Consider the following 121,264-nt stretch of genomic DNA (forward strand, 5'->3'; position numbering starts at 1 on the left):
TTAGTAAATATTAGCAGGAAAAAAAACGCCTGGCAGCTTTGTGAGCAGGTAATAAAGCACCACTTAAAAGCCTAAAAGCCTCAGTGGCGTGGCTGCAGACTGTGGACAGGGATGTGTTTCTCCTTCTGTATGAATGGAATCATCAAACCGATGAATATTAAAGTAAGCAGAATTTTTTTTGCACAACTCCCGGCTTCTCTCTGCTGCCGTGGGATTTGATCTATAAAATGCGGGCACAGTAATTTCCTACAGACTTAAATAGAAGTGAGTGGTGCTAAAAAAAAGAAAAGAAATATCATTAAAAAATAATCAATATTCCACATGATCGTTTTTGGGGTGGAGCTATTAGGTTTGCTGCACAGAGAGGAGGGGTTGCTTAAAGAAGGGGGGTGCATGGTGCGTTCATGTGTGCTGATGTCAAGGCCACACACATGCACACAGGGAAAACCACAGAGGCTCTATTGATTCCAGCTAATCAAGGCAGCGGCACTGTGGGAAGCTGCACACGCGTGCGTGTGTGTGTGTGTGTGTGTGTGTGTGTGTCAAGTCAACACATTCTCCACATTCCAGCACTTCCCAGTGAGGCATAAAATACCCGCCACTACACTGTGCTCAGTGGCCTCTCCGCTCTCCGCTGGGGTCCTCCCGCTCTTTAACTCGGGTGCCCTTCTTTCTGCCAAAGTGACTGTGCACTTTGCGATGACTGCGATTTTTCAACAGTAGTTTATTTCTTTCTTTCTTTTTCTTTTTTATTCCACCCACGAGACGGCCATACAGTGACTTCTGAGTGGATGACACTGAGACTCCACATATTCATGTCTGGTTCAGACTGGTCCGTCCCAACTGGAATTACAACAACATTTGACCTCGGCCATGAATTTGCAATCGACTCCGTGTGCATATAGAACAGATTAATTCATGAAATGAGTTATATGTTATTATAATCAAATCCCTTCTGAAATGTTTATCTTATCTCATGAGAATGTAGATCTGTTTTGCCTATGAAGCAAGTGCCATATCAGTGACAACAGCCAGCACACAAAACCGCAGTATCTGTAGATTATGACAAGGACATTAGTTTTTCTTCTATTTATCAAAGAAATTATTTCATTGATACTTTTTTTTTTTTTATCTTTCAGATGGAGACTTGTCTTGGGGCTTATCTTATTTCATGACTATTAGTATGATCTTTCTTGCAGCATATCTTGGTTAGGTGGAGTACAGCGCACTCAAAAAGTTGTGACAATGATGCAGATATTGATTATGGGGCACAATAGAATCACCTTGAGACATTTGTGCTCTCTTATTGGCAACTGCTTTTGGTCCCAGCGGAGCCAGGCTGACTGGCAAGAGAGGAAGGAGAGAGAGGGAGATCTGACCACCAGAACAGCTGGAAAAACCCAAAAGCCCAATAATGCCTACTGACCCTCCTCCTCCTCTTCCTCCTCCTCGTCCTCATCTGAGGCTCCAAGTCCTAAAGCCAGAGCGAGAAGGTTCACAGTGAGGCATCGTTACCATAGAAACTCTGTTTGCATTTCCCAGTGAGCAATTCTGGGACCGCTGGCTTTCAGCTGGAATTCAGACATTTAATTTAACGCACAGCGCGGTCTGAAAAAAGCGATTGTCTACGTGGGGCAAATTTACTGAGACACGTTCTAGGTACGTTTCCGTCGAAGTGAAACGGCAGACAAGAGAAAAGAGCCTTGGCCTTGGACTGCATGTCACTTTAACAAGCCTGGCTCGCAGGACGAATCATCTGGCGTGGGTTCCAATAACCCGCTTGGTTCCCTTCGTTTTATTTTGTTTTATTTGAGGTGAAAAAAAAAGTTTTCAGTGAAAAAGGGGAGGTTAAGCAAAATTGTGCCTGCCAATCAAAATTTGGAGTGTGGTTGGAGAGTGCTGCTCTCTGCTGTGCGCCCAGTCACAGGGCTGTATTCAGATCGGCCTTCAGCCCTCTCCCTCATACCAGGCTGCTGTGCGGGAAACAATGAGTCTTTTCATATTGACCTTGACACACGGCCACCCCCATCACCACAGGAACCAGCGCCGAGGAATCCACCCCAACTCTCTGATATCAGTCTCCGTACCTCTGGCAGACACCAATCCTCCTCGGAGGGGAGGAAAACGCACATCGTACGATGGTGTTATTATTCCAACCAGGAAAAAAAATAATCCATTGGCACCACTGTGGATATATGTCCATCTTTGTCAAAATATGAAGTTTGGGTTAGAGCTTTCATGAGTCAAATTACTTAGATAAAATTGTCTGACTCTGAAAACTATAATAATAATAACTATTACTATAACTACTGATGCTATTACAAACTAAAAATAATTATCAATATCCAATATCATGAAATCTTCACGTCTTGTTTTGTCTGAACAACAGTCCAAAACCCAGGAGTAATCATATCAAACATATAGTAAAGCAGCCAGTCCTCACATCAGAAAAGCTGTAAATACATAATGATGGCTTTTTAATTTCCTTTTTAATCAACTCATATTCAGCCAAAATCATCTAATCCAATCACTCCTACTTATTTTACGTGTTAACACCACAGACATGAGCTCAGTTCCATGGAATAAGCTTTTATTCTCAAGAGCAAAAAAAAGAGATTTTGCTTTTTGTTGTCTTTTTTTTTTGTACAATATTGCAGCCTGAAAACCACATGAATGAATTCAGGCATTGAATTGCGAATCCTTTTCTTTTTTTAAACAAAATAAAAATAAGATGATTTCACTTTATACATTTCTGTCATAAGAAATAACTTCAGAACTGTACATCAAGCTTTTTTTTTTTTTTTACAAAGCACGCAGAGCTTCAAAATATACAATGTTCATTCACATTTTATACACATAAAAACCAAACGGGGGTCTGCTACATTTAAAAAAACCAGGGAAGTTCCACATCTGCAAGAAGAAAAGGAGAAAAGGCAGTCCGAACACATTCCACGCTGCATCCTCTTGAACTTTGAGAGCAGAGTCCAGCTGACATGTTGCTTGGCAACATTCAGGAGCTCCGTTCATCGTCTCCAAAGAGTCACAAGACCGCAAGAGAGGAGACAGAGGCAGCGCCGCTGGCCCAGTCCTTCAGCCTCTCCTCTCCTCAACACGAACATTGGCTCAGCTCTCGTCACCACCCGGTGAAGACTCGTCCTATATTTCCAGGCGCGGCCGGGTAACACCCGGTCAGTCTGTGTCCACGTGACAGGGGTTGGTTCCCTGCTGCTGCGCGTCGTCATACAGCCGCAGGAAGTCTTTGTAGCGCGGGGCGCAGCCCATCCAGGCCTCCCCGAAGCGCACTGTCCCGGTGAAGAGGAACTCACCCTCGCCGGACCTCACCCCACAGTGCGGGGGCATCTTGATGTGGCCCGTCCAGCGCCGTACCCTGACGCCACCATATACAAAGACCTGGGTCTTCTGTCTGTAGAGGCGACTGATCTCCACGGTGACGGACGAGTGCTCCTCTTGTTGCTCCACCTTCTTAATGATGCCCCGCGCCACTGGAAAACAGGAAGACGGGATTTAAATACTGGTAATAGCTAGCATGCTGCACAGAATGTATTTTCATTGGGACGTTTTTGTCCCACCAGCTTGAGGCCTATAATTCTTCAACTTGACTTACCAAAGTCATTGGTGCAAACTGCTAGAAGCATCTCGTCGTCACTGCAGGGCTGACAGGGCGCTGGATGGAAACAAAAGAAAGAGGGCGGATGAGTTCAGAGAACTACAAACAGAAACTGGACAAGGCAATGATTTCTTTGGCAACTCCGCGTTGTGGAGCATGATAAAAATCACAAATTCACAAGTACCACTTACAAAAACAACACACATCTGTGGTTGGTCCAACCATGTAGGAAATGATGATTCATTTACAAAAGGTGGCAGATTAAGCGGCCATGAGGTCTGAGTTTCGTTTCCGATGGTGAAATAAAGTTAATCATTGCTTACTTAAAAAAAACTTGTGTGTGTGTATGTGGGTGTGTGTGCGTGTGTTTTATGCTCAAGGGGGCTGTTCCGTAAGCCTCCTCACCACAACAGGAAACCCTTGACACCCCGTGACAAACAAGGACCAGATGAAAAGGATAACGAGGGCAGAGAGACAAGGAGCGGCTACATCTCTGACCTGAGCTCTGTTAGCACTTAAGCACGCTCGTTGCGGCCGAAAACAGTCAGCGCAGTCTCCCAGCGCCATCATCAAGTGGGAGTTTTTGAAAGAAGCCTTTAAAGAGGCAGATAAGACAGTTAAGGTAATTATCCTGTTTCAAAAGAAAAGACGTTTTGCCTTGAACAATAGAAGGCAAGCCATCAGGGGCCATTGTCTCATAACTGGAGGGTAAAAAAAGTGAATGGAATGAAATGGCCATTTAATAACCTGCCCCAGGCTAAGTTTCACCTTTGACTGGAGGCTACAGGAGCAGCACCTCCGCCTGCCCTCCACCGGCGTTTTATGGCAGAAGAAAGGGGCCTCAAAACGAGAGCAGACACGTCGATTAGTTGACTCAGGTGGTCCTGCGGCTGGCCTCGCACGGAGCGCCTTCATTAGCCATAAAAGCCGCGGTGGTTTTCCTGAGCAGCGGAGTGAGAGCGGTGGGGGCAGAGGGAGGGATGTCGAGTCAGCACAGGGGCTGAGGGTGGGGCGGCGGTGGGCGTCTGATTTAGAGGAGAAACCTCATCTGGATTTACACGTCTGGTCGTAAAAAGCTGAGCACAAATATTGATCTAGTTTTTCTCTCTTGATTTGAGTCCAAAAAAAGAAAAGAAATGTGTCCCATCTTAAGGAGCAGAGCTGGAGCTTATTTTTAGCTGGCTTGTCTGAAGTCGAGCATATAGGGGTGAGGGGTGAGCATGTCTTAGGTCAGCTTGTGTAGCAACATGAGGCGCCGCTGCACCACCAGAGAGATCAGAGGTCAATCAGCCACAAGCTCGGACGGCTTAAGAACAGCTGGAGGACCGGGGGACTTCAGAGCGGCCGGGCCTCGCCCAGAGCCCGTAGCAGAGCGCACAACGCACTTTGAAGTGAGCTCGCACGCTGCCACAGCATCAGACCCGAGCAGCCAGCCGAAGCCCAAAGCCAGGGCTGTTTTTTTTCTTTTTCTTTCCTCCGAAGCCCGAGCTGAGCAGGGCTCACATGTCAGACATGAAACAGAACCACAGGAAAGGGCTGAGAGCCGAGTCAGCATCTCTCTCTCTGTCTCTCTGGCCCCGTGCACATGCGAGCGCCACTCTGATCAGAACCACTTCACAGGAGCGGAGAGAGGGATGAGGGATGGGAGGAGCCGTAAAAAGGAGGAGTGGAGTCCCTGTGACATCTGGGGCCTGATGCATTCCACTGAAATGGAGCACAACTTGCTAATACCACTCGGCACGGACCGAAACCACTTCAAACAGCCGGGGAGAGAGAGGGGGAAGATGTATGGAGAGGAATGAAAAAAATAAATACTAGAATGATAAATAGACAAGAAATAAATGAAGAGGTAGGAAATGGGTGAGGGAGGGGAAGTGGGTAATTTAAGTGAGGGAGGGACATCAAGAAGCGAGGCCGGGGTGGGGGGCAATAAGTCCTATATGCTCCTCGAGGTTTCTCCCAACATCTGGTTGGAGATACATTCCAGCTTGATGGTGAGCAACTCAATCCCAGCACAGCGGGCCAGAGAGAAGACGAAGGGAGAGGAAAGATTGAAGAAACAGGGGGAGAGAAGAGAGAAGGAAAAAAAAAAAGAGGATGGGGCGAAGAAGCAATCAATCCTCCAGGTCCAGGCCTCACATGACACGAGACCACTGTCTGCGTGAATCATCCCCGTGCTGTACCCAAGGACCGTCGTCGGGGGGGCTGGGCACTGAGAACTTTCCAATACGTTTTATGGCAACCGTCCAAATTGTTTTTAGATACTATCAAGTGCTGGAAAATGCCCTTGCCGTTCCGAATTTCGATATCTAAGTGGTAGATCTCATCAGTGTGACAGACAGTGAGCCAATAAGCACGCGGCATGCTTGCTGCTGAGCTCTAATTATTCTGGTGATTTGCAGTCGAACGTTACGTGACACACACACACACACGTCGTACTACATTGTGGCCACAGACACATTGGTTGTTGAGTTTGGAGAGGCTTAACTTCAGTGTGGGCTGCAAGTGTGAAAATGTCAAAAGTGTTGCTTCATTTTACTTATCAGGCTCGATGCAAAAAATATACAAATCAGCAGATTATGCTGCAGAGCATGACACACTAATGTGGCTGAAAATAACTTTGCGCACACACACTCTCTCTCTCTCGCTTGCTTGCTCTCCAGATAGTGACGCAGGACGTCAACATAACATGTTAACCCAGAGAGCCGTAAAAACAGATGTGGGCCTGATACTGCTCATATTTTGGCTTTAGGTGGGAGAGAGAAAAAAATCACAGTTGCTCGCACAGTTGCGCAGCGTGAAGCTGTGCAGGTTTGGCAGGTACGCAGCGTGAAAATTCACGGCTGTTTTTCATTGGAGGCCCTCTGTTTTGGCTGCGGCCCCCCTCTCCGCACAACGCGTCCAAGAGAAACCATTACAGTCCGGAGTCATGTGGCGTTTTTTCAGTCAAGTGTGGATGTTTGTGAAATGGTTTTGACTGGTTTTAATATTTCATCCTGAAGAATAAATCTTTCATAAAGCCTCAAAGGGGCTTGAGTTTTTTTCTGCTCTGATGCTCACAGTGAAGAGATATGTTTTCCCTCGAACCAAAGTGAACAGGTCGGATCGACCCTTTGGCTTCAGTGTTACCAGAGTGCTTGGAGCAAATGTGGAGTTTTCCTATTATTAGAGTCCAACTTAATAAAAGTTTCCACCAGTAGATGGCTGTATTTAGTACACAGCACATACCACTGGGGACAAAGCACAAAGGAACCCAGTTGTAGAGGGAATCAATCTGCAGACCGTTCTAATGTCCACTCAGAGTAAAAGACATTTATCGACACCCTCACCATCAACGATGTGCAGAAGGATTATAAAAGGAGACGCGTCTCACCATTGAGTGAGTGTGCCTCTGCTCCCGGCCTGTCGCTGACCAGCTCGTACTGGAACGCCGTGGTCCGCCGGCTGATGTCCGTGCGCGGGACGGCCTCGATGAAGAGCGCCCCCTCCTGGATGCTGAAGCAGTGCACCTTGCCCTGAGCCTGGTCTTGTTCGCGCAGCAGCAGCCGCAGCTTCCCGTTGCGGTCCAGGTAGATGTTTGTGCCGCTGGAGTCCGCGGACGGTTTGACGCAGACGGAGAGGCGAGCGGCGGCCGGGGAGACCATGTTGGGCCGCAGGTTTACGATGATGGCCCCCGTGGGATAGAGCCACTCCAGAGAGCCTTGTGAGCAACGCAGGTACACCTGCTCCACGTCCCTGGTGTGGCCTTCATGAGTCAGGCCGCTGCAAGACGAGAAAGTAAAAGGTTTGTAAGATGTAATGCAATTTTTCTTTTAACCACAGCATAAAGAGACTATTCAGTTATCTGACAGTCATTCACAGACTGAATTAACTTGACCAAGGTGAAGACCTCGGGCAGACTCTGGAGGACATTAGACCACATTCCTCCTAAGGCATTAAGGGCCGTCTGTGCACAAGACCGGCTGCATGACCAGTCACGAGCCGGAGCCGCCGAGATGACCTCAGCTTCCAACACACACTCCCCATGCCACATTGTTCCTTGCTCGGAGCTTTGGCAAAAAAGCGCCGCTGGCAGGCTGCCCTTGGGAAGAGTTTTGGAAGCAGGAGTAGATGAATGGAGGGACACAGGGGCTTCTGGGCAGACAACGGCGGCAACAGTAGCCGGGGCCCGCTGCATGCAAGTGCAAATGCAGGTCACGCACCGAACCTCCCCTTTGCTTTCAAGCCACCAAAGAGACTGGAAGAGACTTGTCCGGGCAGCACTTCGGACTCTGGCGCCAGTACGACCAAAGGACTCCCTCCAGATCTTAATGCCTGGTCAGGGTTTGAAAAAAACTCCGGTCTGTCAGTCATTCTGTGGCGAGAGCCAGAGGCAGGAAGCCATCAGCAGTCTACCAGCGTGTGCATGCCAAGCGAGTGGTTTGACTCTGGAGGGGAGAAACGCCCAGCTTCCCTGAAAATGAGATGTTGAAATTCAAATTTGCCATAGATCTAAAGCAACCCGGGGCACATGCTGAGCACATGCAGCCGAAAAAGCCCCGTAACCAGGCTCCTCCTCAGCGCGCCACTAATTAAGTCCTTTTCGAAACTTCATCACTTCTGCATGCAATTAAAGGAGATTAGTCAAAGAGTCTCACTAATGAACAACAGATTATTGGTTGGGAGCTCAACGTGCTGAGTGGATATCGTCTCCTGACTGGAGGATGAAAAAACCTCCAAACCATTTGAAGAGCAGCCTCTCCAGTGCAAAACACATTTCAGCAGATGTGTGATGGGAGGTGAAACTTTCCAGTTGCTGTCCCGAGGTTTAAAAAGAAAGAAATAAAAGAATCTCCTCAGAATAATAAATAATAACCAACATATTTTAAAAGGTCTGGACCAATCTTTACAGAAAATAATGTATAAAATCAGAATAATCAAACTGTCTTTGAGATTTCCAGGACTGGAGAGGAGGGAATAAACAATAATTCAACGTTTTCATATTCCAGCGTTCATATCTATCTAAAAATCATAGTGAGCACACACACACAATGTGCATGAGTCACACTTTGTTATGATCGAGTCGGAAATCCCACAGCAAAATGTCTGTCGCGTCTTTCTGTGGAACGAATGGGATTTTTCTATTTCCTGATTCATAACGTTTATGGACTCTTTGCCACAATGGTTCCTTTTGATATCATTTCTGCTCCACGTCGCCGCGCTTGTGTGTCAGTCTTCACTTCGCTTCACTTCCACACCTTTCATAACTTGTATCATCACACGATGCCGTCGGAGGAATACACGGCTCCGTGGGTCTCACCTGCCCTTCCAGCTGCACTGGTCGCTCGAGTACTGGCCCGCACACATCCGACAGAGGAGCACGAGAGGCAGCAGGGAGCCGAGCGTCGGCGTCGCGCTGAGCATGTTGGCGTCGCCGCTCGCTTACTTCGCCTCCTCTCGGGTGAAACTTCGGTAAAGTCCGCCGCCGCGTTTCCAGCTACATTGCGTTTCCATGTGCCCCCGGAGATGCTTCGTCGTCGTCTTCGTCTTCTTCTTCTCTTAATACTTCTCGGAGGGGGGAGGCGGTTCCCGGTAATGTAAAAAGGCGCTTTGGTCGAACAGCCCCGCTGCTTGTCGGTCGTCCGTGAACGTGAGGAGTGAAAATCAGGTCCGACTCCGTCCGTGTCGGCTCCGGTCGCTTCCTACGTCACAGCCCCGTCTGCGTTTGATGCATTCACGTGCTCAGCCGAAGCTCCGACCTCCGAAGCACTGGAGTGTTAGAAGTACTTTTTTTAATCATGAAGTAAAAAAAATTTCACTGAACTTTGACTTTTGTATTTCTTAGTATTTAATTTTTTTTGTTTAGCTAGTTGTGCTAATTGTTTTATTATTGTCTTTTGCAATTTGTAATGAAGATTTTACATGTAATGTAAAGGACTTTAAATGATCTTCCTGTAGAAACGTCTTAAATTAGCATTTATTTTTTCGTGGAGGGAGAATATACTGTGTACTTTTTTTTTACATTAATGGGTTGAATGAAATAAGACTATATTTTTTTGTTACATTACTTAAAGTACAACTCAGTAATTTAACTATCGCAGAAACTTTCTAGCTTCCCTTGTTTGTTTGTTTTTTCGAGACGTGTGTTTTTCAACTCATCTGACAATAAAAAGCTCCGACGGCACGTGAAGGCAGCATTACAGTCAAGAATTTTGCTTGCGGAAAAACAACAGCAGCCCCTGATGCTCACATTTCATCTTTAGCGAAAACTAAAAAGTTATAAACTATTACTATGACTACTATTTTACCTAAAATAAATATTGGTAAGTGAATTTAACTAGGCTTCTGTCATTATGACAGCAAACTTCCTGTTACAGCAATTGCTTATAAACTGTCATGAACTGCCACCTGAATATGAAATAATAAGTGTAACAGCTGTGTTTGTGCAACACAACTTTGCTCACTTTCCCTGCATTGAGCAATAGTCTTCAGCGATTGTGCAACATGTGGAGATGTTAGGGCTGAAAAGTGGCGATTACATGTGTATTTGTGTTATAAACAGCACAGTAGCAATTACCCAGATAACCGCCATGGGTTTCTGTAGTTATTCAGTTATTTGTCCTGGAGAGCCAACATGTCGTGCTTCTTTACTTACATCTTGGAGCGAAGTAACTGCTATTTACGTATGTTCAGATTATTTCTTCGAATCATCGTGGTTTGGTCCTCTGGTCACAAGCCACAGCAGAAGAAAAAAATCTGCAAATATTGGCCACATCAATCAGTAGATGAATGAGAGTCATAAACATTTGTCGAGCAAACACAACTTCAAATGGTTTTTTACATGCCTCGATTTTTATTAATGTCACAGCAGTTCATTTATAAGAAGAGTGGGAATTTGGGAAAATCACATTTCAGAAAACCAAACTATGGATTCCAGACAGCTTTCGGGTCAAAGGGCCGTTTCATTAGATCCAGTAAAAATAGTTTCATCATTGTTATCTTGTGCAATTAAGTCACTTTTTCAATTGATCTACAACTTTACGGCACACACGTCCCAACCAAAGTTTGAAGACCATCCAGAGTAGAGTTTTCATGGAGCGTTGTTTCTGAGTGCAACAAGAGCTGCAGGGACTTGCAGCGCACGGAGTGCATCTGTAAACATGAACTGCTCATCACTTGAGTCCGTTTTCTTTTAAAATAAGATGTTTTGCGTGTGGATGGTGTTTGGCATGGGAGAGAAACCCGTCCGACGAGGAAAACCAGAGCAGTTTGTAACTGCTACTTCTCCTCTCTGGTTTCTCGGGACATGGATTTGGCCGTGGATGGATGGCTGGCGATCGACGTGTCTGGTTTACTGACCTGACACGCAGGGTACATGTCCTGGCTCGGTTTTCAGTTTCTGTAAAAGATATATATAAATATATTGCACCACCCTCCAGATTTTAACATTGTGCAACTTTTTAGTATTGCTTGCGTAATCCGGATTAGAAGCCTGTGTGCTCTGGTTTCTGTATTTTTCTTGCCGTAATGCAGGTAGTCTGGGAGTTGTACTCTCCAATGAGGTAACGGAACCAAAAGGCATGTTTTGACTCGACGTCTTAGTATCAATCACAATTACACCTGTCTCTGTTTCACAAAAGCTACACCTGTAAGAGTTTCCTCATATTTGTCTCTGACTCAAGGTGGCTCAACTGTTGCCACATATCAACGCCTGTCTACAGGTCTTGGGTGATACTACTGCTTACGTAAAAAAAGAAGAAGGTTTGTCTATACTAAAAGGTTGATCAAGTCTACTGTTCTAACATCCAGTGTACAAGAGAAAGGATTGTACTTTCGTGTTTTGTATGACGCATTCTCTGACAGACATCAATCAAAGTTTAATTTTTCCCCAGCCTTGAGAACTAAGAATAGTATTGAGTATTAAGAATAGTGGGAACAAATAACATTATTTTAGTTTTTAGTTTGTTTATAGGCTTTTTTCTGTGTACATCATGACAGTGGGCGTACTCTAAACTAGAGCACAAACAATTAACTGATCAACAGAAAAATATTCAATAGCAATTTTGATGATCAATTAATCATTTGAATCAATTTGTTGGTTCCACCTTAACAAATGTGAAAATCTTCTACTTTTTAATCGATTTGAAAAACGTAGCCTTTGAGTTTGACCATTGCCATTTGATCTATATACTGTACTATGAATATACTAGTCAAACTATACAACCAACAGATTAATCTGTCATGAAAATACAATACTGGTTTAAAACCAGGTTAGTGAGACGACATGTTGTACAACTGGGAGATATCCACTGGGAAGAGTGAATTTGCCCTCATCCTGTTATTCCAGTTGCTTGATCACTTGCTGCCGGCGTTTGTTGTTTTCTCTCTCATTGGTGCTGAAATGAAGCAAATTTAGCTCTCAGCCTCCACCTGTCAGAAGTTTCACTGCTGGTGGGAGCGGTGCACGGGTGGGCGGTGGGGGGGTGGAAACAAATCGATGACAGACAGCAGGAGATGGAAAAACAGACAGTTAATCACACGGTGCTTTCCTGTTGTTGGTTTTAGATTGAAACTTGGCAGAGGGGCCCTGACGCTCAACAGCGAGGCAGCGGAGGTACATGTTAAATTAAAGGATTAGGTTCGATGGGTAAATAAGTGTTATGTAGCCGGGCGAAGTGAGGTTGGATACGAGCAGAGTGTATGGAGTCAGTGAGGCCCTGCTGGAGTTTGGGGGAAGGGTACAGGCTTGTTGTTGTTTTTGTTCAGGCCTGTTGTCCCAAACTCTTGCTGAGTGTTACTCACTTTTATGCTGGAGCTAACCTCCAGGTGAAAAAGCAGCCATAAACTAAATTAGGCTGCTGACAGGATGCGATTTTTACTATCGCCTGTCCTAATAGGCCCGTCTGTCTTTGACTCTTACTTTATGTGTTTCACTGTGTTGAAAGAAGAAGAAGGAACCAGGCTCATCTACGATTAAACAAACCCTTGTATGAAGAACTTTTGACAGCGACCATGATGTCATCTTCTCCTCTGGGTTTAAAAAGGCCAGGACATTGATTTGTTTGGCAGAGATGTGTTCAGTGTTGGTGAATTACTACTTGTCTGCAGTTTATTTTCAACAGCCTTCCCCCTCAACGTTAAACCTCCCACTTCGAGGAACCAGTTCGATGAATACCTGAGCTGTTGCTTCTCCTCCAGTCTCGACCTGTTTCCTTTAGGCTGCAATCCCTTGGCAGATAAACTGTAAACTGCAGTCACATACGCATGTCCGATATCTCGTGGAATGCATAAGCAGATTGCAAGGTGCTGATACCGCCGGGAGGCCGTCCGCCTGTCATCATCCCTCTCTGGCTCCTCTCCAGACCGTCAGAAATGCAGCCGAGCTCAAACCTGCGGCCACATTCCTCTCAGTAAACACGAAGCCTGTCATTTTGAAGTGCCAGCCGTATCAGAAGAGGGACATGGTGCTTGTATCTCGTCTAACACCTCACACGAATTTGACAGTCTTATTCTCTCCGCTTAAGCAACACGGTAATGGACATAGTGCACATTCCAGCCCTGTAGCCCTCCGGTGTCTCAATCATCAGCCCTGGTCAGTGGTTGTGTTGCTGCCAGCGGGGTCCATATACGTCCAGCCAGTGTGAAAATATGTGGGCAGAAAGTGACATATTTGAAGTATGCAGCAACTGGCGCATCTCACTCCAAATTCCCAGAAGTTTTCGAAAGCCGCGAAGACAAAGCGTGTCTTTTGTTTCGGCCCCGACGGTGATGTATATAGCCCATGCATATGGAATTGTGGGAGTGGGAGAAAAACATACAAAGAGAGGAGAGGCCAAAGTGGAGAAAACTAAAAGAAAATGTCATGGTTGTGCTCCTGGGCCGTGTTAAGAGGTGGCAGAGGCGATTAGGTTTTGGCAAAGCCTTGACCCAGCGACATGCTCACGTCCATGCTGAATTAGCCCCTGATGCCTTCAAGCTGCTCTCAACACCGCGCTATCAGCGCTTTTATACCCCTCTCTCACCAGCTCCCAGAAACCTGAGGAACCGCAGCACCGAGGGGCTCAGAAGAAGAAAAACTGACGAGGCGCTCGCTCCGGCAGGTGGGCATCTCTCATGAGAGCAGCACAATAAAAAGTGAACTCTGCGCTGCCTTCGAATTTCACAGAGATCAGATATGGATCAGGCCTGCAGGTCTGAAGTGGTTCTGAAGCCTTGAGGATTAGCGGACAAACACGAAAAACCATAACTGAGCAAAGGCAGAGGAGTTGGCAGTTGAACAAGTGTTCAAGGTGAAGTCTGGCTCCCTAAAGGAAAAAGCACTTCTGTGTGTGTGAAGCGCCCTTTCTCCAGGACGACTTCCGCCCTCCCAGATTAGCTCCGGTGATCTGATTCTCATGGCTTCCTCTGGCCCGCGTCCCCCTTCGTCTTCTTCGCGGCCCTGTGAGAGTCTGCTTGGAGGGTACACACATTCTTCAGTTTGCCCGATCAGTCCAGGATGCTGTGGACAAAAAGCTTCATCCATTAGGTCCGCTGATACTGGGTGACAGCCATGATAGATTCAGAGGCTGGGGGGGGGGGGGGCGCCAGCCTTTGTTAATTCCCCAAGTTGTCTGATTCGTATGGGGAGATCAGCTCTTTCTTTTTTTTTCTCTATTTACCCCCGACTCTGGCATCGCTCATGTGCAATACTTCGCCTCTAACAACGCTTCACATTGCAAAGGGAACATTTAAACATTTGAATATCCAAATGATATTGATTTAATAAAAAAAGACTGTGCCGGGCTCTCTATTGTTTTTTTTCTTCTTTTCGAAAGCTGCGTTTGGAATTTCCTGGGGAAAACAAGCACAACAGATTTGTATTAACATTGCAGAGTTTGCCGTCTGTGTTCAATCAGAGATGCAGCGATCCGCCAGAGCAGATGAGGATAAGACAGTTTTTGGTTTCTTTATCTTTGATCTTTGCTTCCCCAGTGTGGTTTTAACCAGTGAAAACACTAACCTGTACACATTTGGTCCTTGGTCCTTGGTCTTTACTTGAGTATTTCCACATTGTGTTTCTTCTTCTCCTAATTTCAGAGAGGTTTAGAGACTTTGCAGATCAGCATTTTACATACTTACACACAGTTTCAAGCTGTTTTACCAGTCGGCATTTTCCTTGATTCCTGCACACTGATCCCCTTTGGATTTATTCATGAAAAGTTCAAACAAGTCGAAACTCAAACTCAGCTCCACCTTCGCATTAACATTAATTTGTCGCTGATTTTGACCCAAAATGTTATTAACACACTTAAAAGTGGGTTTTTCTGAATAATCAACTATTTTACTTTTGATACGCTGAAGTAAATTTAGCCGATGATGCTTCTGTACTTATAATGACGTATATTTCACATTGTGGTATTGATACTTTTTCTTTAGTTACGGATCTGAGTTTCCAGCTCAGCCAACAGGCAGAGCCCTTTCAGTACGATTCACACTAACAAGCCCATGTGTTTACACAAGGAGAGAAAATGAGAAAAGGAAATGCAGCAGGGGGGGAACAGTCGGCCTATTGTATCCATCCGCATGCAAAGTTTTGTAATAGCACATGGTTTGCCTGAAGAAACAAGCAACAAACTATTCAGGACAAAACAATCAGTCAAATCTTGGTAAAAAAAAAACGAGCAGGAGGACTCTTTATAGAAATTCTGACCCAGTGGCCTGGTTCTTGGAGCGCTTATACAGAGCGGCCTTTATGAGATCCCCTGGCACCCGCCTGAATGGATCTCATTCTGCCCCGAAACGAGAGCTGGACCTCGGAAACACCAGAGTTCCGACGCTGGTGCGGTCTGAGCTGAAGGCGACACGAGCCTCGTCTGCTGATTCACAAGCTGGTGACAGCTGCAGTCCCAGGTGACAGGAGGTGACAGGTTCATGGGAAAAGGAAGAAAGAAAACACACTAACACAGACGTTCACTTCGGAGGTTTGACGCTGACATAGACACACAGCAGCGATTGTAGCATTTTATTGAGCTTGATGCTGCTTCTCCGGACAAAACCTTTTTTTTTTTAATTGTGTAGATTCGTGTACATCAGCTTCTTTTGCTGTTTGAGTTGCAATGTTGTCTCCTAAGACGTGTGCACATACGATTAAATGGCGATTCTTAATCTTTATCTGAAATTGTTCTTAGGCAAACTCCCGAGAAACATCAGGAAGCCAGAGTTCTTCCTCTTGCCACATATTGTAAATATCCTCTGTTATCTAAAAAACAGTAATCTGTCCGCTGGGAGCTTGAGTTAATGTGCAAAATTTTATATATCTCGGATTCGGTGCCTTGTTTAATTTGCTCTTCCTGAATTGACATTTACACTTAACAGGCATGTTTTAAAGGAAATGCCGCAAACTACAATCAGGTTAGCACACACTCATGCACACGTACTAGGAATCATTTGTTGTTGTTTTTTGTGACTCTACTGCAGCTCTAGCAGCCTGCTGCTATAATGACTACATTTCATCAGCATGTCTTTTTCCCTGGTGCAATGTAAAGCGATCTTCTTTATGGGGGAAGGAAAAAGATGTCTACAGCTTAGCAATCTTCAGTGCCAAGCGATTGCTAAATATTCAAATCTGTTTTGTTTTGCGGTCTCATATGTGAAAAACAATGCAGGCGTGCCAAGACACGAAGCGTGGCATTCATAGAAGGAATGGAGCAACACAAAAATAACCTGTTAGGTCTGCGTCTTCCTGCGCTCGGCCTGAGGTCACGTCAGACAGTCAGACAGAGCCTGTGGATGAAATGAAGTGCCATTTTAAAGTCGAGCAGGTAACCAGAGAGCTCTGATGGAAGTGGCCTCCTAGTAGATTACTTATTAACTAACTACTACGCAGACATGTGACATGAGCGGAGGCTTTAAATGAGCCTCTGGAAGAATGAGGTTCATCTTAGATGAAATCACCTTACCTGGACACAAGCACTCACCCTGAATTAGTTTGAGACTAGGCCGCATCCCCAGCAAGAGATTCTTTCAGGGTTTAAGCAGGTGCCGCTGGACACGCAGCGAGTCTTAGAGTTCAGTATTCTGGATGGAGTTGAAAGTGGCCGATGTGCTGACTGAGTGGAACATGGAAGGCATGAGCTGTGCGATCAGCTGAGGGATCATGGGAGCTGAGGACGGAGGCTGTGCTCTGTGATCTTATTACTGTGCTTTGTGTTAGTCGGCACTCAACTCCAGTCTTCAACGCACCTCGGCTTAGCCCAGCTAAGTGCCTCAGTGTCTGACACACACACACACACACACACACACACACACACACACATATCTCTAGCGCTAATCAGCAAGTTGTTGGGCCAGTTTGTGGATCTGACACACGCATGCACACACAAGCACACACGTCTCGAGCGCCGCGCCTGCACCCTCCCATATTCTCAACGGCACGCTCCGCACACACTCCTAGGGTCATGTGCCCCGACACGCTTTCTGCGGGTCAAAGGTCACGTGGAGTCGCACGTGGAAGCGTATCAGATATGCTCGGAGCGTACGACAGAAAGTCAAATATTTGCAGGAACAAATGTACGATGGAGGTCAGACTGAAGTCACAACAATCTGGCGTCAGATAAAAACAGTGAATAACCTTATTATGCTTTAATAAGTAGATGTGATGACAACTTACATTCGAGTCAACGTGTACTACGTAGAGAAAACCTCAATCACAGGAGCAGACTCACACTCCTGTACTGTTTGGGTGTCATGTTGCTGAATGTGCCCTCATGTTGTTGTGCTGGCAGACACCTGTTGAAACACAGCAGCCTCTGTCATGATGAGACATGCGTCTATGCAGGTGAATCACAACCAGCTGAAAGAGCAGCAGCAGGTGACGCAGCCACAAGCATTGACACACACACACACACACACACACACACACACACACACACACACACACACACACACACACACACACACACACACGCACACACACCTTCCCTAACAAAGGAAGCACAATCACAGTGCTGAGTGCAGCCTATTGCTCACCACCTGTGTCTAATACAGAGGAATCGACACATACACTTTCATACAACTTTTATGATATGCTCTATCGTAAATTATACTTATTTAGTATTCTAACTGCATTCCGTGTGCCTGAAACTCAAACTAGTTGTCCAAAGTGACAAGATCGACCATGTTCATAGCAAGTTTAAACGTGCCCTCACAAGTGTCTGACACTATGCGTGCAGCCCAGACTGTACGAGCGGAGCTTAGCGGCTTTGAGCCTCAGCCGTTTCCACCGTACGATCAAAAACCCTAGGATATGTCTGCGAACAAAGCCAGCGATTCAGCGGTTGGGCTCGCTCTGCACCTCAACCCTGTCCTGCTCCTGCTCGCCAAGCCTCAGATCCACCAGCAGCCCGGGGAATCAATGGTCTCATTGTACACGCTGAGGTAACACCATAATTGTTACAATCTTCCCATTCAGGTGGGGGGGGGGGAGAAAAAACCCACCCGCCTTTGACTCCCAGTGACATTTTGAGAGGTTTGTGGCTTTCAGTGATGTTGCATTAAGCAGATATAATGAAAGAGCAAAAAACGTGGGCGGCTCGTGCACCTGAGCTTGTGGCTGGAGGAGGCCTGCTCCTGTGTGTGTTTCAGTGTGTGTGTCAATATGATCCGGGGTCCGGGCCACACGCTCTGTAGAGCCGGAGTGACAGATTTAATAACATCCCGATATTTCCACGTGGTAGATCAGTGGTCTGTGATGAAAGAACAGTCTGCTGGACAAAAAGTTTAATCATACCTTGCTGCTAATTCGAAACCCCAAACGAGAAATAATTTTTCCACTTGGATGCGATTGCCAGAAAAGGAGGCCTGTGCGAGGCTACGTGGGTAAAAATGCTGCAAACAGTACAGTGCCTCTGTTTTCCCCAAGACTGGATAAGTAATTTATTTTCCTCAACTGTCTCTTATCATGGGGCTTTGAATTTAGCGAAAGGGATGACTGCTCGCTCTCCCCACGCGCCGGACACATCCTGAGCAGATAAATCTCGACTATGGGCCTGTGGCGGGGAGGGGCCAGTGAGGAGGGGAGCAGTATGGAGGCCTGGGTGGTTCCAGCTGGTCGGCTTCCAACTCTTAGTTGAGTCTAATGCAGGCCTGCCGAGGAGCTTCCCTGCCTTTCATCCGCTTAGGAAACATCTGGAATCATCTGCCGGTTGAATGAAAGTGTGCGTGCGTGTGCATGCGTCTTCCAGGAGGTTTGCCAGGAATGTTATCACTGTGCAAAGATTAACCTCTCTGCCGTCCAGAAAATAAATTAAGGAAACTCGCTGGTGAATTGCCAAATACATGTTTGGGCCTTGACATCATCTCCATCCCCACGCATGTGAAACAAATTCCTGCAGAGCATCAACAAGTGGTATAAGTCGCGGAGGGGTTGCGTCACAAGAAAAAAAAAAAATCCACGCTTTATTTCCAATCATGCCAGTTTTCTATAGCTTTTGACTTGTTAAAGAAAAGACTTGGCGGCTGGAAAGTCAAGAGCGGTTTGCTCGTGTGTACTGTTGCCGTTTCGACAAGTGTGGATAATGTATCCGATGGAGCAGGTGAGCAGACAAAGCCTGTGGCGGTGCGGCATGTTTCTCCACGCCGAGACGGATCGGGCCTGTATGTGTTGACAGAGACAGACAGAGGCAGGGTCAGGAGTCACACCTGTCGACGAAACACCTCTTTCTCTGTGCACGAGGCGGCGTCACACACCTGAATGACAATACCTGGAAACGAAAATGTCCAAACATTCTCATCTCAAGACCGCGGAAATAACAAAACAAAAAAACAATATAGGGCAGACAACTATGCCTCTTTTTCCAATGTACAAATATGCTAAAAGATGAGAGGCGTCGCTGTCAGACATTGCAGCCTAAATGTTTTCACAGCCGAGCTTTTCCGTGCCATGTTGTTAGCTGCGGACTAGGTGTGTGGGGAAGAGGCCTGCTCTGTTTGGAGCGGGGAGAGGATGTTCAGGTCTGGCTGAGATGACACCAGGGGATGTGATTTTTGGGAGTATTGGGGAGGATGTTTTGCCTCCTGTGTGGTGACTCCTGACCCCCACCATCCTCTCCCAACCTGCTCGACCTCTGTCCCATTGTGGCGCTTATCAAATGGCCGAAATGTTGAACATACATTCAGTCCAGTGGCCTGAACGGGAGATAGCGCTGGCTCCGACTCACATCAGAGCCTCTGTTCTCATAATTGTTTTCTGAGTCGATGTACAGTATCTGCTCCATCAGTCTAAATATGTTGACGGCTTCCCCCTGCCTCCACGCTGCCCTTTTTTGACTTCCCATCTTTTCTTCTTTTCCCTCCAAATCATCACACGTTTGTCTTACCACCCCCTTGTCCTGTATGCTGATGTGTCTCTGCTCCTGTGCATGGGGGGTTTGGACAGAGCTGCGTGACTCCCTCGACCCCTCGCCTGCTAAGACAACAAGGTGTCGTCCTGAGGGTGCACCGTGGCCCCTGCGGATCACACTCGGCCGAGTTGTGCTCGCACCGCTTCTCATCTTCCCTAACAGACACTGACATGGCCCTTTGAAGTCATGTGGAGCAGCGCGGACCTGGGACGGGCCCAACAAAAGCAATCTGATCCTCGGCTGATGTGTCCAAGCACGCCTGCGGCCCCCCCGACAATGGGCTAGGACAGCAGGGGCCCCTTTTGCAACTTCTGTGTGTACCTAAGAATGGACCTGCACGTTGTTCGTGGCAAAGTGGACATGTGAAAGTGCATGGGGGCCTGTTTACAGCTTTTACCACCAAAAAAATTGTTCAGCCAGGTCTCGGTGGCTCGTCAACATTCTCCTTCAAACACCTAATTGTGGTTCCAATCAGTGGAGCATGCTCTTGTTACCTGCCATGAGGAGCACAGCTTCCACTCACCTGTTCACTCCGTATCAACCAAACAATGCAACTCTTTTTAGTAAGTCTGATGGTGATCGTAGCTGTTCCAGCTGCCCTTCGGGCTTTGACCAAACTTTACTTCAAAGGTTAAAATAGACACTGGAAAGCAAAACGTCACCGTAAACAAATGGGAAGATGGGTTTTTCTCTAAACTTTTTCTATTTTTTATTCATTACCACTGTGTCCCAAATCTGACCTCTTCCCCTAAAATTTCTGCACACACACATTTGAAAACTTTAAATATGCAAAGCTCACCGCAAACAGTATTTGCATACAGAGAGGGCCAACATAATGTTTGTTATCTTGACATTCCAGTCAGTGTTTACACACTGATATTTGTTATATGGAACGGCTGAAACTCTGGTGGATGTGTGATTATGGACTGGAGGTCTGGTGTAAACCATTTCCCTCCTGGAGAGTTTCCCTGCTGTCGGTCTCTCTCTCTCTCACCTGCTCTATCTCACAAACACAGACCGTTTGGTGAAAATTGGTTATTTTGTGTGCGCACACGCACACGCGCACGCACGCACGCACGCACGCACGCACGCACGCACGCACGCACGCACGCACGCACGCACGCACGCACGCACACACACACACACACACACACACACACACACACACACACACACACACACACACACACACACACACACACACACACACACACACACACACACACACACACGGGTGTAGACAGAAAGAAAGAATGTCTCTGCTGTCATCAAATTAGCTCTTAGGCCAAAGGATTCAGTTTCCCTCTGCAATCTATCATCATCATGCAATCATCATCCATTTTCAGTGACACTCCGCGTTCTCAAACATGTAATTTATAAATGAGCTATTTATATCCCAATAACATGTAGTAAAGTAGAAATGCAGTGTGGTGTCTGTGATTGACAGGCTCTGGCTGACTGAACAAAATCAGTCAGCCAGACAAACCTGCTTTTTAAATCTCCACCTCGAAACGTGCCAGGGACTCTATCAAAAGACTATACAGGAGTGTCCAAGACCCTCCAATGCAAAACATGCGCAAGTGCCTCACTGTGCCCAATTACACATCAGCGTCTCTCACTGTGCTGAGTGAGCTTTGAAATCCCTCAACACAGGAAGAGCAATTTCTCTAACACCTGCGCAAATCGCTTCCTTGTTTGTCTTCAGAGTTTACACCAATAAGAGTGTGGAAATGACACACCGTTGCCAAAACAGGGCCCAGGAATGACCTCAGCGCAGAGCAACGCGGCATTGCCCCATCCTTTTACATCTGGTTCACTTTAGCTTAAGCATCAACAAGTGCTTCCACTTTTGCTGCATGTTTTTTTTCTTCTTTCTTACACATATGAACCAAGGACTATGACGTGCCACAAAGCTCCGCAGGTCCCTTTAAAAGCAGAGCACCCAATGTATATTTCATGAGGCATTAGACGGCGTATCATGCATGCTGGTTATGCTCTGCTGTTTTGTTTGGGAGACGGAACCTGAACAATAGATTCACGGCATCGCGTTGGGAGGATTAGAACGCCCAGAGTCCACAACAGCCCTACAAGCAGTCTTTATTCACTGGAGGGCACCATTCATAATTGTATTAAGTGATCCGCTGCGGAGGAATTCATGTTAATTATTCGGAGGGAATTTCTTTGCATACAAGTATGACTCATTTTTGGGATGCGAGCAGAGCGGAGGGGAACTGGAAGCAGTGTGGATTCTGGAAGATGCTGTAGCGTGATAAAAAATACATTTTTTCTTATGTTGGCGTACCGTGAGGTGGAAAGAAAAAAAAATCAAGCTTCTGTCAGAGGCCTTGATATGTTGGAACATCAGCTCACTACTGACTAACCTTCGCCAGACGCTGTGTATGTTCAGGAGAAAAGAACACATTCACTGAACCACCTTAACATTGACCCTAACCCCATCTATAAACCTGCTTCTACTACGGTCTCCATGTCCCGAACAACGCTCCCTTTGTTCCCTACATGAAGGGTGGAAAAAAAAGAAGGAGACTGTGGTGCCATGCTGTAAATCATCCGAAGCAGACTGGGTCACAGGTTTTTGGTTGTACTGTATAACAGCTACGCTTACGAAGTATCCACCCCACGATCTCCTCTGGAGCATCTGCGGCTTTCTGCAGAGCCAAGAGCAGGTAGCCTGTCAAAGGTGCTGTTTGGTCCCACAAAATAGTTCTCTGTGGAGGATCTGCACCCAACCACGCTGCCATACATCTACTGATACATTCCATTTGATGACAGGTTGGTGACATTTTATGCCTGGGGCACTTTAAAAAAAGGAAGAAAGTTTATTATTTTACAAAAAGAGAGAAATTGTCCAGCCAAAAAGATCTAGCTACCAACTGTGTCCACCCAGCACCAAAAAAAAGTTCCTGGTGAGTGTCCACCAGCGAAAAATACAGATTTTTTAAAACAGAAAAATATGAATTCTCTTAAAATCTCATCACATTTAAAGACAGTATGTGCCCGATTTTTGCAATGAGATGTGTGAGAACAAGGTCGTCCTTGAAGTTTCTTCTATGTGACAATTAAAGCAAAGTATTGTGATCAAAGATCTCTGGTGATATGGTGCAGCTGAAGGACAGGCCAATGCTATATCATTTTATTAGATGTCTCTGGGTATCATCTGCATAACAATACATGCAAGGAATCCAGTGAGGTGAGTAGTTTATGGAGTATTTCCTAATAATATTGCCATTACAAGAAGGGTACTTGAGGTGAATAGAATTGGTCCAAGCACAGAACCTTGTGGAACTCCATGTCTAACGTTGACATACTCAGACTATTACTCGTTAACCTGTAAAACGGCAATCGAGCTGGTTAACAGGACTTACATCAGCTTAATGCGATTCCTTTAATGCTTTAAGTATTACACAAGGTCATTTCCCATCTTACTCATTTTGGTAGACACCTGAGAGCTTAATATGCACAATAGGGGGAAAATGAGATTCACAATAAGGCAGAGTGGAAAAACCAACATTAAGAAGCACAAGGGACAGAGGGAAATAATAAAAAGCCAGTGGGGGAGACAAAGTGAGCCAATCCAATTTAGCCATATGTGAACCTATCTCCACAGCAACTCTTTGTGTTAGCAGCGAGCAGTTTGTGAGCTTTGGCACTGGCTGACTGCTCTCCCCCTGCTAGCCCCTTCCTAACTGCCGTCCCTGAAAGGACGAGCAGACAGACAGAAAAGGGACACGATAAGGCAAAGAGATCAAATGTGAAGTCATGTCGGTAGAGGGGGAGAATGGACAGAATGTGAGGGAGGGAGAAATGAAGAGTGAGTGGGGGACCAGGAGGTGATGAAGTGAGCAAAGACCTGAGAGGGGAGTCGCAGGACATTCCTGAGCCAGCTGTGGGTTGGAGGGGGAATTCTCACTGAATGCCTGACAAATAAAACAAGACACAGGCTATTTCAGTATTCCAGGCAAAAAAAAAACCCCACTGGCACGACGCAACGGAATGAGGGGGAAAGAGGGCTTTTTGGAAGGATAAAGAGGAAAAAGGCTAATGAGAGAACCAGCCGGCTGCACGGTCCGGTTAGGCAGGCCTGTAACCGCAGCAGTCCAGCGGTTAACCTTTCGCTGCCTCTCCCTCTCCTGTCTCCTGGATCCAAAATGGAGGCAGAAAAAACTGGCAGCAGCAGTAGCGGTTCCCGGGGCTTCACAGCGCACACACATTCCTCTCGCACAGACAGGTGGTGGGGCTGTTTAATAAATACAGGATTCGATGGAGGGAGTCGGCGGCGGGGCTGGGGTCAAAGGCCATCGCAGACTGTAAACAGCAGAGTTGAGCAGTCATAATATGACTACTGCTCTTCGGGGGATACAAACTCGAACTCTACTCATAATTCCTTGTTAATGACTCACCCGCTCAGCTGAAATGCTGCCGACTGACTAAACACCTTTGTTCCATGTGGCACGGCTCACTGCAGATGGTTCACTAAGGTTCAAGTATAAGCTAATCAAATAGTCAAATTCAATTATTCAGATGGAGTGGCAGAAGAGCTAAACATTTGTATCTTAAAACTCTGACCACACAATCTAGACCAAAATAGTCCCTTTTTTTATGTCTCCCACAGTCCGATCAAATGTTCATTTCAATTTGTTTTAGAGTAGCTGTTATTCAACACCATTATTTATATAAAAAGTGGATATTGTTACAAAACTGTTCCATACAATTCATTATGTCGGTTTGGACTAGAGTGTATTCATACTTCTGCCAGGCAGTGGCTTGAGGATCACATTTCGGACATTTATTAAATTACTTTAAGCTGTTTCAACATACTTTGGTTGTATGTTAGCTGCTCATTCAGTACATTTAGCTTGCTATTTTCATCTGTTGAAAATGTGTTCCAGGGGTTTATAAATTACTTTTAGTAAATACTGACTCATTTAACTATTAGTCCACTACTTTTAGCTTCCTATTTCAACTTCTTTCCTCTCTAGGTTTCACTCAGTGATGGTTATAGTCCGAATAAATTTACAACAGGTCGGCATCACACCAATTTGTAAGCCTATTTGGTTGCTTATATTCCTTCTGGGTATCAGCTCTCTTACAAATTACGAAGTCAGATTATAAAGTAAACAGAATTAAAGTGTGTCTTTACATCTATAAATCTTTTGACAGTATTTTTGTGAGCGTATTAATATATTTGGTTTCTAATACCCTACACTTCACCTATTCACATTTTCAGTATCCTATCATACATTTAATTGTTGTTGACACTGTAGAGGATTTGACTCTAGAGTTATTTATCAAATTAAGGATTTAGTATTACTTAAAGCCACACATAACCCCGAAGATGAAAGTATGAAGAAAAGCCTTGTCATGACTGGAATCCCTCTTGAATTAGTTTCATTGAACAGAGCCCAGGATAGCAATAAAAAAATTCCCTCCTTCCTTTTCTTGTGACTGTTAATATCCCCTCTGCCTTGTGCCAACTCTGACACCTACTCATCCACATTCATGAGCACAGTGAACCCATGGTGAACTCAAACGGCTGCCAGGATTCCAGCAGGCGTGCCTGGACGGTTTCTTCAAGATACTTCAGGTGGTGAATAAAAGAAAAGATGAAAAGTGAAAATAAAGAGGAGAACAAAAGACATTTAGAAAAACCCACTAAACAACCCAATGTGTTTATATAGTGCTGTTGGGCTGCTGCATGCATCTTCATGGATTTCTTGCACGCAAACACTTGTTATTGTTCCGTCCTCATGCAGAAACGTACCTGCTCACCACAACTAACACAGTGTGTCGGGTGGTGTGCTGGTGGGAGGGGATTGACCACCGAAAGCACCAGAAACTTTTAGTGTCAGGAACTTGAAGATTGTGCTGCGGTTAATCAGAAAACAGATTGACTCTAACATAGGGAGTTATTGTGGCGCCACAAGTCCCACCCCAAATGTCCCTGTACTTTCGCGAAAAAGCCTGATTCACTTGGAATAAATGCCACAACGTGTGACAATGACGCCTTAACTGACTTGTAGGAACAACCACACAACGGAGTTTGATTTGTGGTGATGGGACGACCTGTGTAATATACATGATTTATGCATGTGCATTTCCTAGTTTTGCCAAGGTGGTCATTAATAACATGAAGATTCAGACCGATCGGCGTAAACTGTACCGTCTCCCCCTGAAGTTAACAGGCCAAGAGGCCGAGACTGTGTTTCGTCACCTCCAGTTGTTTGTCGTCTCGTACCACATTCCCGTTCCAGCAGAAGGCCGGGGTTTTCCGGTGAGCAGCACACTCCACTGTTGCCACCCAGGGACAGAGCACAGAGGCCGTGTGTGTCGGCCGGCCGCCACATCACAGCCGCCCTCCCGCCTAAGTCTTTCTGATCTTCCCTACAGCACGCACGCACGCTCGCTCTTTCCTTCCTCTGCTCCCCCTTAACCACACAGATGAGAGAGGGCAGGAGCGAAGAAGGATGATCATCCCATGGGGGGAATCCCACATCCTGCAATTTGAATCCTTTGTCTGTCTCAGAAAAATGAGATTAAATTACTGATGGGGTAAAAAAAACAAACAAATCAGAAGAAAGAAATTGGGGTATAGAATGAGTCACATCAGTGACAACACCGCGACTATTACACCAGGAACATGCAGTTCACCGTGTAGAATAAAAGAGGACAAGTCTATTGAAGGGCGCACACTTCCTTTGCTCTAGACTGGATGTCAAAAGCCACTTCCGTGTGTTGAGTCACTCATTTCGGTTGACGGTTGCTGGTAGACCGCTGCGGCCGCATCCACTGTCCTTTCTTCCTCTTGTCTACTCATCCCAGCTCTCTCTCTCTCTCTCTCCCTCCCTTTCCTCGGCACTGGAGTTAGTCCGCACCGCTCTTGCCGGGCCAAGGCATGACTGACGCAAATCACTGGCAATTTCAAAGGGACGGCTCCACAAACGTCAGTTGTGTGGTGCGGTGATCGCCGCTAAACCGTTTGAGAAACATTAATGGGGATGGCGAACGTGCCTCATGGAAAAAACCCCGGAGCGGCAGAGGAGTCGGGTCCCCCCCCCCCCCCCCCTTCTTTCACATCCCACATCACTGATGGAAGTGATTAAGTATATTGGAGTGTAATTCCACCCCCCTCGGTCTCGCTCTTAAAATAGAGAAATAGAGAGGAGGAGGGCGGCTGGCCCGGGCGGATGTCTGAATTCCTCTGATTGGAGCAGAGCAGCGTCTCGCTATTAGGCTGATGTCGACCTGTGACCACAGCAGCAGGCCTGCCATGTGGGGGAGAGGGCCATAGCATCACTCACTGAGAGGGGCCCCCCCTCCCCCCCACCTCTCGTGCAAAAAGTCTTGCAGCCTCTTGCCATCCTGTGGTTTGGTTTCTTTTTTAGTGTATTATTGATTTCAAAGACATTCCTTACATTCAAATGTACACACAACCGCGCACATATGCTTCCTCGCACACAAGTTTACCCAGATCATGAGCGGCAGCAGACTTACAAACAAAAGAGGCACTGGCTTTAAAAAGAGACGTGCTTCTGGTCGGTTCCCTGTTTCTCAACATCTCCTTTTAATGGCGCTGGTTCATTATATGGAACACGTGTGTTTGAGTGCTCCGTTTCCACAACTGCGAGCGACTGCGCGGTGACTCGCGCGATATTTCTCATGATAATAAGCCGCACACGTCTGGCACGGTGGGGCTGCTCCGGGTTGTGTTGTGCTCACTGGAGGGCTGGTAGGAAATGGGGCATGAACGACTGGAAGATTTCAAAGGGAAGCAGAGGTTACGGCGAGTATGTACACGGCAACCATGTTCACAGCTGCCGGCCCTGTAATTTGGAAGGCTGCTAAATGACAAGGTAATTGCTGCAATAACAGCAGAAACGGTTGTAAAAGGCAAATTGCAAAGAATTGACGCTCTGGCGTTTTTGAACGCTGAGGCTGTCGGGGCTATCAGAGAGACAGGCATCTTTGGAACTCACGACGTTGATCTATCGCGGCGAGGTTAACCACACAAGATGACCCAGTGGCCACAACCACATTTCAGATGCTGAAGTTCTTATTACAGACAAACAAACAGGATTATTACACTGAGGTGCTGAAAATAAAAATCTCATCAGACTCCAGAATTACACAGAGGGCAGCTGCTGAGTCAAAACCTGAGATCTGATGCTATACCTCTAATGCTATGGTGCAACAGATGCAGAGCCTTTTTTTTTTTTTTTGAAGTGGCTCTGATCTGTTTCTTTGAAAGTCCACGAGGATGAGTTATATATGAATCCTTGTAATTGTGTCCTTGCCGAAAATATTTCGTGGACTTTGAGAGACTCCATGGCTCGACCTCTGCTGAACTCCCAAAACTCCAGAGACCTGAAAACAAATACATCACAATAAAACTTCCCGCTTGATGAGACTGGGTCAAAGCCTAGAATGAGACCTGACTGTGTGAGGTCAGCGTGGTTGAAAACAGTGGAACAGCTGTAAAAGTGTAAAAGACTACTGTACTTTCTATGGAAAGTAGCAAAAGGCTGCTAAAGTCCCTACATGACGTAACACACTTAGTAACATATTCATGATGTCAATGAAAGTATGAAACAGTGACAGATATGCTGACACGTAAAACTAAATGTTAACCAGCAGTCTCTTTCAATCCATATCCAAGCCTTTGGCTCTGCATTGTTAAAACCCTGATCTAAAAAATAGGATATAGATTTTCAGCTGGAATATCTCCAGAAGATTCACGTCGAGCGAGTGAGTGCTCTACCCAGGCGCCGACCCTTGTGCCTCGGACATGAACTACGGAATACCCAATTTTCAGCCCATTTTTCCAGAGAGTTCATGTCTGACAACAGCTATAGAGAGAGAGGTGCTTGCAGATGGAAAGCCTGACCTTGCACTTGTGGGGCAATACTTGCATCTCTGTTTGGCAGAAAGTTGCTTACATTTGTCAACTGTGCAACTTCATCAGCCCGTCAGTCTCGGTCACATTTCTCGGGACGGCCTTGTTGCTTTGGTCCCGCCAAAAATAAAGAGATGGCTTTCATTTTAAAAATTTTTTTACTGCCCCACAAAAATATGGTGGCAGCCTCTTTGCATCACATGACGGGAGATTATAACCGTGAAGAAAAGTGTCAACGCACGACAAAAACACTTATAGAGCCATACCGTATCATCTGATTGGAGGGATCTGTGATGAGCTCAGGGCCCCCGCAGTCGTGAAGTGTCAGTTAGTTTGCGGGTCACAAGTTCACGGGCGGCCTCGGTTAATACGCCGCCCCCGACGAGACCGGATTTGGCTGCGCTGTCATCAGATACGCGGCGCTGCAGAGCTCATCACATGCTCCGACCACAAACTAGAGACCGCCTGTGACCCAGTTCATGCTGATAATTGGTAACATCAAAAATTTGGCAGGAAAAAAATTGATGCAAACCTCCAACTTTCTCCGTTCGGCGACTGTCGTAATCCGAGACCACATGCCTGAGCCCGGCAGATGTGCTCACATAGATAAGGAAGACGTATGAGTGAGAGGCAACTCATGTTACCCGAAACTTGAAAGTGGTGCAGTTCCTGTTAACTGATGATATCTGATGTGATTCAACTGTTTTTGTAACTCAACTGTTTCAGAACTGCGTGGATTTCCATCTTAAGCGCCGCAGCAGAGCAATTCTTCTCTAGCACAACTTTTCTACTTTTTACTTTTCATTCAACAGAATAAATGTGTTCGGACAGACGCAACTATGTTAATTCTGGCTGTTGATTTTTTATTCTACATGGTCGCTGGAATAACAGGTAACGTTTCATCGTCTGGGAAAAGAGAAAATGGAATTCCAAATGCCTGTTTTAAGCCAAGACCCTAATAGTAAAAAAAAAAAAAAGTCAACACTGTCAAATACAATTTCAGAGACGTGGAATGAACTCAGACTGACCAAGTGTACTTTGAGTGCGCTGGTTTGATGATACTGTAGAAAATGAGCTGCAATCACAGTGTTTCTGACCTCCGTGCTGCCAAGCACTGCGAGGAGATCCAACTGGGTCCAGAGTTGACCCACGGGCCCAGAACAGGACCTACATAATGTGACAGATGTTTTTGATAGGCCGCCAACCACAGCTATGGCCTCCTCCAAGTTATACCCCAGAAGAACACCTCTCCCCATGGCCTCCCCTCCCACAAAATCCCCCCACACACCCTCCCTGAATCCCAAATCCCAGCTCCACACTAACTTAAGACAACTTCTCAAATGCATGGGGGTTGGCTCACCTCGATGTACAGTGCCTATATCCATCCCCTGGCCCTCTGCTCCCACCCCTGGAGTCTCCAGAGCGCCCACCTTCCTGCTGCGCTTGCCCTCCCACTGACTGATACCAGGGAACAGCCGTTAATCTGAGAGGGAACATTGGAGAACGTCTCCTTTTAATTATCAGAAAAGCTCAAACCCCGGCTTGGATAATGGATTCCAAATGGTGGAGCTCGGGCAGGAGTGGGTGCAGGGTTGAGGGGAGGCGGCCCATGGAGGGAGCAGAGGGCCAGGGGGAGGAGGAGGAGGCGGAGCAAAGAGATATGACTACCTCTCAGGTTCTGACCTCTGGCTGCCCCCGCGCTCGTGTACTCTGCCACAGATGAAGACCAGATTGACTGTGTTGGCCCAGGAGATGACTGAGTGACGGAATAATTTCACGAACAGAATCGTACACAGCTCAGTGGACCTATCCCCTCCCCACGGGGGCTAATATCTCTCTGAGCTGTTGATACCTCATGTGATTCAGAGATCTTTAACTAGTGCAGGCACCTCTCAACTGGACACCGGTGACGGAGCATGTTGCTTCATGACCACTTTCCCTGTCCTCTAACTAACGCGGCCTTTCCCGCGGGACAAGAAGCCCATAAAAGCATTCATCTTCATAGAAATAGTTGAACCCGATGGAACCATAATCTTTTATGTGCTGTCCTCCCCTCTACTCCCAGAACACACGGGGAGCTTGACAAAGACAGAGATTTTTTTTACATCCCGGGGGCTTAAGAGAAAAGGCAAAAATAACAGAATCACACAAAAACAAAACACAAGCTAATTACTATGGCTCCAAACACATCGAAAGAACACATAGATTCACACTCTGACTACAGGACCACCCGTGAGAGCTGACCCGGCCATGCCCCCCTACTGCTCAGCGCTGGCGTGTGTCCAGAACAAACTGGGCCTCTCCGTAGGGAGCGGCGAGGGCCTGAGGCCGCGCTGCTTAGCGAGCGCCGAAGGGGCGGCAGGGCTGCCGGTGGTCAGTCCCCGCTGGAGCTTCTGGGAATGGCGTCACACTCACACTAAGCCCAGTCCTCACACCAGCCAGCTCCGGGGGTTCAGGGCCCAGCGCGGAGGTTCGAGGAAAGAACGGCCATCGTGCGACCGAGCAGCTGGACTCGCTGTCATGGATGAGCTCATCCTGGCCCGCGTCCAAACGAGAGGCGAGCCAGACCCCATGTCGTCTGAGTCACTCTCAAGGCACAGATCAGTGCAGCAGCAGCGGCACACAAACAAAGTCCAGAGACTTTCTGAGGTTCAACTGAGGCCAGAGTGGTGACAGGGAGAGGGAGAACGTCTTAGCTGGACGGAGACTTAAACTAACGGCACGCTCCAAGTCCAAAAGAAGAGCTGTATAAGGACCGCATCTGTGTAAGAGATGGATTGGGAACCGAAAGAAGAAGAAAAAAGTACTGAAACAACATTTCATTAAAAGAAACTGCAACAAGGTCAAAGAGGCAAGAAAAAAGCTGCCTGTCTTCAAGGCTTCATTTGGTCTTATCGTGCTCACAGCCAGGCTCCCGTGAAGAAAGAACAACGAATCTTATCTGACAGATAGACCTCGGCGACTCCGGGTGATGCCAAGCAGCAAGCGGCATTCAGCGTCTTTCATCAAACACAGTGCGGAGGACGACACTTCCCAGACGACCGCGGGGAACTCTCGGCAGGCCTCTCCATATCATTTTAACCCAAACAGACCAGCTGGCCGACAACCTCCTCCTCCTCCTCGGCTGCTGCTGCTGCTGCTGACTTACGCAACCGTGGTGCAAAAGCACCCGTTCCTCACTGTTTACAGGTCAGACAGATGTTGTACGTATACACACACACTCACCAGTGCGTTGTGAACAAAACAATACTAAAATGCTGAGGAGTAACTGAGGAATCTGGGAGGCGCCGGGGTGATATCAGCTGTCGGACCGCTCCGGGACAACAGCGATAAGCAGAGCTAATTGGAGGCCGCCTGCTCTCCAACAAGGGCCAGTCAGTCCTCAGGAGAGGGTAAAGTCGAGGAAACGGTTTAATGGATCTGGATCTAATTTTCTTTTGCAGAGCGGACCGCTGCGATAACGTGCTCAGAACACAAACCGACGTCCCTATTGAAACGGGGGGGGGGGGGGGGGGGGGGGGAGACAGGAAGTGCGAAGGAATAACAGGTCGATGCAAGAAAATGACCCTTCGGTTCAATTAGCCAAATGATCTATAAGAATCTGTGTGCCGTTGATATAAAAACACACTGCCCATTAACCTGTGGTCTGCAAAAGGACACAGGCTCAGCAATTAACCCACATTCCCCAACTTCGCCAGCTGCCTCCATCTCCAAATGACTATAATTCCAAACAACGTGGTAATTTCCTCGGGCAGAGAGCGCATGCCTGGTGCGCTGCTGATTATGGCTTTTGGAAACTTATAAAGACAGTGGTTTCCTGGAGGGAGACCGCATCAGCTGTCATATTCATAATTATAGCATTTCTGCTATTTCTCCACGATCGTATAATTATCGTATCTCTGCTATTTCTATCAGTCGTGTAATTATCATATTCTTAGTCATTTCTACCTAAACTTTGTTTTCTGAAATTTCCTGGTTTTCTTTATGGCCCCCGCGACGTACAAAAATGCTGGTTCCTGCTTTTTCTCGCCTGCTTCCGTTTTCAGCTCGAGCTCCGCCTTCAGTGCTGGCCCGCGAAATCTGTACGACTAATTCACCGCAGATATGAGAAAACATGCGTGATATGAGAAAACAAGAAAGGGCCAACATCTCCAATCGCGACCGATTGACTCATTACAATAATATACTTAAGCCAAAAGTGGAGGGCTGCAACAGCTGCTCCACAGGACCACCACTCCATAAATTTAAGGGCAATTAGGCCACGAGCTCCACTAATGAACCAGACTAAACGCTGGAGGAGGGTTTGTGCTCGTGCGCCAGGTGTCGAGGCCGTGCGCAGGAAGTCCCAGCAGGAGCAACACCTGGGAATAATAAACCCTTTTTTTCAGCACACAACGGCTCCATCTCAGGGTTACACTGGAAAAGTAACGTGAAAGCTCCAGTATGCAGAGTTTAACACCACCAATTGGTGCAGTTCAGAAGTACGTTGGGCGCAACTGAACTTACACTTGAACATGATTGTTTAAAAAAATGTTTCCAGGCGGATAAATCACCAATATTACTACCACGGATTCCTAGATTATCCACACCAGCCTTTGTGGAAGAGGAAGTGCACTCTTTTTGCACTCTCATACGCGGTTATTGGGTTACTGCAAGAAATGCTGTGGTACTTGGATTGGCCCCTTAGCTTCCTTTAACAAGTACAGTATACAACGGAGAGGGGAAAAGAGCACGAGCAAGAAAAAAAACAAGGTTATCCTGCGGGCATGTAGTGCAACATTTGCCTCTGTGTTCCACTACAGTTGAATCATTGACAGTGAAGGGGGTGGGGAGGGGGGGGGGGTGGTTGTTGATTACACACATACAGTATATTCTTCTGTGGTGTTGTTGATACATCAGTGGATCATGAGGGAAATTAGAAACACGCCACTGTCCGTAAGCAATAACAGTAATATGTATTAATAAGCATGACTTCATTCATGCACAAGCGCTGACATTGTCCTGCTGCAGGCACCGGTGAGGTGACGCACGAAAACATGGATGAACCATTAACAAAGTAGTGTTGATCACAAACTAATGATACTGTTTCATAGGTCTTTTATTGAGTCGGTTTTGACCATGGGATCCTGGTGCGACCACCTGAAACAAAAGACGACTGGATAATATTGTCCAGGTGAAGCAGCTGCCCTTGTCCGACATCTTTCTCCGCCAAGTTTTAAGACCACCCCCTTTATGACACCTTCAACCCCCCTCCCCTCAGGTCAGAGGAACAGTGTTCTTTCTACAAGGCAAAGTACAATAGATTTAAAAAAATATTTGGTACCTATAATGCAATACGCATATTTTATCTACACGAGAGGCAGTCAATCCACATCTTTTCTTGTGGATTCTGACATTCTTCTTTTTTTATAAACCACATTCACCTTTTATACTATCTAATTGTCACACTGCAGCCCTGCATTTTTTATACAAACCACATATTGTATATGTTAGTGAAAAGCAGCAAAGAAAAAAAAACTGTTTTTGAATATGATTAACAACCCTGTCAATGTGTATTATTCATTTATCTTCAAAAGGGACGATTGGATATGGAGTCATAAAACATTAATAATGCCGTCCAAAGTAATACTACCACTGTAGAAAATGAGACCATATTCTAAAGACTGTCTAAAACATTATTACCTTCTCTACTCCATAATGCTATGGCTACCACTATGTCATAATAACCAGAACAGTGGAAAATGCAAGGAGGTTTTTCCTAATATCACACCAAACTGAGTCAACGAGAGAGCAGCAGCAGCACCCCCCCCCCGTCTCCACTTTGCTAAAAGGCCACCATTGTATGTGAAGAATTGCCATGGCTACTGCCGGCGAACTGTAAGCCTTTTCAGAATTATTAGCATTCCTCTCTACCCCGAGCACTGTAGCAAAGCTGCTCGCTTTACCATCAATCCGCCTCAAAGAGAAACACACCATTTCTTTCATTAGTGACTGCAGGAATTTCAATCTGGCTGGGAATTAATTAAAGTCGAATTATGGGCTGCGGCAATATTGAGCTGCCCAGACAAAATTCAACAACACCCGTGGAGGGCGAGGGTGAATGTGGCCTTGTTAATGAGCTGCGAGAGCTACCACCGGAGGAACTTGTCAGAGACACCGACTCAAGCAGTTATCGAGCAAGACAGCGATGAGACGATGGACAATATGATTGTGGATATAGCAGTTTTTCTTGGCCACCATTAATCCAGGTACTAGCGATTGTAAAACAGGTAAAAACAAATAGTTAGTGGAGACCAACGTTATGGCTTTTGGAATAAAAGTTAATGATCATCAGCTGTTTAAGAATAACCAACAAAAAAAAGGCACTGATGGCCAGATGTTAACAAATGTGGCAACACATAAAAATCCAATGAAAATAACATGAAAAGACATTTCTTTTTTTTGGCCAGATTTATGAGGATCCAAAAAACACTTCAGTCTTCAAGGGAAAGGACGAACCAAGATGAAATTATCAGATTGCAGACAAAATATAACGCAATCGATGGTTACAAGACTATGGATTTTCTGCAATGTACGATAAACAACCTCAAACCTTCTAAAAAGAAAAATCAATAGTGGTACCTTTGTCAGTGTGAGACAGAGAAGCATTGGCTAAAACAATGTGGTCACTTTCAAATTCCACAAAGCCTGGAGCACAGGCCGGGGACTGACGCCTCCACTGAGGCGGAGAAAGTAGGTCTGCGTGGTACCCGAGGGAAGGCAGAGCCCCAGTCACTCTCCGTGGTTTGTAGCCAAAATGGCTTAAAGGCAACGAATTCCCCGGAGTGTACGCAACCTCTGGTGTCGGTTTCACATATCTGTGTTGTTCCGGGCGCAGGTTAACAAGTAAACAGCTCCAGTGGAACCATTTCCAAATGGGGCGAATAAGAGAAGTAAGAAAAGTGAGATGCACAGGAAACGATGATTAAATACAGACGTGTTTAGGTGCAGGAATAATAATAATAATAAAATAATTTGTGTTTTCATCCATTTATTGTCATGGTTTTCTCAGGAGGGCAGCATTCTTGGTCCTTTCATAGTTTTCTACAGGAGTTTGTCCACCTACGTTAATTCTTGCTGGTTTTCACAGACGCAGGTCATCAGGGGACCTGGACACGGTTTTGCTGATGAAAGAAGAGGGGTGAGGGTTAATTACAAGTCCAACACACACAATATAAAGTTGGCATGTTCCTACAGGAATCCTATCAAGCACTCAGAACCCACTAATGTCAGTTGAAATAGTTACCATGGCGATCGGCTGGGGCCTGGGGACTCCCAACCAGTCACACAGCTGATTCCTGAGAGGCCGCACTGTGGCGAGGTCGCTCTCCCTGGAACAAACACCCAGAGCGATAACATGATACACACTCTCGGCACTGAATTGATTTTTAATGTATTCAAAAAAATAAAAAATATAATAACAGCATCCAGTGTGGCCAACTAACCAATTAGTATCACTCAGCAGGGTCATGACATCATCTAGCACCTCTGGATCAGTGAAATCGTCGCAGGTCACCAGCATCTCATACATCAGGCTGGCTGTGTTCTTTCTCACCTGCAGTTGTCAGAAAACACATGTTCATGTTTTTTTCTTTCTTCGCTTGTTGTTACACAAAGAAAAGTAAAAACACAAACACTCACCATGACAATGTTAATACGCTGATGTTAAAGGCAGTTATGTCGACCATGTACACCTTCTTGGTTGAGTGTGTTTGTTGTCTTTCTAGCAGTTACTTATCATAACTACACAGCTGAGCCTGATGTGAATATCTTTAATTTTTGCAGGTATTTAGTTGGAAATAAAAAGGATTGAACAAACAAAAACTTTGACCTGGTAATGGTGCACAATGAAAAGTCATTATAATCCATGCTGAGGGGCACATGAATTCCAAATCTAATTTTTGAATCCATCCAAAGGTTGTCCAGCCATTTTGCCCCCAAAACCACAAAGGTCAATCTCACGGTGACGCTTCTATCATGTTTCATATATGTGTTGAGGACAGGTGAGCATCACTCGTCTTGTGAACTTACCACAGGGAAGGAATGGCCGAGCAGCATCAGCAGCTGGGACAGAGCGCTCTTTCTCACATCGCCCTGGAACTGGAACAACCCGCAGAAGCTGGGAAACACCAGTCGGCACGGTCACCACGGAACGGTTCATTCATTCATTTTTCGCTTTAGCTCTTTGTATCGTGTTTATATTTATCAATGAGTTGGGAGACTTACACGGCTGTACAGGTGCGCAGTTTCAAAATATCTTTGGACTTCTTGCACTCTTTGCAAAGAGCCAAAATATCCACACAGAACTGACGACTTGAGACACAAAATCACAAGGAGAATCAAAACAAAATCTTCAGTTCTCATTGATATCATCCTTTTTCTTTTTTTGTTTCGTGTTTGTTTTAATAAAACTCTTACTTCTCTTGGTTGGTGAAGATATCGAAGTTAGTCAGCATCTGACTGAGCATCTTAAGTAAAGGAATAATCACCCTAAAACAAAATTACAGGAAAAGACAACAGTCACTTACATCGCAGAGGATTTATAGAAATGACACGGAAGAACATCAGTATCAAAACTAAACAGTAATCATGAAAATAATTATTAAAAAACTATTCATTATAAATAATAAAAGCAAAATTAAAAAGTGTGTGTGTGTACCTGTCATTGTGGAGATTGTCTCTGAAGATGGACAGCAAAGTGTCTCCAAACTCTGCCAGAGCAACATCATTGTCCTGGATCTTTGTCAGATAGTCATTCAACGACTGGGAGGAGAAATTCACCTGAACAAGGGGCAGTGAGCAGCAGTTAATGTGGGAGCCAACTGAAAATACACAAGACGAGGTTGGGTGCAACCACGACCGTGTACCGATTACCGTCATTTTGTGTATAACATCACTCCCATGTTGTAAAAAACCCTGTGCTCGTAAAAATGAACCATGTGCTTATCGGAGAATGAGTGTGGAGCTGAGGGGCCTTGGAAAGAACAACAGTAAAAGAGATGAAGTCATCAGACTGTGGGAACGAAAGTGTTAAACCTTGACTCTGTGGGCTGTAGATAAACATAGTTACACTGAACCTTTGTGTCTGATTTCCTCATCAAGAATCAACCACCCAAAAATGAAACACAGAAATACCGGAAATACTTCCATCTACAAGGGGATTTATTTTTCCTCAGTGTTGGGACTTTATTTAGGACAGGTTCTTTTGTTTGGCCTCTGCAGGGCTGCACTGAATGCTCCTCTATCACCTTCATGGGGATTCCTGGAAAGTTTGTGGATGCTCCATCTCTCCGGCCCCTGTGATGTGCCTGTTGTGTGAGAATGGTAATGTTGGCCCACGTATCAATGCAGTTTTGGCCCAGTTTCCTGCATTTGCAACCCTGTACAAACATATCAGTCCTTCCCGTCTCAGAGGATGTATCTGTGGCAGAGAAACGCTGGAAGAGCGGGTGGTAAGAAGCATGACGAGAGCCAGATCGTCTCCGAGGGAATATGTTTACGGCCTCCGCTGGCAGAAGAGTTCAGCATTACTGGCCTCACTGCTGCTATTACAGGTTTTAAATCTATTTTTCTTTATTATATCCACTTACATTAAAAGTTAAAAATAACTTTCTTTATGGGAAGGGAAAAGGACCTTTTTCCAATGATCGGTTTTAACAGGTAAGGTCAAACTGGGGGAGGGAGAACTGGATCAACACTGGTTTGGGGCCCCAGCTGAGCCTCCCAAGTGATGGTGAGCAAAAGGTCAAGAGTGGAATGAAGTAGACAGACTTTTAAAGTTGTAATATAGCACTGCGATGCAAAAAGACTCAACTGATGGGAAATTCTGACCAGCAGGGACACGTTAGGATTTTTCTGGATGCGTCGGGATAGGGTTAGGGTGCTTGAAGCTCAAGTGGTTGGCACAGAGCGTGAGATGCAGTAAATCTGCCTGTAAACAGTCTGATCTGTGATTGTGAGGATTCATTGAAAGTCAGGTCTTCGAAAGAGAGACAGATTACTATTGTGCTAGATGTCTGAGCACATGGCTCCCCCTGCTGGTCTAACTTCCTCCCAGACCATAACAATTAACAGCTGATTTTGCCTGTCCCTACTTGCAGCAGGATAATCACCATCCAGAGTTGAATTATTATTATTGACCTAATGTATGTCATTTTCAGGGGAGTTCTGTCTTCCACACCAGCAGTAAAAACTTGAAACTCCACACGCATCAGCATCATTGCTTTCTTTTGTCTCATCATTATGTGAACGTTTTGTTTGTGTCATTAAAATGGGAGCTTAAAATTATAGATGCTTCTCCAACACAACATTTTAAGTGGAAATGAAGATTGATAAAATACTGGTGAGTGACACCGTGACACGTGATTTGGGGCCACTATATCATAGATTGTGCTAACAAGCAGGTGCCAAATATCCCATCGGTGTACAGGTGGTTTGAGATCTAACTGAGGCTACATCCACGCTACCACGTTTTCATTTTAAAAAACTGAAACGATCGCCCTCCACGCGTCCTTTTAACTTCATATCAGTATTAATCCCAGTCGACATTAACAAATCCTGAAAAAACGTATATCACGTGACCATTCACGTACACTCAGCATGTGCATGATTGTCTTCTCTGCAATTGGTTACTTAGTTACAGAAAACACTTAAAACGAGAAATGGCAATGGTGAAAAGAGCGGGGTCTTTTTTCTTGGACTGATGACGATGTGTAACTTGTACTTGGGAGCTCAAAAACTCTGTGGACAGCAGGCATATACGTAGCAGCGGTGATGCGTTTTAAAACGAAAATGTAGTAATGTGGATGTAGCCAGGGAAGGAGCCACAGTTTCTAATTTATACTAATTCATTGAACCTTTGTGTCCTGTAAGGAAGTGTCTGCATTTGCTTTTTCACTTTAAATTATTCACCCATCTTCTACAAGACAATGCTCTGCCCATCACAGGAGTTGACCTACTGTGGACTCGGTGATCCCGCCCACAGACACGGTGAGGCCGAGCAGGGTGTGGTACCGGTACTCAGGAAGTCCAAGCAGCTGGGTGATGTATGAGAAAGCTTGGGATGGAGCACTCCAGTTCAGACTGGTGGTCGTCTCACTGAACAAGCGGGAGTCAAAAGATTAACAAATATTGCTGCATATAACTGCTCCAAGTCAAGTTTTAATATTTCATGTGCCGTACTGTGCAAAAGTTTAAAAAACTGTACACAAGTTTACCTTTGTGCTGTTTTAGATGTAAATGATGGTTAAGATATTGATTTGATTTAGTTTTCTACTGATAAATAAATCAATTGCTTTTGCACTGTGCTGTATATTTAGCAAGCAGACAAACCCATGGAATAAATGTCTGGTAAAAAAATACTACTACTGCTACTATCAGAGTAAGTTATTCAAAGACAGGAGTAACTCACACAGGAAAAATGTTCCCCAGCTCCTCCCGGTGGGGGATGTGAGGTACCAAAGGCTCTATGCTATGGAGGAGGTGCAGGAAGATGTTGCCTGCGTGGGCTCTGTATCGGTCAATCTTCTCCGCCGCCTGCCTGGCCAGGCAGCACATCATAGAACTCACGCTGCATCATACAATGGATCGAAAAAGAAATGAAGGTGCTGTAATTCTATCAGAAAGTTATGGTAGAATACTTAACTGAGGTATGATTAAATCAGCAAATAAGTTATCAGCAAATCAGCATGCATTCTACCACGACATGACTCTTTTTTATATCAACTGTAAGAGTACACTTTTTACCCTCATCCTCTTCTATAATTACAAAACCTATTTGATCCAACTTGGACAGACTTAGTACTAAGTTACTGTGGCCACACCTTTTGACATCAAGTTGACTCAAGGCCATGAACAAAGCAGCTGGTGACAGAGTGAAGAGTTTCTCTAAGAGCCGGAGTCAATCTGAGTTTTTTCAGATTTATACTCACATGTCTGGCGAAAGGATCTCTGGAGCACCGCTGGCCACCAGTACAGTAACACCCATCAGACTGGTCATGGCGGCCTCTCTCACCCTGGGCAAAGTGACAGAGGAAGACTTAAAGCTTGAAACTGATATGGGGCTTGACCAGAGTCACCATGGTCAAAAGAATCTGTTTAAGCAGAGAAGTCCTTTGAAATAGTCTTCTACAACACATATGATTCAGAAGCTGGTGAAAGGAGGCATGCAGACATTTGAGGATTGTATTCCAGTGTCACTTGACAAAAGCTTCATGGCTGCAGGGCACAATTTACTTCTGTGAAATGTTAATCAAGGCATTCACTCAAAGGTCACACCCTGAAACAGGTGCACAGGCAAACGGCGGAGGCCCTGATTATTGGCCTATTTGCAAATGTGACAGAGGAAGAAAATAACAAATACTTATGTTGCAATAATAAAAAATTTGAAAGAAATGTGTCCCTGTGTGGGCCCGGGCTCACGCAAGAAAGAAATACTGATGGGAGAGATAAAGAAGTCTAAACGGGGAGAAAAACAGATTCAAGAAAAAGAATGAAGGGAAGAATCAGAAGGAGCCCATCCCATGCTGTAAAGGGCAAGTGACAAGCCTGGTGACATTCCTGGCGAGTCGGTAAGCATGGCCTGGGGCTACTACTGAGACAGACATGCATGTCATGTCTTCATGTCCCGAGGTGGATGGACAGAAAAAAAAACACCAGAGGGCTTGGGCAGGAGAACATTCCTAATGCCTTAGGCAAATTAAACAAGCATGTGTGTTGTGGGCTTAGTGCGACTGTCTTTGTAATTATATTTACAAATGTGTATCGCTGAGGACATTTCACTCACCAGGCGCCTATATCTCCTCGGCTATCTGTCGTGTAGTCATTCATGCTTTCCAGCAGCGTGCAGTACACCTGGGATACATTTTCTGAGCAGAGAGCAGAGTCTGGGGAACCGTGGGGGTACACGCCCACCGTCAAACACAGTCTAATGGAGAGTGAGAAAAAGTTCACACAATTAAAAAATACTCAACAAGGGGACAACAAGAGGGATATCTCATGGACAGGGGGTTATTAGATACATTTTTTTAATTAGGAGGAGGAAAAGCCAAAGGGCCAACATGTCATTCAGGTCCTGCAGGTAGAGTCAGTCAAATGTTTATCTTACAGCCGACACAACTACGCAGTTAAGCTCGCAGACAGGCAAGACAAAGGACAGAGGCGAGACAGAGGGGTCTTTGTGCCATGAGCCTGAACCATCATCGAATAACTAAAATACAAAAATAGAAAGAAGAGGAGAGAGGAATGAGAAGATAAGAAGTCAATAGAAATGTACATGAATTCTTACTGAGCAATTGCTCTGATTGCATCTCTCCTCGCCTCAGTAAAACTCCCTTCTTTCTGGCTGACAGCGCACATCTGCTGGAGGCCTTCAAAGATCTACCAAACACACACACACACACACACACACACACACACACACACACACTTTATGTCTAAATACTGAGGCAGTGAAGTTGTCACGTGTCTTGAAAATGTGCACGTAACTTAAAACATACCTGCTTCAGTTTGCCATGGATCATAAATGTTGGCAGACAGCCGAGGGCCAGGGCAGATCCACAGCGAGTGAGCATCCTTTGACTGTTCAGTCCCTCGATGTACTGAGATACCAGGACATCTACACACGTGCATGTAGACACACAAACACACACACAGCACTCAGAGATTTGTTTCAAATTAAGACAAGTAGAGTATGGCCTGTGGCATTATGAAACCATATTCAACCTACCTTGGATTTGTGGGTCAGCCTGCCCTGCCTGGTCCTTGTAGTATTCCTCACACAAGGCGGACAAGGCTGCTACCACTGCAACCTGCAGAGACAGGAGGGAGACCAGTGAGAAGTAAACAACAAATAGTGAATTCAGTGATTTCAAAGAAACATACCAGCTGATCAAGCTCACCATAATGCCATCCTTCGCTCCACTAGACATATGATAAGGATTTTGTATGGTGTCATCAATAAGCCACTGCCAGTCAACTGAAACACAGTGTCACAACATCAGATACTTTCAGGACTGAGGCTGAATGAAATGAAACTGTTTAAAATAGCTTACGTACCAATTACGGCGTCATTTTTAAAAGGCATTTTGGACAGGGACAGCTTTTCTATGAGGACGCACACTGCATAGACAAAAACAATAAAATCAGCTGTACAATAGTGAAATATCACTGCCCTTGATGATTTTTATTATGTTTCGACCTATTAAACACCACTGTGCTTGTAGACGTACTTGCTGGCCTCATTAGTTCTCCACCAAAACCCCTGGATAAAAGAGCATAATTTTAACATGAATCCAAAATGACACTTGAGATGAATCAATGATAATTACATAAGTCTTCCTACCTGTACTGTTTTCTGTTGTGTAGCTGAAAGTGTCAAATGAAAATCAGTAAGAAGACATGTGGACATAGTTTATGCAATTTGAAGCAATATTTTTTTTGGGGGGTGCCACTTGAGGTCCTCTTACCGTTTGGTGAATGTTTTTTAGTGCATCCACACATTCTGAAGGAATCATGTCCACCACGGTCCTACAGGATAAACACAGGGAGAAGCAACAATTCAGGGAACAGAGTCAGAAGGAGCTTGGAGTCTTCCCAAGTCTTCTTTTTCTAGCGAACATAAAATTCACGCCAAAGGCTTAATCAGGGGGAGTTTTCAAGATATGACTATGAAGAATGAGAGCTAGAATAATTCGATTTGTCAGACTCTTCTAACCACCTGGTAGAAAACAATTTGTCCCCTGCAGAATAAAAATATATTTTTAACCCTTTTCTCAAGTTTTGATTTTGCTTCCTAATCCAAACAAAAAGGAAAAAAACCAAAACACTTGAGACAGGTTAAAAACTTTATTTATTGTGACAAACAGATTGTTCTTTTTATTTATTTGGCTAGAAAAGCATTTGAGGATTCTGGAAGTCCCTTTGGACTAACATGAACCTGAGGTGTTTATCTTTCAGAGTCAATGAAGCTCAAGCTTAAAGATGGGAAATGCGACGTAGCCTGGGACATCCACCCGTCTCTATGATCCTGTGAGATGATACTGAAAAGTCTACCTGTCAGTCTGAAGGCCATGTTTGTACAGAGCATGTATGATCTCTGCACAGGCCAGGATGGCGCCATGGCGACTGTGGAGGTCGATACCCACCGCCAGGGACAACAACTTCGGCAGAACTGAAACCAACAAGGCGTAAAGCACATGGTCAATCTACTCATGAGCAATAATTATAAGTTCCTTTTCAGTTCCAAAAAGGCCTTTTTACTTTTGAAAGCTCTACATTGCCTGGGGAACAGGTGAGGTGACATTGTTTACCTGTTGTTGCCATATAATCAGGGGCTTGAGGCGTCAGGTTGTGAAGCGCTTTACTAGCAAGCTCCCGAATCACACTGCAAAAACGACATGAGAGATAAATACATAACTGTGATATCTTTTATGTCATATTTGCTGAAATCACGATGGGTAGGACAATACAAGCACTTACCCATCCCAGTGGTTGATCTTCATGGCAATTAAATGATCTATCATGGCACCGGTGTACTCTGGGAAACTAGCGATGTAAACACTGCGAGAACAACAAAAAAGCAGAGAATGAATTCCAGCATCTGGCATGTGTGGGGGAAAAACAAAAAATCAACTTTATCTATTTATGTTCCTTGTTGTGTGCAGGCCTTTAGTCAGTCACACCCTGAGGCTAACATCTTTTTCCATTTCACAGCTTGTATATTTGCTCTTCTGCATTTCTGCCAAAGGTGAACAATCCTCAAAGTGTTGTAGCTTTTCTCCGTTTGTTTTGGACACACATTGTTCACTTCTAACACATCAGGTGCTAAACTGCTCACATGATGTATATAGTAACATAGAAATGTCCATGCTTTATTTAGTATCTTCAACCCTTAAATTGTGGGTTTTAATATCAACACTAGTTTTAAATGGCTTTGATTTTCTGCCAACAATTTTCAATATTTTGATTTATGTGTTAAAAAGTATTTCTGGGTGCCTCAGTAACCAGAAATAATTATAAGTTTTCTATTTTCTGTCCAGTACTTCCTGACACAGTTTCCTTCCAGATGATTACAAGTGATATGAACCCTAAACTAAAACCTGTGTCAATGGGACAACACCTGCTGCCAACACACTTTAGGCACTTTATGAACTTCCCTCGTGAGTATTATGTTTCTTACCTGATGGTCAGATAGCAGTTGTTGACACTCCCGACAGTATAGTAGTCGGCTGCGGTTAAAATGTTAATACCATGAGGAAAAGTTCCCTATTGAGACAAACAAGCAACAATGAGCTGATGTGTTTTCAGGGGATTGTGTAAGAATGGTCGACATTGTTCATCACTGAGCAAAAGTGAGATGGGAAACAAGTGATTTGGCTCCAAATTGAATTTTTTTTTAGTGCTTTATGGCTCAAGGACTGTTGGAAAGTCAAACATTGGCTGGTAGGCGAACTGGGAGGCCATCTGTTTCCTTCAAAACATGTTAGTAACAAGGCATGTTCGAGCAAGACCTGGCCACTTGGCACCAAATAAAATTCAAATTACAGCGATTCTGTTAGTCATAATGCACAAGGAGTCAATACTGCAGTCACAAACCTGTCTGCCGACATTCTCCTGGAAGGCAGCCTGGGACAAAATGAGACATTAAAGTCAACTTGTGTCATGTAACTGTAGATCTTTAGTCAAAGAGATTGGATGAGGTCAAGCCGGGAACTTACAGAGGCGGCTCGGCGGCAGTTGATGTTTCGATCAAACACAGCAGTGATCAGCAAAGCACTGCGGAGAGAAACACAAACTGTGAGTTGGGGAATATAAATGATCTGATGCAAGACAATTACCAGGAGCTGAACACTGTGTGCAGTCACAGTACTTTGTTAATAGTGTTTTTTTGTCACTGAATGATTAACTTTAATTTCTATTTTGCTTATCATACACAACTTACGGATGAGTAATGTAAAATGTATTTCTTCCAACTATAGCATAGTGGAAAGTATCAAATGTGCTTCTCTGTGCTTTTGTTTATTGACAATAAACCAATCAATATGTATCTTTATCTATATTTATCTGTATAAACCCTTGTATTGTCTATTTTTGGAAAAATTGGCATATATTCACACATTTCCGTTACTGAGATACTAACCTCCTCAGTGAGTCCTTGTTCACTGCACCGACAGTGTATCAACATCTTTGCAATTTGTAAAGAATCTCAGACTCAGATTTTAAAATGATGTCCAAGGCGAGGTTACATCATCACCATAAAACAGATAATTATAATTTTTCTTCTATTGTTTTGCGTTGCACAGGTTCCCGGCACAGCTACGTAAGCACATATGATTAACCACGATGTAAAAAAGGGAAGTTGTCTGTGGCAACGTTTTGAACCTCAGCATCCCCACACTCTGCATTGCCTCTACACGTTCTCGGAGGGGTGAATGTCAGTTGGTTAAGGGGGGCGCAACATACTTATAGATCAAAAAAACAGACCTACACTAACTGCTGTAAGCTTTGTTTGCTCTCCTTCCTTGCTATCTGCTTCCTTACAGAAAGATCCAGGCTTGCAGCTTAACTAACTGCCCCTACCCCGAGGGCTCTAGGAAACAAAACGATTGCACTCTGGATCATGCCCATTGTATCTCAGTAATTGTAACTGTGGAAGTAGAGATACAACTACTGTGTATGCACGTGCGGCCAAGACAGTCAGTCCCACATTCAGAAAAGTGAGTTTTCTGTAAGTGTCATTGAGCTGTGATGAATAGAGCAGGAACCAGCTTGTGGGAGGCGCTGCTGCCAAACAGCGACCGAAACCTAAAGCAACAGGCGAAACCTGGCAATCCTGCAGGCTCGAGGAAGGGAGGGTGTTGTCGCGACTACTGATGATAATGCAGATTATAAAAGGTAGTAGGGGTTCAAACTGACTCTGCTGAGCTGGTCTGCACAGTCAGAGGCCACAGGTCCATACACGTTTGCGAGAGAAAAGAGATCAAGGAGGAGGCAAACCGTTACTATTGACAAAGACTGAGTGCACGTCACTGGATGATACTGCACCTCAGTTTGTCTGCACCGGTCGCTGATTAGATGTACAAGGTCTTACTCGTCACTTTGAGGGATAACTCCTGCTTCTGATCCTGGAGGAAGGCGCTCTAAGGCATTAAGCATTTCGGCATTTAGATTCAGCTTCATTAAAAACTGTATATTGACCAAAAACAAAGTCAGAATCTAAGATTTAACATGCCTGAATAAGCATCCTGGTCCCTTTTTACATAAAAGTCTCAAAAGCAAACAAAGACTGAATGCTGAATTGACAGTGATTGTCAGAGAAAAGCCACAAAGAGCAATAATATAAAAGTCAACATATGTCTAAATGGCAAAATGCCCAAAGGATTATACATTTCACCTGCTGTATTTTTTCTTATTTCCTTTTCCCATTTTTAAAAACAGTATGGTTTGTTTATGAAAAAAAAGGTTATTATTTCACTGCCTGTTAAGCATTTTACATGGTTTGAATAATCTGTGGATACATCGGCTACTACTGCTAAGATTGTTAAATAATAATAATAATCAATAAAATCAATAAAAGCATCTTTGCATGTGCAACAATATCTAAACAATATTGAATTCTACAATTAGATCTTCATTTTTTATGTGACAGGGACCTTATAAATAAACCTGTGGTGGTTATAATGCCACAAAAATCCCCAAATGTCCTTCAAGCTCCCTACCTATGTATTTCAACTCGATTGACTTTCCCGATAGGAAGCGTTTCAGAACATGGGGCTCCTTTAACTACAGAGTGATTCATTATTGTGTCAGACAGGGCACACAGGAGCAAATATTAATTTATACAAAAGAAACATTGGCAACGAGCCACATCAACGGCATGTGCTGCTTGGTAGCAGGGACGTTTTTACTGCTTGGTAGCAGTGACATTTTTACTGAGACAAAACACAACAATGAAATGTATGTACCTTGTGATTTAAATGATTTGTCATGTATAAATGCCAATACGGGAAGTCTCCCAACGTGTGTTTAATTAAGATAAATTGCCCACTGCAACCCTTTTCACTGCAGAGGCACAAACCAAACAGGCGAGTATTCGTGCTGGTTACGTGGGGACACGCATCTATTACTAGAGAAAAACTGGTTTGAAGCAGTAAATAACTGCTGAGAGGAAAATCCATGTATCATCTCTGTTAAATACAATCACACAGTAATTCAGTCTGAGCTGCACATAAAAATCTTTCTGATTGCTTAATATGCATATTATGTTAGAACTGTTTGTTTTAGTTGTTCTTTTTTTATCAGGCTAACAAATACACACTCACCTTCATTAGGTACACCAACACCCTCAATATTAATTTGAAGGGCGTGGTTTTTCAGCAACCTTTGCATGTGATGTTTGCATGGGAAGGGAACGAAGAGGAGGGTTACCTGGCAATCTCAGTGACGAACGGTTTGAGCTCTTTGGGCTCATAAGCCCTGGCGAAAGACCAGCACACGTAGCAGGCGGCGTCACGCACATTGGAACCAACGCTGCATGCTCCCCTCTTTTCCTCATAGGTCAGGGACTTGATGATGAGTGGCACAACTGCAAGCGGACAACAGAACAGTTTTATCTCAGAAACAAAAGCTTAGATCAAAGCATGAGAAGAAAGCTATGTCCAAAGCATGTTACATATACTGTATGCAATCTAAAAAAGTCAGGAGAGTTACCTGGAATCACAATAATTCATTTAAAGCAAAAATAAGATGGAGGACAAGAAACTATCAAAATCCTGGGACTTCTATGTGGTATTAGGGAAACACAGAACGTGATTAGATGTATTATTTTCTTTGAGCTCTGCTCACATATAATGGGAAATAAAACGGAACAAGAAAAGCAACAATTTCACCTGCATGTATGCAAATGTAATGACGATTTTGCGACTGAGCTCGACTTGAAACTTGATGCGTGGTGTTTATGTAATTTAGATTGTTATTATCCGGGATCTGGCGAATGAGGCCCATGTGGTCATTTCCACAAAAGAGAGAGAAGGGAGCAGGGAAGAGGAAGACCCCGTCATGTAAATCATCCCTCGAGGCTCGACTAATATCAAGTGCATCGATGTTGCCTGAGGGCCCTACTGTTTGGGATGAAGCCCCACCCACTTGAGAGACAACACCTCAGAGAGAGGAACTCACCACACAACTAACATCACCAAACACAGCACACACATGCACCGCCGCACACATTCACAGGCACACTCTCAACTCTCAGCACATATTGTAGTGAATGTCCTGACGAGACACTAACGCTGGCTGTGGACTGTGTGGAGCAACACCTCCGCAGGTTAAATACTCGGGAGAGGAGACCGTTGCTACACCAAGAGAAGGTATTTAATTTTTTTTATCTTGCCTTCATTAATAAGCAAGAAGCGTTAAGTTACATTTACTTATATACTACACTATGTCAAGGCCTTTTTGTGTTTTTTAGATAAAGGTACTATTCACTCAATTGTTAGGTATATTTAACGTAAGAATAAGCTTTGCATGCACCTCTTACCTATGGATTGTAAATGGCCGCTGCAATGACTGATGCACGAGTAATGTTCAAATTACCCCTCCTCAGCAGAGGACCTTCTTAAAAAAGTTCAAAATATTAAATGTTAAATATCATAGCCTTTTATTATTTACAATATATTTAGACTTTTCTGTAATTAAGAAGAAAAAAAAACACCTCAGCTCATAGGACCACACTTTTAAACAGTGTTTTAGACATCTTTGGGTTTATTGATAGTGAACTGCAATCCTTTCGAAATGGGATTTTCTAATGCATTTCACTTCTTGAGAAGGGAGTGGCTTTGCGTGCTACTACAGTTGGCCAGAAACTTGAGTGACAACTTCTTGCGACAGCGCATGGACAAGCAGGTTCCTCCAAGTGACACCCAGCTACACGTAACTCACAGCTTTAGGTGATGTTTCATTTCAAAGGCAGACTCGGAGTGCTTCAGATGCCACTGACTGCACCTATTTCGTCCGGTGCATTGCATGAAACGTTATTTAAGAATAACATCTCACACTTTAGTATCTCCGAAGCTTGTGAGCTCATCAAATGATGAATGAGTGTATCCCGCAGGTGTAGTCATGGGAAGCAGGTGGCTGGTGGTTCCCACGCCGACAGCGCAGAGTTTAGTAAGGTTGAGGGAGAAAGCAAGTCTCTGCATGCCCCCCAGGTCTGAGTTAGTAAGCGTCTAGTCTGCCCAACAACTGCCTACCAAGCGCCTTAGCAACTCCCTAACTTTTCAGGACGTGAGTGGAGAAAATTCCGAATGATGGACAGGTGAACACACACGGCGAGTAGAATCCTTTGTAGGCCACTGCCGCTTAAACAAAACTCCACCAGGAAAGGAATGCACGCATGCAAAGATTCAGGTTCATATTTGCATACAGCAGACAGTTTATCATTATATATTTAAGTATTTCCCTGCCTGGTGTCAAATACAGTGTGAAGGAACAGTTAGAAATAAATTTGCCCGAGGGCGCAGTGTTTTGTGTAGCTAGAGGTTTTTTTGACCGAGCGAGCAGCTAAAGAAACACTGAGAAAACAACGTTCCAGTAGGAACCTCTCTCCACTTGAACCAGCCAAACAACTTTATGAGCCTCACTACTCAGTGACCAAACTGCAATGTGCTGTGTTTTTTTTTAGAAAACCTGCATTACAGTCAAGATGGAGACTGGTCAAGAACGCAAGCCAAAAAGACCCCACTACATTCCCCGACCGCCTGGCAAACCCTTCAAGTATCAGTGTTTCCAGTGTCCTTTTACCTGCAACGAAAAGTCCCATCTCTTTAACCACATGAAATACAACTTGTGTAAAAACTCCATCTCCCTGATGTCACAGAAAACGGGGCAAACGGCCCGGCAGGTCAAAGCCGTAGCAAAGGGAGTCCCTGTCATATCCAAGGATTGTCCGAGCCCCGTGCAAGCAGTTCAGAAAGACAGTCCTGAGAAAGAGGACGCTGAGGAGAACAAAGATGTGAGCAGAGAGGACACAGAAGAGGTAGACGTTGGGTGTGAGAGTCCTGTGAATAAAGACAGCCAGAATGTTACAACACCAAATACAGTTACAGAAAGGGAGAATAGCGAGAGCAATGAAGCCACGTCTCTGCCACGCCCATCTGCATTCTCCCCTGTCACACCCAACCGCGATGGAGCCGAAGCCTTCAAGTCATCTGTGCAGCAGTCAGAGGATTCGCAAACCCCTGCTCCGGCTTTCAACCACCCGGGCTTCCCATGGGGCACGATTTCATCATCCATCCCCTTGAAACCATTACCCTCTCCCGTGGTTCCTGAATACCCGACTTATCTCCTGCCTGACCGGCCCCTGTATCCGTACTACCTCTCGGGAAATCCCCATGCAAATGAGCCAAACTCTTCTTCTTTCCAGCCGGAGTTTCTGGATCCCCAGAGGCCCGTGATGCCACAGCCCATAGCCCCACCTCACACTTCCCTCTTTCCAACATACGCATACAGATACTGCCACCCTCTTCACCCGCCCCCTCCTATGCATTACACCCTGTACAGACCACATGAGCTCTCCATGCCAATCGCGGGACCCAGATATGTTCCTTTGGATTTTTATGACCAAACCCTTAGGCCCAAGGATTATGACTTATACATGCATTCACATCCCAGACACAATGGCCTCAGCACGTCTGCACAAGAGCAGAGCAACCATGGGCAAAGTGGGGACAAAGGGACCAGGCTAAGCCCTAAAGAGGGTTGTTCGGCGTTGGGGTCCCCGGACAGACCCAGCCATGCACACACCATCCAGAGAGACACAGAGGCACTGCACTACACCAGCATGGGTGATTCTCAGACAAACACCCAACTAGAACACACAGCTACAGCCGTGCAAAACATGAAACCTGACTCAAGACAAGAGGAGTCTGCTGAAAGCTTGCTGAATTTAAGAATTCTGCATGTGGACAGAGGGTAAGCAAATCCCCTTTTTTTTTTTAAAGAAAAACAATTATTTTTTGGCTTAACTAAGCTGCAGTTTATTGTATTTACAATAATGTTAGTCAGTCCTTCAAATGTTTGTTTTGGTCTGTCCCTTTCAGGTCGGCAGAGAGCAGCAGTTATTCCTCCACATCCGTCTCTGAGCCATGTCCTGAAACTGCGTCGGAGCAAGATGAAGAGGACACCAGAGAAGATCTGGCTCCACTCAACCTCTCAACAAGAAGACAGCACAAAGAAAATAGTCCATCTGACCACAGACTGAGGTGTTCTGATTCAGAGAAATTGAAGGGGGATGAGTTGCCTCTGAACCTCAGCCTTCGAGCTTCTCACAGCAGCCCTGAAAATCTTCAGCAGAGGCCGTACGATGAGCTGGATGAAGAGACGTGTGACCAGAGGCAGACTGCAGCACTGGCACTCTGTCAGCTAGCGAGTGCAAGCTCCGCTGTCTGCTTGAGTGACTTCAGCACTGCAGACAGGCCCGCAGAGTATTCCACTGGTACTGGAAGTCTTGGCTCTCAAGAGGAGACGAAGCAAACTGGCCTGAAGAGAGCAAAGAGTGGCCAGTCTGAAAACAACTGCCATAAACCAAAGAAGCGAGCGAAAGCTCAGGGACGGGTTCTGAGGAGGAGGCCTCGCTGACGCTGACAACTAAACTATGACTGTTATGATACTTGGTAATAAGCACATAATGTCTCCAACCTTTACCACTGTAAGCCTCAACATGAACAGATCAACTTAATGTTAACATATTAACTGAGCACTGAAAGATTTAATTATTCAAGTAGAGGAGGATATGACAATGTCTACAGAACTGTCACATGGTCAATTGTAAAAAATAAAAATAAATACGAAAACTTGATAACTTGAAACAAGCTATCACAGGTTTGTGCACATTATGTTTTGTTCTCATACTTGATTTGAATAGGTGAAAAGCTTTTTTATAAGGGTTCTCAATATTTAAATCTGAGATGTGGTGATGCACTGTAAATGTAAATATTTCAAATAAAAAACTGACAAAAACTGAATCATTTATAATAGTCCATGCATCTCGTAATAACGATTTCAGTGTGAATTTGTACAAACACGTACCATCTGGCAATCTGGAAGGCAGCAGCAGGCCTCTTCTACCCAGTTCTGCCAATGCCAGGCAGCCTCCGTGCCAAGCATTGTCGGTTTCCTGGAAGCTTGGAACACAACACACACACAATGCAGGTCAAAAAGTACAACTTGTTTTCTAGAATAATGGGGCTGCTTGAAAATGTGTCCCTGTGTGATAGGTATTTTTGAAAAAAGATTATGAAAATAAATGATAAATAGCAGAACATCACTGACGCGTGAACCTACCTGAAGCAGTCGAGCAACGATTCGACCACCTCATCAGCCAGCTCCTTGGGAAGCCTCCCAGCCAACCTACCAATGCTGAAGGGTTGGATAAAATAAGTTTAAGTAAAATAAAGTATTTTGGAGATGCAAGAAGACAAGAAGCAACAAGGATGACTTTTTATTAGCTGTTACAAATTTGCTAAGTGAGGACAGATTGTTACCCCTTTGCCGCGGACCAGCGCACAATGGTTTCCTTATCTTTTAGTCCCACCAGCAGATTCTCTGTAAAAAAACATGTAAACCTGATTTCCTGAGCAGACGCACTGCAATTACAAACTTTTCAAACCGGAGGGGGAGGCCACAACACACCAATAACTGTCTCTACTTCTTCAGGTATATCATAGTCCTCCTCCTGTTCCGCACGAGGAGTCGGAGCATCAGCAGCTGTAGCCGACTGGGACACGGAAAGGTTTGCGGCGAGGGAGCGGCTGCCTCTCTGGTACCTGAAAAAACAGGCACACATTGTTTTTTAAGACTCTTAGATCTGTGCCACTTCGTGAGCAAAACATCTTCTTACTAATAACAATAAAGTGTGTTGTGAGTGACACATTTGACGTAATGTAACAGAGACTGTGTCTTGACAAGATTCTTTAAATTGATGGCACTCCTGTGTTTAGATGTTAAATTTTAAGCAACCACACAATTAATGTATTTATAGGTTTTGTGTCTCACCGCCAAGCAGCCAAACGTGGCTTCAGGAAGGTGAGGCCAAGTCTCTGGATGAGTTTGACACCAAGCTTCCTCAGCATGGCTTGGTTGCTCTCTGACAGATGTTTCTGCTCCAGACACTGCAGAATTTTAGGAGCTGGAAAACACATTGAGACTTCATTATTATTATAATCAAATAAATTAATATATACCTGAATATACATAGTATACAAGTTGGGTTTTTTTGATACCTCTGGCAAAAAGGCAAAGAAAGGCATATACTTCTATCTTGCAGGTTTACAATGCCTTTGGGCTGGATATTTTAACATTTACATAAAGGATATTTGCAGATCTCAGGTACACAAAGGACAGACAATCCCAAATGTTTTGGATGAGGTTCATAAACCAGTTACAACTGGACTTTGTTTACAGAAACTGCCAGAAATGTGCATTGGATAACTTGTCAGTAAAAACTCACAGATCATTGCTTACTATACTTTATGAAAATAACCCGATGCAATCAAACATAGGACATGTCAATAAACACAAATAAGTCTGTTTCCATAGGCAGAAGCAGATGTACTGAAAGCTTTGAATGTAACAAAAACACTCACTAACAACTCCTATTCAGGAAATTCTAAATGTCATCTCAACAATGCCATATTGCTGCCATGACCTTTAATAAATGATATTAAATGACATTACTATGGGCTATGCAGTCCACCATTTTACAGTCCACGTACGATAAATTACATAATAAGGTCACAAAAGTGTGTCTTTGAGCTTTCACAGAGGTGAAAAAACTAATATCTGTTGCTATTCTCATATTTTCTTTTATCATTATTAGTTTTCTATCAAAACTGTTCTCAAGTTGGGGTCACCTGAACTGTCGTTGACCTGCTGAGTAGCCTACAACACAGCAAATAAATCTAATACTCATTCACCACTCTACTGCAGATACCGTAGATATAACTGAGAAACAAGAGAGCCTACCGTACTGTAGGAGGTCACCTCGTTTTCCATGTTTGAAAATCGTTGCCTAGGGAGAGACAAATCAGAATCAGATATACTTTATTGATCCATGGGCGAAATTTGGTTTTGTTACAGTTGCTCCAACAAAGAATAGATACACAGTATACACACTACAATATAGTATTTCAGTTAAGGTGTTTATTGAAAATAGTAAAAAGCAATCTAACATACTACGCCTGTAACATTTGGGAGGGCCTCACACATTTTGAAATGGTAAGTATGAACAAACATTTCCACTTTTCAGATTCTGTCAGGAATCAAATAATCTTTGATGAATTCAAACTAATTAATATAAGGACTAATATTAATGAGTCTATGTGTTTATTTAGTGTGACAAACCCTCCCTCTGTTTATTAGAAACCGCATGTCACGTTACACTAAACTCTTTTGTCCCAGTCGGGGTCCCGTAGGATGATGATTCTGGTTTTCCCAGAAACCTAAGTACATACATACCACAGACTATGCACACTTATTAATTTCTGGTTATTACTTTAACCTCAATGTACACAAAAAAACATTTATGCATTGCATACAAGCAGGGATCTTAGAGTTGTTGACTGAACAGAAAGAGCCAGTTTCGAACACCCAGGCACCACAGAGGCTGGGGCCTGCCAGATCTTTTCATTACAATACATGAATTACCAAGGAACACTTTCTAAACATGTTACGCAAGTTTACGTGCCAATGATGTGATTGCAATGTACTTGCTTGAGGGCTGATATATATACGTTACCTTAGTTGACAGGGAGTGACTTCAAACAGTTAATATTCGCTGGCTAAAAAAAGCGAGAGGCGTCCTTGCAACAAAGTACCCAACACCCTGATCACATTTGCTGGAGAACTATTTATCTTAAAGCTGAGGGTTAGTCACTTGGAGAAAACACACGCAGCAGGTGCACTACACACCTGCCAGAATTACATTAGTTATTGGGTGAAGCATACCAGTCATGTCAGCTCTTGTAAACAACCCGTGGCAGTTTCTAATACAGCAGTGCCCACAGATTACACCGGCTCAGAACAAACAGACAGGCAGGCGTACACACACAACCAACTGAGTGTAATCTGTGAGTGTGTCTGCGTGTGTTTACCAGAGACTGCAGAGTACCATCCAGCACAACAATGTCTATGAGTAACTGGTCATTGCACTGGGATATAGTGGCGAGGCTCCAGTCCAAAAAGGCTCCGAGATGCTTCTGTGTCACATCGGGGCGTGTCATGAACCTGTACAGTCATGCACAGTAAGACAAGAAAGAAATAAAAGGTTTCATTAGGATAAACAAAGGCAGATGCCAGCACAGACATTCTAACAACAAGCATGCCCTCTACTGGTTGGAAAACTAACAGTTAATAACTTAACCTAGTTAGTATAATCAAACTAACTAATCAAATTAAATAACATAGACAAGTTAAAGAAAAACTTGAATAATCAATTCTGGTAGCTTTTAATGAAGACAATTTTAATAAAACAACATTCAGGACAGTATGATTGCATGCTCACCCTGAGCACTCAGAAATACAGACTGAGCTGTGAAGCCACTCTAGGCAGAGACTGGAATCTTTGTCATGACTCCAAATATGCCTGAGACTGATTTGAACTATGGCCAAACCTATAGACACCCTATGCTCATCATCAGACAGTGTGTAAGAAATGTGTTGCTGTTGAGTTCTCCATGGTATAAATATGATCAAAAAGAATAACTGAATTTGAGATAATTTCTGTTCATATCGTCTATCAACATCACTGGAGGGGAGACAACCACAAAATTTAAAATACTATGTAATCACCTGTTTATGCACTTACTTTGATACCAGTAGAGGTGCAGCATTCCTGGGACTATCTGTGACGACTAGATAAGACTGCAAGCAAGCAAAGACACGGTTATTCATACAGTATTTCAATTTTGAAAGGGAGGTACAATGGTGATTATTTTGGCGGTAATTACTGACTCTAAAACAACAGAGGGCACTTTGTTAAGAGTTACTTTGTATTACATAGAATTACTGCTGCCAAACTTTTAGACAGTTTACAAAGATTAGTTTTTTTAAGGATCTGCCAATCCTGCAAACAAAGACAATCCATTACGGGGATCAGAAACCTAGACATAAAGCCCAATCTCCCCAACACTTAAAACCGAAACAAAAATCAAGATTTTTTTTAATACTTGACTTGCCTTCACAATAGCTAAAATGCGGTCCATAGTTGGCTCCCTGGCCATGCTACCGTCTGATTCCAGATGTCCATCCATACGAGAAAGGTCAAAGGGTAGGAGGCACGTCATTGACAGCCACAACAATAGCATGAAGCGAGTTTCCCAAGTCTGGAATGAATACATGGTAAAACATACTGCTTAGAACAAACATAAACACAAGCCAAAATTGCAGGAGGAAAACGCAGAGAGGTGTGATAGCTGTGAGGGACTGGATTATTATTATTTTTACACATGGTAGGCAATGCCAGTCTCACCTCAGAGTCTTTGGGATCCTGTCTGGAGAGCAAGTCCAGAACTGGCTTGAGATCAGCAACTTCATGGGGGAAAAGCTGCATGAAGATTTTGTGACCTCTAACCTAGAAGGAAAAAAAAGAGATAAATAACACACTCTACGGCTTGTATCACCGAGCAGGATTGCTGAATTAGCTATCCAGCTATGTAAGTAAAATAAGTTATTCAGGTTTTACTCTGTAGCAGTGGATTTTCATTGACTTGCCAAGCTACTGTCTGCAAAGATGCCGTTTATACTGACCTTCGAGATGATGTAGAGAAACTTGAAGCACAAGTGAACCAGTGAAGAGGGAGACTTCTCACTTCTCACAACATCCAGTATCATGTTCAACATCCATTCTAATAGAAAGTTGAAAGGAATAAAAAGAAAAGGGGGGGGGGGGGCGTTTTAATAATGCACACACAAAATAAATCTAGAGCACCAATACGAATCAGAGTCCGTCTTATCATAATGTACCTAGATGTGGGTCCAACAGATGGGGCTGCTCTTGGTATCTGTTCATTATCACTGTGGGACAATAAGAGGCAGAATGTGATGGAACTGCGAGCAATCTGAAAACCACCGACATGAGCAAAGCACTAGACTAATAAAGACGTGTTTATTCGCGGATTCGTGAACTCTGCTGAGGACTGTCTCACCCAGGAACCTGTGTGTGGTGGACTCCGTTGCCTTCGTGTCCCCGTGGACCTCCTGCAGGCTGGAGATGAGAGCTCTGGTTCCGTCGCTCTCGCTGAAGCCGCCCAAGAGGCAAGTTGTGACAACATTGTCGAAATCTTCGCCACCAGAGCAGCCACTGTCTGCGTCTGACAAGGCCATTTTTTGCAAAGCCCTTTACCTCACAAAGAGTCCCCTTGTGGATGCTAACGAACGTTAGCGCTCAGCGGTATACTGTAAGTTGTGGGCCAGTTAGCTAGCTAATGTTAGCAAAACAGTAGAACGAGTGTGGATGGAACGAGCCTTGGAAACCTTGGCAGGTAATTATTCTAGTGCGTATTGACTTCACGCGAACTGAAAATGATTTCACTACTCAAAACCGTGGCATTATTACCATAGATGTACTATTTAATACCTATCGCTGTTTGATGCTCCCGCAAGTGCGTAGTCTGCTTCCACGCCCCTCCCCGGTACGGTACGGCGAGCGAGAAGTGCCAACAGATAGCTCAGAATGTGTTTCTATTGCCGTGGAAAAGAAAAATGTATCGGTAGTTAAACGGGTAGTAAGCGATTTTAATCCAATACACTTTTCGTAAAAGAAAAAAATCAGCGAATATCTCCTCACGGATCTGTTCTAGCTGTCGGTTCTGTGTGTGCAGAAACAAAACAGTCACCAGTGCAGCGCCAGTCCAACTACTGTCCAATCAGATCCCTGGGAAAACCAGAATCATCATCCTACGGGACCCCGACTGGGACAAAAGAGTTTAGTGTAACGTGACATGCGGTTTCTAATAAACAGAGGGAGGGTTTGTCACACTAAATAAACACATAGACTCATTAATATTAGTCCTTATATTAATTAGTTTGAAATCATCAAAGATTATTTGATTACCGACAGAATCTGACTTTGTTTTACTTACTCCCATTATATAAGTGCAGCTCGGTAACAACACAAGGAGATTGTGACCATAAATAGTAATAAAAACGTAATACTAACTCTTTCATTAGAAAAAAAATATCCCCACTACTGATCCCTATTTCTCAGGATCATGATGGAACAGTTCAGAAATTGATGACATCACACATTAACTTCTCTCCTCTCCTTGAGGCTATAGCTACTGTTCATCGTGGTGACAGGGTGATGGTGGTGATGGTGATGGAGGTCTAACTTTTTTATTCACCAGTTTTCAAACCAGACAGAAACTAAATTGAGTAAGACAAGACAAACACTTTGGATCATCTCAAGATTAATTATATTGCAATTATTGATTATTATATAGCTACACTTGCATGACATCAACAGTCACATATGTACATACATTTATACATAAAGTATTAAATTACTAATAACTAAAGTGTCCTTGTTAAATCATACACATGAAGATATAAACTGGAAGATATGGGCTCTGTTTTTTTCTAGTTTTGAAAGAAAGTTGATGTGGGTGGACTAGTCAGTCCTGAATTAATTTTGTTATCATGATTCTGGATTTGACACACACTATAACAGATATTACAATGTTAAAATGGTTTATTTTCTCCAACAAGCAGCCACATTAATTTTGGTCAAATTAGCATCTATCGATTTTTACATAATAAAACCATGTTTGTGTTTAACACTAAGTTGTGAAGCTTTTTATAAGTGCGAGTGCAGTTATTTCAGTAGGTTCTTCATAATCCTCAATGAAGAGCTTCTGTAGCCACCCCCAAAGTGGTTCCAGTGATTCAGATAGTGGAAGAGTTGGTAAAGCTGGTTTCTCTCTGCGAAGCCTGGTGCTTTAGGAATCTTTTCATGGTAAGCAGAGTAAAAAGAGCTGTTGAAGCCGCCAAACATCCCCGCAATACCCAGCTCATATTCTGAATGGCCATAGAAGGAAGCAGGGTCAAAGGTGACTGGGCCTTCTGCACACTCTGACACATTGCCTCCCCATAAATCTCCATGGAGGAGAGCAGGGACAATTTCCACATCTTTGAAAAACTGAGGGATCTTCAGCTGTGGAACAACACACATGAGTAAATTGTACTGTCAGATTACTGACACAATTATAAAACTGTGTGAAGCTCGTTTCTTATGAGGGTGCACCTGTAGCTTGGCCCACAGTTCTCTAGCCTCCCTGTCTCCATAAGAATTCTCCGCCATGTCAAGCTGGTGCTGCAGCCGCTGCTGGGAGAAAAATGTCACCCAGTCATCCTGCCACTCGTTTCTCTGGAGAGACATGGAAAAAAGAAGGATACAGTAATACTGCTGAGGATGATTGGAAGTGACTTAGAGACCATTAATAGTATGCATGCACCACATATGTAATATATACAATACATTCCAGTTTTACCTAGTATACAGATATACTTTTACCTGTGGTAGATATCCACAGCATGTAGGTACACTAAAGCCAAATTTCCCAACAACAGCCACCTCTGACTGTCCAGCTCCCTTTCCTGTGTACCACAGAACAGAGTTATATACTAAATATAAATTTAAACATATAAATATACAGTCAGGGATCATTTGTCTACATTTACATGTACTGAAGTATCGTTTTCGGTGAATTACCCACTGTCTGCTGCTCTTTCTTCAATTTTTCCAACTGTCTCTTGTTGTGAAGATGCAGATCTGCCATCTTCTCCCCTAGCAGCTTTGAGTGCCTACAAAATTGGATTTGGAAAGAAAGATTTTCATTAAAAGGATGAAGAAAAAAAAGGAAGAGGGCTTCAATACCGCCTGTAAAGAGTCATCATTATACAGTTTCAGTGCTAAACAACTTGTATGAGGGAGCTCTTACTTGCTAAGACCTCTCATGTCCAGATGCTCCATTACAAATACACACCCTCCTGTGTCAAGCTCAATCACCTTCACAGGCCTGGGGACTTTAACAGTCTCTGTCTTTAAGATGGCTTCCAAACTGGCCATCTCCCCATCAAACATCCGTTTGGCCTGTATTAAAAAAAAAGGTGAGCATCGTAGCTTACAAGTTATAATATTGTTCTGTACTAAGTTCAGTGGCTAGAACAACTGGAAGAACAACTCCTATTCACTGGTTATGCATTTCAATCCAGACTAATAGCACATATAGATACCAACTGATATACATGTCACTATAATTGGTTGGAAATACCTCGCTCTTGTGGTTGATCTTGACAAACACTCTCCCAGTGTCAGTGTCATAACTCTGGCCCTCGCTGATACATCCGCCTCCAGAGTGACCAGTAGACTTCAGCACGGCTGTCCCCAACTCTGTCTTTAACTTTGCCTCCATGGTTATTTGCCAGAAACAATTCTGGTAGAAATACAGTGGTGCTAACTACATCAACAACAACGCAGCATAACTGTACTGTCAGTAGTTTAGGGGGCGTTGTCGATGTTTTTCCAGTCGTGCGAACCAGCGAGGGGACGACAATGTTGTTTTTCTTCCGTTTGTACAAAGTCTGGTGGGACAGTAACGAATCAGAAACAATTCCGCAATGATTGATGTCTACGTCGTCCTATCAGAGCGATGCTCCACGGTCACATGAGCGTCGCCATGGTGCCATGTCCGGTGTCGGCTACCTCGGCTACATGCTACACACATGCTATCATCGGCTTTGCTATGCTGCTGCCGGAAAACAGAGATGACCAGAAATGAAACGTGTTTGCTTCTCGGAGCGACTGGCGTCGGGAAAACGCTGTTGCTAAAACGTCTGCAAAATATCCTTTGTGCCCAAATGAACGTTTCGAACTGGGAATAGAACTGTCAACTGAAAAGTGTTAGCTAGTTTAGCCTGATTAGCTGCTGTAGCTAGTGTAAAGTCATTCACGTCAACACATACGTTCTCATTATATGCCACCTTGCCAGCTAGGTATCGTCAACTTCTGTAATAATTTTGGAGCCTGTGGTTTGTGGTGTTTTTGAACTGTATTGCATTACAGAACGCTGCGTGTCTTTTGCACGGTCTGTTGTTTAGCCTACCCTCATTGTTTTTAATGCAGTTTTAACTACTAAACTGGCAACTATATACTTTCGCCATCTCATGTAATGTTGCACCTGTTAGACTGCAGTTGCAAAACAACATACCTGGACATTCATGTTAAGTAAACGGCATAAGTGATATGATGTTACAGCTGTTAAGATGCAGCTTTTGTAACTGACCAAATACAGTAGACTAGTTTAAATAATGTCGCTATTTGTTTTCATGTGAAGCTGATATCAAGTTTGGCTCCTGTGGATTCTTTTCTTAGCCCCTTTGTTTCACAGCTCACTGTACATGGATTCGGTGAACTGGGGGCAACTCCTCCCACTCTGCCTACTGTAGGTGATGATGAAAGATATTTTAAATTCAGAGTTTGCAGGCTCAACATTGATGTGATTCACACATTCCATCTGATCTCTTTAATCGTTCACAGGTAGGAACCAACCTGACAGACCTGAAGCTGAAGAAGAAGAAGAAGGTGACCGTGAGAGAGCTGGGAGGCTGCATGGGTCCTATATGGCCCAGTTACTTCAAAGACTGCTCTTCCGTCATGGTACGTTTTTGTATCCATACTGCATCCGTTTGTCACATATGATGGAAACAAATAGTTTTCTGTTGGAATAATTCAACTGAGTGTTTCTTTATGTTTGTTCAGTTCATGGTGGACTTAGCCAACATCTCTCAGGTATCCTCCTCCTGTATCCAGCTGCTGTCGGTACTCTCTGCTGAGCCACTGCGCAGTGCCTCTGTGCTCATTCTCTTCAACAAGAGGTAGCACGCTATATGCACTAATCCCTACATTCACTTGCCACACACAAGAGTCAGCAGGTTCAACCCGACTTGTATACAATCTCATAATTCTGTTGTTCTTTGCCGTCGTCTTATTTTTATTCCAATCTTTTTCAGGGACATGCCCTGCACTATGAGTCTTATAGAGATGAACTCATTGTTCAGAATGGATGACATCATTGCATCTGCTACTCAGCCAATCACAACACTGGAGCTCAGTGCCCGCTCTGGACAAGGACTTCAGGAGGTTCTCAGTTGGCTGGAGTCTATCACGGTCAAGTGATCCAAATTATGTTTGTTCCTTAAAAAATTATGCTGCTGTCTCAGGACTTTGACTAATGGTTTCAAGCCTTTTGGCAAAGGACGTTTGTGCCCTCAGTGCACAAAGACTGTTTACGCAACATTTTTAAGAGGACTTTGTGATGTGATCAGTGTTGGACTCACTGAAAAAGAGGCCAGAGGAAAAAGTCTTTGATACCATTCGGGTGAAATGAGAAAGCGATGTGTCGTTGTGGTTGTAAGGTCAACCCTTTTAACATCAACACAACTTCACCTTCTTCCAAGTGAACGGAGAGGAGCAAAAAGTCGTCAGGGGTCAAAACTCCAACAACACTTGCAGTATATAGAACATCTTTATTGCAGACTGACGTGTTTTGGTTTGTGGCCTTCCACAGGGTCGTTTTTTATTATTACTGATCACTTTCACTAGTCGAAATGCCAGATAAATAAACAGTGAAATGCTGAGATTCGTGATTGACGGCAATGTCATCATAGGACTCGCATGGCATTGTAACATCGGAGGACAGTTCATGCAACTCAAAGAAGTGATCTGGAATGTAGTAACTTTGTACTTCATTTTTAACAAACGGTTAAGTGTGTAGAACAAATACTAATAGACTTCTAATCATAATGGGATGCAGAATAGAAGTAATGCGTTATTACCAGCAGGGGGCAGAATTTGCCCTGGGTGTGTGCCTGTGTTCTGATGATTTCATGTGAAATGTATTCATCAAAGGAAATGAGGAAATGCAAAGCAATAAAACAACTAAAGAATGAAGCAGTGTCATAATTATACCCTTATATTTGAGAGTTCACATGCAATGAAAAAACTCAGATTCATACATCTTCTACTGTCGCCTTGCTTGTAGTTCATTCTGAAATATGTACAGTCCTCCCAAATTGTAATTCCATTCACTCAACCCCAGCAATTAATTTTTTCATAGTGAAATTATATTTACAGTAATGTTTCTCATCAATTCTGGTCCAAAAGAAGCGCCACAGAATTAATGATGCAGTTTAATGTAGTATCATTTCAAGGGCTGGACATGTCTTAAAAATTGTTGCCAGTTTATGGAAATCAGTTTTGGTTTTTTTGGAGCCAGGGAATAAGACAGCAGCTAAGCCAATAATACAGACATTTGAGTGAGCAGATCTGTTGACTCGTTGAAAAGCCGCAAAACATATGCTTGGTTATAATGGATGTGCAGAGACAACAAAATATTATCAAACTGTGCTTCTGTTACAGCATTTGTGACTGGACAGGCTGTTTTAGTGAAGAGCAGAACCATCTTGCATCAATCTAAGGATTACTGTATTATACCACAATATAAAAACAACTAAGAGTAGGGTTTTCATAAAAGTCCTCGGGGCAACAGTTTGGTCTGCAGTTAAGAGTGGTATTTCGAGAGCGTAACCTAATCTGAAATTCTCTTTTTGCGTAAAAGATTTCTCCCCAGTTTACTTGTTCCTCATAAGAAAGGGTTCTGACTGCTCTGTGCAGCCTGGGATCCCTGAGTGCTGGCTGAAGAGAAGGGCAACAAGGGCTCAGGGAGGTTCCCTGGCAGGCCCACACCCGGCTGGGTGGGGTGGGTGAGTGACGATGGGAGGCTGGCAGGCTGGTGGCTCGTGGGCAGAGGCAAGGAGGCGCTGTACGGAAGAGATGTGTTGTGAGGAGCCAAAGAGGTGGAGCCGGAGCCCATTTGATGCAGAGTTAGTTTGGGCTGCTCGGTTTGGAATGGATTTGTGGCTGAAGGGGCACTCAGGCCTGGACAGGGAGAAAAATAAAATAGATTATTTATTTATTTTATATAATTCCTTTCAGAAATACAGTGGCAACATGGAAGCTAGGAATTAATCTACACAGTTCAAGTAAGACATGCTCCAGTACATTATTGACAGTACTGTACATATAATCTTTCATTAACTGGATCCAACTATGCAAAACACGAGAGTGATTTAAATCTAGTTTCACAGCTTTCAAAGAACCCAATTCCCCCTGAGATAACGCGTGTTTAATCTCCAGTCAACAATATCACAGATACCTGATAAAAAGGGGTTCTTGGTCTTGCCTGGGGGATTTGCTGGGATCAAGCTGTCCAGGTTTACCAAGGATGCTGCTGTGGGGTCCAGGAAGGTCTCAGGAGTCCGGCATGTACGAGGGCTAGGGGCAGCCAGACTTTCCCCAAGACACGACAGGTCAAAGAGCTCTGGACTGCACTGCCCCCGGCCATTGACATTCACCTGACCGCCATCCATGGCCTCATCAAACAGATCCCCATCTAACAGCAGGAAAAATAGAGAGTCCTGACATTACAACTATGTGGGAAACACATAACCACAGTGAAAGAATGAGTATGAAAACGCTTTGCTTTACCGGAGGGGCTTCCAGTTCGGGCAAAAGCTCCTGCAAGTGCAGTTCCCTCTGATGGGGCTGAGAAAGGATCAACTCTCGGGGAAGCTATAAACACATTTAAACATTGTAAAATACTTAATTTCAAATATCTCCCCTTTGTCTTATTTGGCTGGCACTTGCACATTACGACTCACCTGTGTTTGAAGGGGAAGCCCACACGCCGCCGGTGGTGTTGAGGCTGGAGACATAGCTCGGTGGGACATCCCAGGGTTCAGTCGGGGGCTCCCATGGTGGGGGAGGGCTGCTGGACGTGGGTGGCACCATCCATGGAGAATCCACTCTTTGGATGTTAGTGCTGCCTTCTTTGAAAACAGAGAGGGAAAATAAAGAGAAAGTTTATCACGGCATGTGAGCAGAACTAATTCTACGACAAATATGAAACATTTTCAGTCAGTATACCGATACCTGAAATTGATGAGGCTACAAATGCTGCTGTCCTTAGAAAAAATAGTTCATGACCCTGATTTACAAGATATTATTTACACTCCAGTTTTAGTCATGGGAAGTAGCTAACTCCAGGCTCACCCAGGGCATCCCATGGGTCTGTGCCCCCAGGTCGTGCTGCCGCCTGCTGTGCGGTATTATTCCAGCTGTGGTCACCAGAAGGCAGATCTGAGGGCACTGCAAAAACATCTACCAGGTCCATGAAGGCGGTCTGTCCACATCAAGGAGAAAGAGAAAAAAAAATCACTTCATTATATTGCTTCAGTGCTCACTAATCATTCTATAGTCCTTAATGACTGCACGCCAGCTAACTTGACATATTTATCACTTTCATAAACAAACCGTTTTGACATTTTGACACCATAATCAAGGGTTGAGCTAATAAAACCTGACCAGAGTCAATAACTCTGCCTGTTACCATCATCATCATCATCATCCTCATAAAGAATTATGGTCCACTTGGTTGTGATTCCCTGGGGCAAGAAAAGCCTGCTCTCAAATGTGTATTTGTAATTCATCACCCCCGTTGAGATATTCCATACCCCAATATTTCATACCCCGCCTTTGGACTCCAACTGGCGCTTGCTCTCCTCCAAAGCTTTCTGGAGCATCGACTCGTCCCCTTGGCGACTGAGTTGTTCCTGTCAACAGAAAGAGTCACATGGTTGCCTTTGAGGGCAGCTTCCAGCAAAATTCACATATTGTCACATCATATAATAATAATAATAACATGGCAGCGCACTGAGGCACAAAAGTGGGCTTGGTTGTTTTTTTTGTGTTTTTTTTTTCCTAGGCAACATATGACACAGTGTTGGATGTGTGTAATGGGCACAAACCAGAAACTTCTCTGGTCAAATAGAGGAGAGCATCACTGTGGTGGCTTACAGAGCAGCTCTATTGTGCTACAGTGTACTGACACAGATAGAGAGAGAGAGAAAAGAGGGGAGCGGATAGACAAGTGAGAGACACAGGAAGAGAGAGAGAGAGCAGTGGGGTACAATGGTTGTCTGGTATTATAGAAAAGAATGATAGGAATGCGAGAGGTACATCAGAGGACACAGGTGTGGAAATATGTTTGACATTTTATAGAAAATGTTCATCCAACTATAATCCTGATGAGGTCACGGTGACTGACATGTTTCCAGTGTGAGTGTGTGTCAAGTGATTCAGATCAAACGTCATATTGGTAAATCTGATTGCGATCCTTTTTGACCTGGATATCATGTGTTTTTTCTGCAGTTGTAATTTGACAAAAGTCACTTGTTAAATCTATGAGTAAGTCTAGAAGTGTTCTCACTGTGTGTTAAGTGTTTCTAAACTCTTGTAGAGTGTCGACAGCATTACAAGGTAGCGACTCCACAACTTCATGCAACCCTACCTGCTGGTGCTCCTCCTTACTCAGGTTCAGGGCTAACTGCAGCTGGGTGTCCTCATCCATATCCACCGGGGCAGCAGGTGCACATTGGACTGGCTGTGTGGGTGTAAACCGGGGGAGAGCGAATCAGAAACCATTCTCGGACATCCTCACAGTGCATTACATGCAGTTTCTATGGGTGTCCCAAGTCGAGTAAAAGGGGTTGACCACTTTTTCCCCCTTCCATAACACCACGCCAGAATAGGTCAGAGTGGCTGAGATGGGCATCTCCCACTACTGGACTAAGAGGAGAGATCTAGAGGTTAATGGAACAGAAGGAAGAACCTACAACTGATTAGTGTCTGGAGAAAAAGTTGTTTGTCCTTTTGCCGTTTAAAAGTGAGTGAGGGAGGTCGTTGTGATAATCTAGAGAGGAGAGAAAGTGAGTAGCACATGCAGTTGTTTTGGGCTGTGATGCTGGTTTTAGTGAACGCAGCAACGCGGGGTGTGCTGTAGCGTACATGAAGCGAAGGATGGAGCGTCCCCCTTTCCCAGTGTACTTATACCTTCTGTGCCTCCTCCTTGCTGAGAGTCATAGCGATCCGGAGCTGGGTCTGTTCATCAATGTCCACAGGGGGAGGTGGCTAGGGTCAAGCAGGAAGGATTAAGGGGGAAGACTAATCAAAGGGAAAGGGGTCAAATCATACTCGACTTTGTTGAAGTGATTCATTCATGAAATTATTAAGAGAATACAATGATTTGAGGTGATTCAAAAGAAAGGAACATAAGCAGAGATCTATGTATATCAACCACAATTTGATCCTCAAAATCACAGCTGATTTCTTTGATTACAGAAGCGGAAAAGCGCTGTGCACCGTAATATATTCCAATAGCAGCCGAGCAAAGTCACAGAGGGCAACGGCTGCCATTGCCATGGTGACTGGGGAGAAGTGTGGGTGCTCAGGAGTGAATCAATGCACACATCCTGCCTGGCTTCTCACTATTTCACTCACAGCGTCCTCGCTCCTCAGCCGCGCTCACGCCGAGTGGTCAAAGTGTCATTACTGACCACACCAGGGGCCGAGTCGATGATATCACTTTCTGTGAAAGGGTTCTGGGAAACGGTGACCTAGTAAGAGGCAGCGGGAGTGCATCACCGCCGTGACTGAGAGCGTCCAAGCCCATGTGCTCTTTACAGTTTTTACTGCAGAATTACAACGTGACACGTCAGCGGCAGGGCAGCTAAGAAGCCTCTTTCTGTCAGGCGCATGTGCTTTAAGGTCAAGAGGGTTTGTGCTGTGTGTGTGTGTGTGTGTGTGTGTGTATTATCTCAGTATGCGGTACCTTTTCACTTTCTTCTCGGCTCATAGCCAGGGCCAGCTGCAGCTGCAGCTCCTCCTCTCCGCTGGTCGCGGGCCGAGCTTGCTCCAGGTCCGGAGCGAGATGAGGAGAGGAAGAGGATGCTGCAGAGACAGAGGAAGAGCAGAGAGAATTGGGTGTTTACCGAGTAAACTGGGTGGGGGAGCAGAAGGATATAGACAGGAACATGAACAGATGGAAAAAGGAGGAGAAAGCTAAGAAAGAAACACTTTAGGCTGTTTTTTAATGTCAAAAAAGGGGCTGGCACTGTTGTTGCATGTTAATTTTCTTTTCTATTGCCTGTTGTTTAAGGCATTTGCTGGCATTGCTTGCCACGGTCTGCCTCACTCGGCCTGCACCGAGAACAATGGCGTGCCTGTGTGGAGAGTTAGGGTGGTGAAGGGGGAGAGGAATGGATGGGTTGGAATGGGGCCCACCTTATTACCCCCCGAAACCTCTGGGTGGGATCCAGGATTCAGGTTCAGGTTTAAGGAGGTAAGGGGAGGGATGGGTCAGTCCCGGTGCCAGACTGTGGGTCTGTGGGTCACGGGGCTAAAAGAGAGCAGCAGGCCACACGCTGGCAAAGTCCGCTCTCAGAAAACCCATCATTTCCACTTTGCTGCCCTTCAATATCCCCCCCATCCGAGCCGGAAAGCTCGCTATCAATTAGCTGCTGCCAACCTCCTGACCCACACCCATGTCATCCATCAGCACCAACACTTCAACCGTGCGCCGGTGCCCAGGAATCTCCAACAGACGACCACTGTTCTCGGCTTTGGCCTTTAAAACTCACCTCGAGCAGAGAAAGGAGCTGTGCTGCTGCTGTGCAGTGTTGGACATTGACACAGGCCAAGGACAAATAAGGCACGTGTGTGTGCACACTAACTCACCTTTCAAGTATTCAAACACCTGCAGCATGTGCTGTATGCACCTATTTGGATAAAGACCAAGTGATTTTAATTACTTGCTTCGTGCGCTGGAGTGTGAAATTGTTAAGATTAACCAGCCTGAAAGCCTCTGTCTGTCTGAACTGTGGCTTCAAACAGAGCATTCTGAAGTGTTATCAGATGGATTAATTTCCTCTGCGAATTTCAAGGCGTAATGTTGTTTGTTTTTTTTCTATTATTGTCGCAACACTGAAATGTGGATCAAGAGCTTGGAGGATGTAAATAGCCTCATGTTTCCCCTGGCCCCCCAAAAAAAGAGGAAAATGAGAGTGAGAAGTGGAAATGTATTGTTGAAAAGGGACTTTTGTGAGATTGGTGATGATAGATAGCATCTGTGGGCATAACTGGTTACACCACCAAACAAGCCACAGACAGTAAACTATGACAGAATAACTGGTGCCTTTGTGAAGCCACGGCCCGGCTGCTCACCAGCATCTCTCGTTCAACACCATTCACCACATGGACCCCGCAAACACAAAAATACATGCTACACACAAATGCTACACGCAACTACTCAATGCTTTTGCCCGGTATGTTTTTAAGTTCAAATCGTTTGCTAGAGTTAAAAAATGAATGCGTTGACCGAATCATGATCATTGGAGTGGCAGGAGAGAAAGCATCACCGCAAGTAAACCTGCCAACCGGTTGTGGTTTCACATTTGACTGAAACTAGCACAAACAGGGCCTCCTCTCTTTTGAAAATCCAGTTTAGCTGACGTGACAGTAAATGGGAGAATGAGAGGAATGCAGATGTCCAACTGACAGTAGAAAGAAAAACTCAAATAACTTTCTATTTCGACACAAAGGGACTAGCAAATAGCACTTAAATGGACCAAATGTTTGAATTTGCTGCTGGTCTAAAAATTAAAATTAAAAAAATCTTAAAAGTCAGAGGTGAGAAACGACAAGATCAAAATCACGAGCAGAAATACATAACTGACAGAGCATCTTGAGGACAATCTTGAGATAACTGATAACTGATGACCGAGACCCATGACCTGTGTCATGTGTGTGCTCCTGACACATCACAGGTCACACGCCACAGGAAATATCTGTTATCTTTCAAGCTGCGCGGTCCGGACCTTTTTCCAGAGTTTGCCGTTCACATGTGAAGAAAGCAGCAGGAGATTTTCCCCAGTCAGATGTGTACACAACAGCAGGAACATTTTGGGAGACGTTCAGACAAGGGGTGGCATCTGGGTCGATCGCCCACTCATTGGGACATTCTCTCGGAAATTTTTGCCCGAGGGATGGCAGGAAAAGTTCCATGGGAACATTTATGGAAATCTACGTTCTAGCACAGCGGCCTTCCGGAAAAAGTTCAGGAAAATGCCCGGACTTCAGTGCACGTCTGAAAGCAGCTTCAGATAATTGAGTACTTTGAGGGACTAAAGTAACGTTACTTTTGAGGATGTCTTTCGTGTTCCATGAAGGGTGTATGAAGTGATGTCACTGAGAGACGTGTCTGCTACTCACAGTTAAAGGAGGATGGTGAGCCCCTGCACCTCCTGGAGTCATCCCCATAGACCCCTGCTGAGCTGGGCTGGCTATTGCGGTGTCCTGGGTAAGGAGGCGGCAAGGATCCAGAGCCTGAGCTACTGCTGACCCCGGTCATGCGCGTCTTGGTCTTCAGTGCCTGGCTCCTTTCCTTCTTCAGCTTTTCCTCGTCCCTCAACAGAACCACCAGCTGCTTGGCCTTCTCTCGGACATTGATGCCCTGGTCACGTCCGTCCCGGTCGATGTACTGGAAGTCTCTCAGTGTCTGGATGGTGTAGATGCTCTCGCGGCACTCCTGGGCCACGGACTCTGAGCCCGTTTTGATCAGGTAGTCCACTAGGGTCAGTGCCTTGTAAACATGGCGCCAGTTTTTACCGTGGTCGTTAAGCCGCTTCCAGATCATACCCATAACCTCGGCGAAAGCCACCACGTTGAAGGTCAGGTCTGCGATTTCGGACATGAGCGTGCTGGGAGGCCCCCAGTGGTCGTTGGAGGTGGCCTCTCGGACCTTGATCTCGGCCTCTGTGTAGTTGTTGACCATGTTCTTCATCTGCCGGCGGAGCGACGAGGTCTGCATGATGGCTGTGGTGTTTTACAGGTGGGACCAATTCAGGAAAGTCTGACAGCAGGCCAGCCCGCTGTGTCGCCTCGGGCAAGTCGGCTCGTTAGAGCTGAGGTCAGCGGAAAAATGCAATGAAGTCGTCCTCCCCTAGGTAACTTCACAGACGTCCACAAGAGTGTTCCTGCCGGAGAAGATCGCACAAATTAGATTTACAGAAAGACTTGAACCCGACCAGACTTTATTATATTTATGTAAAACCCATAAGTGAACTTTCTCTCATGTAACAAACGCAACACATCCTACTCTTGTAAACTATAGTCACTATAGAGCTCAACTCTCACATTCTTTTCACTACAATTGTTTTTGGAAGGAGAGAGAAACAAGTCAGCACGTCCAAGCAAAGTGAAACACAACACCTGAGCGTATTTTGTCCCTGAGACAACTTGAAGAGATCTGTGTGAGCGCATACAGCGCATTGTTCCTAAGTAAGCAATGATCAGCCTCTCAGCTATTCCTACATTCAATTTAGCATAATAATAGATATTTCTTACCTGAAAGGCAAATATTAGTTTCAGAATGAGAGCCCAACCTTTTCTGTTTTACCTCAGTGTTATCAGAGAAGGGGAGGGGCTTTCCTGGCCTGATTACATCAGCGCAGCGGCCGCATTAGAACTTGGAATGTATTGGAAGACTCAAAAAATGTGAGAGCAGCTTAACCACCAAAAAACACACTCACACGTGGTCCACCAGACTCAGTTGTACTTTTTAATCTTACTTCAGTAATTTAAGATCATACAGTAGAGAAAGAGCAGTTCATTCGCCCTAGACATTGAACTTTGTCCCGTGTAGTCATGGAAATGAGTCAGTTGAACCAACAACTCGTCACTCCCACATCTGTGTAATGTTTCTAAGCTCTGAGATGGATGAAGGATCGGCTCCTTCACTCACGAGTCAAAAGCTTGTGGCATTAGTGAGCATTTACAAAAATATCCGATGCGACTGTGTTACAGTAGGAGTAGAAAGGTGACTGCAGTATAGGTTCGCCTGAAATATCTAACACACTATTATTGAGAGAGCTCCCTGTGCTGTAACAGGGGCCGCAAACAGATCATCAAGAGGTGGTGAGAGGAACAACTATTAGAAAGATGTGCTTTTTTAAAAATCTGGATGCCTCCATCACTGTAGCGATAACACTCATAGTAAAGATCACTGGTCAGTCAGCAGGATTACTAGAACTGGTGAACGGGTTTCCACGAAACTAGTTGGAAGGATAGGGCGCGGGCCAAGAAAGGACCCTGTTGTGTTCCTGTCAAATTTGAGCGATTTAATGGGATTATCACGAGGTTCCATGACTTTTCCGTCAACACTTTTTATGATGTAACTGTGGTACAGATATGGCCACTGCAAAATGAAGGGGTGAGATTACAATTAGTGTTTAAAACTGACCATGTCCATCCGTCTCACGGCATGGATCTGGACAAATGGGTGGATCCGGGTTTTTTATTTTATCACTTTCTTTAACATTGCGAGATAGGGCGGGGCTTCTTTTTTTTTTTTTTTAATATTCACAAATTTCCCAGGGAATAATGCATGGATCATGAAATCAGGCATATTTAGGGTAGCCTACTGATAAGGTCCCATTGGGGGGGGGCTGTGGGCCCCTTGACAGGAGTATGCACACTATTCTAGTAATGTTATCACAGAAGTCCAACTGATAGCAGTGAGCTCACTCCCTCTTTCTTTCCTGAGCAACAACAGACTTCTCGTACCGTCCGAGTGCGACTTGTGACCTTGACACGGTCACACGTCTCATAAAAGTACTTTAGAATTGACTTTTGGAACATTCAATTCATCTGTAATAGATCTATAGATCTATAGATCTATACATATATTCTTGCTCTGCCGCGCGCCACATTAACCAGTCGAGTATGGAGCATTCCGTCCCAACTCTCTTTCTCTCTATGGGCAGCAGAGTGAAACCTGCTCCCACACCAGGCCCACATGCTCCACCAGGTACGTGTCCACGTCCGACCCGTGCGCGTCCTGCAGATGTGCCGAGGAACTAACGTCCCGATTCAACGTGTCTCTCTCACAAGTCCCCTTCTGTGCCACGGCCGGAGTGGGCCCGTCGTGCCGCACGCTGCGTCAAATGGGAACGTCGGGTAGGTGACGCGTCCGTGTCCGTGTGTGTGTGTGTGTGTGACCGTGACTCAGCTTCGTTCCCGACTTTGAAAAGTTGAAAGCTCGACATGGCGATACGGAGCCATCAGAGCCGCAACGAGCCGGCTGCCCGCTTCCCCCTCCTTACCGTCATGCCATGGCGCGTCAGCGGGATCCCGACTTGGGGAGGCTCCGGGCTGGAGGAAGAAACGCCTCTCGGCATGTCCCGACCGAGCTTTCGGACAGAGCGGGGAAGGAACCAGTTGAAACCAAAAGGGAAGATGTTTAGAGCCTATGTAGTCCGACTGAATCCAAAAACGAACGCGAGGCGGTGCCCTGGTGTTGTTATCAAACTAAGTTGTGTGTGTGTGTGTGTGTGTGCGCATATCACAAATCCAGGCGCAGGGCTTGCAGATGGCGTAGCCCCTCGCCCCCCTGGAAACTCCAACACACACAGAAATGCACACAGCGAGAATGGATGGAGAGGGACGAGGGGAGGAGGGAGGGAGGAGGGAGGCCTGCTCTGTGCATGCAGAGTCAGACTTAACCCCTTCACCTCCTGCTGGAGAAGCATCCAGTGCCCACTGGAGGAGCAGGTGATCTCAGGACGAGAGCTGGACACCGTCGTGACGCACTGGGCGGCGAGGGCAGGAGACAGTAGGCTGACAGCAGCGCAGCTTTCTGTCGTTCAAATGAAGCTGCTCGCACCCCCCCCCCCCCCCCCCCCCCCCCCCCCCCCCCCCCCCCCCCCCGAGTCCAGGGCATCACCAGTGTGACAATCCCTGCAAGCAACAAAAAATGAACAACAAAAACCTTTAAATATGATCACAGACACTACAGTTGCCCTACAGATTTCAGAAAGGAAACTTGCTGTGGCAGCCGAGTGGCTGCGTCGTCCCAGAGGGATTCGACTGTACAAAGAACCACACATTTCCTTTCCGGCAGCTTCATCACTGCATCTCTGCTCTTTACTTATTCATCAGCACTAATGGGTCTAGGTCCCAAGTCATATCCTTCTGCACTACACCCGGCCTCTCTCTGTGTGTGTACACTGGCTCGCATCCAGTGCCATGGTCCAATGTACCCCCCCCCACTCGACCACAAGTTGTTTGTCCGTAGTAGTACAGAGAGGCTCGTGTGGCGAAATGTTGAGTGAATAATGATTACCCAACTGAGGGAAGAAGCGGGAGGAAAGAAGAGTGGCTGGGTCGACTGAGCAGGATATACAGGAAATACCAGCTCCACCTTGAAAGAACAAAGGCAAACACTCTTGGAGACGACGACGACGGAAGGGTAAAGTGTACAGGAACCAAAAGTTCACTGAGCATAGTGAGCACATCTTCATTTCAGGGGGGGGGGGGTTCTAAAGGTCTGATTAAAGGTTCGATCAAGTTTGCTCAGAGCGTTCCTGGTTGCAAACCTGCCCCCCTCCTACTGATCAGATAGGTCGAGCTCAACTTTATATATATATATATATATATATATATACACACCTCTGCTGGCCCGGCCCTCCCTTTCCCCTCTGTCCTGCCACCCTGTGTCTTTATTTCTCCTGAAAACAGATGCCTGAGCAGTCTTTGTTTCCCAACAAAGGCCTGGCGAGGTCAGTGCAGGGGGAGTCATGCAGGCAAGGTCTGGGAAAACAGAGGGGGAGGTGAGAGGACTAATAAATATCAGCGGCCTACTAGACTGCCCAGCAGCGACATGTTGCAGTGGTGGGAAAATGTGACTGCTTGTGTGTTTTTTGATACATATACATTTATATATATATAGATATATATGTGTATACATACATGTATGTAAAGCCAAACATTCCTGTGCACTCAAGGATCCTGAGGCCACTCTTTTTTTGCTGCCACCTAGTGGTGTTTTGAGGAGGCTGCGCTCTCCTCTGACTGCTCCTGTGATATTTTATAAGATGAGATAAGATTTTCATGGATCCCTCTGAGAGGAAATTCAAATTTGACACAGCAGCACACTGGGAAGACACAAAAACAATAAGAATAGAAAATAGAACATGAAGCAAATAAGATGAAATAGAAATACTATGTACAATAACAAATAAAATATACAATATCAAATACAGTGCGATGTAGGCTGTTAAAATATAAATTAGGGGAAGTGCAGTTTGGAGGTTTGGAAAGCTGTGTGTATTAAGTTGCACTTCACTTGTTGTGGAAATATCTCTCCTCTGGTTCTCTGCTGACACTGTTATTGTGTGTGTGTGTGTGTGTGTGTGTGTGTGTGTGTGTGTGTGTGTGTGTGTGTGTGTGTGTGTGTGTGTGTGTGTGTGTGTGTGTGTGTGTGTGTGTGCGTGCGTGCGTGTTCATCTCCTGGCGAAGCTGGTAGTTGAACAGACCTCAGGAATCACACGAATGACGTCGTTATGTCTCATACTTTTGCACTTTGGTGTTTTTAGTGAACCATGTGACATTTAAGATGATTCTCCAGTAAGTGGCTTGATGCGCTGATGATTAAAGTGATTTGATATATTCATGCGCATATGCAAATTAAAGCCATTAGTTCAGTTTATGACGTTGTACTGTGACCCTGAGTGGTTTGGCAATAACAATGATACAGGAGTGTGTTGTGCACCAAGGTAGATTACAGTTGAGGTTGTTGTGTTAACTCCTGTGTTTTGTTGACATTATCTATTCTTTGATATTTTATATTAGCTATATTTGAACAAATATAGGCAACGATATATTCCTTTGTTCCTGAAAAAAGAAAATCTCTGATATTTTTCGGATTGTTTTGTTCTTAGAGACATCAAACTCCCTACCGATAGACAAATCTCGGATTTGGGAGGGGATGTGCTGCATGAAAAGCATTTGAAAATCTAATGCTTTTTCAGGTCTTATCCATACAGAGGTGACAGTTTAAAACATATTTACAGAAATTATAAAATTATAATGATTCTTTCATCTGACAAGATAATCCTTGGGGCTCCTAGAGCCCACAAATATATCGATCATAAATATATCTCTCATTTTACAGCGTATTTAAAAGCCCAATTATATCTGAGGATAACACAGGTCATCCATCAATAGATCATCAATGATGCAACACTTAGATTTTCCATTACAACATGTTTTGTTTTTTTTAGCTGCAGCACTGAACTGCACTAGTTGAAACGAGATAGCACTCTCCTTGGCAGTCAGCCTGTTCTCATGACAGAATATCCAACCCTTTCTGTGGGTTTCCAAGAAGAAACTATCATGTGGGCTGTTGATTCCGAGTGGCCTTGGTTCGTGAAAAAGGACGGCCTGACGGAGAAAAAGCTGCCGTTATTTAATATGTGCTGGTTACTGCAACGCATTATTCGTGTTCAGCTCAGTACTTTATAGTCAGGCATGAAGGAATGATGTTTCCTTCATCTTCCTCTGTGTTCCCTCGCTAAAACCTTCACTCTTGAGTGTTAAACCGCTGATGCAAACGAAAGCATCCATGTTATTCCCTTACACATGGTTCCTGTTACTTCATACAGTGGGGTAACACCGGATCAGAGAACATTTGCTGACGCTGCCGGTGCTGCGGAAGACTCACCATCAAGCCTCGTGAATCATAGAGCAGAGAGAAAGAGCTGTCTCCAGCCCTAACACGTCGTGATCACCGCAGCAACTAGGGACAATATGCAAGTAGTGTTCATAGCGTCGCATGAATAACAAAATCCAGGCAATGTCAGGCAGTGCAGGCTTGCATTTCTGAGTGTCACATCATTTAAAAATAGATAAGATTTGACAAAATTACATTAAAGTAACTGGCCACAGTAAAAGTGGGGGGAAACACAGTTGTCACCCTGACATAATTCTCAGAGGGGAGAATGAATACAATTCAATAGTGCGTGTAGTGTCCATGACAACAGCGATTGGGGCCATTATCTGGAAACCGTCCACCAGTTCATACATCCATTTATCCCTAATGAGGTGAGAGACACCTGAACAAGGCACTAAAAATAGACCAGTACCTTGTTTGAATGGATCAGATCGTCTGAACAAAATGTACAAAAGCATATTTTCACTCGGATTTTGAATCAGTTCGAACGCATTTGAAAAAGCTGCAGCACACCAGGTGAAAATGTAAAAATGTACTGATTCATCAAGAGCTTGTTTCTTCAAAGGAAAAGTACAACAGTTTAGAGTGGAGATCTTTTTTTTTGAGAGGAGGGGAGAGCGAGAGAGATCTTCTTTGTGCTTCTATAAAAGGACTGCGCTCTGGATGAGACTCTGTGACGCAGGATCTGGTGCTCGGTGTGGGTGTATAAAGAGAGGGCACTCAGCTCCGCGTCCGAGCACACATGGAGAAGCAGCTGGGCTGGTAAGACGGTGACAGCCTCCTGGTTCCCCCGGGGAAGAACACAGAGATGAACACAGCTGAGAAGTTTTACCTTCCCGTTGATGGCATCTTTGAAATGTTCAACTCTCTCACCGGGCTTCACCAGTCACACCATACCCACCCAGTCCTGCAGAGCGCAGCCCTGACCCCGGTGCCCCAGCACCTCTCAGACATATCGAAGACGGGCATGGGCATCATCAAGAGCCTTAAAGAGCGCTGGAGACAACAGGATAAGAGAGCCGCTGTGAGTAGGTCCTTGAGTTCTGGCAAGCAGCAGGCGTCGGGCTATCGACTCCAAAAGAGCCCCATGGACCTGCTGGAGCTGGGTGTGACCAAGCCCCGGAACTGTCGCAGAATAGTTGTGCTTGGCGCGCCCAGAGTGGGCAAAACCAACATCCTCCAGCGGTTCTTGGGCGGCGAATTCGAAGAACGTTATGAACCGACAACCGAGGACTTCCACAGAAAGCTGTTCCACATTGGAGGAGAGGCGTACCAGGTGGATCTCCTGGACGCCTCAAGTGAGAGGGACTTCCCTGCGAAACGGAGATTATCCATCCTGACAGGTGAGCCAGCATCTTGTATTGATGTCAGTGTTATTGATTATGGAGATTGTGATGACCTAAATTCGACTTTTATCTGAACCACCCTTGGCCCCTTTTCTCTCCAGGTGACATCTTTCTGCTCGTCTTCAGTTTGGACGACAAAGACTCCCTGGGTGAAGTCGGTGAGCTGCTGAAGGAGATCAAAGATGCCAAGGCCAAGTTACTGAAATTAAAAAGTCCCGCGAGAGCGCCGGCCGTCGTGTGCGGCAACAAGGCGGACCTGGACGCGCAGAGAGCCGTCAGCTGCTCGGAGGTGGCAGAGACCGTCGGCGACGAGGTCTCCTTCTTCGAGACGTCGGCGAAAGACGGCTCCGGACTGGACGGCGCGTTCAGGGCCCTCGCCGCTCTGGGCGGACTGCCCGACGAGACCTGTCCGTCTCGGCATCAGCTCGTGCCCGTCCAGTCGCTGCGGGGCGGGAGGCGGGATCGGTCGCCCCGCGCCGCCCTGGAGCCCCTGGCGAGCCGCCCGAGCTTCACTAGCGACCTGCGGCTGGTGCTTGGATCAAGCACCAAGCACAACAAACCAGAGAAGTGTCAGATTCAATGAATTGTGCATCTTCTCGATCAGAACCAATTGCAGTAGTATGCTGCAATGTCATATCATGTGAGGAGTTATACTCCCTGGCACTTGGCTGGACCAGTGCGTTCATATTCTTTTTTTTGTAGCCTATATATGTTATTAACTGTATTATACTATCACACAATAAAACATGTTATTTCTAATTGCCATGTGTGTTGTGTGTTCAATCCATCACAATCACTGTATTTCATTTTCAGACGTAGCAGAATAATGAAACAGGTGATGGAGACAGACACTGTCAGATTATGACCATAGATGGCACAGGCGATCAATTGTTCTCAAGTGATGATGTAAACACCTGATCATCGCCTACGTGTGTGTGTGGGAGAAAGAGATGACTCAACAATGACCAAAACCTTGAATGTCTCCTAACAATTGGAGAGCAGAGGGATTATTCACATCACGAATTTGTGAATGGCCCCAAGGGCCGAGGTGTGAGTGACAATGCCTTTTGATCGGCAGCAGTTGTCTCACACGCTCGTGCGTCACCATGGTATTCCGGGGGAAACAAAGAATGGGAGCATGGTTTATTGCGGAGGAAGGGAGGTGGGCGAGAGGAGAGAGACACACACAATGAAATCAGCACCATGGAGAGAGGCCACTGATAACTGGACTCAGCTCTCACTGTACTGATTCGCCACTGAGCAGAAAATCCATCCATGTCCAGTTACGAGTGAAGATATTAAAATGAAACAGCCCTTAGTAAAAAGCCACATTAAATGGCCACTTCAATCATGGCAGAGAAAGATTTGATAGCTCCACAGTCCCTCATTTCCTCGCCAATCTTATGGATCTTATTTGTACATCACTTTTTACACAAACAATACACATTAAGTGCTTTCCGGAATGAAGGCAATGAATACAATACCCTCACCTCCACCCATACACAGAGCAAAACAGGAGCTGAGGAAATACTCTTGTAATTCAAAGCACATATTTGAAACATGAGATTTACTCAAAGGGAAGTTTCCTGAAAAGAACCATGTCCATTTACTGAATAAAACTCTTTTACTCGATTATTATTTAACTTTTCATTAGAGCAGTAGTTTTGTGGAGAAATGTATTGAAACCAAAATAAACACATGAATTATTCAGTTATTATCGTGAAATTATGATCATGGTAATTATGAACCCATTAATTAAAGCACTGGAGTTTTTGTTCTTCCTCCAGTTTACCTGTTTGAAAGGATGAATGAATATAATGATGAGTCCTTTTCCATTTTTTGAGAATATACAAGGGCTAGAGGTTGGGGCCTTCATATTCCTAGAAATGTGTGCTGGCTCTCAGTTTGGTATCAATAAAGTCCATCCATCCATCCATCCACCCACCCACCCACCTACCTATTATGTGATAAGCACATGTATATGCAATTACTGCATATGGTCACTCAGCAGGTGTATTTATTTACACAATCCGTTCTCAATACAGACTGACACAGAAGAATGAGCAGAGATTCATATCAGCTCAGTCATATGCACCACGAGAGTAAACAATTATGTTTAGATGACAGTAAAATGGCTTGATGAGAAATGTTTCAGCCATAATCTTGGGTTGAATTGTCAACTAAACAATAAAGCAACAAAGCGAAGAAAATACCTTACATAAGGAAATTAAATATTGCAGCATTTAACTTAAATTAGACAGGTTTTGACCGAGCAATATTAGCCTGTTTTTTTAATATATGTATTTCTTTCACATCCTGCCATTTTAACCCACGAACAGGCTTTCTCCAAAGTTATCTGCTCCTCTACTAACATTACTGTCATCGTGGGTTTGAGGTCTTCTGTGTTTGCCCGTCAGCACCGTGGTCCCTGTGTGGCCTCGGGAGGATTTGCGCTTCCAGCTCCACCAGGAGAGCTGGCAGCAGGCTGTCCAGTAAGGCCAGTCCGTCCCAGGAGCAGCGCAGACCTCTAATGAGAAAGGGAAAGAAATAAGTAAGTAAGGGTAGAGCTACAACAATTCATCAAATAGCTGATTGAATGAAAATTTTATACTTGATTCCAGCTTTTCAAATGTGATCTAATTCTTCTCTCTACTGTATCTCACACTTAAATGACTATTTCTGGGTTTAGACTATGTAAAACTAAATTTGAACTGTAATCACCTTGGGCTATATCTGTGAAGAGTAAAATACAAATGGGGATTCTCGTTCTCACAAGTGAAATAGTAAAACTTTGAATTCAAGGTTTATGAAATAATAATCGTAACTGACCTGTCATCAAGAATCAGCAGTCCACTCTGCAGCAGCTCTTGAACCTCGGTGGACGTACCAAAGACTTCATGGAGGCCCAGCTGAGGACTAAACAACTCCCAGTGCTGTTATATATCAGAGAAAAGACCACAAACAATATGATCACATTTCACAAAATTCACTGAAAACTGAACGTCACCTTAACATTTCATATAATAGAAACTGTGCTGAATAGAAGCACGTAGGTATAAGAGTTTTATCGTGTGAGGAGCTTCACCTCGTGATTAACGCCCTCCGTCATCCTCATTCCCATCACCAGCACCTCCTCCAATCTGCCAAACAAAACATCTTTCAGAAACACAACTTCTCATTGACGAGACCTTGATAATAACAAGGACAGGACAGAGTGAGCAAACGGACTGAAGGGACACGTCTGGTGATAGTGTTTCACAAGGACAGAACGTCTGAAAGAACACGTCTATAGCAACACCATGTTTCTGACACTGTGTTAAAAATGCAGTGATTGCCTGTCACGTGATCATTACATTTCACTTTGGCTACTGCGCTCTTGTGTTATACACTCACTACCAGACGCGACACTTCTGCCTGTGAGTGCGACATCTCACAGTTCGAGGCGGCCGAGTTGAACCCTCCTCCGCGTCCCGTGCCCCCTCTGTCGGACTTCACGCATCCACATGTCAGGCTCCAGCGTCTGGGTCCGCGCCTCCCGGGCAACGGCTCCCGCCCCCAAAGGAACAAACCGCCCGTGTGCTCCTGTTACAGACAAAAATATATGTCAAAACCAAGTGCAACAATAAAATAAAATTAAGTCAATTTAGTTAAATAGATCACCTGGGCCAACACCGATGTATTGTGTTCCCTTCCAGTAGCTCGTATTGTGATGACTCACCGCATTCTGCGTAACACAGTGTAACACAAGTGTCACCATGTTGTCGTGGGTGTTCCTCACAAATGTGTTTATGTGTCGCTACGGTGTAAAACAGAGCAGACATCTGCCTGCTGCTTCATTAGAGAAAACTAATAATCAGCAGTGCATATTCTTGTTTTTCTTTTCATATATATTATTAACGAAGGTTAAGTCATTTTCAGCAATTACATTGTAAATATAACTCATTCATTTATGTTAACTAAAAAGCAAAAATCTGCAGATTTAACTCAAAGCAATATGAAGGAGAAGTGTGATTACAGGCTTCCATGTGTTTCACAGGGTAAACACTTATAATGCTATAGCAGTCGCATCAGGAAGTTTGGTTTTTAATCAGTAGTATCAACTACGGTCACTAAGGATCAATGAAACAGTGAGGCTGTTGTCAATCAGGAAAAGAAATGGCTGTGAGACGCCGCCAAAGTCCAAACAATGAAAAAAACGACTCTTTTTCTTTAACGTAATTAATATAGCAGATGTTTTGTTCATTAATTCGCCCTCTGCTCTTGCGTCTTTCTCTTGTCTCTCTTTTTTGTTTAACTTTTCTTGTATTTTAATTTATCGTTCTTTTTATTGTCTTTTAAATTATGTAATGCATGTTTATGCGTTGTGAACTGCCTATAGTATTCAAAGGCACTGCACTGACTAGAGTTGTCTATTATTTGATCTTCGTGTGGGGATCAAGAGAGTTAAGGGGGAGGAGGAAATCAATTCTTAGGCCGAGAAATCAGTGAAATGTGATTCTCCCAGCCTTCCTACATTTCTTGCGAAGTTGGACACTTCGTACTGCAGAAAGCCGCTCTGGTGAAGAGTCCTCCTGGCACGCCGGTACATCTTCGCCATCACATCGTCAGCCGGCACAGTCGCTTCCCCTTGTTGCACCAGTTTGAACAGCTGGGTGCCCCGCTCCAGGGTCAGCTGGTACAGAGACACGTGGTCGTCGCACACCCTCAGCAGCTCGGACAACTCTTTCTCCCAGGTTTCAGCGCTCTGTCTGGGGCGCCCGAACATGACGTCTACCGACACCCTCCCCGGGCACAGCCTCTGGGCCTCCTCTATAGTTTGTAGCGCCTGATGAGAACTGTGGTCTCTTCCCAGGATTTTCAAGTCGTCGTCTTGCAAAGACTGAAGGATTGAAAAATGTGATATAGAGAGTGTAAACACATGGTGCCTAATATAAACTTCTGTGGGGAAATCTTCCATAAACTATATTCACCTGGACCCCAATGGAGAATCGGTTCACCCCGGCACGGCAGTAATCCTCCATCTTTGACATTCCCGCCGGCGTGGGGTTGACCTCCAGCGTGACCTCCGCCTTATCGGACAAAGTCACCCGTCTGGAGATAGTTTCGAGGATCGCGCCGATGGTCGACGGGCGCGCCAGACTTGGAGTCCCGCCGCCGAAAAACACAGAGGTGATGCTGCGAATCATAAACAAAGAGGGACGTGTGTTGAAAGCTTCTGTTGGACTGCCGGATGATTTCATGTGGAAAAAAAGTGACCTCACCGGGACACCTGACTGAGCTGCAGCAAGGTCTCCGCCTCCCTCTGAAGACAGGCCGCCATGACGTGCTGGTTGTCCTCTCTTGGTATGTACTTGTTGAAGTTGCAGTAGGAGCATCTCCTGAGGCAGTAAGGCCACTGTGAACATCGGAGGAGGGAGTTGACTTTGACATCAAACTTTCTAGGCATGACATGGGGGAAAAAACAAGCCAGCTCACGTGCACGTAGAGAGACGCCTGCTCTGTGAGATGTGGACGAGCTGCCCGTTCTGACACATCTTCGATGATCTCTCCGCCGGACACGAAGCGCAGGCCGCGGGGAGAGAGGGCACGTCGGGCCCCGAGGAACGTGCGCCTGATCATTCTGGCGAAGGGATCGGGCAGATTTATTGAACTTTGTCCTTCATCGCTTGGACACATGGCTGCGAGCGCCTGCTGCTGCTGCTGCTGCCGGCTCCATCGTGACAATAAAGAAATTGGCAACGTTTCTATGACAACAACGTGAGCAACGTGATAACAAAGTAATGCGGAGACATTTTCTCTGTTTACATTGTTTCACGTCGAACCAGAGACCACGGACACTCCAAACCGGAAGTACATCGACGTGGTTTCCTCTTCCTGCGTTTCACGGTTTGGCCACACAGAGGCGCTGTTCTATCAGACTAACAACAACAACAAACATTTTGGGTAAATCTCATATATGCACTGTTATGTCAAGCCATTGTTATTAATTAAGTGTTATAAGGGAATATAGTTAATAGATCACCTGGATTATAAATCACTGTCAGTAAAAGATTTACCGGCGAATCAAACAGTTTCTTATGATGTTGATATCACATAACTTTATTTAATGTAGAATAAGTTCTTATGTAAACACCACAGAACCATTAATTAAATTGACTTTACCAATATATATGGTACATTCTGTACACAAACACAGCAAAGGAAAAATGTATTTTATTTTACGCAGAAACTACTAAAATATAAATAATGCGACCCTCCAAACTTTTCAATATCTGGTTCTGACACAAGTGTACAACATTTCAGGTTAATGTCTAGAAATATTACAGTTTTACAAATTAGAAAGCCAAATATGGATCAGATTAAATGTTGAATACAAAAGGTATTTCCCTCTGCAGTTTGTGCTCCCAGTGACATCTGAATACTGAATATAGCCTATTCACAATTAACTCTATGCATGAGACTAAATAAGATATCAGCATGTCTCTGTTAACGATGGCATTTGTTGTTACAGTGATGACACATAACGACACTGGTCTATATTTGGAATATTATTTGTACTCTACACTCGCTGCAGGATCAAACTAATTTAATGAGCTATTGATTCCCCTGAACCAAGGGAAAAAAAACATTGTCTGGTGGGCTAACAGTGAAATAACCTTGTGGGGACCTTTAAAATTAGGATATTAATCTTAATAAAGAAAAACAAATCATTACTAGCATTTACAAGACAGTCTTACAGTGAATTAAATCCTACACAGCTGTGTGAGCGGACAAATAATCCTCGGACGATTCTCATCCTCGAATAACATGCATCTGATAGGCACAGAATTGAAGTGTGTGTGTGTGTGTGTGTGTGTGTGTGTGTGTGTATGTAATGTTGTGTAAAGTAATGGGCCACTCACAACGTCCACAACAACAACAAAAAATGTACATCTGCTCGCATCCTTTGCCATGCACATTATTCCCAAAATGTAACAATACAGAGAAAATGAATTAAGTAATTGATCAATGCATTTCATTAAAATTGTCAATGAATGTGAATGGGCTAAGTGCCAGCTTCTGACCCCGAGGACAGTTTCCACTTAATATGAAACCTGGTGCCCAGTTATCTCATCGACAGAGAGAGGGAGAGGGAGAGAGAGAGCTTGGGGGGAAGTGTTAGCACTGAATAGATGCAAGAGTTATAGTGATGAGCTCAGTCCAGTGAGAAGCGAGAAAACTTTTTAGAGAATCCACATTTACGGCGAGAATCTTCTTAAGATCTTGCAAATGGAAAAGAGGAAGAAAGGTAAGCTCGCTGGTTTGTTATATATACAGAGGGTTAATGACTACCCTGCCTTTCTGTAACCCAAGCGACAAAATAAAAAAGGATGTTCTATCATAGATGAAAGAATGTGAAGAGGAGTGATGTGATACAGTGATATGTGGACAGATAAAAAGGGTCAAATGAAATTCAAAGTCACAATTCAGTTATATTTGTTATTGCATTGTTCTGTTTATACAACATTGATATGTGAATTTAATAGTGTTAGATAGATACAGTCAAATAGTAAAGAATGCATACAGCAAAAAATGCACATTCACTTGTTGTTTTTTTATGATGCCTTTAAAGAAAATGTGAGCATTGGACTTTTCAGCTAAAGACTCCATGCTTCATGCCAGCATGCTAAACCAAAACGAAAAACACTGTGAACAACATCCTTTCACCTCTGCATCATTGTTGGCATTGAGCTCAAAGCGCAGTCTTGCAGTCTTGCTGAAGCTACAGGAAAATCTAAAATAGCAAATCGTCTTTTTCGTCATATACGACAGGGCCTTGTTAAATACACTGAATCGTTGGAATATAAGAAATATGAAAGAAACTTTGAAGATGGATTTCATTAACTCAAACCTGACAATTCAACAGGAAGACAATGTAAAAATGTGATTTAAAATAACAATAGTGAGTGTAAACAAATGCACATACTATTTCCATTCAACAGGTGTTACTTCTTTTTTTAAATTTCAACTTCTCTTTTTTATAGGATCTCCCACAGAATTAAGGCTCATGGTGGTTGGTAGCAGTGGATCTTCTCAGTTCCTACTAACCAACGCCATACTGGGGAGAGAGGAGTTTCCTATGGATACCACCAGCATTTCTGGCAGCAGGAAGAATACTGGAGAGATGGCCGGTAGACGATTGGCCGTGATCAATGGACCGAACATCTATGACAAGGATATATCTCGACCCAGGAGGAAGATGGAGCTGAGAAGGTCTAAGTGCTTGTGCATCCCTGGTCCCCATGCCTTTCTCATCGCCTTTGACATGGAGAAAATCTCCCCGAATGACATAAAGACCCACAGGCTGATGAAGGAACGCTTCGGGAGTCACTGTCTGAAGCACTGCATGGTCCTCCTGGCTTCGGAGGGGAACCTGGAGGAAGCTGCGCTGGTGGACAGGGTGGAGAAGACGGACTGGCACCTGAGAGAACTCATCGAGAGGTACGGCGGACGCTTTCACGTTTTCAGCAAGAACTGGAGAGATCGCAGCCGGGACAGAGAGCTGCTGCAGAAGATCGAGTGGATGGTGGCCTCGTTAGGGGGAAGCTGCTTCTCCAGCAGAACTTTCCAGAAGGCGGAGGACTTCGTGAAGAGGGAGGAGAAGAAGCTCAGGAAGCAGAGGGCGGCAGAGATCGATCAGGCATGGTCTGAGATGGAGAAGCAGTACATAGCGGAGGAGCTGTATCACCAGAAGGACGCCTACACCGCCAGCGTTGGCGCCGAGATCAGAGCCAAGGCGGAGATGGACAACGGGTGGCTCAGAACGTCGCTGGTCAGAGGGCTGGGCACGGGTCTGGTCATGGGAGCTGTTGTGGGAGCATTGTTTGGGTCAATAGAGGGGCCGGGGGGGATGGTTCTCTATGGGATCGTAGGTGGGGCAGTCGGAGGATCAGCCGGAGGAACAGCCCAGGTCGCTATAAAGCATATGGAAAACAAAGTGACTCCACCCGCCAGACTCAACTTTAACTCAATCTTTATCAATCGCTTCTTCACAGCCACTCGGCCATGACAACGTGGCGACGACTTCTCACCTGTTTTTCACAAAGAAAGTGAAAAGGAAAACTTAATATGATGTACTCATGTCATCTAACACTTGGTTACGTAGCTTTGAAGTTGACTCAATAGTAAATGAGATAAGGAAATGTACAACTCCCAAACTTGACGCCTTGACGATACTTTATATTTGATCATTTTAGCTATTTTTGAGTTATATAATTTACATACTGTACGATTCTATATGCTACTGGTTCTTTGTGTGCATATTAGTTTACCAATGGTCAAAACAATAAAGCTCACAGCTGATTCAAACTGTAAATAAATCTATATTTTGAATAAAAACGTATTTGTGATTATTGACAGACTGTTTGCTGTTTGGTTTGCGCTCATTTGTTAACCATGTAACAATTTTTCTCCTTTCAACCTCCAGCATTTCCTGGAGTCTTGCTGTGTGAGGTTAGTTAAAGTGTAGCTCAGATAACATTCTGGGTGGAGTTCCAACTGGGAGTGCCATTGTCTGAAGAACTGCCCTCGCCTATGGACAACACACACACACACACACACACACACCTTAGTGCACTTGTCAAACATTGTTGTCTTTACCTCGAAACTCAGAACAGACGCAGTTCAGGCTGACCGCAGTGATATCTGGAAGATCAAGTTGGTAGAGGTAAGACCACACTTTGCTCTTTTAACTTTTCTTAATTGTTTTCTTTTGTTTCACTTTTTGACTCTCTCTCTCTCTCTCTCTCTACCTCTCTCTCCCTCTCTCTCCCTCTCTCTCTCTCTCATTGAAGAGCATGTTGCATAAGCTGAGATTGTTTCCTGACTAAATGTCTAGTGGTTGTCAACAACCACTGGACATTTATAGTTTTGTATAATCAAAACTGAGGGATCACACATCTCACAACCTTAAGCACTGAGTAATTATCATTTTGGTGTTGAGTTGTGGTTCCCAGATTATATAACAAACAACTTGGTTGCTACCTGTTTGACTACATACTTGCCATCGTATCATTCCCATCGGCGCCTGTTTTGTTCTCTGTTAGTCTATGGCCGCAGAAGTAATTCTATTAAACTGTTAATGTCTGAGACGATAGAAATCTTTGGACATTGTAATAGAAAATTTTCAAAGATTACACTTTACTGTGGGGAGTTTTCAGCATTAATGTTAGTTCAGTTAGAAAAGAAACAAAAGATGAGTGTAGCCTGTTCTTAGTTAATTTTCATATAATATGAGAGGAATGTTGTTGTGTCCAAGAACATGATGTTCATTCCTCCTGAGAGTCTGCACGCTGCATTGCTGGTCAGAAAATGCATTTTTGCACGGTATTTTTATAATAAAAGTTGGTAACATTTTCAGTTCGTAAAGAAGAACAGCCATAACAATACTCATATACACTGGTGGAAAGTACATCTATTCAAGTACACTTTGAGGTCCTTGTTTTTTTCTGCTACTTTACACTTTTACACATTTCAGAGGTTAATATTGAACTTTATTATATATTACATATAAAGTGAATACTAATTACTAAACAATATTATATGCAAAAACTGCTATAGATAATCATTTCTACAGGCAGTTCTCAAGAAATTGAAAAAAAAGCTGTTCCTCATACTTGACATTGCCGTCGTGTCACTGTCATTTCCAGAGAATGGCCTCGACCATCAGCCTCCTCCCTGAGAAGCACTTTTTGTGCTCCCTGTGCAGAGACATCTTCACCAGCCCAGTAACCATACCATGTGGACACAGCTTCTGCTTGTCCTGCCTCAGCCACTACTGGGCACGACACCAGTCCAAATATTGCCCCCACTGTAAGCGATTGTTCGCCGATAGGCCCGACCTCAGCGTCAACCGCATTCTGGCAGACATCTCCGACAACTACAGGAAGGCTCGACCACAGAAACCACCCGATGAGGAAATGGTACTTACTCTGTTTTGCTTTTGCTGGTAATCTGAGGTCATGAAGTGTGATACTGGATAAATCTAGAATATTTGTTAATGCTTGTGTCCCTGTTGGACATGCACAGGCTATAGATGTTGAGCAGCTGATTCAGGAAAGGCTGCAGAAAATAGAAAGGTTGAAGTATTCTGTCGAGATTCAAAAGGTGCGTTGGCAACCAGATCTTTAACATATTTGTCTATTCTTAAAAACCCATGGGGTTGAATGATGATGACGATGATGATGATGATGATGTCCAATTAGAGCTCTTACCTCAGAGAGGTGCGAGAGAGCCAGAAGGTCTTCTCGGCCCTGGTGATTGCAATGGAGAAGAGTCACAAAGCGGTTGTTACCGCCATTGAGGAGCGACAGCGAGACGAGGAGAAGAGAGTGGAAGCGCTGGTGAAAGAGCTGGAACAGGAGGTCCAGGAACTGAGGAAGGAAACCATTGAATTTGACCCTCAGATTCCCGTGAGCGGTGATCAGGGTCAGAGTGACGACACGAAGCAAGATACCTCGGTAAGCATCTGAATCCACGACGGACAGCGCAGCGGGGATGGTGAAGCGCTAATCCTGGCTGCGATCAGTGAAATGTTGACATCTTTTTCTTTTTTTTTTACATCACGCAGGGGACCATTTCCATTATGTCCCTCTCTGACATGAAGGACTGGTCTAAGGTTACTATAGAGACTGACCCTTGTGTTGGGGTCACCAGACGGGCACTGTCAGACATGATGGATCAGATAAAAGTGGAAGTAAACAGGCTCTCCAAGTCTGGTGGGTCATACATTTAAAAAGTTTACAATATGAGTTTAATTGATGTTAATGTGATCAATTTCAATTTAAGTGACATTTCTTTTTGGCTCTTACTTCACAGAGCTAAAGAGAACAGAGAAATACACAGGTAAGGCCTTGTCTGCGCAGAAATGATTATTAGAGACAAATACTTTTTTTTTTAACACCCCTGACTCCACATTTATATTTCAACACTTTCAACACAGCATGATTAATTAAAAATAAGTTTGGCACAAGTCATTAAGTGTCATGAAATCCTACGCTTTAAGAAAGGACAACAATTCTCTGCCTTTTTCAGTTATTAATGGTAGAATGAGTTATACAAATCACTGCTGTAATTATTCAAATAAAATGTTGATAATGCTTCAGTTGGTCAGTTTACACTGAATCCCCCTTCCTACTCCAGTCATTTCTGTACCGTCCTTTGTTGCTCCATGCTGTTTAACACGTTCTGAACCTTCTCCCCCCTCTTTCACCAGTGGACCTCAATCTGAGCGCTAAGACAGCCCACCCCTTCCTCTCTGTGTCGGATGACAGAAAACAGGTGAGGCACACAGACAAGCTTCAGGAGGTACCAGATCACCCCAAGCGGTTCGACCGCGTGGCAAACGTGCTGGCTAAAGAAAGCTTCGGCAGTGGGAGGTGCTACTGGGAGGTGGATGTCGGGGAGAAGATTGAGTGGAGCCTGGGTATCGTCAAACAGTCCACAAACAGGAAGGGCAAGTTCACTGTCTGCCCCGCAAATGGCTTCTGGACTTTGAGTCTGAAGGCTGGAGGCCAATGCATTGCCAACACGTCTCCCGTCACCCCGTTGGCTCTGGAGCAGAAGCCCAAGAAGGTGGGTGTGTTTCTGGACTACGCAGAGGGCCGCGTGTCCTTCTACTGCGTGGAATCGGGAGCCCACGTTTACACCTTTACAGACACCTTCACTGACAGGCTTCATCCATTCTTCAGTCCTGGTCGCCTGCATGGCGGCAAAAATGCTGCTCCCCTCATCATCTGCTCCAGTTTTTGCAGCATCTGAGTATCAGTGTCAGTGCTGTACTACAATCACAGTTGCCATTCTTGTAATTATCTTCTCAATATCTATTGTGTATGATAAATGTATTTATTAATTTATATGAAAATCTGCGACGAACCACATTTCCCCTCTCAGAACAACGAACGAGAGGTTGTATAAGGACTCACTCCCTACACTCGAAAACTTCAATGAATCCCATGAAACAGATTGAAAAGGACAGAGGAGGTTGGAAGAAAAGAGAAGGCTCTCATAAAGGAACAAGCGAGCCAAAGTCAAAAAACAAAGTGGAGAAAATGGGTTTCTGAGTTGGATGGATGTAAGGGGGGGGGGGGGGGGGGGGGGGGGGGGGGGGTGCAGGGCTGGGACAGAGGTTGACGAGGAGCGGGGAGGGAGGGCACAGCAAGACAGCGGGGCATTGTGCTCGTACACCAGGCACTGGGAGACACACTCAAACACGCTCATGCATTCACACAATAACACGGCGGTGCACACAGGCGCATGCTTCTGCCCACTGCCACACACACTTGCGCTGGCATCTCAGAGGGCAGCCCCATCTCCACTCCAGTCCTGGGTGGCGAAGCTGATTCGACCCCCTTTGCTGCAGCTCAGCTGACCTCTCGGACAGAGCCGTCCCTGCTCTCCAGCCTCACCGTGGACTAAGCTGAATTCTCAGGGACTGTCATCCACAACTCCAAGCATTCAACAACTGATGCACACGAGTAAAGGACCAAAATCACCAGCCTGTAGAACAAGGGGAGCAGAGAGAGTCCACCGTACTTCATTTGAGGTAATATATCCTTGATTATATCCTCTATCGGTGCGTTGGTGAAATTTCCAAAAATGTCACAACAGAAATTGTCTGAAAAAAAAATTGTGATGAAAACTACACATTTGTGTATTGAGTTTGACTTAATTTAAATGATATTGTCAGTAATTGTTCTGCGATGTGTTTACATATTGATAGTCTCAGTGTTGAAAGTTTACGGGATGTCGTCATTTGCTCTTGCTGAATTGCATTATTTCCCTGTAAATGATCCTCCTCCTAATGGGCAGAGTTGTTATTTGTACCAGGGATAAGGGAGAGATTCCCATAGTGAGGTCTGAGGGCCTCCAGGGGACACTGAGGGACTTTGAGAATTGTTCATTACACTGAATTTATGCACAGTGTCTGTCTTGCAACAGTGGGAGAACATAGGCCAGTCAGAAGAGTTACTCTGCTTTCTCAGATTCATACAATACATTATTATCTGCCTACTTACACAGACAGATGGTACTTTTTCTTCTATCGCTTCTAGAAATCATCTCCTTAGATTGATAAGTAATAGTGATTTAATGACCAAGGCGTTTATTCGTCTATCAGAAGCACTTGTGGAGGGTTTGATTCAAAGAATCGATTAAAGTGTGGATACTGAGAGCTATGATAAATAGATGATACAGGTCATCCTGGCCCACTCTACGAGCCCTCATGAAAGCTGCTTGTGTTCAGAGTCTCCTCATGTTTTTCTGAGATAATCCACTCAGTCGGCAAGGCGTTGCTCGACACCCACAGTTGTGTCAAAGACGGCTATTCTCTGTGGTTCTTTCTGGAATCCACTAAACATGGGCCTCCAAGCCCAAATATTTATGATAAATATATGTTCCATTAGTCTGCACATACTTAGCTGCTGTAATGCTGTAAAAGGTGAAAGAAAGACGTAGAAAACTATAAGTTTGTTTGTATTTGTAAATGTTCTACTGCTGTTTGTATGCTGAGTAAAAATTTACTTGAATTGTTTTTCTGAATTTCAGGATTACCCAACCTTGTCTAACTCAAGCGGAACTCATCAGCGTCAAAGTGTGAGGATCCAGTGGCAGAGCACGACATTCGCAGAACTGTAGACTGTCACATTTCTATTGTGGGACTAAAAGTGGACAGCAGACAGAGACCGACACAAAAACCACGACAAATCCGTCTGATTCAAACAAACACCTGTCACCATGGCAACCACGGGCATGCAGCTGCTGGGCCTGATCATGTCCCTTGTGGGCTGGGTGGGTGGGGCGATAGTCTGCGCCATGCCCCTGTGGAGGGTCACTGCCTTCATCGGCAACAACATAGTGACGGCTCAGATCATTTGGGAAGGCCTCTGGATGACATGCATTGTGCAGAGCACAGGTCAGATCCAGTGTAAGGTGTATGACAGCTTGCTGGCTCTGCCCAGTGACATGCAGGCCGCCCGGGGCCTCACTGTCTTCTCCGTGCTGCTCTGTGGCCTGGCTCTGTCTCTGGGGGTCCTGGGAGTCAAGTGCACCAAGTGCATCGGCGTAAACAGCCTCAAGGCCCGTATTTCTCGCATCTCCGGGGCCCTTTTCGCCATTGCAGGGTTCCTCTACCTTGTGCCCGTCTGCTGGACTGCTCACTCCATCATCAGGGATTTCTACGACCCACATGTGGCAGCTCCACACAAGCGCGAGCTCGGCCCTGCCCTTTACATTGGCTGGGGGGCTTCAGCGTTGCTCCTTATCGGAGGATCTCTCCTCTATGCCGGGTCAAGTCCCCCCGGCCTCTCAGGCTCTCCCACTTTCAGCAGTGGAGAAAGTAGTCCTCGCAGGGCACCCGCCTCACAAGTCAAAGGTTATGTCTAAAATCACCAAATATCTGAACGCCCTCAAGTCTCAGAGATCCCCCCACACATGATGACAAACCTGTTTTTCTCTCTTTTGATTTTGCTCCTTGTAATGATTTTATATTTAATGTTATTCCAGTTTGCTTTTTTCTTTGACAAGCCACAGGAGGCTGTTTAGGGAAAATTGAACTCATTCTATTATTTCAAATAACCTTTTTTTCTCTGTCTGTCAGTGTAAAAAAAAACAATAAAATTTTTGTTTGTCCAAGTCTTCTACTGAAGGAATTTGTGTGTCCATATTATTATTTTTTTTTTACAATTACGGACGTAAAAGGCCTTAGAAAAAAATCTTATGACCAAATGTGTTAGACAGTAGTAGAAGAGTAGTTTTAAAAGGAAAATCGTTGTTTGGCTCATCTATGTAAATGCTACTATGTGTAGGGCTGAGAAGAACAATAGAACAATGGGCGTGTGTGTACATTTGTTTGTAGTGCCCTGTTTGTGTGTGTGTGTGTGTGTGTGTGTGTGTGTGTGTGTGTGTGTGTGTGTGTGTGTGTGTGTGTGTGTGGGTGGTGTGAGTGGTTCTCCATCTCCTATTTTCCGCCTCCTCTTGCTTTCGCTCAGCAACCCTGTGCCAGGTACATAGAAAAATGTTTTTTCTTTATATGATAAAAACCTTGGTGTTCCAAATATAGTCATCCAGACGCTCTTAGTACAGAGGGTTTCAAAACACCTCCAACCCTGTGTCATAATAACACTGGACAAGAATTCAATAACAAGGCTGAAGGCTAAATGATATATGATATTCAAACAGATCAACTCTTTAGTCCTGTACTGTATGTGTGGGCGTGCTCACTCAGTGTCAGTGTCTAAGTGCATGTAAATGTGTGATGTTACAAGCCAACGAGGAAAAATTAAGTAACTGATCATCACAGAGAATTTCAAAAGCAATCTCACAAAATGAATATGATTGTCCAGGAGTCTTGTTTTTGCTTTTTCAGGTCTTCTTTAAAACAGTTGATTTGAAAAAAAGCTGTGAGGGCATACTTTGCCCAATCAGTGTTTTTTTTTCTTTCTTTCTTTCTGTCTGTAACAGCAGAGGACAGAGCAACACAATGCCACACTATAGCGCACTACAACACAACAATAACAATGGGCATCAGTGTTCCAAGTGCCAGGTAGTGACTCATTCATGACCTAAGTAGGCCCATACCAATGTTGGTAGAGTAACGCAGTGTATACAGTAAGACAATCTGTGCCATTGGAAAATCGAGTGAGACAAGTGCACATCAGTGCAGTGTCTTAAAAAGCAATTTTAGTAAGTTTTTATCATACTGATTCTAAGGATGTTGACAAATCATTGATGAAAACCTTTACAGTTCAAGACACTTCAGTAAGGTCTTTTTGACCCTGCTGCCAGCACCAAAACCAATATTCCCCATTTCTTGAGTATAAAAAAGTCTGAATTGATACTGTGTATAAAGAGGATTCTGTCAAAATATGAGAAATAATGTTGAAGAAGTTACAGGTGAAACTGAGTAGCTTTACACGCCGTGTTCATATAAGAGGTTTGGCATCAGAGCAATAGAATATACAACAAAAGAAGTGCAACACTGTTCAACATCAATAAAATGTGAAATTATTCTTATAATACTTGAGATTTTTAAGTTTGTGAAGAATGAAGGAACATCTCTTCACAAAAAAGAATAATACAAGGTGTAGAATCTCAAAAATGTTGGAGGGACACCAGGCTGGATATTTTTCAGGTCCTTCTAGTATTTGCCCCTTTTCTAAAACCGCAATCCTACCATTGCCTGTGGATCAAAATAAAGCAATCTGCAAATCCATAGGCCTCAGGGAATAATCATTTTTCACAATTTTCTGACATTTCGTAGAAAATCATTTTAAGATGTATTGATGATGACAGTAATTGTTGGACGCGGCCTATGATTGATCAATACTACGTCGCCCAAGGTTTGCCTTATATTCATTACTTGACAGAACAAAAATGGAAGCAACTGGATTGAAACACCACAACAACTACAAAAATAATTTGACATAGTTGATTGTACTTCCAGTGAAAAAAAACCTTGCGCAAACTTGTGATTAGTCATCATCTAGACTAGAGCCAAACAGAATGGAGAAAACCTGGGAGAATAAGTGCAGTTTATATCTTGTTCAGTACTTTAGGTAAATTGGAGATTAAAAATCTAATTCCTTTAATTTAGTTCATAGTAATTTGTTAAAGGTCAGCTATTAATATTTCATTTTAATTCATGTCGGCTTAAAAACAATATTTATCAGAGGCAGCTTTCTGTTTAAGCATTTTACTGTCGCTTTAAGAGAAATAGCTCTCCGCATGACTTTGAAGTTTATCACTACCGTACTACACTTTTGCAGAGGATGAGGTTTTGAATACTCCTGTAAGAACTCCAGATTTACAAACTCTGGAAAAAATATTATTGTCATATAATTATTTATTTTTTTACACCGGAGTCCTGTTGAATTTTTTTAAGTTACTGAAGCAGAATTTTTAAATAAAAAACTTTAGTAACTTGCTGTTACGTGTATTAGCCGTTAGAGGGCGCATCCCTCCGCGTTGCCCGTTGTGCGGCGGAAGCAGGAAGTAGGAAGTGCTGCACAGCTGTGCTCCGTGGCTAACACAGAAGCTAACAGGCTAAACTCGGCGGTGGAAGTACGAGGCTCCGCGAACCAAACAAGACCCCGTCGACAGCGACTTTGACTCTCGGAATCTAACATGGGGAAGGGCGGAGGCACGTTCGAGAGGCTTCTCGGTGAGTTACCGGCACATTGGTCAAGTTCACGCGTTATCAGCCCGCTGTGAGTCAAAGTGCGATGTTTTTCCAGCGTATTGTTTTGACAGACGCTGGGGCTGTGGCTCTCGGGCCAGCTAATTTGTAGCCTGCTAACAAATTCGTTGCTATTGTTTGGAGGCCCCCGTTAAGGCTCACGGAATTTAGCAACCCGGCTGAGTAGCGACTACAGTCCTATCTGACCTTTTATTTTATTTTTCGCGAAACGATAATCAAACTCATAGCTTTGGTGTGGTCGTTGAGTTATTAAGAAGAAAGAAAGAATCAGCCTGTCGAACACGATTCTATCTATCTACACACGCCAGTTAGTTGAGCAGTTATTCACACCAACATTAATATTGTTATTGTGTGACTCATGACATGGCTCGGTTTTCCAGGACAGACACGCGATCAAGCAGAGTATTATCATTTATGAATTGTGGTTGTGTATTGGGGTTGAAGTCCACGGAAGGTCGATTAGGTATCTGATGATCTCTTCCCTGTTGAGATTAACGTCACACCGAATTAAGTCTTTACATAGAAATTAATTTGGCAAAAATTAACGTTAGATGGTTATGATGAGTTAACTCCAGCCATATCCCACAAATAATAACCAAAACAACTGTGTCATAACCAGGCCGTTGACGATTACACATCAAGCACATCAGGTTCCAGCAAATACGTAGAAGTCAAATTAATAACAGACAAAGACTGAATTGTCACTAACCTCTTATTAACCAGATTTACCTTCAAAGAGCCCCTGGGTTAAATATGAGGTTGGAGTTGATGAGCCGCTCTCTGCCGTGGTAACTAGAAACAGACATTTAGTAATAAACACACCGTGTTAGTGCAGTGGTGGCTTACGTCACGAAGTTCCCCAAACAAGTCCAATGTTCACACAGGACAAAAGGACTAAAACCATCATATGCCCCTTAGCATGGAAGGTGACACTGTGCTATAGCTGTTCATATTTCCGTACCACCAAAGATACACCATGGAAATTTATATAGTACCCATGATGGGTGCGTAACATTTAAAATAGTAAAGTCAAAAAGAACAAATTGCACACAATGTATCCCAAAGTTAAAAAAAAAAAAATGAATACAAACAAGGTGGAGCTTTTAAGATCGAGACAGTTTCCCACTTCATGTCCCAACACTTAACATTTACAATTATAGTAATTTTGACAAACACTGTTTGGTTATGGCGGACAAACTGCTAAACCACAGTGAAATAAGTATGAATATTATGTCACTTAATCGTAAGACATACTGTTGAATCTTAGACTACGTTTATAATAAACTGCAATGACACAAAAAGTGAATCACAGATCTTGTTTCATCTCGCATATCACTGACAGATCTGACTTGTGTTGTTGGTAAAGAATGTACACCAACCTGAATAATCTCTCTGTCGCAAGACTTATGAATTCATTATCTGTTCTTAATACATGTACATAACATTGATATTACTAACGTAGTGGGTTCTGTATTTTATTTATAAATCTAAGATTAGATTCGATATTTGAAACATGTTTTTGTGTCATTAAATAAAATTCAACAGGACCACCACTGTAGCAACACCTCTCTGAAACAGAAACTTTGAACATTGAACATGAAGGTCAAGCTTATTTCATTGCTAGACTGCATCAGGATTAGTCAGCTGTGGCTAGTTTCCTGACAAGTTAGAGTAGATTTGTATTATTATATATCTACATATGAAGCCCAGATTAGCATGGTTTCCCTAAAGGATGTCTATAACGTGTCAAGGACTGAAATCAGGAACAGAGGAAGCCTTTTATTTTTAATGACCTGTTGGTTTGACGTAGCAAATACTGTATGGTAGATATAAGGCGAACAAATACATCACTATTATATTTTTTCTATCATCTGTTCTCATTACAGATAAAGCCACCAGCCAGCTGCTGCTGGAGACTGACTGGGAATCCATTCTGCAGATCTGTGATCTCATTCGACAAGGCGACACACAGTGAGTGACTCTGCCAACCTCTGCCTTCATATATATATATATATATATATATACACACACACATATATATATATTCAATAGTTAATATGGCTGTTAGGTTTATCTTTTTTTGATGTGTTTGTTTTTGCCCTTGCAGAGCTAAATATGCTATTGGAGCCATTAAGAAGAAGCTGAATGACAAAAACCCACATGTGGCTTTATACGCACTGGAGGTAAGAAATTTTGCTTAAATTTATTTGAAAGCTATAGTTCTGGTTTATACTTAAAGTATATCAGTGTGCTGTTTTGTCGGCTGCCACACATGAAAAGTGTATGATGTAGTGAATAATGTTGTGGTCCTTCCCTTCAGGTACTTGAGTCAGTAGTGAAGAACTGTGGCCAGACAGTCCACGATGAGGTGGCGAGTAAACAAACCATGGAGGAACTGAAGGATCTGCTGAAGGTCATTTACTTCAATCATGTCTTTGGCATCACACTCATGCTTTTTAATTTAAAATCTACTGTTCTCATACTTCTGTTCAACCAGCAGTCAATGATGTCAACATGGAATAGCATCAAATCACAAGCTAATATATTTCTTGAGAATTCTGTGCAATTATGTAATAGTTTCCCATCATTTTCCACCAAAGTGAAATATGAACAAGTTGTGAAATGTTTGGAGACAGTACTTCTCAACAGTCAGGTTGAGTTATCTGACCATATTTTGGCAGGAAGCCTTAATCACCTTTCCCACCCTCTCTCTCGACTGGATTACTGTTCACTGCAGACAGGCAGCTTGCTGCGTTACAGCATGAGCAAGCATTATTTGATTGGATCCTCGCTGTACCATGTGACGCAGGCTCCTGCAGCCCATGCTGGTTTTGACTTCCTGATGATGTCACTGACTCGTGACAGGGTGTTTATTTTTTGTTCAGACCAAAGCAAGGGACTTCCCACCTGACCTCCTGTCATCAGACAGTGTTGTTTGATTGAGTATGCTCAGTCAAGATGGACAGACAGAAAGAGAGGACAGACAGTAGAAAATAAGAACAAAGAAGGTTTTAGTAGATTTACAGGTGTAAATATACATCTCCTTGACTCTGTGTGGTCCTTTTACCACCAGAAACAGACTGAACCAAACGTCAGAAACAAGATCTTGTACCTGATCCAAGCCTGGGCTCACGCCTTCCGCAACGAGCCCAAATACAAGGTCGTCCAAGACACTTATCAGATCATGAAAGTGGAAGGTAAGTGGCCACATGCTCATAAACAATTTTTTTCACTCTCACTTAAATGGAAAATGATATCTGACAGTATAAAGAACCAGATAAATGATTTAGCTACAATCAAGTAGAAAAAAAACAGATTGTTTTAGTGAGAACAACTGATGCTGTGATTGTCATTGTTCACTGCAGGGAGCTCTTCTAATTTTCAAGTAATTAATCATGCATATTGTTTGCTGCCACTCATCTTCTGAAAAACATTTAATTTAGTCGGCTCAAAAAGGCCTTAAAATGTAGTAGAATTAGAAAATCTTGAATTTCACATTTTAAAACTAAATTGTTGGCCTTAATTGCTCATGCCATTGCATTTTATCTGGTGTCGAAAAATGTCTCAGAAAGTCACTGTGGTGAAAACTTCAGACACCCTGTTTATTTTTGTTCACGGTTCTGTTTTTCTTTTCTCAACAGGTCACGTGTTCCCGGAGTTTAAGGAAAGTGATGCAATGTTTGCAGCTGAGAGAGTGAGATACTTGTTTTTCTTATTTTACTGTAGCAGAGTTTATTAAGTGTTTTCTGTGGAGCCCGCATGAATGCACACCATGAAGTTAGTTTGTTCATGTCGCTGTACTATTGAGAATAGAGTATCCAGGGTTTTTTTTTTTTTGTAAGTGTCTCATCATGTTAGTAATATTTGATGTCTCTTTATTGACTAGGCCCCAGACTGGGTTGATGCTGAGGAGTGCCACCGGTGCAGAGTCCAGTTTGGAGTCATGACAAGGAAGGTGGGCCAGGCTTTCATGTAACTAGGGCACTTGCAGGTTTTACAGTTGCCTTCATTCAATTACACTAGTGCTCAGGAGAGTACAGTATGTGTGGAGCACACGTTGACCCAGATTTGTGTCCTGTGCTTTTTCCAGCACCACTGTCGAGCCTGTGGCCAGATTTTCTGCGGCAAGTGTTCGTCCAAGTACTCCACCATTCCGAAGTTTGGCATTGAGAAAGAAGTGCGTGTCTGTGAGCCCTGCTTCGAGCTGCTCAACAAGTGAGTCCTCAGTACTTTAATGTCCAGCAAGACAGAGAAATACATATTTAGCTGCAGTATGACAGTTCTTGTGTTGTAAATTATTCTCCTACTTATGTTCACCTGTATGTTATCACTTTAAGACATCAGGTAAATGATTTAATGCACTGCCTTGTCTCAGCTTATGTCTCTCTACCTCATCTTTATTCATGCTTTGAATCTGACTTTGTCACAATGTAATGAAAAATGCCTACAAGTGCTCAAACAACACAATAAATCCCAAAAGAAAAAGCCATGACTCATTGGGAATGATAATGATTGACTTGAACCTCAGCACAGAAACTCTTCCCTGATCCCTTTTTCTCCTCTCCAGCCACCCGACCCTCTCTCCTCCACTTAGGAAAGCCGAAGGGAAAGCCCCGTCCACGGGCCCTGCTGAACTTCCTCCCGAGTACCTGACCAGCCCGCTGTCCCAACAGTCACAGGTAATTGTTTACAAAAATGAGATGCCTTAGTTGACAGTCACACTAGTTGACAAAAGTTCTATATTAAAGACCCTCAGTGGAAAAACACATTCATAAATGTATTTAAATTATCTTGCCATCACCCAGCTCGTTATTAGGAATTCTTCATCCTTGTACCCGGTTTGTAGACATTCGTTCCCCCTCGTTTTCACTCCGTTGGTTATGTCGCTGCTCTTCTTTCTCGCCAGATGCCGCCCAAGAGAGACGAGGCCGCGCTGCAGGAGGAGGAGGAGCTGCAGCTGGCCATTGCCCTTTCCCAGAGTGAGGCTGAGGAGAAGGAGCGCATGGTGGGTTGCACGGCAAAATTTTGACTCACAGCGTGTTTGTAGAGAGAGAAAAAACTGACGCACAGTTGTGTGTTCACTTACAGAGGCATAAGAACTCCTACTCAATGTATCCCAAAGCTGATCCCACCCCAGTGACGTCCTCAGCACCACCAGTCAGCACCCTCTACACTCCTCCTGTGGTGAGACTTCTCTCTGGCTAGATTGATTATTTACTCTAACAAATATCAAACAAAGTAAAGAGATTTTATTTTGACAAATTATTGAAATATCTTTTGTCACCATTATGAACTTTATTCTGTACTTTCTCTAGAACTCCTCTGCTCCATCAGCTGAAGATGTTGACCCTGAGGTACATATGTCGTCCTTCTACCTGCATTATAATAGACAAATTTTAAATGCTATGTCATACTTTCAACACTGATATGTCTGTATCACAATATTCCAGCTGGCCCGTTACCTGAACAGAACATACTGGGAGAAGAAACAGGAAGAGGCTCGCAAAAGTCCCACCCCGTCAGCCCCCGCCCCTGTGCCACTGGCCGAGCCCCTTCCACCAATCAGCCAGCCTGTAGAAACTCATGTCCCTGTCCAGCCGGTCAGCATAGTGGAGGTACATTGGTAATATTGTGCTGAGGGTAGATCTAAGCTGAAGTAGTTAAATGTCTAGCTGGACCGGAGAAGGCAAACCACGATTGACTCTGCTCTTTTTGCGTCCCTCTTGTCCCCACCTTCAGCCGCAGTACCAGAACGGGGAGTCGGAGGAGAACCACGAGCAGTTCCTGAAGGCTCTGCAGAACGCTGTCACCACCTTCCTTAACCGCATGAAGAGCAACCACATGCGCGGGCGCAGCATCACCAACGACAGCGCTGTGCTCTCCCTCTTCCAGTCCATCAACAACATGCATCCACAGCTGTTGGACATCCTCAACCAGCTCGATGAGAAACGATGTGAGTGTCAGTTGTTCGTGAGTGTACGTGTGGGCACCCATGCATTTCGGTATCCCTGTGTATCTAATCTTTCATCTATGACATTGGCAGTGTACTATGAGGGGCTGCAGGACAAGTTGGCTCAGGTGCGTGACGCTCGGGCAGCTCTGAACGCCCTTCGCGATGAACACCGGGAGAAGCTGCGTCGTGCTGCAGAGGAATCAGAGAGGCAGAGGCAGATCCAGTTGGCACAAAAACTGGAGATAATGAGGCAGAAAAAACAGGTAACTGCAAACGACTCTCTCCAATCAGAATGCAGATTGATATGCTGTTCATCAACATGCTCATCAATTCTTTGTTTGTGAACTGCAGGAGTACCTGGAAATGCAGAGACAGCTGGCCATCCAGCGCCTGCAGGAGCAGGAGAAGGAGAGGCAGATGCGCTTGGAGCAGCAGAAGCACACAATCCAGATGAGGGCCCAGATGCCTGCTTTCTCTCTGCCCTACGCCCAGGTACACGCTGCTCTCTGACCACAGCGTACTTCATCATCAGATACTACTACCAACCCTCTCTTACAACAGTGGTCTCATTCTTTTGGAAGAGTTTTTTTTAGGAGTTTAGAGATGATAAACAACATTAAAATCCCCCAGTGAGATTGTCTGGCATCAAAAGCTGTAGACATTTGATGGTGAAGGATTCAGAGTGTGAACCGTGGGCTTTGTGATTTTATTGGGCGGGTATTCTAACTAAAATAAAAGTCTTAGAATAAATCTTTGAAAGTGTCTGTATGTGTTGTTACACAGATGCAGTCTTTGCCCCCCAATGTGGCGGGAGGGGTGGTGTACCAGCCTGGTGCTCCACCCAGCTACCCAGGCACCTTCAGCCCTGCTGGTTCCGTGGAGGGTTCACCTATGCATAACATCTATATGAACCAGCCGGGGCAGACTGCGCCTCCACAGTACCAGGCCATGCCACCAGCCACAGGTGAGGAGGTCAAAGAGAAGATGGCTGAGGAAAAAAAATTCTGGAATAGAAAATGTCTGTGTGTGTCTGATTGTCCTCTCGTCCTTCAGATCCGAATATGGTTAATGCGTACATGTATCAGGCTGCGGGCACAAATGGTCAGCCTCCTCCTGGCCAGGCTCCACCCACTACAAGTCCACCCTACTCCAACTATCAGCCCACACCCACACAAGGCTACCAGGTCTGATTGATCCCCCACTTTCAGTTTTCTGATCACCACTGAAGAGTACTGCCAAAATATTTAATGATGAAGAGCTATCTCACTAATCTTTGTCCTGGTTCTGTGCAGAATCCGGTCTCTCAGGCCCAGAGTATGCCTCCCATGTCCCAGGCTGCCCCCACGAATGGTATGGGTTATATGGGCTACCAGCCCTACGGCATGCAGAACATGATTTCAGCATTGCCAGGACAGGACCCCAATATGCCCCCACAACAGCCGTACATGCCAGGCCAGCCGCCCATGTACCAGCAGGTCAGTTGTTTGTGGGAAATTCGCTTAAAGTCTTTACGTTGATTATTGATCGGTGTCCATATCTTTGCTGTTCATTTTCAAGGTTATTTCAATCTTCACTAATCCTCCCATTTTTACTTTACTTCATCCCTTTCTTACTAGGTGGCTCCCCCCGGTGGCCCGCAGCATCAGCAGCAGCAGGCGCAACAACAGCAGCAGCAGCAGCAGCAGCAGCAGCAGGCCCCTCAGGTTGTGCCGGGCAGCGCGGAGGCACAGCTCATCTCCTTCGACTGAAAGCCCACATGCTGCAGTGACACACTACACCCTCTCTCTTCCTTTGGTCTTTCCCCTCCCACCTCTGGACTCTGAGGATGCTCTCTGGAAACACATACATACACACACACACACACACACACACACACACACACACACACACACACACACACACACACACACACACACACACCTACACCTCCTACCTTCCACCTAGCTGTGATGTTGTGACAACGTAAAATATTGTGATGACATCGCGGAACTGTTGCCCTCCTTGCCTCTCCCCCGCTGAAGAATGGGAGCGTAAGGTGAAGCTGCAAGAGAGGGCTCCAGAACCCAGACCCCTCCTCCCCTCTCTCTCCCTCTTTCTACCTGACATGTATGTAGTACGTCCTTATTAAATAAATAACTCAGAAATAGTCAGTGGTATTGAAGTTAAACATGAATATGAAAATATTAAAATTGAGGATAAAAAAAAGATATAACCATCCTTCGTCCAATATTTTTTCTAAAACAAACTTTGCATGTTCAATTTTAATTCTTTTCTGGAAAGGAAGTTAACTCTTGCAGTTTGGGGAGTGACATAGAGACACCTGTATGTGCTGTTATGAAAAGTTATGGGTGTGTGGATGAAGAATAATGTCTTGGGAGTGAAAGCACAGTAATGCCTGAGATAAATGGCACTAACTCTCATCTCCGTCTGGTTCACAGTTCGACATTCCAGTAGTAGCTTTCTGTTTCATCCGTTCTATGAAAACAGACAACACACGACTTATCTTGTTTTGACATTCATCTGTTGTGCACTGCTTGGACCCTTGAGTGTCTTAATGTTGTTTTCGGAGATGATGTAACAGGGCAGGGACTATACATTGTGGAAGGAGTATTAGAAAAAGTAGCTGGATGGTTTGTTTAATCCTCACTAAATATACTTTCATAATTAAATCCTTGAAATCAAACGACTAGAGGCTATGAGCTATACATACTAAAGCAGTCCAGCAACACTAAGAAGCATCCTGCATCCCTTTTTATTCAAATAACTGGTGTTGCTGAACATTAATTACCATGAAGAACATAAAGAAGCATAGGCTGCTGCATCCTGTCTGCTTTTTAATCACAGTTGAGGGTATCTACATAGTAAGTACAGGTGGGCATTCTTTTTTTTAATTTTCCCCCTCAAGTGTACTTTGATCTCTAGAAGTGCAAGGATGATTGCAGGGTGAACATGATGTGCTGCATGTATGTTTCACACACCCAATCAGTGATTTCTGTAACCGGTCAGTTGCCATTTGTACTTCTTTATTCCATCATTCTGATCTGTCTGACTTTAAAGTAATTTTAAAATTATATTTAATAAATATCTGGTTCTGATTGTCCACTTGCTTCACTTTGTTTCTATTCTATTCCAAAGAAGATGAAAAGAAAGTTGTATGTGGTATGACAACCTTTATTCATGTAAACACAGTGTTCCATATAAACAAATAACATTTTAAAATCTCTTTTGTGCTGTTTGGCTTTATTCTTTTTCTTCAAAGTTTCCTGAAGATGAGGCATTTGTAGTATTCTTCCATCTCAATCTAGAAATGAAAAAATTGCAGTTTTAAAAGCAATATTGTGGTTATTACCAATAATTACCCCAAATCACATTATGTGGACTCACCATCCTCTCCATTCGCATCCCGTTCCCATAGGCCAGCTGTCTCAGTACGTCGATGTCTGGAAGACCCCACTCTGGATTCCTGTGTAACGGAATTAAACGAGTCAAGTCTCCGCACACAGTGCCAGCAAAGACACCAACACATACTGTTGTAATTGTAATGTAGTAACATAGATGCCCACTCACATTTGTCGAAGCTCTGCGTCCAGGTGTTCGTTACAACTTGGTGTAATGGTGCCATTAATGGCATACACCTGAAAACACATCAAAAATTTGGAAATCCTATCATGATGACATGATGCTACTTTTCAAGGCATAATATTCTCAAAACAACTGTTGGAACACACCCCATATGTTATCAGAAGGCCATTTTGTCTGAGGATCTGACCTGCTCCGTTGAAAACACCCTTGGAAAATTGGCAACACACAAAAAAGCAAACAGAAACAGGTATTGGCTCATTTGAACAATTTTCAGATTCTGCCTCATGAATGAAAAGTTGTAGCACAACAATCATTGTTTTTCATCATTCATGTTTCATTGTTTTTAGGTTTACCAGGCCTACCTGTGCTGTTTTGAAGGAACTGTATTGCAGTAAGTTAATGGCGACAATAACATCACAGGAGTTGCGCTGAATGCCTCCCCATTTCTCCCACGGCTCGCTGGCATCCAGGTGGACAGGTTGAAGAATTGTCTTTGCGTGGGTTGCAGCAATGTATGCCTTGATACTGTTAACAGAAGTCATGCAGACCGTAATCTTATATTTTTGCTTTAAATTCTCATCAATCATTCTTACTGTATGAGTTGGAAAGTGCACGACCTGTTGCCCCTGAAGCTTAATGTCTCGAATGCACAAAAGACAGCACTACCCAAAGTCTTTTTCTTGTAGACACAAACCTGTCCCGAGACTCCTCTTTGATGTCTGATGGCTGCCAGGTGACAAATGTCATCTTCTGGGCAAATCGTATTACATGCTGCCCAGTTCCAGAGCCCAGCTCCAAGGCGAACAGCTGCCTGTGGGACTGGTCCTCCAACACATCTTCAAGCACCGAACACAGACCCTCCCAGTTCCGCTCTGCCTGTGTAGACAGCAGCATGGTCTAAAGCAAAGAAGCAGAAGGACATGTCACTCACTGTTAGTGTCTGCTGCAAGGCTATGCACTGATTTTCTCCCCCAGACGTTATACCTTCACTTGTGCTGGGTGACAGAAGTTAGTTGGGAATTGGCAAGACAACGGCGGAGGCTGGATGTGGGGGATGACCGTAACAGCAGATGGTTGCAGAGATTACCTGGTTAAGAGGATTCTCTGTGTGTGCTCCTCCCCAGTGATAGATCTACACTGGTAGAGAAAACAGAGACAAGCAGAGATCACTATTGTCATTAAAAATGTAAACATGCAGTAAATAAGTGGGAAGGTATCTGATTGTATCATATAATTTAAAATCTAGGCCTGTGAGCAGTAAAAAAACTGTTGGGTATGGAAGATAGATATAAAACTTGTTAAAGGGGAAAAAGTATTCATTTGTAGATGTAGTTTACTTCTGTTATACGTCCTGTTATTTATGTCTGAGTTTTTATTTGATGATTATTTTATTAGTAAAATGAATTTACTAATAAAATCTTTTTTCTGTAAAACTCTTTTTGTGTTTCGTATTAAATGGCTCTATTAATATATTTATGTTATATATATATATATATATATATATATATATATATATATGTATATATTTATATTTATATTTATATACATAGACCCCCCCTCTTATGTTTCTAATTTGAAAGATTACGGGTTGCTTCCACGATAAAAGTGTGTTCGGCTTCATACATACTGTACCGATCAGTAACATCAATAATGACTCATTTGATCGTTCAATTATATATTTATTTATTTTTGAAATGTCCCTTTCGGGCCACCGTAGCTCCTCTCACAGTTCACGCGGGGCATTGTGGGTAGGTCAGGCGCCATGTGCTTTTTTTGAAGCGGCGGCTGTACCAGAAGGAGACCAGGGCAGATCCAAAGCTCGCCGTGTATTTCAGAGGGACACCGGCACGAACGCCTCCAGCTCTCGCTCACCATGTTCTGCTCCAGACGCTGCCTCCGCACCGCGCTACGGGCCGCGGCGAACACGCACCGGTACGTAACGTGCCACCGAGCGGGCGGCGGCGGCGGCGGCAGCAGTCAGTCACGTAACGAAACGAACGCCGGCGCAGCGGCAACACGGTGCATCGGCGTCCGACGGTGTGGCTCCTTCAAGGGCAGACAGCCACCGGCGGCCGCGGCTGGTGCTGTGGTCGTTGAACGCGCGGTTGTGTGTGTAGCTCGCGTAAATCCAGCGGGTGTGTTCAGTCCACAGCTGCGAGGAAGCTCCACGTTCACCGGGGGTGTGTGTGTGTGTGTGTGTGTGTGTGTTGAGCAGGTTAGCCGGCGTTAGCTCGCTTACTTCACCCGGTGTTTGAGGCTCCGGCTTCCAGGCCACGACCGAGTTACAGCTGCTCGTGGTTTCATGACACATTTAGTCCTCCTCATTAGATTTGTTGGTGAAATGAGAACGTGGAACGTTTGTCCCGCAGGAACCATTCTGCGGCGGTGCGTCTGACAGCCAAGGTCACGCCGGAGCTGCTCGGAACTCGTGTGTCCTTCTGGTCAAATCGCCACAAGCTGCGTCTCCTACGTCCTCGGTGTTCCAATGTGCGCTGTGCAGGATTATGACCTCTAATCGCAGCAGCTGGAAAGATCGCCCCTGCATGTGCAACCAGACCTGGGTGAAGGTGTGACTGCAGCTGGTCAGTGGTGTCTCAAGGGGGAAGGCGCCTCTTGATAGTGTTGTATGCAGGCCAGACATGAGACACCTCCTTCGTCATTTAGTATTGATCTGACATCGAGGCTGGCAACTCCTTTGGTCACTAGGCCAAACAGTCCTACACATTATTGCCTAGTTCTTGCTGTAGAATCTGCCCCCCTGCTGTCAGTATGTCACATGTTATACACTTCTCAAACTGTTAAAAGAACATTTCACCTGGCCGAATCCACATTATCTCATCTCTACACACGTGTGGTGGTTGCAGCCTTCTGGCCCTAATTTGCTGAAAAGACTTTACCCGATAAAAGATGACAACCGTCTGCCAGATTCCGATATTTATTTTTAATCTGCGCCATTCAATCGATTAGTGGATCGCTCCATGAGATGGTTTAAACTGTTGATCTTGTTTTGTCCACAAACCAAATATGTTCAGTTTACTGTCACAGAAGAGCCGAGAAACCAGAAAATATGCTGGAGCTGGAACAGTTAGTCGATTAGTAATCGATTACTAAATTAATCGCCAGACTATTTTGATAATCGATTAATCTGTGCAAGTAGTTTTTATGAAAAAGAAAGTCAGAATTCTCTGCTTTTAGCTTCTTAAATGGGTTTCTTTGCTCACACGATCGCCATTTTCACCATTTCATGACATTTTACGGGGCAACAACTAATCGATTAATCAAGAAAATAATCAACAGATCAATCCTTAGTTGCAGCCCCCAAATATTCACGTCAGAAGCTGGAACTAGAGAACTCTCACTTAAAAACGAGTTAAACCGATTAATTCATTGTTAAAATATTTGGTGATCAATCCAGCAGTCTATTACTAATTGATTAATTGTTGCAACTCTTGTTTGCTAGTATTCTGTTGCTAGATGTTCTCGGCCGACTCCACAAGGCGGCCTGTGTGCGACCAGATTCACTTAGTCATTCTTCTGTATCCCTTTTCATTTTCCAGGCAACAGCTTCAGCGGCAGACGCCGGCCCTGTGCGCCCTCCGACTTCTGCAGACCAGCCCCGTCTCTCACTCAGATGCCATCGCCATGCCTCCGTTGGACGGAGCGCCCAAAGGGTATTCCCCCAAAATCCAACAGCTCGTCAACGACATAGCCAGCCTCACTTTGCTAGAGGTGTCGGACCTCAATGAGCTCCTCAAGGTTTGTGGTCAAACCTGAGTTTAAACCACATTTTGTCTTGTCAGATTAAAGTTTTTTGCGATCCACCTGTTCTGTCATGTGGATTAAAAAATGTTTGTCGTTGTGATCATAGAAAACACTGAACATTCAGGATGTTGGAATGATGCCGATGGGGGCGATGGGAGCTGTACCCATGGCTCAGGTGACAATTATCATATTTGTTGACTGATTATTAACGTAATCTAACACAACACCACCACAAAGTTAAGCTAAATCAAGGCCTACTTGATGAGTAGCAGCTAAAAGTTGCTGTTCTGTATCTTAGTGCGCAAAAAAATATGCTATTGATTTATTTTTTAGGATGCAGACGAGGAGGAGGCACCCGTGAAGAAGGAGAAGACTCACTTCATTGTCAAATTGACAGAATTGAAGGCGGCAGAAAAAGTCAAACTTATAAAGGAAGTGAAGAACTGCATGCAGGGCTTGAATCTGGTTCAGGTAAGTCTCATCGTCAGGATTTAGGGGGATCTATTGGCAGAAATGGAATTCAAATAGAGCCCGTCAGATATGAGCCTTTCACAGACATATCAATATCTGCTTTTATGTTTTCAGATATGAAAACTTTTGATTTACAGGTATAAATAATGCCAAAAAGATGTGCATTTGTTAACATTTTATGTGAAATGAATTAATTCATGTTCTATATATTTGTTTTTCTTTTTTGTTCATATATATATATATATGTTAAGTTTATTGGTAAACTATAATTTCAAGTCTCAATTACATTTCTTTTTCATAAGGGTTTGATAACGTCTTAAGTTCTTTCTCCCTAATATCAGTTTCAATTCAATTCTATTTGTATAGCGCCAAATCACAACAGACATCGTCTCAAGGCACTTTACATAGTGAGGTCGATACCTCACATCGACATCTTTCTTACAATGCCAGAAATTGTACAATCTGTTTCAGCACTAGTGTTGCAGAAAGACTTTGGCCGTTACACCAGCTCCTTTCATGTAACTAAATTGAGTTTTTTCTCTCGTTCCTAAACCAGGCGAAGAAACTAGTGGAGTCTCTTCCCCAGGAAATCCGGGCCAACGTAGCCAAGGAAGAGGCCGAGAAACTGAAAGCGGCCCTGGAAGCTGCAGGCGGAACCGTGGTGTTAGAGTAGATCTATGCAGCCACCGTTTCGCCATTCTTCTGCTCATGCACTTCGTTCTTCATTCTATTATTTCTGTTTTGGGTTTTTTTACCCGTCAAAGAAGAAAAGATCCCGGGAGAAAAGGAAACAAAGAATTGCCTTTCTGACATTAATGCGGTTTCTCAACAGCGTCAAGGTGGGGCGGTACAACTCAGACTGAACTGTCCAGGCCCACAGCCTGCACATATCGCCACCCCACTGTTTGCTTGTCCATGTGTCGTCTCTGGTGTCTGTCTGATACTTGTGTAGCAAACATGCTACAGAAATACTGGCCTGTGTGCCAAGTAAGTCATTTGATGATTCTCTGTGTGTGTGCGTGTGTGTTGAATTTTTCTGCTGTAGGGACCTGGTTATATTTCCAATTTTAAAGAACACCACATACCGTTTCTACTTCATGGGATGGCAGAGCTGAGTCTGTATATTGCTTATAGAATTGTTAATAATGTGATTAAAGTTGAAATCTCCATATTTCCCTTCTGTCTAATTATTTTGATCTGTTTTTTATGAAAACATTTTAACTACTCAAAATTTAAAAAGGATAAGAGGAAATTAAAATAATGAATTGTGTTGTGTTGCTTTAAATACGTGACGGATTTGTATAACGGTTAAGGGAAGAAGGTTATATAGTCACAACTATAATAGATGTATCCTGTTTTACTGCTGCTGACCAGTAGAGGTCATAAGATCTCTTCTATTCACCTGTGGGATTTTAAAAAATCTATATACAGTGTAGAGATATATTTAATTTTATACACAGGTGTGTAAGTATATGTACATGCATATATATTTGTGTACATGTATATATGTGTCATATATGCCCTCTAAAAAAAGATACAGTAACTTATTTTTATATTACAGACTAAGATTAGAAAGTTAAAATCAAATATATTTATATTATTTAAATTTACCCCTTCATGGTTTGTATATGTATGTATTTATATGTGTTTGTGTGTGCGCATGTGCGCACTTGAAGCCAACTCATGCACAAATATTTTTCTTAGCCTTTGTCAAGTAGAGCGAGAAATCACAGGGGAAATCTGTGGCCGAAGATTTGTGTATGTTTTGGGACAGGAGACATTTATTAAGTCTATTATTTCGTGAGAGTCAGTTGTAAGAGGCGTAAAGCCAAAGAGGTTTAAACGCCACCTGTTTGTAAATGTAAATATGCAAATGTTTAACCTCTTTGACGCAGTTGAATATGAGGTCTCTAAAAAACATATGGGATTTATTTTCACAGCGGATATTTCACTTACAGAAGGAAAAGGGAAAGTGTTAAGCCATGACAGCGAGGCAGCGAGTTCACCACACCAGAGACCTAAAGCTGCCAAATGGAATCCCATCATTGTCTTATCATTTACATCTGTGCTTGTCCCACTGTGACGTGTCACAAGTGTCATCTGTGAATAAAGGCCTTTTGTTACATCTGTGTCCCTTTGCAAAAACACACAGAGGAAACAACACACAGCTGAGAACTGAGAATTGTACTGGCAGAGAATCGTCCTGGGGGGGCAACAAAACATTTTACAGATTGCAGAATGTCAAATTAGGCAACTCAGTTTTTAGACTCATTTTTTATTTTGCAAAGACAGAATAGAACTGGAAGTAAATAGACGCTCAGACTACACACCACCAACCACAATGCAGGTATCCAGTGTGAATGTAAAATTACAGTATGACAATTAATATATATATATATAATTTTTTAACCTGATCCTGCCTGATTTACCTTTGAAAAGACAATTGCTCTAAACTGCCACTTTATTTGGAACACTGGGCTAAAACTAATACAAGAGTAAAAAAAAACAAACATGCAATCACGAAGGTTATAATGTTTCATGTTTATATTCATTAGTGTACACTAAATAACAGAAACACCTCTCTGTGTGATGCAATAAACAGCACCACTAACTCCAACCAACGATCATAAAGTTGAATCAACAATTCTCTAAAATGATTTCAATTTAATTTGAACATTACAACCTGTTTCCGGACTGTTTTACGGTGGCCCTGAAGTGCAAACCACCACAGCAACTCACACAACACGACAGAAAAACACACAACACAACAACATTGGTGAGACTGAAACAGAAAGGGTAGGTACGTATCGGGACACTGATTCTCTTGCACTGTCTGTCATTTACAATGCTTAAGTTAAAGTCGCAGTTGTGTGATTTGCTGTCGTGTTGTGTTGAGTTATTGTCGTGTTATCTGAGTTGCTGTCGTGTTGTGTGAGTTGCTGTCCTGTTGTGTGAGTTGTTGTCATGTTGTGTGAGTTGCTTTCGTGTTTGTGATTTACTGTTGTGTTGTGTGAGTTGCTGTTGTGGTTTGCACTTCAGGACCACCGTATTGTTTGTTTCACACTGCATTAGCTCAGTAGTCCTAATAAACTGCCAGCTTAGTGTCTGCAACACTGTGGCAGCAAGTTGCAAAAATTGACCGAGGATTGCTGTTGAAGTGAGAGGCTCATCCGCGGAGCTATATCCTCTGTTGTCAAGTGTTAATTGAAATCATATGTCGACAATTGAAAAAGGAATCCATTCTTCTCTGTTCTGCTGGAAGCGTTGACAGTGAATTATCTCATATTGGTCGGTTATGAACGCACTGCGTTGCACAATGTTTCTGCGCTTTATAGGCCCATTTTCTGTCATCTTCACAATGGTTGCGAGAGACGGAATTGGCTGCAGCAGAAACCTGCGTGCGTCACGGCAGGCCGAAGGAGGAGGAGGAGGGCTAGAATTAGAAACAGGGCTGAAACTTTTCTGTGAAAACACACACCCTGGAATGGAGAAGCTGTCATCAATCATAGCCTTTCCATCTCAGATGGGTGAAAGTAGAGGGCAGAAGGAGAAAGTGAGAGAAAAGAGCAGCAGAAAGGACAAAAAGATTCTTGTTGAATAATTTGACAGAATTAGAGCTCTATGATATGTGGTGTCTTTTTTTCTGACGGAAACAGCATGGTGGTTGTTTGACAGTGCCACAGGTTGCCTCAGTATCAGTGCAGCAGGGGGTTTGAATTTTCTCTTCTGATATTAATATCAGCATTAATGCACAGGATGTTTGTTTGGGGTGAGCGGCTGACCTGATTCCTTCTAATGGGACGTTGACAGGGTCGTAAACAGTCGGAACTAACCGAGTGGCCTGTAGCCAAAACAGGAATAAAATATGCACATCCCACCTACTTTCCACCCATTACTGGAATTATGTCACTCTAAATAGGCAGCATCAGCATAATTATGGCCCCTCGGCCACAACCAACAAACAAACAACCCAGAGATTCATGTGGCAAATCACTTCTCATTAGAGTCGATCACTGAGTTGAATAACCAGGATGTTATTAAGCAAATTTTCATGTTTTCAAAATGCATTAAGACTAAAGCTAAATTTGACTCAGGGGGTGTTTTGTGAATGTTAAAACCAGTCAGTATTATGGGGGGGGCAGCACCTGAGACAGATCTATTTCAAGATGATCTACAGCTTTGTGATGAGAGTCGTGCTCAGTCACCTTGGAGAAGTCGAACAACACACGGATGTATGTGACATGAAAGTTAAATTGGTATTGGAGAGAAGAGTTGTTCAATGAAATATGAAGAAGTCAGAGCTGTGCAGCATCAAACTCTACTCAGACAGGTTTTTATTTTTTACTCCATGTGTTTGTATCATCTTTATCGCCTTTCACTCTGCTTAGAGGCCACTGTTAATCAGTTCTTTATGGAATTAATTATCAATATCATCACATTTCAATTTGGTTTGAATCCGCTCTTTCCACTTTCCACACATAATTACACTCACTACAGAAATCTCATTTACACGGGGACAGTTGAGTCGAGCTCTCTGGGCTGTGTTTGGGCGAGTGGGGAATTTAAGGTCAATTGCCATTTAGAATAACGGAGTAAATGTTCAAGTCAGTGCTGCAGTTATAGAATCATTTTTGACATTTTAAAAAATGTTAGAAAATCTATTATGGAGCCTAATTAAACACACATGATGCTGACAAAGAGTTTAAACGGCTAATTGGGGGGTTTGGTTGTTTTGATTTTGCTGTGATGACAGGAAGAGCCGCTTGCAACTGTTTGCAGAAATCTTTCATCGTTTAAGCCGCACAACACACTGCTTACCTCCCACAAAAAAACAACCGACGAGTCTGATTAATGTGAGCTATTATCATAGATCCACTTTTGCAAACAGGCAGAAAGAAATTGTGAAACTGCTGATATGAGATATGTTCTGTCATTTTTAATAATATGCTTTTTTGTTTTGGCTCGATCAACCCAACTCTCCATCAGTCTACACTGAATTTGCACCAATGTGTTGAGCACAAATATCAACACAGAGCAACTCTTGACTTGTTTTAGTGAATCTTATAGTTGTATCTTTGTGCTGCATTTGGCTTAAAAGGAGGTGTTTGCCAAACAATACCTTTTTCCATAACAGGGTTAGGACATTTTTGATGCATAAAAGGTTGTTTTAATATCCATTAACCACTGTAGTAGATATTTGAAGCCCACAGCAGAAAGCTGTAGTTCACTGGATATTGTAGTTTGTATGAGAATCAATAAGGATCAATACTGTACAAACCATGCAGGCATGAACACAAGTGTATGAGATGCCTCTAACATATCACAGGACTATGAGCATTTTAATTTTTATTAAAAATTATAATTTTTTAATATTTTTTCTGTTAATATTTCATATTTCTAAAAGCACAAAACCTCCCCTAATGTTTCGCTGAATTATTTGTTTGCATGGACATTTGCTCTGCAGCTTGTTGCAAGTGAACCGTGAAATGAATTGAGAGTGACTGAATAATTTAATCATGGCTGCTTTATGAATAGAAAAACTAAAACTCACCCTATTGTGATTTCAAAAATGAACGTTGAAACAGAGCCACATTTCCCTCCACAGAGAGAGAGAGAAACAACTTAAAAAGAATAAAAAATAAATAAAAAGGAGAAAAGCCAACTTCTGAATCATGTAGTGCATTTAAAAAAAACCTCCCGTGTTGTTGTAAAATGCTGCCAGAAGGAACTTTTTTGGGATGAGTGAAAGGGGAATAATCCTGCCGTGCTGCTCTTCTATAAATATTTGGAGACTAATGAACCACTTAACTTCTGTTCATGTCTTTGAGGAGAGATTTTCTATCATGTGGATGTTAAAGACTTGTGCCTTTGTTGGTCACTCGTTGTAGTAGTAATAGGGAAATAACACCATTCGTCAAATGACTATTTTTACACTCAGGGACGCAGTCCAACTCTGTGACACGAGCTGCGGGCCTCTATTGTGCCGCTGCAGTCCACAGGAATAAACACCTGCCGCTGTTCTAAGAATAATTATACACAATGTTTGAACTGCCCTGTTACTGTGTGCAGACTACAGTGCTCTCCATCTGCAAAAGAGCACAAGTATAGATTCATCCGAGGGAGACACTCTGCAATGCGGTGGATCCTTAAAAGTGACCTTTAAAGTGGGTTGGATTCAACTTCAGAGGCCTGTTCTCAGTCTGCTTCCGACTGTGAGTGACGTGGTCCCACACGAGCACAACATTTTTGCCAACGTGTTGGCCCCAACCGAGATGACGGTGTCTCGTGATTTCTCAAAATAATGTTCAAAACATTCACGATGAAGCCAATGAGTAATTTTGTTACATTTGATACATGAAAGTTAATTCCTTATAAGACCTGTGTTGTAAATGTTATATAGTATTCATAAAATATATATAATATTCATAAAATTAAAGCTCCTCTCTTGGTGGAAAAAAAGTCTTGAAACTGAACTGAAACACGTATTTGTTCCATGAAAGTGTATTATCTGGTCAAAGAAACTTTCCCAAAGTAGCAGGGATTAAACACTATTCATTTGAAACCACCCACTACATAGCAATAATAGACATCATACAGTATACATATGAATGCTTGATTGGCAGATTGAAGGTCTTTTTTTTAAGTGTTTTTGATATTTTTGTGCTGTATAAACTGGTACATGCACAAATAATGAATTAATAATATAACTGATATAACACACCTGTAATTATATAAAATATTTCTTTGTTGACGTTACAATTGTTGGAAATACAATAACATGTCTTAAAATGTCTAACTTATTTACTATACATATACATACTGTATGCATAATTACATGACAAATTTGAAGGATGATACCGAACAATAAAGACCCACCGAAGGCACTGGCTCACTTTATAAAAGCTCTCCAGTTGCCATGAACCCAGGCAACACTCGGCGACGGTCCTGTCGTTTCCCCTCGCCCTGCGTAGGGAGAGTTGGCTTCTGACAAGAGGTGCCGCCCAATCCGGTCTCTGCGTTGGCCTCCCGTGGGAGGATCATGCTCTGGCCAGCCGGCTGTCAGAGGTATCAGGGTGAGAACAGATCTGATAGCCTTTCAACATGGCCCTACATCTATCAGCCCGTAGCCACACACCAGGCCACTACTGCTGACGGACACTTTGCTGAAAGAACGCAAGAGCGGAAATGCTCCAATGGAAACGTGCTACAGATTGGTTGTTCGCCTCAAGTCGCCCGGTTTGGGGATGTACAGTATGTGTGTTGTTCCATTACGTGTTGCTTGGCAACTCACTTCACGCACCTCGTGCCATCACAGCAGCTCAAGTGCTTCCATTTTGGACTCCTGTCCTTTCAAAGGCAGAGTGGGAGAAGTTATTTCATTTGGTTTCCAATGTTCTTTTCTACCAGACAGACTACAAAAAAAAAAGGCAAAAGACGTAAATTTACCTCAAACAAGTCAAATTCATAACTTGACCATGAAGCGTTGTTCAAATCAGCACATTTCAATGACCTGTGGATTTATGGTGAAACTTTCAAAAAACCCTAAATGATGCTCCCTTTATCAAAATCCTCAACGACTCAAATGGAAGATAATGTGGTGAATTATGAGGAAGTGAAGCATGAAACATCCATAGGGTTGTTGCCCCGCGCATAACACATAATTGCTCGGAAACGAGCTGGAATGTTAACCCAGAAGTCTTTGGCCAATCGCAGTGTATATGTATTGGGAACAAAAACAAGCCTTTGCATCAAAAGCCTCTAATCGGGTTTAGAACTATGAAAAAAATGTTGTGTGCCACAGGGCACTGATCTCATTGTCTGACATCGAGAATGCGATTCCTGCCAAATGCCGGTTGAATGGCCAGACTCAAAGAGCGTGACCAGACTCCAAACAAGCTTGTCTCTGAGGAGCCGGAGAGTCCGCAGGAACGCGGCTGACCCAAACACACAGAACAGTGCTACGTAACTGCCCTCTCACCTTCCCATTCCCACTGCCAGCTCGCTTGTGTGGACCTCTTTCACCTCGGCACCTTGTGTTCCCAGCAAAGTTTTCATGGTAGCAAACAGCCGGTGGCACAAATGCTTTGTCTGAGCCGAAGTTTATCTCTGCAGCAGCAGTGTGCGCACTGGTTAAATCTGTACAATCAATCTATTTTGATGCAATCAAATATCTTGACAGCATACCGTATGTGTTTGTAATAGTTATGATAAAAGGAGTTTAGTGGTCAATCAGGACCGCATATAGAAATGGACGTCACCAGGTCCGGGAAGTGAAGCCGATGCAGGCAGAAATGACCAGCAGAGGGCGAAGATGTCAGTTTCTATAGAAGTCTAACCCCCGAGGAGTTTATGGTTTCGTTACAGTATGATTGATCATTTTGTAAATTATGGTCCCATTTTGAGAAAATAGACCATAAAGCACCGTATTCATTGGGGGTTTGGATGCTGTGTGATTGACAGCTAGCAACGTCCAATAGGTAGCAAGGGTCACAAGTGATGGTGGGAGTGCGGTGTCCTCGAGCTCTCAGTCAGGCCCGCCCCCGCTCCTCCAAATGTGGTTACTTCTGGTCGGCAAAATACCAAGATGCCACAGGCCAAAAATGCTCAACTCGAGTCTTCAAAATGGCCGCTCACGGTGGGTCACTTGGTCAGGAGCTACAGCTACATGGAACAATGGAGCTGCTCCGTTAACCAGGCTACAGGTTTTTTGTTGTACCATATGGTATCATAATAACTATGGGAGCAGAGAAAAAGAGAAGGCGAGTGGTTTTAGGAGGAAACAATATCCTCTCATTCTACAAAAGCCATGTGTTAATATTTACATGGCATGTGTCTCTTTATATTGATATTAAATTCAGCTGTTTCTGGGTTTGTCACTGTGTTGGCATTGGTCAACTGGCTCCCCCCGTTGGAAGATTCGGGGACCGCTTTCCCCACTGATACACGTCCAACACACCGGCACGCACGTCACGTTCACTGCCATATTGGTAATAATATATGGTTTTCACTGTTGCATATGAGAATAGACTAAATGTGCTTTCCGTTTTCTCCCCCGAGGGTTTATATGTGCAATATGTCTCATTGTTGTTGTTGTTGTTCAATTATCAGCTCTTTTTATATCCAGTCTGGAGGAAAAAAAAGAGCCTATAAATGTGTCAGTAGGCTAATTCGAATGCTACTATATATAATGTCCCAGGGGACAGGGGGGAGTGGGGGGATTCACAGCCAGCTCCTGATTTAACTTTTCATTTTAAAAGCATTTCAACATGGCAGCAGAGAGCGTCTGCCTGGTGGACGCCATCGTTTAGCGTTTTATGGGTCCCAGAGAGCTCAAGCCACTTTTGGACATGGAGTAAGAACAGTATGCGCAAAGCTTATGCAAGATGCATATATAGGACTAATACATGGCAGAATAATGTGTTTTACAATATTTTATTCTAGGCAGATCATTGCTTCAACTTCAGCCCGACAGACCTTAGTGACACATGCAAAAGGTCTTTGATCCCTGTTCATGGGCAAAGTTCATGTTGAAAAAAAAAGAAAGAAAAAGCATGTGTTTGTTTTGCGAGGAGAAACACAGTGTTTTGTTCACTGCAGCAGCAGCACTGAGCATCCTATCACCTCCTACTCGTTTGAGTCTCGTTAGGAGGGATTTCATTCGCCGTGGTCATGTTCGCTGCGAGGCGAGGTGATTGATTAGTTTGGTCGAGTCTCCGAGGAATTCCCCAGACTGGGTGTTAATTATACAACTACAGCTGGAACTCTGCGATTTCACCATTAATCCTGGGAAAAAAAACGCTGACTGTATTCGATGCTCGGTCTAATCCTTTGTGATCACATCCCGTCCAAACCCAATCCACATCTCTCACGTGATAGATCCTCTGCTCAGAACATAAATTCAGATTCAGTCAGCAATGACAATCACTGAGGAAGGCGGTGATTATTTCAACTTCGCCGTTACAGTGGTCTTCGCACAAAATTCAACCCTCAAATGGCCCCAAAACTTGCTTTGGTTTGGGGGCATTTTAGTTCTTAGTAAAAGCTTTTGTTCTACCCTTGGCCTCGCCAAGGTTAAAGACACACAACAGTTTTGTGGAATGAAAACAGGAGTGGGACAAAGTTCGACTGAGCCAATAAACTATTTATGAAACTGGAGTGAAGTTTGGAGACCTCAGGCGCTCTCAGTCTCTCTCTCTCTCTAAACACACACACACACACACACACACACACACACACACTAATGAATTCAGAAATAATTAATAATTAAAGGAGTAGTTCATCATTTTGAGAAACGCACTCAACTTGCTGTCTTGCCAATAGTTAACTGAGATTGATACCACTAATACCACATATTCATGATAGTCAGGTAAAAAACACAATGCTATACGGAGGGAACTATTGTGGATATTGATTGACGTTTACAGTAGCCAATCAGGCTAAGTGTGCCTTTGCCTACACCTGCAGATGTAC

At 44.0% G+C, this 121,264-nt stretch overlaps 14 protein-coding genes and 2 long non-coding RNA genes across 26 annotated transcripts; 8 read left to right on the forward strand and 8 right to left on the reverse strand.

The window, feature by feature from the left end:
- Window positions 1-2,573: 2,573 nt before the first annotated feature.
- metrnla (meteorin like, glial cell differentiation regulator a) lies at window positions 2,574-9,308 on the reverse strand. The gene is made up of 4 exons (XM_035616043.2): window positions 8,928-9,308; window positions 7,002-7,390; window positions 3,626-3,685; window positions 2,574-3,503 (listed from the first exon to the last, which is right to left on the reverse strand). Exons 1-4 carry the CDS (start codon window positions 9,029-9,031, stop codon window positions 3,190-3,192), a joined length of 867 nt encoding a protein of 288 aa, XP_035471936.2. The 5' UTR covers window positions 9,032-9,308; the 3' UTR covers window positions 2,574-3,189.
- Window positions 9,309-27,544: 18,236 nt separating this feature from the next.
- On the reverse strand, window positions 27,545-29,543 carry LOC118288765. The gene is made up of 2 exons (XR_004785919.2): window positions 29,161-29,543; window positions 27,545-28,365 (listed from the first exon to the last, which is right to left on the reverse strand). It is a non-coding gene; the product is annotated as an uncharacterized LOC118288765 (long non-coding RNA).
- Window positions 29,544-35,907: 6,364 nt separating this feature from the next.
- tbcd (tubulin folding cofactor D) lies at window positions 35,908-58,802 on the reverse strand. Of its 2 annotated transcripts, none has more exons than XM_035615169.2 (39): window positions 58,132-58,802; window positions 57,950-58,000; window positions 57,734-57,831; window positions 57,456-57,557; window positions 57,163-57,309; window positions 56,793-56,848; window positions 56,080-56,212; window positions 54,953-54,998; window positions 53,984-54,116; window positions 53,621-53,754; window positions 53,473-53,533; window positions 53,273-53,347; window positions 53,018-53,112; window positions 48,359-48,515; window positions 45,649-45,706; window positions 45,527-45,556; window positions 45,111-45,196; window positions 44,411-44,491; window positions 44,242-44,315; window positions 43,985-44,102; window positions 43,399-43,459; window positions 43,275-43,297; window positions 43,162-43,193; window positions 42,989-43,051; window positions 42,832-42,908; window positions 42,660-42,741; window positions 42,430-42,548; window positions 42,219-42,310; window positions 41,718-41,858; window positions 40,864-40,947; window positions 40,344-40,502; window positions 39,892-40,030; window positions 37,593-37,714; window positions 37,352-37,423; window positions 37,160-37,246; window positions 36,965-37,052; window positions 36,379-36,488; window positions 36,180-36,264; window positions 35,908-36,042 (listed from the first exon to the last, which is right to left on the reverse strand). In XM_035615169.2, the coding sequence occupies exons 1-39, from the start codon at window positions 58,307-58,309 to the stop codon at window positions 36,034-36,036; spliced, it is 3,558 nt and encodes a 1,185-aa protein (XP_035471062.2). In that variant the 5' UTR covers window positions 58,310-58,802; the 3' UTR covers window positions 35,908-36,033. The 2 variants fall into 2 exon arrangements, with proteins under 2 accessions (XP_035471062.2, XP_035471060.2); XM_035615167.2 differs by having other exon boundaries at window positions 35,908-36,057; window positions 58,132-58,801.
- On the forward strand, window positions 49,126-52,953 carry znf750 (zinc finger protein 750). Its single transcript, XM_035615188.2, has 3 exons — window positions 49,126-49,299; window positions 50,613-51,901; window positions 52,030-52,953. The coding sequence occupies exons 2-3, from the start codon at window positions 50,634-50,636 to the stop codon at window positions 52,565-52,567; spliced, it is 1,806 nt and encodes a 601-aa protein (XP_035471081.2). The 5' UTR covers window positions 49,126-49,299; window positions 50,613-50,633; the 3' UTR covers window positions 52,568-52,953.
- Window positions 58,803-59,383: 581 nt separating the features above from the next.
- LOC118288739 (fructosamine 3 kinase related protein) lies at window positions 59,384-61,554 on the reverse strand. Of its 2 annotated transcripts, none has more exons than XM_035615193.2 (6): window positions 61,258-61,554; window positions 60,993-61,076; window positions 60,700-60,787; window positions 60,498-60,580; window positions 60,228-60,350; window positions 59,384-60,137 (listed from the first exon to the last, which is right to left on the reverse strand). In XM_035615193.2, exons 1-6 carry the CDS (start codon window positions 61,396-61,398, stop codon window positions 59,799-59,801), a joined length of 858 nt encoding a protein of 285 aa, XP_035471086.1. In that variant the 5' UTR covers window positions 61,399-61,554; the 3' UTR covers window positions 59,384-59,798. The 2 variants fall into 2 exon arrangements, with proteins under 2 accessions (XP_035471086.1, XP_035471085.1); XM_035615192.2 differs by having other exon boundaries at window positions 60,696-60,787; window positions 60,925-61,076; window positions 61,258-61,548.
- A 16-nt stretch (window positions 61,555-61,570) lies between these two features.
- arl16 (ADP-ribosylation factor-like 16) lies at window positions 61,571-63,935 on the forward strand. 2 transcript variants are annotated; one of them, XM_035615198.2, is made up of 5 exons: window positions 61,571-61,826; window positions 62,372-62,427; window positions 62,523-62,642; window positions 62,745-62,860; window positions 62,996-63,935. In XM_035615198.2, exons 1-5 carry the CDS (start codon window positions 61,709-61,711, stop codon window positions 63,159-63,161), a joined length of 576 nt encoding a protein of 191 aa, XP_035471091.1. In that variant the 5' UTR covers window positions 61,571-61,708; the 3' UTR covers window positions 63,162-63,935. The 2 variants fall into 2 exon arrangements, with proteins under 2 accessions (XP_035471091.1, XP_035471092.1); XM_035615199.1 differs by lacking the exon at window positions 61,571-61,826 and having other exon boundaries at window positions 62,372-62,431.
- Window positions 63,936-63,941: 6 nt separating this feature from the next.
- On the reverse strand, window positions 63,942-74,576 carry epn3a (epsin 3a). Of its 3 annotated transcripts, none has more exons than XM_035615175.2 (11): window positions 74,042-74,576; window positions 71,151-71,914; window positions 68,713-68,831; window positions 67,935-68,012; window positions 67,393-67,485; window positions 66,572-66,655; window positions 66,096-66,225; window positions 65,705-65,869; window positions 65,532-65,615; window positions 65,200-65,436; window positions 63,942-64,922 (listed from the first exon to the last, which is right to left on the reverse strand). In XM_035615175.2, exons 2-11 carry the CDS (start codon window positions 71,746-71,748, stop codon window positions 64,627-64,629), a joined length of 1,884 nt encoding a protein of 627 aa, XP_035471068.1. In that variant the 5' UTR covers window positions 71,749-71,914; window positions 74,042-74,576; the 3' UTR covers window positions 63,942-64,626. The 3 variants fall into 3 exon arrangements, with proteins under 3 accessions (XP_035471068.1, XP_035471066.1, XP_035471070.1); XM_035615173.2 differs by having other exon boundaries at window positions 65,705-65,872; window positions 74,042-74,574; XM_035615177.2 differs by lacking the exon at window positions 67,935-68,012 and having other exon boundaries at window positions 65,705-65,872; window positions 74,042-74,572.
- Window positions 74,577-76,168: 1,592 nt separating this feature from the next.
- Window positions 76,169-79,555, forward strand: rasd2 (RASD family member 2). Its single transcript, XM_035615191.2, has 2 exons — window positions 76,169-78,791; window positions 78,896-79,555. Exons 1-2 carry the CDS (start codon window positions 78,257-78,259, stop codon window positions 79,375-79,377), a joined length of 1,017 nt encoding a protein of 338 aa, XP_035471084.2. The 5' UTR covers window positions 76,169-78,256; the 3' UTR covers window positions 79,378-79,555.
- A 1,239-nt stretch (window positions 79,556-80,794) lies between these two features.
- rsad1 (radical S-adenosyl methionine domain containing 1) lies at window positions 80,795-84,603 on the reverse strand. 4 transcript variants are annotated; one of them, XM_035615184.2, is made up of 9 exons: window positions 84,270-84,603; window positions 84,051-84,172; window positions 83,765-83,969; window positions 83,308-83,673; window positions 82,455-82,518; window positions 82,229-82,376; window positions 81,880-81,934; window positions 81,624-81,727; window positions 80,795-81,321 (listed from the first exon to the last, which is right to left on the reverse strand). In XM_035615184.2, the coding sequence occupies exons 1-9, from the start codon at window positions 84,468-84,470 to the stop codon at window positions 81,174-81,176; spliced, it is 1,413 nt and encodes a 470-aa protein (XP_035471077.2). In that variant the 5' UTR covers window positions 84,471-84,603; the 3' UTR covers window positions 80,795-81,173. The 4 variants fall into 4 exon arrangements, with proteins under 4 accessions (XP_035471077.2, XP_035471076.2, XP_035471079.1 ...); XM_035615183.2 differs by having other exon boundaries at window positions 84,056-84,189; XM_035615186.2 differs by having other exon boundaries at window positions 84,051-84,189; window positions 84,270-84,568.
- On the forward strand, window positions 84,575-88,144 carry LOC118288737 (GTPase IMAP family member 9). The gene is made up of 2 exons (XM_035615190.2): window positions 84,575-84,737; window positions 86,819-88,144. Exons 1-2 carry the CDS (start codon window positions 84,575-84,577, stop codon window positions 87,841-87,843), a joined length of 1,188 nt encoding a protein of 395 aa, XP_035471083.2. The 3' UTR covers window positions 87,844-88,144.
- LOC118288744 lies at window positions 86,247-97,863 on the reverse strand. The gene is made up of 2 exons (XR_004785917.2): window positions 97,736-97,863; window positions 86,247-87,748 (listed from the first exon to the last, which is right to left on the reverse strand). It is a non-coding gene; the product is annotated as an uncharacterized LOC118288744 (long non-coding RNA).
- On the forward strand, window positions 88,361-91,924 carry btr02 (bloodthirsty-related gene family, member 2). The gene is made up of 7 exons (XM_035615189.2): window positions 88,361-88,500; window positions 89,483-89,755; window positions 89,862-89,939; window positions 90,038-90,292; window positions 90,403-90,550; window positions 90,651-90,677; window positions 91,048-91,924. The coding sequence occupies exons 2-7, from the start codon at window positions 89,486-89,488 to the stop codon at window positions 91,590-91,592; spliced, it is 1,323 nt and encodes a 440-aa protein (XP_035471082.1). The 5' UTR covers window positions 88,361-88,500; window positions 89,483-89,485; the 3' UTR covers window positions 91,593-91,924.
- cldnk (claudin k) lies at window positions 91,947-94,463 on the forward strand. Its single transcript, XM_035615194.2, has 2 exons — window positions 91,947-92,376; window positions 93,378-94,463. Exon 2 carries the CDS (start codon window positions 93,567-93,569, stop codon window positions 94,212-94,214), a length of 648 nt encoding a protein of 215 aa, XP_035471087.1. The 5' UTR covers window positions 91,947-92,376; window positions 93,378-93,566; the 3' UTR covers window positions 94,215-94,463.
- On the forward strand, window positions 96,699-106,079 carry hgs (hepatocyte growth factor-regulated tyrosine kinase substrate). Of its 3 annotated transcripts, none has more exons than XM_035615171.2 (20): window positions 96,699-96,990; window positions 98,913-98,997; window positions 99,134-99,209; window positions 99,347-99,439; window positions 100,100-100,223; window positions 100,668-100,720; window positions 100,913-100,981; window positions 101,117-101,241; window positions 101,594-101,705; window positions 101,936-102,031; window positions 102,115-102,210; window positions 102,342-102,380; window positions 102,477-102,641; window positions 102,766-102,979; window positions 103,070-103,242; window positions 103,331-103,471; window positions 103,763-103,943; window positions 104,033-104,163; window positions 104,272-104,454; window positions 104,596-106,079. In XM_035615171.2, the coding sequence occupies exons 1-20, from the start codon at window positions 96,954-96,956 to the stop codon at window positions 104,725-104,727; spliced, it is 2,325 nt and encodes a 774-aa protein (XP_035471064.2). In that variant the 5' UTR covers window positions 96,699-96,953; the 3' UTR covers window positions 104,728-106,079. The 3 variants fall into 3 exon arrangements, with proteins under 3 accessions (XP_035471064.2, XP_035471063.2, XP_035471065.2); XM_035615170.2 differs by having other exon boundaries at window positions 96,701-96,990; window positions 101,933-102,031; XM_035615172.2 differs by having other exon boundaries at window positions 96,707-96,990; window positions 100,106-100,223; window positions 101,933-102,031.
- Window positions 106,080-106,140: 61 nt separating this feature from the next.
- zgc:103625 (methyltransferase-like 26 B) lies at window positions 106,141-108,937 on the reverse strand. Its single transcript, XM_035615196.2, has 8 exons — window positions 108,801-108,937; window positions 107,546-107,698; window positions 107,256-107,458; window positions 106,924-107,086; window positions 106,708-106,767; window positions 106,547-106,614; window positions 106,364-106,442; window positions 106,141-106,280 (listed from the first exon to the last, which is right to left on the reverse strand). The coding sequence occupies exons 3-8, from the start codon at window positions 107,453-107,455 to the stop codon at window positions 106,233-106,235; spliced, it is 618 nt and encodes a 205-aa protein (XP_035471089.2). The 5' UTR covers window positions 107,456-107,458; window positions 107,546-107,698; window positions 108,801-108,937; the 3' UTR covers window positions 106,141-106,232.
- Window positions 108,300-111,965, forward strand: mrpl12 (mitochondrial ribosomal protein L12). Its single transcript, XM_035615197.2, has 5 exons — window positions 108,300-108,493; window positions 110,119-110,317; window positions 110,430-110,498; window positions 110,657-110,794; window positions 111,351-111,965. Exons 1-5 carry the CDS (start codon window positions 108,435-108,437, stop codon window positions 111,465-111,467), a joined length of 582 nt encoding a protein of 193 aa, XP_035471090.2. The 5' UTR covers window positions 108,300-108,434; the 3' UTR covers window positions 111,468-111,965.
- Window positions 111,966-121,264: the final 9,299 nt, after the last annotated feature.

This window comes from Scophthalmus maximus, chromosome 17 (assembly GCF_022379125.1).
Source record: "Scophthalmus maximus strain ysfricsl-2021 chromosome 17, ASM2237912v1, whole genome shotgun sequence".
In the NCBI taxonomy this organism is placed as follows: Eukaryota; Metazoa; Chordata; class Actinopteri; order Pleuronectiformes; family Scophthalmidae; genus Scophthalmus; species Scophthalmus maximus.

Coding starts and splice junctions, on each gene's coding strand:
- hgs (XM_035615170.2), top strand. CDS start 96,954: ATGGGGAAGGGCGGAGGCACGTTCGAGAGGCTTCTCG. Junction 99,210..99,346: donor TGGCTTTATACGCACTGGAG/GTAAGAAATTTT, acceptor CCTTCCCTTCAG/GTACTTGAGTCAGTAGTGAA. Junction 104,164..104,271: donor CACCCACACAAGGCTACCAG/GTCTGATTGATC, acceptor GGTTCTGTGCAG/AATCCGGTCTCTCAGGCCCA.
- znf750 (XM_035615188.2), top strand. CDS start 50,634: ATGGAGACTGGTCAAGAACGCAAGCCAAAAAGACCCCACTACATTCCC. Junction 51,902..52,029: donor ATTCTGCATGTGGACAGAGG/GTAAGCAAATCC, acceptor TGTCCCTTTCAG/GTCGGCAGAGAGCAGCAGTT.
- mrpl12 (XM_035615197.2), top strand. CDS start 108,435: ATGTTCTGCTCCAGACGCTGCCTCCGCACCGCGCTACGGGCCGCGGCG. Junction 108,494..110,118: donor GCCGCGGCGAACACGCACCG/GTACGTAACGTG, acceptor TTCATTTTCCAG/GCAACAGCTTCAGCGGCAGA. Junction 110,318..110,429: donor ACCTCAATGAGCTCCTCAAG/GTTTGTGGTCAA, acceptor TTGTGATCATAG/AAAACACTGAACATTCAGGA.
- metrnla (XM_035616043.2), bottom strand. CDS start 9,031: ATGCTCAGCGCGACGCCGACGCTCGGCTCCCTGCTGCCTCTCGTGCTC. Junction 3,686..7,001: donor AGAGGCACACTCACTCAATG/GTGAGACGCGTC, acceptor GTTTCCATCCAG/CGCCCTGTCAGCCCTGCAGT. Junction 3,504..3,625: donor AGTTTGCACCAATGACTTTG/GTAAGTCAAGTT, acceptor CCTGTTTTCCAG/TGGCGCGGGGCATCATTAAG.
- zgc:103625 (XM_035615196.2), bottom strand. CDS start 107,455: ATGCTGCTGTCTACACAGGCAGAGCGGAACTGGGAGGGTCTGTGTTCG. Junction 107,087..107,255: donor AAAGAGGAGTCTCGGGACAG/GTTTGTGTCTAC, acceptor TTCTGTTAACAG/TATCAAGGCATACATTGCTG. Junction 106,281..106,363: donor GGATGCGAATGGAGAGGATG/GTGAGTCCACAT, acceptor TTTCATTTCTAG/ATTGAGATGGAAGAATACTA.
- arl16 (XM_035615198.2), top strand. CDS start 61,709: ATGCTATCATCGGCTTTGCTATGCTGCTGCCGGAAAACAGAGATGACC. Junction 61,827..62,371: donor GTTGCTAAAACGTCTGCAAA/ATATCCTTTGTG, acceptor CCTTTGTTTCAC/AGCTCACTGTACATGGATTC. Junction 62,428..62,522: donor CTCCTCCCACTCTGCCTACT/GTAGGTGATGAT, acceptor AATCGTTCACAG/GTAGGAACCAACCTGACAGA.
- cldnk (XM_035615194.2), top strand. CDS start 93,567: ATGGCAACCACGGGCATGCAGCTGCTGGGCCTGATCATGTCCCTTGTG.
- LOC118288737 (XM_035615190.2), top strand. CDS start 84,575: ATGCGGAGACATTTTCTCTGTTTACATTGTTTCACGTCGAACCAGAGA. Junction 84,738..86,818: donor AACAACAACAAACATTTTGG/GTAAATCTCATA, acceptor TCTTTTTTATAG/GATCTCCCACAGAATTAAGG.
- rasd2 (XM_035615191.2), top strand. CDS start 78,257: ATGAACACAGCTGAGAAGTTTTACCTTCCCGTTGATGGCATCTTTGAA. Junction 78,792..78,895: donor GAGATTATCCATCCTGACAG/GTGAGCCAGCAT, acceptor TTTTCTCTCCAG/GTGACATCTTTCTGCTCGTC.
- rsad1 (XM_035615183.2), bottom strand. CDS start 84,470: ATGTGTCCAAGCGATGAAGGACAAAGTTCAATAAATCTGCCCGATCCC. Junction 82,377..82,454: donor ATACATCGGTGTTGGCCCAG/GTGATCTATTTA, acceptor TGTCTGTAACAG/GAGCACACGGGCGGTTTGTT. Junction 81,322..81,623: donor CTGCTGATTCTTGATGACAG/GTCAGTTACGAT, acceptor CTTTCTCATTAG/AGGTCTGCGCTGCTCCTGGG.
- tbcd (XM_035615167.2), bottom strand. CDS start 58,309: ATGGCCTTGTCAGACGCAGACAGTGGCTGCTCTGGTGGCGAAGATTTC. Junction 42,549..42,659: donor GGCTGACCCACAAATCCAAG/GTAGGTTGAATA, acceptor GCACGTGTGTAG/ATGTCCTGGTATCTCAGTAC. Junction 37,424..37,592: donor GACAATCTCCACAATGACAG/GTACACACACAC, acceptor ATTTTGTTTTAG/GGTGATTATTCCTTTACTTA.
- LOC118288739 (XM_035615192.2), bottom strand. CDS start 61,398: ATGGAGGCAAAGTTAAAGACAGAGTTGGGGACAGCCGTGCTGAAGTCT. Junction 60,581..60,695: donor GAAAGAGCAGCAGACAGTGG/GTAATTCACCGA, acceptor TGTGGTACACAG/GAAAGGGAGCTGGACAGTCA. Junction 60,351..60,497: donor GCTGTGGATATCTACCACAG/GTAAAAGTATAT, acceptor ATGTCTCTCCAG/AGAAACGAGTGGCAGGATGA.
- btr02 (XM_035615189.2), top strand. CDS start 89,486: ATGGCCTCGACCATCAGCCTCCTCCCTGAGAAGCACTTTTTGTGCTCC. Junction 89,940..90,037: donor ATTCTGTCGAGATTCAAAAG/GTGCGTTGGCAA, acceptor ATGTCCAATTAG/AGCTCTTACCTCAGAGAGGT. Junction 90,293..90,402: donor ACACGAAGCAAGATACCTCG/GTAAGCATCTGA, acceptor TACATCACGCAG/GGGACCATTTCCATTATGTC.
- epn3a (XM_035615173.2), bottom strand. CDS start 71,748: ATGCAGACCTCGTCGCTCCGCCGGCAGATGAAGAACATGGTCAACAAC. Junction 65,437..65,531: donor CCGAACTGGAAGCCCCTCCG/GTAAAGCAAAGC, acceptor TCCTGCTGTTAG/ATGGGGATCTGTTTGATGAG. Junction 64,923..65,199: donor CAAGAACCCCTTTTTATCAG/GTATCTGTGATA, acceptor CTCCCTGTCCAG/GCCTGAGTGCCCCTTCAGCC.